Consider the following 144,179-nt stretch of genomic DNA (forward strand, 5'->3'; position numbering starts at 1 on the left):
AATATAAGAAGCCCTGAAGTCACATTTCTTGATTCATGTAGATCTATGGCTGCTAGATTATTTGCAAATTCAAATTCTGTATATGGAACCCCCTTCAAATCTCACAATGATACAAAGCTGGGAGTGTGAAGGCTAGGAAAGACATCCTTCATTACTAGCCACTCTATCTTTCAGAACTGCTTCTAGTGCAAGCTCATTGGACAGCTCAGTATGCTTGACAGAGTATGCTAAATGCCTTGGTATGTCATGGTGGCTGGTTTGAGTGTGTTGTGTTAGCAGAAATGGGGAAAAACTATACAATGAGAGAAAGGCCAATTGTGGTGTTTAGACTGAGGCATTAATGGGGATCAAAAGCACTACTCTGACGTTCCACTTTGCACACTCTATACATTATTTATACTTTTATTTTTGATTGCAGGTTCACATCAAAAAGATTTACCAATAGATTTATTGTCAGGGTGCACTCTGTCATTGTGAATGGGTGTGTTTTTGTTGCATATTCAATAGTGGCACATCCACCTTGCTGGTGAGTGTAAGAGCTATAGCTTCAGATTTCAGCAGCCCATTTGGAACACCTCAGGCAGAGCAATTCATCACACAAGGTTGTGATGGTGAGATAGCAACACCCAACACTGAGGCTAATCCACCTACGTGGGATTGCCGCAGGCAGACGAGCATAAAGCTTTAATTTGTGAGGGATCCAGTGGTGCTTTCTGGGGTGTCTGGTCCTGGAGCCCAGAGAGCATAAGTCTTGGGCAGAACAGGTCTCTGGTGAGGACACAAAACAGCTGCAGAAATAGATGGTGAGAAATATAACCACGACCAGCCTTTCTAAAGCCACAAGAATACATTAGCTCTCCTGCAATTCAGTACCCACTGACAAAACCTAAGCATTCTGTCCACAGACAACACCCACTTGTTTTGATTGCAAAAAAAAAAAAAAAAAGTGGCGTGATAAGCCAAGCATATAAGAAGCAGCCAGCATTCACATTTAATATGAATTAACATATTATGGTCTATTTGGAAAACCACAGATGCATCTCAGCATAAAATTAATGATGTCTGGGAAAATACAGTACATTTGCTACAAATTTGTTTGCTGGAACATATTGCTGGAAAAAAATGATGGCATGAGTTCCAACAGGGAGCAATTAAAGCCTCAGGAGCAATTCACTGTGTAGAAATTGAAAAAGAAATCCAGGATTCACACAACAATCAAGAACTGTAGTCCATGTCCTGCTCTGCATACTTTGTGTGTTCAGGACCCCAACAGAGCAGGTCTGATTTGGGAGGTGGATCATTCTCAGTGCTGGAGTTGACACTGGCGTGGTGATGGTGTGTTACTCTGGTACAAGTGGATGAGACACAGTAGGGCTGCTCAAGTTTTTAAACACTGTGTCCACTCACTGTCCACTTTGTTAGACACACCTACCTCATTGGTCCACCTTGTAGATGTAAAGTCAGAGACAGTGGTTCATCTGTTGCTGCAGAGTTTGTGTTGGTCGTCCTCTAGTCCTTCATCAGTGGACACAGGAGGCTGTTGGCTGGATACCTTTAGTTGGTGGACTATTCTCAATCCAGCAGTGACACTGATGGCTTTAAAAACTTGAGCAGCACTGCTGTGTCTGATCCACTTGTAGCGACTCAACACACACTAACACATCACCACCGCAACAGTGTCACTGCCACCCAAAGAACACCTGCCCTGTGGTGGTCCTATGGGTGCCCAGACCATTGAAGAACAGGGGGAAGGGGGGATAACAAAGTATGTTAGAGAATCAGATGGACTACAGTGCTCCTGTACGCCAACTGGAGCTGATGACATATACCTCATGAGTGCAGACACAATGTAGGTGTACCTAATATAGTGAGCAGTGAGTGTATGAGCTCAAATGGTGAATTATGATTACCAGCATGTCTCGATGGAGTCTCTCTGAGCAGAGGACTTCAAAGCACTCAGTCATTCTCCATTGATTAAGAAGACCTTCTACGAGATGTAAGCTCAGACAACAAGGCAGCTGGGGACGGCCTTTTACTCAGCTCTTATTTGTTAATTAGCCCGGGGCCTAGTTTGATCATGATTATGTCCATTATACCAATAGGATGATTAATAGATATGAGGTGCGTTTACCAAAGGACATGCACTTGGGAGACGTCGAAGAGCTCATAACAATTGCTTCTGGGATCAATCTTCTGCAAATGACACCTACTTTGGAAGTAGATTAAAGGCTTCAAGAAGAGACTAGTTCTGACGGGCAACAATTTTACATGAAACACTTTTTCTCCCCCAAGAGGTCCTAAAGATGTTTTCAAAGTGCATATCTTTTTCCCTTCTACCTCTACTTTTTTCATAGGACTGCTTTTGAGGAGTTTTATGCCTGTTTTTAGGGCCTCTGAGCTCCCAGCGTTAGATCTGTCTGTAGAATTAATTTCTCTCATTCAGGTAATTGACAGTTTGTTCCTCGGTTTAATCAAGTGTTTTAAGGACATCAAATACCTGAACTTTCCTTCTAGCCCCAGGGAACTAGAACAGAGGGGCACTGGTTGATGTAGTCTTTAGCTTGAACTCTGATTAGATTTAGAAAGGGAGTTTACTCCATTCTTTCGAAGACATTTAAACTAACCAGGCAGATTTCTCAAAGGATGACACTGCAACCGCAGACATGGCAATGCTCCCCCCTACTGGCTAAGTACGAGAATGATAGGCCTTCAACATAGTATGGGTAAACACTGCCACAGAAAGCAGTGTGAGGGACTTTTGAAAGCACATTTTGAGAATTGTGAGTGACTAACCACTGAGATGCATCAGTCCTGCACCTAGCTTTTAAAAATCACCTGCCAATTTTAATCATGCAGCTACGGGACTAATCCGGTCCACCGAAGCATATAATCTCCTGATGGGTTGTAAACACATGGAGGTAAATGGAAATGGGCAGTGATTGAGCAGGCTTCTTTTAGTGACTCACTCTTTTGTGCGTGCCAGAAGCCAGAGAGTGCAGGTAGGGCCAGCAGTGATTCACACATCCGACAGTGGGGACATGTGACTAATGATGCTACAGCCCAACAGGAAGATAACAGCCAATTATACAACAGAGAGCTCCAGCTGAACCAATCACGTCAGCAGGAGATGCAGCCCCAGCCATGTGTATGAAAAAGCCATTCATACTTCTGTCGCCTGTGACGTGGCCTTCATCCCTGCTGCATGTACATTAAGATTAGTTCAAGACTCCAGACTGACCACCGCTCGCAGGGCTGAGTCTCTGCTGGCTGACAAACAGAGCTCCAAACACACTGGCATTGTCCTTTTTGTTTGCCATGTTATAAAGCTTATGACTCCTTTTCCAACAGTCGAGATTTGAAATAAAATACGCCATCCTATTTTTAAATTCAGTGCAGCATGTATGAATTTGCTGATGTATATTCAGTATATAGTAATATCACAACACATAATATACATTTATAGTGTCTACCCATAGTGACTTAAGTATCAACCATTCAGTATTACCCACTCCTTATAAGCTCCTTTTATAACCACTTTTTCAGATGTTTAACTGTGCATGTAGATGTTATACAACCCCCTTTAACCAACAGAACCTGACACTGGAGAAGCTGCACATGCAAAGTTCAGAATGCCCTAGAGAAACCTAATGGTATAAGACTACCCAGTAAACAAGGAACGTCCCTGGACGTTCAAAATAGGTCTAAAAGTAGTCTGTTCGTCAAGGACATATTTTAAAGGTCAATGGACGTCCAAAATCCATCTTAATAAGTTAGTTAAGTGGTGACCAATCGATAACGTCAGTGGACGTCCAAAACGCGTTTTATACAAGTAATTTATTTCGGGACCAATTAATAACGTCAATGGACGTCCAAAATACGTCTAATAGTCGTCTTTTCAACGTCTGTGTTTGGACGTCTTTTCAACTTTCATTTTCAACCTTAAGAGAACGTTGATTAGACGGCAGTCATTACGTTATTTCAACGTTGAATCAACGGCTAATTGTTTACTGGGTAAGTACTACTTAATCTTTTCACGGTGGAGTGATACCTACGGTGAGTATGAGTGGTGTTTGTGAACCAGAACAAAGCATACAATATATAACCAAAATTTATTTCTGTGTTGGAAAAAAAGAGCTTTTATTAAAAACACTTAGAATTCAAAGGATTCACACTGAGTCATTGTTAATACTAATATTTCATTTTGAAAGTCATTCTAAATCACTACTCTTTCTCTCCCATATCTTGGGGTTGCTTTGCAGTGTGATGACATGTTTGAATGAAAGGTTCTACTTCTCACAATAGCTCTCTTTTCTGTCTAGCATTTTAATACAGGCTCTGTAGAGCTGGCACATGTCAATATTCAAAAAGCTATGTAGCCGATAGCATTTCACAGATTCACAGAACAGTGAGTCAGAGGTGTTATCGAAGGAAGCGACCTGTCCTTTGTCAAAAATGGAACATATCGCATTATTTTGCATACGCCAAACCATGAACACTGAAAATATTCGTGATTGCCCTGACTTGATCTTAATCTGTGTGGCAAACAGGGAGTATCACATTCTCTAAATGAATGTAGCCACAGGATAAAATACGAACTACACAAGGGCTCTCCATTTCTCTTCATCAGAGTAGGTATCCAGTGTACTTTGATCAGTTTACTGCTCAGACACATGTGAATCACATCATTAATAATGAGCAGGCTTAATGTCTTAATGGCTGTCCAGAACCAGAGCTGAGAAATCCCATTTTACTATTCATTCATTCATTCATTATCTGTAAGCACTTATCCAATTCAGGGTCGCGGTGGGTCCAGAGCCTACCTGGAATCATTGGGCGCAAGGCGGGAATACACCCTGGAGGGGGCGCCAGTCCTTCACAGGGCAACACACACACTCACACATTCACTCACACCTACGGACACTTTTGAGTCGCCAATCCACCTACCAACATGTTTTTTTGGACTGTGGGAGGAAACCGGAGCACCCGGAGGAAACCCACGCGGACACGGGGAGAACACACCAACTCCTCACAGACAGTCACCCGGAGGAAACCCACACAGACACAGGGAGAACACACCAACTCCTCACAGACAGTCACCTGGAGCGGGAATGGAACCCACAACCTCCAGGCCCCTGGAGCTGTGTGACTGCGACACTACCTGCTGCACCACCATGCCGCCCCCATTTTACTATTTTATTATAAATTGCTTATGCTTAAACTGGTTTTATATTCAAATGGCACTGCATTATTGTCATGTCCTACATTATTTAATGGTGTCTTAAAAATATTAAGGTGGAAGGTGTAATCTAACAAACCAGAGCTCAAACAGCGGCAGTCTGGTGTTACCTAAAATGTCTCAAGCCTGAAGAAACACGGATGTGCCAGTAAAAAATTTATTACTTCCCAACATTGTCCAACCCCATTAACAGCTTTTACAACAAACAGACCAACAGTTTCTGAAATACTGCATATGGGTGCATTGGTGTTGTGCCTCCAGGCATAGTGTGGTGGCTCTCTAATGTGTTTGGAGGTGGGAGGATTGAGAACGCTTCAGTGTGTGCCCTTTCATGTCTGAAAAGCTGAGGGGTTAATGGGCCTCCTCCAGAGACCACAGCCATTGAAAAGCACTGCAGAGATTAAGGCTGTTTGATTTCCTCATTACGCACAGCTGCATTAACAGAGCTGGTCCCTATCCCCAAACACCTTTGTTGTCAGGCATGTTCGTACAATGGATGATGCACATATAATCTGACAATGACCGTGTAATGTAACGTACACAGAAAAAAAAAGTGTGGACAGCTGTCCATCCCAACTTTTCTGAAATCAAGTGCATTAATATATAGTTTGCCAGCATTTTCTGTTCTCCGAAGGACTTTCACTATGCCCTGTAATATTTCAGAGGTTTGGGTGGCATTCATCCACTGAGACCTTAGTGGAGTAGGGACTACTCCATTGATGATTAGTAGGGATCACAAAAGCCCTGCAACTAACCCCAAAGAAATTGGATGGTGTTCCTTAACCCTGTACACCACTCTATTATTCCACAGCCCAATGCTGGGGGATTTGTAGTAAAATGTATAGTAAAATAATTAGTAAAAGACTATATAATTCCAGATGTTAATGGAAATATTAGCTGTAATATTGTTGTATTTAATATATACATATATATATTTTAAGTTGCATTAAATTTTTCACTGTTAAATACAAAAACCATTATGGTGATACAAGTAGGCAAGGACTGGGAGCTCCATTTTCTGGTACTGACAGGGGAATTTATGCTCAGCCTGTATTCAAGTGCTGCTGAGTGGCACCTGCAAGTCTGGATACACACTACATCCTTTCTGCACCATATCATTTTAAGGGCTGTATGAAGGTTGCTTATGCGCGGTACAGCTTTGTCACAGTCTACATTGTTGCATTCATCACATCATTTACATGTTAACTGTATGGCAAAAACAAAAATTTACAGGTTTTTAAAGTAATATCTTTTTGCAACGTAAGCTTTTTTCTATATCAATTTTTCAATCAATAATTTTACACACATAAATACAAAATGTATGTGTGTACAAGTAAATATATGTGGCCACAAAAGGAGTGCAGTAAATACAAATTTTGGCCATGTGTGTGCTTGTCATGATAGCCATATTTGTGATCAATATATTATCCGAAAAATAATTGCAATTAACCATATCATTGTCATTTTAAGACCATTTTATACAACTGACGTAATGATTATATAATAATCATAATAAAGCAATTACACCCTTTTAAACATTTAATACACTTTAAAGAGCAATGCGCTTTTAGCAAAAAGTTGCTATGAATATTTAGACAATCATATCACTGTTTCCAAAGAAATTGACAGAAAAGGCACCAGAAAAGAAAAGTTTGGTTCAGAGAAAACAAGAGAACAGAACAGAGCAAGTGGTTATAATATTGGTACCGTTGATTCCTACATAAACAAACATGCAAGTTAACACAGTGGGCAATACTGAGGTCAGCAGGAATTACTGAAGTAATGCCCAAATATTGTAAGAAATGTCCATAATGTAATTACAGTGATAGGACTAGCCATATGATGTATGTGTAAATAAATTAAGCTTTATCCGTACCCGTAATAACAAAATACTGCAAAACAAAACTTGATACAGGTTCTGGGACAATCTATGAAATCTGAATGTTGTCTTTCTGACAACATGCTTCACTGTACATTTGCGTTCACTGTATTTGGGGATGACGAATCTGTTCCTGTGGCACTGTGGATGTTATTCCTCTGAATGAGGTCTAAGTGGGTCATTTTCTTCATGCCCCAGTTGCTTAATTTTAATTTTTTTTTTTGTTCTGTGGGTTTTGAGCTGGAAGCCTTTGGAAGTATGACCTGTGTCTACTGGTCCTGCTTCCACTCAACCACCTCATGAGCTCTAGTTTGATAAAAGCTTAATTTTATTTAAAAATCATTTGAGTTTCCTGAGGAATTTCCCTCTTCATAAGTCAAAAGTATTTTTTTTATAAGTTGAAAGTTCATTTTACTGATCCATTTTAATGGCTTAAATGTCAAATTTAACTGGCTCATCTCATCTTTATGTCGGGGGTGGGGGGTTGTAACAAACAGAACTAATAGTATTCTCTATTAGCCAATGTACATGTAAGAACGCTAACACACTCACCAATAATATTTCAAGACCATTATTTTTACAGTTTTGTTCTCAGAATCCCACAGTAGAAATTGTTTGTCTTATTAGTCTGACTGTCTTACATCTCCAGGGACTAGACTGGGAAACAGCTTTGTAGGAGTGTTGCTTTTGAATGTTTGGCTAATTTCTATAATATGTGGTACAAAGTGTCATTTGACTGTAACAATTCAAGCAGAAAAGGGTTGTCATTTACTATTTCACATGTAATTACGCTACAATTCAGCTGGACATTTCAATGGTTTAGAACAATGCATTGAAAAGAACTGGAACAATATAATGTTTGGTTTACAAACAGACGTTCAAACACTTGTTTAAGATCAGCTTCTCTGCATTAAATAGCTAGTTATAGCTTGACAGATAAGATTAGCAAGACCTAACCATTTGATGGTAAGTATTTTACAGCAAAACTCTAGTTGCTATACATAACTTGCCAAAATAAGGAAGACACAAGCCACATTATGTTAACATTGTTTGTTTCTTGTTGTCTTATTATTCACATTCTTGTGTGATGTTACTGTGACAAACACTGCTCACTCCATGACCCTGTTTTATTTATAAATTTATTAATTTTATTAATTAACATTTTATTAAAATGTTTTATTAAATTAATTGCACTTCTGAAAATTATGTAGTGTTTGTTAGCGTAGCTAGCTAATGTTACCATATATTTACCAGGATTGTTTTGGGTAAATATTAACTTATAGCCTACCTGTTAAGGCTCATTTGCTTAAAGAAAATGTGCACCAAAAACTACCAGAGTGAATTATGGGCTGGAGAGCAACCTACAGCTAGAATCACAAGAAATATGGAGGTGGACAAGTCCATTACCAGTGCGAAACCCTGTTGAATTCTGAGTTGCTCTGGAAATAAATGAATCCATATTTAAGGGATCACTTTGGCTTTAAGTGTAAGAAAGGTGACATATTTATAATGCAGTGTTTGCTAAGAGAGAATTAGCAGCTTATAAAAAACCAACATCAAACCTGCGCATGTTGAGCGTGTACAGTTAGCTACTTTAAATAACAATAAGTTGTAACTTTACATTGGTAGTGAAAAATAAGTTTACCTATTTTAGTAAGAGGCTTGAATTAGCAAAAAGCACATCAGTGTATGTTGATTGTTTTTACTGAACTGTTACCTCCTTTGTGTTACGACTCGATCTGCACAAATTAATTTGATTCATCTCCCATACTTTCGTATTCTATGTGTGTATTAGCTAACATTTTCGCTATGACGACATAATTTCATAAAATAATAAAACCTGCTGGTGGGCCATTTTTATGGATACACCTTAATAAAATGGAAATGGTTGGTGATAATAACTTCCAGTTTGTGGCACATTAGTATATGGGAGGGGGGAACCATGGCGGCCATTTTGGATCCAACTTTTGTTTTTTTTAATTGGAAGAGGGTCATGTGACACATCACACTTATTAGGAATTTCACAACAAATGCAATGGTGTGCTTGGTTTTAACGTAACTTTATTCTTTCATGAGTTATTTACAAGTTTCTGACCACTAATAAAATGTGTTTAAAGTGCTGCCCATTGTGTTGGATTGTCAATGCAACCCTCTTCTCCCACTCTTCACACACGGATAGCAACACCACAGGAGAAATGCTAGCACAGGCTTCCAGTATCCGTAGTTTCAGGTGCTGCACATCTTGATGGTATGGTGTGGTATATGGGGTACTAAAATAGTGGTGCCATTCTTCATCAATGGAAACCTCAATGCCACTGGATATGTGAAATTGCTACATGATGATGTGTTTTCCTCTTTATGCACTGAAGCTGGCACATTCCCTGAGTTTTTCCAGCAAGATGGTGCACCACCACATTATGGGTGTCAGCATTTCCTAGATGAAGAGTTTCCTGGAAAGTGGAAAGTCTCCCGATCTGACCCCCTTAGACTTTTATCTTTGGGGTCATATGAAGGCAATTGTCTATGCTGTGAAGATACGAGATGTGCAGCACCTGAAACTACGGATACTGGAAGCCTGTGCTAGCATTTCTCCTGCGGTGTTGCTATCAGTGTGTGAAGAGTGGGAGAAGAGGGTTGCATTGACAATCCAACACAATGGGCAGCACTGTGAACACTTTTTATAAGTGGTCAGAAACTTGTAAATAACTCATGGAAGAATAAAGTTACTTTAAAACCAAGCACACCATTTTCTTGTGAAATTCCCAATTAGTTTGATGTGTCACATGACCCTCTTACAACTAATGTGCCACAAACAGGAAGTTAATATCACCAACCATTCCCATTTTATTAAGGTGTATCCATATAAATGGCCCACCCTGTGTGTGTGTTTATATATATATATATATATTACACAGTATAAAATATATATTTCTGTTTTGAAGTGGGTATGTATGAAGTACATATGATAAGTTAACGTATTACCCATAGTAGACAGCGATCAGCAGTCTTAAAGTTCACAGGAGCACACTGGAATAAGACTGAACTGGAAGAAAGCGGAACGCTGTTTACTATGGGTAATACACTGACTAGGCATAATTACCTCATACATACCCATTTCAAAACAACATAAATATCCCTTTAATAGGAATATGATGTTGAATAGACATAACTTCAACTATTTTAATAGTCATATTCATATCAGCTTATTTGTTTTTAAATAATTCATCATCATCATCTTTTCCATTTGTCCATTTTAGGGTCGCGTTTTTTAAATTCCATTAATTAAAACTCACTGGTTTGAAATGTATATCCACTTGTCCCCCCACTTAATCCCAAAACAATGTTCCAACATCTGTAAAAATTAAAGCATTCTTAACAGAGTAGATCTATCTTTGACATTTAACATAATACAGATTTTGTGAGAAACGTTGAGCAGGTGTTTTCAAGCCTTTGAACACACACAATTCTACTTTAGCTCAGAACTAGCTTGCTAGCTGCATAAGCATAGCCAGAATGCTAATTTAGAAGTGTACATTGCTGTATTACTTTGAAGAAACTTAAAAGAATGGGGACACTGACATATTACTAATTTTGATCCACTTGCTATAGATGTTGACAGACTATTCAGTGCCAGTACCACCATTTTGGTGATGTAACATAAAATATTTAATTTTATAGCAGATTTTACTCAATATTCAAACATTGCAGTCCAAATATGCCACAATATCGAGCAATTTTAGCTTGTCAACTATGAGTGATTGTCCATCAAGTTGTTTTAGGTAAATTTTAAATCTTGGAACAGCTGAATACGTATTAAATCAATCAAAAGACATACTGAACTTCAGACCAGCTAAGATAAGTTGGTAACTCTTCAGCTTGAAAATATGTTAATCATCAATAAGGCACTCACCAGGCACTATGTTTATATCCTTCTATCCATCAGTTGAGCAGGCAATCTAATTTCTGCAAAGATAATTGAAACAAATTAAGCTGATTAAAGGTTATCGACCATCAATCAAGCAATTTTCAACCCAGAATAGTCATGAAAATTGTGTATGCTAGCATTTTGTGTACAATATCAATAGCTTTCATTCCAAAGCATCAATTTTATGTGGAACAATGTCAAATAAATTAGACAAGTTTTGGTACAGAGCTCCCAAAGATTCAGACTTGATCTCCTCGACAGACTGAAACACAACAGAAGCAGATGTCAGTAGTTGTGACACAGCCGAGCTTTTTCGCTCAGGGGCCAGTTGCCTGACGTTTTCTTTCTGGCGTTGCTGGCTGTTTTTTGCTGGTCAGAAGAAGAGTCAGAGCAAGGATGAGGTCATGCATTTACGCACATAAAGTCACGCATTTGCGCTGCCCAGTGACAGGCAGCCAGGCTCAGGCTGACCGATATGAGGAGCAGAATGGACCCTATCAAAGACCACATTATACTAAAACAATGGCCTAAGACATAGCCATACCCAGGAAGTTCTGTTAGTCAGGAAGGTGCACATATTCTGGGCATTCTCAATCTTTCAGTGTGTACTTAACATTTCTGTCAGAAATCTTTTCATAAATATGAAAAAAGCCTTTCACATTTACGCAGACTCCACCTCATATCCCAGACACAACAGAATAGCTCTCAGATGAGAAGTTTGGTAAATCTGTACGCATTTAAAAGTATGTTGAAGCCTGCCTGAAATCAAACTACAAGACCAAAAGTTTGTAGACATCACTTATAATTTGTGTAAGTAATTTGCTCTTTTAAGATGCACCTATTATGTACCAAGTAGTTCTGTTCTTGTTCACACAACTTGGGCATATCCCTTAGAAAATAATTAAATCAAATGTGTCTCTGTGGAGCAGCTGCACACGATCCTAAAATCACTACACTGAATGCCAAGCATCAGCTATCTACATAATGCCCCAAGCACTGAGCTGCTTAGAAGTAGAATTACATTCTTAGCACCATCCAATACATTTGGGTGGAATTAGCACTTTGACATTCTGAATTAATCACCCAACATTAACACCTGACCTCACTGATGAAGTTCAAGTTCACACCATCATTAAAGTAAAAGTCAGGTTGGGCAAATACCTGCTAAAACAGCTTAGAGAGAAAAAAAACTCCTTTTAATTACATCTTAATATTCATTTGGGGGCAAATTTGTTGACACACTTTTGACAAAGTGGGAGCCTCAAACATTCAAATCATACAAGAAGATTAGAATCGCCTATTTGAGCATTTCACACGTCCAGTCTGAATTTGCCACTGCCACGGCTTTTTTTGGAATGTGTTGCAAGCAAAAATTTCAGAGGGGGAAAAAAATTGACTCTGTATTACAATTTAAAAACAATAAAAAGTGATCAGTGTAGATTTACAGATTGCCTTGAATTTAAAAAAATAAATAAATAAAGATAGAATATAGAATTATATAAAAATAAATAAAGTTATAAGCACCAAGAAGCAAGGGTGAGGAAAATTCTACGATTTTCTTTATTAAGAGACATCCAGAACATTAGATAGGGTACATGGACACCTGCACACTTCAATAAAGGTTAGAATTTCATCCTAAAAAAATGTCATTGTTTAGAAAATCTTGTATAACAGCATAGCTTTGAATGAGCTGCTCTTGATTTTTTTAAATTTAAACAAAATGCTCTTTTTTTTTTCCTGTTTTAACTGCAGGGTAGGTTGAAATAAAGATCAGCCCATGTAACACTGCCCCGGAATGTTTTCAGATGTTTTTTTTCTTTGTATTCCTCTGTCTTACGAACAATAAATTGATAATGGACAAAAAAAAAAAAAAAAAAAGAAAGAAAAAAAATCTAGTACATGAAACAAAAGGAAGGAGACTCACTGCACATACGCAAGGTAAAAAAAGAGAAAAATCACTCTTTATATGGTTATATAGTTCAGATAGAGGGAGGGAAAGGAAGGTGAAAAACAGGACAACACTCAAACTGCTCTTACTAGACCAAACAACCTATGGGCACTCATGAAATGCCATTTAAAAAAAGATTTTTTTTTTTTAGTGTGTTCGTCTCGCAGACATTTGATATGACCACTGCAAATCTGCAAGGTGCTCTGCGTTTAGCTTTAAGTTTGTGCTAAAAATCTGTACTGATACTTATAAAATCATTGATAAAAATATTCCTCTGTTAACAATATGCCTGGAAGAGAGGGGCAATAACATGAGACCGGGAGCGTTCTGAGGGGAAAGAGAAGAGGGTAGTAGGTAGTGGACAGGAAAAGGAGAGGGCTGATGGGAGGCAGTGGTGCTACTCGGATTTTGCTTCCTCCTTGGTTTCTTCTGGAGTGTCCTCAACCTGAGGAAAAAGAAGGAACACATCACAAGTCAACATTCGTACATTACAACGGCATCAGTTTTCAAAATCCGCTGTGGTTTATCTCAAAGACACGTTCATATGAATGCCATTTATAGAAAAATATGTCGAATGGCTGCTAAATAATCTCAATAGGTTATTAAATATTGTCTTTTTTTTCCAAAGTTATTTACATAATTGGAACATATACCTTTGGAGGAACTCTAAGCCTAGACCAAAGTTCCAGTCCGACTCTTGGCTGTTTACGGACAACCAGCTATATGCAGTAACTAAGCAAGGAGACTGGCAGTGTGCTACAGCATGCTAGCAGTAAAACTTAAGTAAATCATCCCTAGTTAAGGCATGACCTATTGATTACCTATGTATACATTTTTAAGTGTTTATTAGCGTTCCTCAAACCCAGTTTAAAGAAGACATCTGCTGATTCAACACTCATGCCTTAGTATTAAGTTGATGTGTTGAATCAAGTATGTTACAACCTGATTTAGTAAGCAAGCATGATGTCCCTTAGGCCTGGAACTAACCACTGCTGTTGATATTAAAACAGATTTCTCCCTACGTACTGCGTTGGTCTTGGCTTCTCCATTTTCTGAGTGGTTCTCCTCATTGGCCTCTGCCTCCGTGGACTCCTTGGCCTTTGCCTTGCTCTTTTTGTCCTCTTTCTTGTCTTTAACCACTTTGTCTTTCTGTTAAGTGCAATCAAAACATAGAACAGCATTTTCAGAGTTAGATATAGAGTATTAAACTAAAACAATACTATTTACTTGGAGACTATGGGGTCACCGATCATATCCACAAAGGGCTGGTGTGGCTGCAGATTTTTGTTCCGACTTAATAGAAGCACATGCTGCTCAACAGTTTAATCATCTAGTATACGCTGTAAACAAGTAGAATCAGGTGTGCTCTGTTTAACTGGAATGAAAACCTGCAGCCACTCCGGCCCTTTGTGGATAAGATTGGTGACCCAGGCTCGAAGATCTCAGTCTTGTTAATACGGAACTTACATGTTGGGTTCATAATAGCAATTGAACCTCAAGTTTACAAGTCAATGGTTAAGAGGTCAGCATTCCTTACCAGCAACAAACTTGATATTTATTTTTGACAAAATACAATAAATGCCACAAACCATGGATCTACATTATGATCAATTTGGCTATTACACTGAATTCAATCAAACTCTGGTGCATTTGTCTACGTTTGACTTTACACTCAGATAATGTGTATCTAACAATTGTTCTATTTTACACTAACACAACAGGCTTTTATATATAATAAGACATTTACACATGTTTTACTGCCACTTTTTCTATAAAGCTTTTGAAGTAAGTATTCTGAACATGTGTTTTAATTATATGAAATCACAATGTTTACTTGTAATTTATCTTATAGGTGTAATACTGATTTATTCATTTATTTAAGTCTTTGTATTTACCTTAGCTGTTTTTTTTGGTTTCGGTTCAGGCTTGGGAGGAGCCGGTCGCTGTAAAAGACACGCAATTATATATACACAGAAAATGTATTCAGTTTTGTAGATACATTTAAAAACAAAGACCATGAACTAACAATAACTATAATAAAAAATACCACTTAAAATGATGCAATATGAAAATAAAATGAAGCCACATGCACAAATAATATAAAACAAATATTAGACACTTACTGCAGATAACCGTGCAGATCTCCTCTGAGGCTGCAGAAAGAACAAATCAACTTTTACAACAGGGATGACTTAAGTATACATAAATATCTGTAAAAGGTGAGATGCACAAACAGGCCAAAATATAAAAACAAATGAACAAATACCTCCTCCTTTGCTTCACCTTCAGCTCCCTGTAGGAAAATGCAAAAGTAAGTGAAACAAATACATAATAAATAACCAAGATTAGACAGTAGGGGGCATATCAACCAGTGTTTGTTGTTACATTTAAAATGACTAAATATTAATATTTAATAACTATTAAATTAAGCTGATATCAGACAAGATTTAATCAAGGTGTCTTCCCAAACAGTGAGCAGGATTTTATTTTATTTCCGGTGAACAATGGAAACGCGATGTCTCTAACAGCCTTTTTTAGTTTGCCCCATGTGGACAACCAAGCCTTGGAGAAATTCAAAAAATCAGGGCGGGAGATGGAAGCGGGGGGAGGGGCCGAGGCGAATAGCCACATCGCCACCTACTGTAAGCTGAACGCCACTGCAGCCATCTGGCAGCACGAACAAAGAGAAAAAATAACAAATATATAATTTTGACGCCATAAAAATAGACCGTGATGAGGGCTACCGAAAATAGGTTTCCCATGTCGTTTTTTCGAGTGTCGTTGGTGCCTATTTGATGACCCAATGCGATAAAAACGGCATTTGTTCTCGGTCCTTTTTTTCACAGTGACTAGTTAGACCTGCAAAGCAAAGCATGGCTGCTTGAGGTTCACCAGCATGGAGCCGAAGCTCTCAGACTCCACCGAACAAGACTGAGTCTACAGAGAGGTCGAGTGCACTACGGGAAAACATGCAGAAATAAACAGTTTGAACCGCAATAAAATGCAGATTTAACAAAATAAATATTTCGGAGAGCGCAGCCATTTTGCAAACAAAATTAATTAGTGCAAAGTCTTGTGGAGATGGCTTTACAACAAACAGCAAGCTCTCAATGGCTAACTACTTCTCAGATTTTACAGTGAAAGTATTCACACAAACTGGAGGTTACATACCTTTCTTTTGGGCATGGTGGATTCCTGAAGGGTGTCTTTAAAAATACTACTAAAAGCGAGAGTTTGGAGTTGACGACTCACAGCATATACGTGACCGTCTCCTTATCCTAAATACAGTAGTAAACACACAGGAGCATTAAAGCTAGTGGCTGAATGGGGGGAGGGGCGCGGCTTAGACGTGATTGACGTGCTTTCGACCAATCAGAGCTGAGCTCCTGGAGCTGCGAATGAAGAAGAATAACCGAGCCGGCGTTTCTCTCCGCGCCAAACGCTCTCAGACCCAACTGAGCAAGGGTTACCAGTTACAAAACCATTCAGACTCGGGTTTTTTTGCTCATAATACATGGACTCTGCGCTTTAGGTTTATTCTCAAAGTGTCCTCTGTTTGGTGGCGTGTGCTATGAGACGTTGCGTCGTTATAAAGGCCATTTAACGTCAAGTATTCGTAAAGGTTCATGTCGTGTATTATATTCAGACGAGGTCCAAAATGGCGCCCTCCTTGCCCGGTGCATTCTCACCGGTCTTTCTCCTTCTCGCCAAATTCACAGCAACAACAGAAAAGAAGAGCTTCCCTATTGTACTCCATAGGGCCGCGAAGGCGCCTGTAGGTGGCATCATTCACTCTCATTAACTTGTAAATTCTTTGGAAGCCATTTGAGCAGATTCTCACTAATTCCTCCCAAAAAGTGAGAAAAGAATAAAGATGTCTTTTCAGTTGTTTCTTGCATACCATTTGGAAGAAAAGACACCCTTACAGTAAATGAGCCAGTTTTTACCTTAAAAACCCAATTTGCTGAGCTACATAAAGACTAAATTCGGTCAGAAATCAATATCGATTCTATTATGAGAACTGTAGCATCACCTTGGAGTTAAATGAGCGCAAACTCTTGACAAGGCGTGGATATTATGACGATATCATTATTACGCCTATTTTGCCGCATTACATCACAAAGCTTTTCTGAGCATATAATGCATTCTTGGGTTCGGTATTGTGACTTATAACAATAGCAGAACCATTTTTGGTACAATACAGAACTGTTGCGGAGCAAACGTTGGAAATAATGATATGAATCTGCTTAGGAGTGATTACATACACCAACAGAAATTATATATGCAACGATTGCATATTTTATTACAATGAAAGCAATACTTCAGAGTTAGATCCAGTGGAGTTTGTTAATTGTTGATTTAGTCATAGTTTTTAATATTAATAAAAAAAAAATATTCCGCTTCAACCAAACCATTAAAGTCGTGAAAATGTAATGTCGTATATCCCGTACACCCACCCCGCATAATCCACTGTAGTGTACATGTGCACAGACACACTTTATGCAAATTTAATAACGTGGACATAACTGAAAAATACTGGTATTTTCCGTTGTTCGTTTTGTCCAACGGGCTGCTTGTATTGTGAAGAATGTAGATAAGTTGCTTGAATGGTTAAAGTTAAAACAATGGTCAATGGGTTTGTAGCATGTTTATAACAATTATTCATATTGAGTTGGATACAGTGCAGTTTGTGAAGGGTTGATGTAGATATTTTTTGATAACATGTTTAAATATGTTTGCTCCAACTTCCCAAACCATTAATAATAATAATAATAATAATAATAATAATAATAAAAATAATGATAATAATAATAAATATCAAGCCCCCCTGGAAATAACTGAAACACTGGTATTGTCTGTTATTTGTTCATTTTGTCCAACGGTATAGGCTGCATTAATTATTTTGAAGAATGTATACTAAGCTGCTTGAATAGTTACAAAGCTGTCAGTGTGGGTTTGTGGCTGTGTATATTGTTGTTTTTGTTATATATAAATATATATATATAAATGAAAACCCACTGGTATCGAGTAAAAAAAAAAGGGGTGGGGATTAAGGAGGCGGGGAAGTTGCGAGAGAGAGAGAGAGAGAGAGAGAGCGCCCCTGCTCTGTACAAAATTGCAGACTTCTCTCCCTGCGAGGCCACTAGTCTGTGATTTTAAACAAGGGAAAGTATACAGTCTCAGTGTCAGTTTAACAGCCTCGGAACCTCGCTAGGGATTTTGCTCTCTGTTGTGTCGCCCGGATTTGTAGAACATGGTGATCAAAGTTTACATCGCGTCGTCGTCCGGATCAACCTCGGTAAGCGCACTCATAACGGCTTACACACAAAAACAAGATGATAATGATTGACGGAGGAACTTTTGATCCTTTAAGGATTTCCAAACACGGTGACCACATGATGTAGCGTGAACCCTCCTCTGATTATGAACTAGCTGCCTTCGTTTTATGAACTAGTTACAGGATGTTCTTCTCACATTCCTCTCCAGACAGACATAAAGGCTGCGATGATAGAGAGAGAGAAAGAGAGGGAGGGATGCTGTTCTGGAAGGGGTTCCTTCTCCACTACGCTAATCACGTACACCCCTACATAATGGTACATTGCCAGCATAGGAAGTGGAGAGATAGCTCTCAAAAAATAACTCTATATATAGCAATTCAATGGCAAGTATTTTCTTTCTCTGCACACAGTGATGCAGCCATTTCCTGAGTCTGTGGCTGTCACTGTCATCTAGACTGAGGCCAAGTTGAGCTACATGGAAGGAAATAAACTGCATTTATAAGACATATTCATATATGCAGATTTATATATGATACATGTTTTGCATTAGAATACAGTTAAAGCCATGTAAGTGTCCAAAATAAGCAAAAAAGTTAAAAAAAAAGTATTTTTCATAGCTCATTCTTTTTGTTTCCAATTTACTTTGTTTTTTCTTATGTTTTCTATGTGTGCAAATCTTACTGATATTGCTATTAAACACACTGAACTCTTTGGTGGTCTTTCTCCCAAAGCAACAGCTTGCAGATATGTCTTGAGTCTTAACTAGCTCCTCCTAATTTGGTAAGTTCACTGATGCTATGCTTAGAAGACCCAAGTTACATAACATCAAGGCCCAACGTCTTGAGCACGCACTGAATACACCTTTGGGAGTTTTGAGCGTTTGAAAGTTTTAACATGGAGAATAGCCCATGGTCTCAGGCTATGAACTCTTAGAAATCTTAGAGAAGTTAAGTACGCTTAATGTGATTCTTGTTACACAAATTAACTTAGGAACGTTTTTTGTCATTCCTCTAATTTTCAACAGACGGCATTTGTCTGGTATTAAATGTAACTACTCTCTGAGGGGGCTTGTTTTGCACTGAGGCTGGACGGAGGGGCGTGCACCCATCTCAGGCTGAAGGCCTTAATGTTTTCACTCATTCAAGTCTCTTAAACCGATGGCGATGCCCGAAACGATACAGTTGCATCAGGAGATGACTTGTAAAAAAAAAAGTTAGGCTTGGCAGTTTGTGCTTTACACATAACGCCCAACATATAACTTCTTGCTTTCTGGTTAGCACAAGTTTCAAAGTGTGATTACACATACATACTCAGCAACATTAAGTACAGAGTAGAATGATATTAACTGTCTTAACTGGCTTCCATAGTTTTGTAACTATATTTGAGAGATCACTCAAAACCTATTACTCTTTTCACATTGAAAGTCATTACTCTTGTGTACAGGATATAGTGATTTAGGGTTGGATAATTCTATGGACTATACCGGTATATCATAACATTTCTTTGCGGTTTCAGCAATAAGTTTGATGAAGAGGGCCTTAAATCCATGATATAACACCAATATCATAGCAGTGATTCTTGTTTTTTTTTTTCCCCCTCACTTCTTCATTTGATGCACTGTACTCATAGCCATCCAGGACATGGCTACATCTACAATGCATTCCATTCAGTTTGCCTTATTTAAATATGCTAATAAGCTTAGTAAGACATTTTTTTTGGCATCGCCCTAACATTTGAGGAAAACTATGTCATATTTATATCTTAAAACGACAGTTTCAAAATCATTGTCCTGCTTCATTGAAATGTAATAAGGAAAGCAGAACACCCACGGTTGCTACTCTGGAGTCAGCACTGTAGAAACTGTACTATTTATCCTTTGGAGGTAGGTAGGAAGCCATAACCTTCCCTCACCTTCCCTATTGATTTCAGTACAGTGCTATGAAAATGAACTACATTAGAGGGAGCACCATGAGCTAAGAAAATACGTCAGTGTAAATATGACAACCTCAAAACTAATCCACGAGTATTGAGGAAAGGCTTCCAATATTGCTATGTACTGCTAATAATTCTGGGCTTTATGTGAATCATTTAATGTTGAATGGGTCATGGCACCAATTTTTAACCAAATCAAGTCTTGAACCTGTTGTATTATAACACAAATGTCCATAGGAATACATTGTTACTTCTGTAACACAGCAACAACTGAGAGCAACATTTTGTCACATTTTTCCACATTCATTTTGAAGGGAACTGCAGTGCAAGACGTGATTAACTAACAGTAAGCAATGGATTTAGACAGCAAGTCAGGTCATTTATAATCGTGTGCTCTTTCTGTAAAATACTCAACAATGTATCCATTCATATTTCTATAAGTGTGTACCTTTTTAAAGGTAGAGGAATAAAGACAGTTCCCTTTTCTTGTAAACAAACCCACAGCACAACATGAAGCGGTATATGTGTGGCGAAGCCTTATTATCAAGTGGGATCATTGTAAGCACATAGCTGTGGAACAGGTCATTTAGGCAGTACTCAGAGGTTTGTTTTATACCTGTGTTGGTGTTAAAGCCTCCAGAAGTCTTTACATTAGATTTTGCAACATTGTTGTTTGATTTCATTCAGCCACAAGAACATTAGTGAGGTCAAGTATTGATGATATTCTTGTGTCACAAATGTTTGCTCCAGTCCAGTCCAGTCCACAGGCCAAAACTGAGGGCCCCAGTGTCTTTCTAAATAATGCCTGCCTTTTAGCACGATTACCTTAATTATGTGCTTGCTCCTGCATGTGTCAGTAATATTTTAGTCTAATTCAAAAGTATACGTATGTGTGTGTGTGTGTGTGTGTAGGCCATATATAAACATAGCACAAAAAGTAAGGAACTTTGTGTTTGGTAGATTATTTCTTTGTTGTAACAATGCTTCTTGCCAATAAATCTTATGCCATTGGAAACATGGTAATTTTCCTTTTAATTGGTGCCACATTTGTAAGGAACATGCATTTGTGGGATGAGCGGTAGAGCTGAGTATGTGGGTTGCACCAATGAAAAATTTGCCAAATCCTCTCTGCCAATGCCAAACAGCTTATTTGGGTGGCATCTCCCTCACTGGAAAAACGAGGCTTGAGGCAATCTCAATGCAGAAAAATATCGAGGTGAAATTCTGCAACCAGTGGCAATCCCATATCTCCACAGTCTGGGACCGAACTCTATCCTCCAATATGACAATGCTCACCCCCACAGAGCTGGTTTTATCAGATACTACCTCCAGAATTTGGGAGTGGAGAGGATGGAATGGCCTGCCAGCTCCTGACCTCAACCCCACTGAACACTTGTGGGTTGAGCGTGCTGTTCGTGCCAGAGTGACCAACACAACCATGTTGGCTGACTTGAGACAAATCCTGGTTGAAGAATGGGATGCCATCCCACAGCAGTGTGTGACCAGGCTGGTGACCAGCATGATTGCAGCTAGTTTGTAATTTCACCATGTAGACAAGTCTGTCTGCAAAGTTCTCATATCCTACCGTGTTTGCTTTGAAAAATACCCAGTTCTATGTACCAGGTAAAAGCGAAAGAGCAGAGTAGAGCCGAGCCGGGTCAAGTAGGGGTTATGCAGTGGAAAAGCACCATAATAACATTGCTATAGTTGTTCCTATATTACAGTACATGTGGCAACAGTCTACAGCATTTGAATTGTGAAAAATCCCTGTAGGATTTAGATTCACGCTAATGCACAGACAAGCAAGGCCTCTAGAAACCAACAAAACAAACAAGTAACTTCCTTGCTATATAATTTGTATGGTACAAACTACGTCTACACTGAAACTGTCAGATCACTTTTGAAAGCTTCTTAAAGTGTTGAAGGCTTAGATACTTTCTGACATAGTCTGCATGGGTTGTCAAATCCCCATAGTGTTTCCTTGAAGCTTATTCTAAGCAAGGAATAAGCAAAGAACAGTAAAACAAATAAGTGTTCAAAGACCTAGCAAAACAACTGTAGCCTTGGAAGAGACATTGGAGCATGGATAGAAAACAGTGACTTCACACTGATCATCCAAAAAGGTGTGTCTTTTGGGCAATGGCCCAAGTCTTTGGACCTTTATAAACCAGCCCACAGCTGTCTCCTTGCTTTAAAAAAAACATAATGAGAGTTAAACCTTGGTGCAATGTATTTTATGAAGATTATTAAGGTTTAATAATCTTTAAGCCTTAATCGATAATGTTGGTACTTAAAATTCGTTTAGTTGAGAAATTAAGCCATGTTAGACCTCCATTTTAACTGGTCAGTTGTAATCAATGCTAGCATAAACAAACCGGTTTGTAAGTGCTGCTTATCATTTATTTACTGTCTGCTTTGCAGCCTCCACCCACAATTGGAGGTCTCTCATGAGATTTAAATGGAGTCAGAGCTGCAGGGAAAGTGAATAATTTGGGATTCTCATTATTTCAATAACTAGGAAAGTTATTTATGTTTTGCATATATCCCAGTGAAAATAAAGCTTTATTTTCAAGAACAGCATGAGCCTTTAATGATAATTGACACAGCCTACTCTTAACTTTAAAAAAAAAAAGACGTATTCAAAGAACGGTCAGTAGTCACAATGACTTCATTGTCCATTTACATGTCTTTTGACCTCAACAAATTTTATTTGAACGGACACTTTTTGCAATAAACCTTAGACATCAGAAAGGCTTAGTCCAACAAACATTAGTGGTCATAAAGTCTGTTTGTTTCCATGTTGATGTCATTTCACTTCAGCCAGTGTTATGACAACGGACACATTTTGGAATAAATGAGTACACAGGTTATATTAGTTGCCAGGAAAGTCTTATTTAGGGGTGTTATAGCCTTATAAATGCTGGGCTTCAGTAAAGTGTTACCAAATGGACACTGAAATTGATTTCAGTCCTTCGGTCTGTTCATTGATAGCAGAGACTTAATAGTACACAGGATCAATACTGCAGGGCATTACAGGGAACTAACAGATATCGATTCAGTCTTACTGCCGTGCCTGTAACAGTACACACTAATGAGATAAATCGGAATACATCAGCCGAGTTCCAGTCATCATATGTGAAGTTACATCATCCTGAAATCTTGTAAGCAGTGAGGCATGGCTATAGTTATAGCCAACAGTGACAATGTTCTGTAATCAGCAGTAGTCACTATTCTTTGAGCACTGCTCAATCATTAACATCCGACAACACAAAGTATTTAGGGCATTTCACAATGACTCTCTTTGTGTATAATAACAATATGACCCGAGTTATGACAGTGTCTTGTGTGGTGCTATTGAAATGGAAGTCCTGAATGTGAAAGAGCTAAGGTTTGCATTGCTAATATTGTTCTGGGAGCATTGTTTTGTCCTTCTGCTCATATTTCAGCACCCACATCACGTTTGGCTTCCTGCATTCCACACTTACTCATACAGAAAATTCTCGAGTTTATTTGTGCCCACCCATATGCAGGAGAAATAGTGGGGGAAAAAGAGAGGTTTGTTGCTGCGTCCAGTAAAAACAGCCAGAGCCAGTACCTTTGCATGGCACCAATTTCCAGAAGGGGAAGGTGGTGTTTGGCTCATCTGCCTTGAAAATTTAAATTATGTGTTTGTACAATAGGGGTTTTGTGAGTGCTACTCCTAAAGTGGGGCTGAGTCAGAGGGGAAACTCACTATCCTCTTACATTCTTTCTGAAGAGTTTGCGCAAGGGCTACAACGGCTGAGTTAGTGCTGCAACACATTTCCAGGCATTCCATAGCCGTCCAGGCCTCAGCACAGCTGTCTGCTGGTTATTTGCATGCATGGGCTGTGTCCTCGGACAGTGATACATTTAAACTAGCTAAGTTTGCATAGGCAAATTGGTTTTTGCATACAGCAGTTTGATCTTGCAGACAGTAGTTGGTGATTCATGCTGCAAATGAACTTGGCTTTTGTGTTTAACAGCACATTTAGCAAAAGTGGTTTATAGTCTCAAAAACGTTCTAAATATTGTAAAAACGATTAAAAAAACTATATGCTTAGTCATGGTGAAAATACAGTTAACCACTTAAATTGTTCTATGAGTAGTCATGCGTCTATGAGTAGTCAGGCTTAATGTAAAAAGCCTTTGAAGAACCACATGGTTTAAAGGTATATTTAAAATCTAGAGCAATCTTTACATTTCAGTACATGAAAACAAAAACTAGTAGCTCACTTGGTGTGCAAACTGTCTGTCTGTACTCCTACCTAGTGCATGTTGCTTCATTTGGAAGTTGGCCATGGCTGACTTCCCCACAGCAGGCCTTATTTGGTCTGTGCTTGACCAGCTCCCTCCTCCCTTGACTGAGTCCCACCAGATCTTCTGGCTTCCGTCTTCCCTTCTAGGGACATTCTTCTTTTAGAGCCGCCCACTTCAGTCAGGAAAGTCCTAGCACCTTAAAATCCTGCCATAACTGAGTGATAGGCCTAGCTCTAGTTGCTTCCTCATAGACAAAGTCACATGCAAATACACAGTCTCACTGACTGACCTACAAACCCTTATTTTCAAAACGATCCTCTTCTGCAGAGCTTACAACAACATTCCATGACTTATTAATTAATCCCAGATTATTTGTGTGATTTGTAGCATGACAAATCTCTGCATTCTTACACTCTTGAACTTGTGCCCTATTTATTTCAACCTATTAGAAGGTCATACATGTGTCTTTGAACAACTTTCCTTTACTCTCTGCTAAGCCTTGAAGGCAGCTGCCTGTTTTAGGCAGTTTTTGACTGGTGCTTTGAATTTCAGAGGAGCTTCAGCTTAACTGTAAAGGCATTCTAGGTCACAGTTTTGTGTAGATATAATTAATATAAATGGTTTTGTCTGTTTTCCAGAGAAAGGCTAAATAATGCTTTGAGGTCATCCCTTAGACAACATATGTCCAACAGCCTATAGTGGAGAGAGATGTTCAGTTCTGCACATACAGCTTGCATAATACCTAGTGGTAATAGAATAAGACACTCTGGAGCAGCTGCACATGAGCCTAAATTCACCATGCTCAACGCTAAGCCTAGTCTAGAGAGAATTGGGGTCTCTGGCAATAGCTTGGGGAACACTCATTCTGTGGAGTGGAATAGCATCCAGTACCACTGAGATGAGATAAAGTGGTATTTTTTTTGCTCTGGAACTAAACATCCAACATCAGTATCTTGCCTCAACAATGTTATCACATCTCAGAGCGATTAAATATATACAGCAGTGTTCCAGTATCTACTGTAATCCTTTCCAGAAAAGTAGAAGTTACTATAGCGATGCATGGAGTCATTACATACAAGTATGTTATATTTCAGGTGTCCACAAACATTTGGCCATATTGTGCCTGATATATATCTGCTTACAGTTGCTGTTGTACTGTTGGTGAATTAATTGTATTGTTTAAAAGTAACCAAAGTTTTTTTAAGGATGTGAGAAAATAAACAAAACCAAAAACCAAAAACCATTTCCTCTGTTTGACAGTACACTATATTCATTTTTGATAATCACAAAGGAAGGTCTTGTTCTGAAAATAGGGGCACTGAGGTCAGTTACTTGTCATGATAAGAGCATCCTCTTAATGTGACTTGCCTGATCTTCCATCCTCTGTCCTCCTCCTCAGATCAAGAAGCAGCAGCAGGATGTCATGGGGTTCCTGGCAGCAAATAAGATTGAGTTTGAGGAGTGTGACATTGCAGCCAATGAAGAGAACAGGAAGTGGATGCGGGAGAACATACCTGAAGACTCCAGGCCTGCAACAGGGAACCCCCTCCCACCACAGATCTTCAACGAGGAGAGATACTGTGGGGTCAGTCCTAAACGCACTTTAAATATCTGATTAAAACATGTAAACCCCTAAGACACTGAAATAATGGACAATTCTGTGTTAAATATTTAAAATCCTGAATCCAAGAGCTGTACAATTAATCTATATCTTTTTCATGATCATAGCAGTTAATTTCTTACATAACTGCATTTAATTTTGAAGTGATGATTATTTTCAGTTCACTATCAGTAGGTACTGTCATACTATTTTGTGATAATTATCAGCTTTATGGAACAACTGTGTATCTATAACTTGCTGCCCATTCATACTGGTACAGCAATAATCTAGTGTTGCATCCTCCCTCCCATTCACCCACTACAAATTCTTCCTGTGTGTTTTGATGCAATTGCATTCACTCCTGCCTGGGCTTGAATGCAACCAAGCCAGCTCCAGCAAATGAAAAACAAGCAGCATTGAATTCCATGGACAAAGACAGCACTAGTTTTAGGACAAATACAGCTGCAGCAGGGGGCTTGGAAAATACCTGCCCTTTATTGTTGGTGTTTTTGTGTGTGTGTGAGGTTACAGCACACTGTACCCCTCACCCCTTTAAGAGCACAAGTCATGTACACAAACATGCGCCTACCCACCCACGCACCCGTCCAAGTGTATTAGGTTTCTGTGGTTTTCTGTACCTCGGCCAGTGACAATGCTTGCACATTACATTCAATACGTTTTTGCTCCATTTGTTTGGTTTAGGACTTGAATGTGTCCCCTATGGATGAGTCATGCTCTCAAACTGAAATTCAATTATTTTCTCCTCCCATTCAGAACTATGAGGCCTTCTTTGATGCTCGAGAGGACAACGCTGTGTACGCATTTCTAGGCTTGACTGCTCCCCCAGGTTCAAAGGTATGGATTTCATAACTAATATGAGAATAGGGTAACGTTTTACTCTTCATATGCCTTTGAGGACAAGGTACACAATGAGTCTTGTGACAAGGCATCGTGACACACTGCGTCTTGAAGCAGAAATGTCACGATGCGCATTGTGGAAACAGACGATATTACATTCTGTTTATGTCATTGAATGCAGTTGCATCCTTTGCACGTTAGAGGGCGCAATTGTTTTAACTCACACTAGCACGTCCCACGCTGCGTTCCTGCCCTCATTAGCACTGCAGCTGCTTCCGTTCTACAGAGGAAACTGGTGAAGGGGAAATCGAGTAAGCCCCATCGTGCTTTAAATCAGAGGGGTAGCAGCGTTTTGTTTTCTCCGTTTCCTGAAAAGCAGAGTGAAACGTGCCATTTTATTTAGGTTTCTGTCACAACGGCCTTAATATAATGGCCTATATTTTGTTTCAACCTTTGAAAAGTAGACTGTTCTAGGTTTCTGGGCAGTGTTGTCAACATTAACATAACACATGTTAACGCACATGGGAATTTAACATGTACATTTTTTAATCTATTAAACATTAATAACACATTTTTGAATATATATATATATATATATATATATATATATATATGTAGCTGGGTTAGCTGAGTGTTGCTACAAGCTTCGCTAACTCTAACCGTGGCGTTAATTTTCTCTATTAAATCTTCTGTGTCCAATGCTAAAGCTCTCCCCAAAACATTTACGCAGCAAATTAAAAGACTCTAATCCAAAAGTCAGCGAAACTACACTGAGATTTTATACTAAATTTTACACTTGCCAGTTTGCCACATGAATGGCACTACACATTTATCTCCCATCCAAATGTACAAAGTAGTACAACCATTTTAGCTTTATATTTGTGATTATATTTTAATTAAAATGTACTAATTCAAATATAAATCCATTGCGTTGGCCCTGCATTCTTATCTAATTTTACATTTCAATATCCATTATTAAAAGCTTAAGTCTTCAAAAGGCATAATGTGATTAATCACGATTCGATTCAGAAAATTGTGTGATTAATTACTTAAATGGAATGTGACTGTGAGCGAGTAACAATAATGCCACTGAGTCCAGCTACACTATTGGATCTGGCAGGACGGATGTCTGGCCCCACTGTACTAGTACAACCTCGGAGTAATGGCCCTGTCCAGCTTCTACCAGCCCCAGTGTTAATTAAGCTGCTGCCCCCTTCTAAAGACCAGCAGCATGCCTCAGTGGGTCCCGAATCCTGTCTGATGAGCTGCAGCTATATTCCAGACACCCTGCTTTTTAAAGCCAAGAGAGAAATTGATTTTAGTCAGCAATTGTGCAATCACAACAATTTTCAATATTCAGATTTTAAGAGCAAATATTTAACTGAAAAACGCAGAGCTTGTCAATTGCCGGTAAATGATGAAGTAGAAACAATCAAACCCTCATAAAATGTAACTTTCCTGACTAATTGGTAGCCTGCAACATATGCTTAGTGCATCAGACTCAAGCCATAAAGAGGGCATAGTGGGGTTTATTTTTGCCAAAATAACAGTCCAAGGTCTTAAAGCAACACTAGATTACATTTGGTATTTTTGCTCTTGGGCTCCCCCTACAGTTGCAGAGTGTAATTAATTACATATTTTAGTATTGTCCTGACATCAAAGAGGTGGAGGTTGTTGCCTTCCCTCCTCCAAAAATTTACATAGTGCAGTTTCTGCAGTGCTGAGCCTGGAGTAGCAATGACAGAGGCTGTGTTCTCCCCATCTAATGTCAGTGGAGCATCACAATGACTTTGAAGCTATAATTGTAAGGTAAAAATACCACCTAGTGTTCCATTTATTTATATAATGTGATCATTTATGTGATTTATATCACAGGCATTTTTAAAGATAAAGTGAAGTTAATTATTTCCCCCAAGTTGTTTAGTCCTACTACTTAATATGTGTTAATACTTTGTTCCTTGTGAATTGGGCATTGCTGGTGAAATGCTAAGATCACAAATGTTTAATACACCTCTACACTTATAGCAGTCATCAAATGTTGTACGGTGTGCTGTGAACATACTGAACAATAACAGATGTTATTGGATAGAATAAATCAAGGCATTACAAATAACGTCAGGCCCTTTGGGCCCACCCTAAACTAATTACAAAGATTGTTGTTTATTATAATGCATGTTACAGTTGTGTTATCTAACATTATAGTTTTTCACTGTCAAGACCTAACTCTGGAATGGCACCTGAGCAGAGTTGTTTTGGATACTTGTTAGTGTTGGCTTCAAACTGCCGTATACACTTCCGTCCATGTTCTGATCTATTGCTCGCTGCCTTCTAACTACTGAAGGGACCCTGAGGTTGATAATTATTGTTTACACCAAGTGCTAACTGCTGATCTCAGAACATGAGCTAAAGGGGTGAAGTTAGAATCTATTTTCATCTGATACACAGACAGAAGCCCCTGTTTCTGCTCTCTGGCCCCCCCTAGCTCCCTGGTGGGGAACTGAATGGGCAGGGCACGTTATTCATAACACCCATGTAATACCCAAGCTTCTTAAACATAACACATGATTTACAAAACATATTTCAACATCAATATACGGTTTCTGCTTCACAGTTTATCAGCCACACACTTCCTCCGTCTCCTTTAGTCATGGAAAGGTCTAAACCACCATAGACATCCCTTACCAAGTAGCACTTGTTGTGGTGGAGCATTCTTGGCAAAAACAGTTTCTTGTATTAAATGGAAACTCCACTAATTGTTTTCATAATTTTACAGAAATCAATGATAGCAGTGTCATTCAGGGAATTTGTTGGGAAAGTACGCTTGTTTTAGAGGAACAGACTGGATTTAAATTTTTGCCTTTGTTGCTATAGTTCACCGACAAGACTCGTACTGTAAAAATGCTCAGATATTTAAGCTGGGAAATATATATATATAAGTTCAAGTAATAGAAGGTGGTATCTCACATCAAACCACTCTGTGATCTATTTTAAAAAAATGAATTATGTGGAAACTGAAATTCAGTGGAATTCTTCCTTAAGAAAATTTCCATCTGAGGAATTCCTATTGGCAGAAAGTACTGTAGCAGTGGCATAAACAGTACTAAATATTTAACTTCTCATTTGTCCCATTGTTTGAGTTTATTTTTTCCTTTCTTTCCCTTCAGGAGGCAGAGGCTCTAGCCAAAAAAGAGCAGCAGTAGTCCACAACAGCTTCCAGTACCCTCTCCAAGACTGCAGCTAGACTCCAGTGCTTTTCTCTCCTTTCATACGGCAATCACACATTCAGCTACTTCTTGTGCCCCATTCACTCCTATGAACATTCCATCACCATTCAACATTTGGTCCCCTTCAAATGGATATTTGTATCCACCCTGCCCCTGCACATATTAAAGGCCCAGTTTACACTTGGTATCAAAAAAACGATGGTATTGGAACACGTAATGAGATCTGCGCATGTGTATAAATGCATTGTAATTGGATCTCCATCCATCTGTGTCAGCACATTGTGTTTGTACCTGGGTGTGTGTATAAACACATTGTGATCGAATCTGCATGTGTGTAAAAGCACATTGATCAGATTGGCGTATGTGGGTATAAACCTAAAGCAGCTTGTCCACATTCCTGGTCTGATATCATGTTTTCTCTTTTAGTATTGTCTTAATTGGATGATGATGATGATGATGATGATTCAATCACCATGATCAAATCATTGATTGGATGTTAATGCCAAATGTAAACAGGGCCAAAAACAATATTAATGTCTTACGACTGTGTATTTCTTGCCAGTTATCAGAACTACTTATGTGGAGTCCAAATCTAAGCACATATTTGTATCGTGGTATTTGTTTATAAAGTGCCATTTGCAAGCAACTGATCAGTGCCTGCTTCACAACATAATGAATGCACTTAGGATTAATCGCAATTTTCCTTATAACTACACACCTCTACAACAAAACCCTGCTTAAATCTGTTAAAGGGCTATAATAATCATAGTTATGTCTTACACATACTTAAATATTTGGTCTTATAGAGTCTAGTGCTGTAGTCTTAAGTCTGCTATTTTGTACTGAAGGATTTGTTTTTGTCTTTTGGTCTGAGACCTTTGGTGACGTTTAAAGGTACACTAAGTAGAGCAGTCAGTGTTCGCCGTTCAACTTACTAAAATGATTTGTTATGGTATGGACTATTGCAAAATAATTTTGAGCTGCAGAAGTACTCCAGGCAGCACGGTGGCGCAGCAGGTAGTGTCACAGTCACACAGCTCCAGGGACCTGGAGGTTGTGGGTTCAATTCCCGCTCCGGGTGACTGTCTGTGAGGAGTTTGGTGTGTTCTCCCTGTGTCCGCGTGGGTTTCCTGGTTTGGCGACTTAAAAAAGTGTCTGTAGGTGAGAGTGAAAGTGTAAGTATGTGTCGCCCTCTGAAGGACTGGGTGTGTTCTTGCCTTGTGCCCAGTGATTCTGGGTAGGCTCTGGACCAACCACAACCCTGAGTTGGAAAAGTGGTATGAATGCATGAAGTACTCCACAGCTGTAAGGGATTACCTTGTTGGACCAATCATGCAGCTAGCAGGGAAACCGCTAAAATAAATCAGCATCAAATCAGCCTTCTTTACACAGTACTTTAATATCAACTATCTACATGCAATTATATGTAGCTTTAAAGTAGTCATGCTAAAAGTTCATTATGTTCTGCTCAGTTTTGTTGCACCAAGGTTCTTTTTCGTACCAATCCAATAAATTATAAAATTTCCACATAGCAGATCTGTTCTTACACACCGTTCATAAAGTAAAGTTCTGAATGTCTACCTATAATCTTAAATATTAATGTGTCATTCAACAGCAAAAGTGCTACTTAATGTACCTTTAACACTTCCTTCTGATTGTCTTGATAGTGTACATTGTTTTTTTCTATTTTACAAACAAATAGGAAAAGTCATGCCAAAAAAGTGTATTATTGAAGGGAGCAGGAAAATAAAACTTGGTTTCATTAAAAAAAGGTTTCTTCCTGTTTCTTGTTAGGTGACACTTTATACAGTGAACTGTTTTAGGGAAGCACTGATCAGAACTTCCCATCTACAGGCAACACATTACAGACAAACAATGGGTAGCATAAGTATATACTAGTTTAATGTATTCAAAGGCCCTATCTTACTTTTCCCCCCACTGAGATTAACTAATAAACTAGCATGGCTTTATGTTCCCAAAACTGTCATTATTACCTTTTACAAGATCATTTTCAGACCTCTCTTTATTTCTCCAAAGAAAAAAACAAATCCATTTTTGTTACTGGGCTTTAAGACCAATTGAAAATGAGCTCTGTTCTGATTGGTTATCCGTTATTGCAGTTTATACATAGCAGTTCAAGCTGAAATACTTCTATACTGGCAGCACTAAGTGTATGTGGGTTGAACATATGGAGATTGGTTGGATGTTGGTTTTTGTGACATCACAAAATACATACAAAATGTGTTAAGGTGCATCAAACAATATGCTATTAAAAAAAACACTTTCTGTTATTCTGAAATGTTGTCTTCTGAAAAATGTTTGGCCAACATCTGATTCCAATTTACTTTATATAAACTGGCCATAGGTTTGTGGACACTCATCTGACATCTAATAAATTAAAGGACTTTATATATATATGACCGGGCGGCACAGTGGCGCAGCAGGTAGTGTCGCAGTCACACAGCTCCAGGGGCCTGGAGGTTGTGGGTTCGATTCCCGCTCTGGGTGACTGTCTGTGAGGAGTTGGTGTGTTTTCCCCGTGTCCGCGTGGGTTTCCTCCGGGTGCTCCGGTTTCCTCCCACAGTCCAAAAACACACGTTGATAGGTGGATTGGCGACTCAAAAGTGTCCGTATGTGTGAATGTGTGTGTGTCTGTGTTGCCCTGTGAAGGACTGGCGCCCCCTCCAGGGTGTATTCCTGCCTTGCGCCCAATAATTCCAGGTAGGCTCTGGACCCACCGCGACCCTGAACTGGATAAGCGGTTACAGATAATGAATGAATGAATATATATGACCACCACATTGTTTCTACACTCACTGTTCATTCTCTCAACTGCACTGAACATACCAGAGCACTTCGTACTTTTTCAGCCCACTTTCTATAATAGATGGTCAGGACCACCATAGAGCGGGTATTATTGGATCAGAGAGCAGTGTTGTTGGAGTTTTAAACCCTTCAGTGTGACTGCTGGCCTGAGAATAGTCCAAAACTATCTATCCAACAGTGTCCTGTGTTGTCGTTGTGTCTGGGCTAGAAGATGTTCACATGTTCAGCCAACAAGGTAGCTGTGTCTAATAGAGTGGACACTTTAAAAACACCAGAGTTATTGCTTTGTCTGTTCCACTCATGCAAACGAAACACACATATTACTTGTTCTGTGGGGGTCCTGATCATTGAAGGACAGGATAAAAGTGAGCAAACAAAACACGCAGAGCAACAGATGTACTAAAGTCTGTACGTGGAATTACAAAGTGCTCTTGTGTGGTCAGTGGAGCTGAGAGAATGGAGTAGAAACAAAGTTTTAGTGCAGTCTCCCTATAAACCTAGTGTACTGTTTTTTTTGTAGTGAAACTTGAATCTTCGCTGTAAAATCCTTTAGGATTTTTGTTAACAATGTTGCAAAAGGTTATGCAGTCACACTTTCTCTAAAGCAAACTCAGTTAAGATCTCGGTGTCCGGAAAATTAGGGATCTACTCATTTCGTAAGCTGGACCACAGCAGTTTCTATTTCGCCTTAAACAGTGACCTCTGGCACTCGTGCTTCTGAGCCTCGGTTCCTGTTCCATTTCAGACAGCAGAGGATTATAAATATGTGGAAGAATCTATTATTGTCCTCTGTTATCGTGGTTTTGAGAAAGAGGTAACTGAAGACCTTATCAATATCACTGGATAAATCTACACATCTGGAGACTATACCCTTTTACAAATCCATGAACCTGGTAAGTGGCTTTCTGATGCAATCTTGTGCAATCGATGTCCAGACTGGGTTGTTGTATAAAAGCCTCGTTTCAAATCACATTACTTTTTAGGAATTTATATGACAAGGTATTAATAAATAGTACAGTTTATAAATACCATTCTGTGGCTTAATTTGCTTTTTATTATAATTTTAAATAATTATACTCTACTTCCTCTGTTACTCTATTTCCACTGCCATGATCAGAGCAGTACAACAAAAATATAATTGGCTGCTTCCAAAATGATTCCACAGAAAATATGCTTATTATTCTGAATCCAACTCAATCAGTAATGGATTTTGTCTTTTAAATACATTCTGAGACATTACATAGTACTGTACGTCATTAATACTAGTACATTTTCAAAGCAAACATAGCAGACTTTAATTCCTGGGTCAGTCTGACAGCTTTGAAGAAAATGATGTTGCTGCAGTTAAACTATGGTGCTGTTGTATCTCAAGTTTTGAACAGACATGCTGGGAGAAAGCTTCATTCATTTACTGAAGTATAAACAAGAGGACCCTCACTCACCACACATCAACCCAGCACCCCTAAACAAAGTGTTCACCCCTCCTGCCGACCATTGTCCTGAAGCCTTCACTGTCTCCAACATGAAAGGTAGGCTCTAGATGAAAAAAAGATTCTAGTCAAATTAGGCATTCCTAAATTTAATTAGAAAATTACACCTTCTCCAAAGGCCTCCAAAACTGTTTAATACTGAATAGCATTTTTGAGCAACTTACAGCCAAATACCGAAATTGGTAAAACTGGAGTTTGAGTATATTTTTAAATAATAAACAGAAAAATCATGACTTTGAACTTTGGAAATCTTTTTGGAAAAATACTTTGGCAGATGTTTTTTTTTTTTAAAAAAACTGAGAAGTGTGTAAGAAGTTAAAAATAAAAAGACAGAACAGTAATTCTGATATGATAAAAATCACAAATTTTATACAATACTTAGTTGTTGAGGCTCCTCTCTCTCTCTCTCTCTCTCTCTCTCTCTCTCTCTATATATATATATATATATATATATATATACACACACACACACACACACACACACACAGGGGTTGGACAATGAAACTGAAACACCTGTCATTTTAGTGTGGGAGGTTTCATGGTTAAATTGGAGCAGCCTGGTGACCAATCTTCATTAACTGCACATTACACCAGTAAGAGCAGAGTGTGAAGGTTCAATTAGCAGAGGGTAAGAGCACAGTTTTGCTCAAAATATTGCAATGCACACAACATTATGGGTGACATACAAGAGTTCAAAAGAGGACAAATTATTGGTGCACGTCTTGCTAGCGCATCTGTGACCAAGACAGTCTTTGTGATCTATCAAGAGCCACGGTATCCAGGGTAACGTCAGCATAACAGCAAGAAGGACGAAACACATCCAACAGGATTAACTGTGGACGCAAGAGGAAGCTGTCTGAAAGGGATGTTCGGGTGCTGACCCGGATTGTATCCAAAAACCATAAAACCACGGCTGCCCAAATCACGGCAGAATTAAATGTGCACCTCAACTCTCCTGTTTCCACCAGAACTGTCCGTCGGGAGCTCCACAGGGTCAATACACACGCCTGGGCTGCTATAGCCACACCTTTGGTCACTCACGCCAACGCCAAACGTTGGTTTCAATGGTGCAAGGAGCGGAAATCTTGGGCTGTGGACAATGTGAAACATGTATTGTTCTCTGATGAGTCCACATTTACTGTTTTCCCCACATCTGGGAGAGTTACAGTGTGGAGAAGCCCCAAAGAAGCGTACCACCCAGACTGTTGCATGCCCAGAGTGAAAAATGGGGGTGGATCAGTGATGGTTTGGGCTGCCATATCATGGCATTCCCTTGGCCCAATACTTGTGTTAGACCGGCGCGTCACTGCCAAGGACTACCAAACCATTCTGGAGGACCATGTGCATCCAATGGTTTAAATATTGTGTCCTGAAGGCGGTGCCGTGTATCAGGACGACAATGCACCAATACACACAGCAAGACTGGTGAAAGATTGGTTTAATGAACATGAAAGTGAAGTTGAACATCTCCCATGGCCTGCACAGTCACCAGATCTAAATATTATTGAGCCACTTTGGGGTGTTTTGGAGGAGAGAGTCAGGAAACGTTTTCCTCCACCAGCATCACGTAGAGACCTGGCCACTATCCTGCAAGAAGAATGGTTTCAAATCCCTCTGACCACTGTGCAGGACTTGTGTATGTCATTCCCAAGATGAACTGACGCTGTATTGGCCGCAAAAGGAGGCCCTACACCGTACTAATAAATTAATGTTTCAGTTTCATTGTCCAACCCCTGTATATATATATATGCTGAAAAATTAGGAAATTGTACTTAAAGGAACAACAGGTAATGTTTTCTCTCTCTCTCCAGGGCTCACTCTAAAATTGCAGAGTATAATTCACTTTTACAGCACTGTGCTAAAACCAATGGAAAGGTGTGAGGGATGGGTTTTTTCTTACCCTCCTCAAATACATAATGCAGTTTTTGCAGTATTGAGCCCGGAATGAAGCTGTAATTTTAAGGTAAAATATTACCTAGTGTTCCTTTAAATGCTGCTTTCATTGCAATTCAGTGAGTATAATGTTGACTCATTTTTGCCCAGTACTGTACATTTTCATAACATTCTGTAATTTACAGACATCCCAGCACCTGTGGAGCAAGCACCTTTACAAGTAAAGCATGTGGATGTGCATCAGAAATCAGAAAAGTCAGGATCCATGGCTCCTTACTCCACCCCTGACACCTATTTTTCCAGATATTATGTAAGTCCGAAACGTTTGGAGACCAGCAATGCTCAGAATATCCCTGAAATGCAAATGAGGAGCCTCTATGAAAGCCAAGAGTTTCACACTGACCCTGTGAATCTTCAGGATTGGCAGACATCGCACATGGACGAGTCAATCCCCCAGCAGCTTCAGTTAATTCCCCAGCAACAGGCCACTCTCCCTGATGACGGTTACCTTGTGATGGACAGCAGCATTGTGATGAACGGAGAGCCGCCCACTAACTCCATGATCAATGGCTATCTGGACAGAAAGCTGCAGGAAGTGTACAGTCAGTACATGCAAGAGAGGCTGGCCTGCCCTGGGTCATCTCCAGGCTGCAGCCTTCTACCTCTCCTTCCTCAGCCCAGCCTCTTACAGCTCGATCAGCAAGTCCTCCTGGGTTCAAGCCCTGAGGTCAGACCAAGCCCCACCCTCACTACTAGTGGCCAGGGCCACCACAGCCAGAAAGTCAGCTCCACATTCAGCTCTCCAGTCCTCCGCATCTCCAACATAGAGCAGTCCAGAAGACCTGGACACTCGGACAATCTTTGAAAAGGGCTTAAAGACAGAACTATCATTAGTGACACCCATTGCCAGAAATGTACATGTAAATAAACTGAAAGTACATAATCTGTTTGTAGCTGTTGCAGTGGTACAGTCCAAGCATTATTTTATATACATTACCTTATATTGAAGCACTTTACTGAATTATTTTGAAGAATGTTATCATTATATTAGCACCTGTTATTATCCATTTTTATGTGTGTGTGTTTGTCCACACAGAACACATACATTACAGTTGAGCAGAGGCAGTGTACACAACAGAGTGTATGTAAATGCTCATTTCTGCACACCTATTGGGATGTTCACCTATGCTAGGTATAGGTATATATATATATAGGTGGAAAAAATGACAGTACACCTATGTATTGCATTCATTCATTCATTATCTGTAACCCTTATCCAATTCAGGGTCGCGGTGGGTCCAGAGCCTACCTGGAATCATTGGGAGCAAGGCAGGAATACACCCTGGAGGGGGCGCCAGTCCTTCACAGGGCAACACAGACACACACACACATTCACTCACACATTCACACCTATGGACACTTTTGAGTTGCCAATCCACCTACCAACGTGTGTTTTTGGACTGTGGGAGGAAACCGGAGCACCCGGAGGAAACCCACACAGACACAGGGAGAACACACCAACTCCTTACAGACAGTCACCCGGAGGAAACCCATGCAGACACAGGGAGAACCAATCCCTATATATTGCATGTAGAATAAAATTTCATGTCAAATTAATGCAGAACAACTTAACAGCGATGATTTTTTTTTTAAATATTATATTAACACACACCAGGTAGTTTTTCTTTTACTTTGAAATTATAGCTTCCAAATTAATGTGATGCTTTATTGTCTTGGCTACTCCAGGATTCACACAGCAAGAACTGCATTATATTATGCTGCTTTTCCACTGCATGGTACTGAAATGACTTGGCTCAACTCTACTGCTTTTTTGCTTTTCCATTAGGCACATTTGGGTACTTTCTTAGTCCCTGCTCATTTGTGGTTCCAAGCGAGCTGAGTAGGGACTAAAACCTGACATGGCAATCTTTCAGAGTGCTGATTGCCCTGAGAGACTAGTCAGTCATGACAAAATGCAGACCTCCAGCACAAACTAGCTGTTTGTAAAATCTCCAAGCTTCAGTAGCGATCACATTTGTTTTATTTGACTCACAATGGCAGCTGTATTTTTGGGCAGCTCTCAATGTGGTGGTTTTCAAAGCCCCGGGTTCCCATTACAGATGATGTTTTAAAATATCACCGGCTACATTTTGTGGGGAGCTATGCTAGTGGAAAAGCCACCTGGAACCAGGGAACAAAAAGCATGTAGAACGTGCCGAGCCAAGTAGGTACCGTGCAATGGAAACACACAACACTTTTGGAGGAGGGTAGGAAACTAACCCCCCATCTCCCCTTCCCTCTTGATTTTAACGCTGTATGAATTAAATTGCAATTGTAGGGGTAGCCCAGAAGCAAAAACACCCCATCTTACCTAGTGTTCCTTTAAATCACAACACAGGTTACCCACACCGAGAACACTTTAGACCACCAAACTCCCTCTGTGTCAACTCAGAACTAAATTATGCCTCATTTCCAACGTATAAATGGGTCACCATTTCATGTTATGAAGCGTTCTTTGTGTGTGGTTGCTTGTTTATAATAACAATAACATTTAATCTAATCTATTATCTATTGTCTATTATCTATTTTACTTAAAAAGTTTAAATAAATGAGAAATTTTTCATGTAACATTTAAAAACTAGTCTTCTTTTTGTAGAATATGCAGCAAAAATGTTAATCTTTCGTCTGCCACCTGCTGCTATATTTTGGTACTGTACTTTCAACAGTGCAATTACACCAAATAATAAAATTTCCACAATCAGCTTGTCTTTTATTGTTGCTATTTTCTCTGAGGATGGCAAAACTTTCTTGCAGTTTAATGGATCAGATCGAAGTCTTATTGTATATTTTTTAACAGTCTTTTCTATCTAGGTCTTTTTGACGTGCCTGCCCCTTAAAAGTCCCTTACAGCTGATTGTGTTCCACTGCTAGCTCAGGGATTCCTGTGCACATTAGTGGCTGAGTGCATCCATTAGCAGTGAAGCGAGGCAGGGTGGGGTGTGGTAGAGCGGAAGGATAGACAGACACACACGCACACAAATACACATGCCCCATCCCACTATTCATCACTCCCCTGGCCAGGCACCAGCATGCCCAAATTTTGGATCCCCTTCACAGTGACTTACATCCACTTTCTCTTATTACTGCTGGACACTTCTTCTGCTCTTACTCCAAGCCCTATCCCTCCACCTCCATCTACGACCCATGGCAACTACAGTCTCAGACTCTTCAGTGTGGACTACCACCATGTGCAAGCCCCCTTTGAGATCGTGCTGTGGATCATGCTGGCATCACTGGCTAAACTAGGTGAGAATTGCCAATCAAAAATATTTCGTAACAGATATGGCCTGTTAGAAAAAGCATACATTCTGAGCTTTATTTAATATTACTGTATCAATAATGCCATAACTCACTTGATCCACTTGAGTTTTGTCAATGGATGCCTTCTTTGATAAGGTGTGTACAATATTGTTGGTCACAAAACACTATTTTACAATGCTTTACCGAATCTGAAGGGATACATACATGTCATCTCAAAGTAGTTCCTAATATCTGAACAGTGAAGTTAGTTCATTTCTCATGCATGTGTTGCTATCTTAAAGTCTTGCGATGATTTGGTCTTAAGCACATCTTCCATCTACTTAAAGGAACACTAAATATTATCTTTACTTTAAAATGACAGCTTCAAAATCAGTGTGATGTTTAACTAACATTTAATAGTGAAAACAGAGCCTCTGTGAGCTCAGCACTGCAGAAGCTACACTATGCCACTATTGGAGAAGGGTAGAAAACACTCACTTTCTACTTCTTATATTTGCATACCACATATCAGGATGCACTTTTGAACGGAGACATGTACATTTTCAAGTAATTCATTTTATTTTGTACTAAATGGAGGCGGCACGGTGGCGCAGCAGGTAGTGTCGCAGTCACACAGCTCCAGGGACCTGGAGGTTGTGGGTTCGATTCCTGCTCCGGGTGACTGTCTGTGAGGAGCTGGTGTGTTCTCCCTGTGTCTGCGTGGGTTTCCTCCGGGTGCTCTGGTTTCCTCCCACAGTCCAAAAACACACGTTGGTAGGTGGATTGGCGACTCAAAAGTGTCCGTGAGTGTGTGTGTGTGTGTGTCTGTGTTGCCCTGTGAAGGACTGGCGCCCCCTCCAGGGTGTATTCCTGCCTTACGCCCAATGATTCCAGGTATGCTCTGGACCCACCGCAACCCTGAACTGGATAAGGGTTACAGATAATGAATGAATGAATGTACTAAATGTTGTATAATTCGCCCTGGAAAATGCTAAAATAAAATCCACACATGAATGCATTTGGTTTGCAAAGGAATGTGAAAAAAGTGACTTTCCATTGATATTTTAAGCCTTATTCAAAAATTAGTCAAGATTTTCAGATGCCATTATAGATATCATTCTTATATCAGCCATTTAACCAATTGAAATGGACATGATGTTTTGGCAGAAACATGTTTTTCTTTTCATTTGCGTCTTTATAAAACAGAAAGAGAAGGTAAAGCAAAAGAGTTGCATGCAATGTTAGAAAGACTGTAATAAAAGTGTATGATCAATGTTAATGCTACAAGACGATTTCCAAATAGTTTGTCACACATCACAATCATTCAGACATTTAAGGCCCATGTGACTGACTATAACCAGTATCAACAGATGTGGCCTCAAAAACTGAACTGAGATTGAAGAAAAAGCTTATCTGAAGACAGACCTTTAAATAGTGTCATTCATTACTGTAGCCATGAAACTGTTTTCCATTTAAGAAGGCCTCACGTCTAAGAGAGAACACACAAGGTTCTGGTCACTGGTCACAGGTCAAGCAGGATAATGACTTCAACATATCTCAGAATGCACCTACGAATGCATGAGAACACAACCCTGAACCATTCTGAAGTGGCCAGCTGTTATTATCATTCAACCCCTCCAACCTCTGGCATCTCTGAGGATCTCACCCGTTCCCTCAACACTCCTTTCCAGCTGTCCACAGTCACTGAGCTCCAGCAAAGAGAGATGTCTGAAGAGAACAACAGCATCACTCTGAACATTTCTCACCTCTGCAGTTGTCTGTTACATATTATTATAGTTTCTAGTTGTTAACTTCAGAATATGGAGGTGGATGGTTTGGGATTCCCTAATGTGGTTCTTTATTTCCTGAAAGTTTGGTGTGGTGTGATTTGTTCTTAATTCATGTTTCAACATAATATGACACAATGGTATCCTCCAAAGGGTTTCACTGGTCTGGCCGGATCCCTGCTGTGGTTCCTGAGAGCTGTCTGCTCATCATGGTTGGCCTACTGGTCGGAGGGGTCATCTATGGAGTTCGCCACACTGCCCCACCAGTCCTGAGTGCTGAAGCTTTCTTCCTCTACCTGCTCCCACCGATTGTTCTTGACGCTGGCTATTTCCTACCAGGTCGACTCTTCTTTGAGAACCTGGGCACCATCCTGTGGTACGCTGTGCTGGGCACTCTCTGGAATGTTTTGGGCATTGGACTCTCGCTCTATGGGCTCTGTCAGCTTGGTGACTGGGGCCTGAAGGAGGTCAGTCTGCTCCACTTTCTGCTATTCGGGAGTCTGATCGCTGCTGTGGACCCTGTGGCAGTGCTGTCTGTCTTTGAGGAGATCCATGTCAATGAACAACTTCACATCCTTGTGTTTGGAGAATCACTGCTCAATGATGCAGTCACTGTGGTAAGAGTGGACACTTGATTTTCCAGGACTGGAGGGTTATATTTCAGATGAGGGTGAAGAATCTAAACAGTTAGATTTTAGCAGCTGTTCAACTGTTTTAAAATAACTGTTCAGCTGTTTCACTGTTCAAATCTCAACTAAACCATTCGGAATGGTCTGATGCTTCTTTCAGAAACTTGACAATAATTGCAAATAAAATAAAAGTATTTGTTTGTAAAAGTTACCTCAAAGAATTTTGTTACATGAAATCAAACAGAGCCTGAGACTGTTTTATCTTTATGTTTTGAAACATGGCTTTGTCTATGATTATGTATATTTGCATTCACAATTATTCAGCACAATTTACAGACTTTTAGCTGTTTAAACCAGACCAAACAAAACAATTTAAATAGCTCAACACAACTAATATAACAAGTGTTTTCTTCAAATACAACACAAAATGCACTTTTAATGACTACTGCAGTCTCAGAATTATTCATCCCCTGAACAGAATTCCTAAAAAGAGCACAAATTTGCCAATCACATGTTGCTCATTTCAATAGCTTCATTAGTTGCATCAGTTGTGCTAGAAATAAAAAACAAAACAAAACAACAACAAAAACAAAAACACCTGGACTGGCTAGGAGTTTATTGACTGTGATGTTTGATTGCATGTTACAAACAGGGTCAAGAGAGTAGTCCAAAAAGGGAACAGATCAATCATTTACAAAAGCAAAAATAAAGCCACTAATTGTTTTGCTAGTTAAAAATTAAAGTAACACTGGCTACAATAAATTTGACAGAAATTATCATTAGCTGTCATCAGATTCCAGACAAGGCGGGTGTTCAAACCCATGAATGACTGCAAAAGAAAATATGGCTCCAGTATGCTCATAAGTATAAGCAACAGAAATTTTTGGGATTTTTTTTTGGGACAGAAATTTGGCATAGGACTTCTAGGCCTACAGATCATCAAGGTGTCTGGAAGAGGAAGAAAGAAGCATATGCTGAAAAGAACACCCTGCATACAATGAAGCACCTACTATGCTTACAGTGAAATGCTTTGGTGGGATTTGAAGAAGGTGGCTGCAGCAGGCAAACATATGAATATTAGTGAACTAAAGGCTGTTGCCCCTGAGGAATGGGCTAAGATTCCTGACAGAAGCTGGTGTCCGGCTATGCATCACATTTGCCGCAAGTCATGACAGCAAAAAATGGTGCACTACCAAGTACTAAAAACACTTGTCAGGAAGGGGTTGAATAATTCTGAGACTGCAGTAGTCATTAAAAGTGGCATTTATGTGTCCAAATAAAATCAATCTGAGTGAGTTTAACATCTCCACGGCTGAAGTCTGAATTTCTCTCATTGCTGTGCAGGTGCTGTATAAGCTGTTCGAGTCCTTCCTCCGTATGTCCTCGGTGTCTGGTGTGGACGTGCTAACAGGGGTCTGTCAGTTTGTGCTGGTGGGCTTGGGAGGCCTGTTTGTGGGCCTGTTCTTTGGGCTTCTTGCTGCCCTTACCACTCGTTTCACGGCTCGAGCCCAGGTCATCGCCCCTCTCTTCATTTTCCTCTACAGCTACCTGTCCTACCTCACCTCAGAAATGCTTCAGTTCTCCGGCATCATGGCGTGAGTAGTTTTTTTACACACGTTTATAATCAGTGAATTCAGCTACTTTAACCTCTACTCTTTATTGACAAAGACATTCTAATATGCCAAGCTTGATCATCTCCATGAGAAAGCTTTAAATAAAAACAAGTTTTTGTCTACAAGTTTTTACAATCAGTTATAATTTATAAAAAGTACATTTCATGTTAAATGCATGAACAATTTCACTTAGTATAAACATTTCTATGCACTTGTGCAGCTATCATCAGAAAGAATGATCAGAAAGAATGATTAAAATGGCACAGGATAGCCTCTGTATATCTCAGGATATGGTTAACCAACCTCTGACTTCCTCTTATTGCATCAACAAATGTATTGCTTGAGCAAATACTATTGTTGTAGTGAGCACTATAGTTAGAGATCTCTCATTTCACTTTAAGAAGCTGGATCATACTTTACAGGAAGTGAAATACAAAGTATAAAAAAATATAAAAATAAAAGTGTTGTCATCTCACACACACACACAAATAAATGGCATGATGACCTAATGTCACAAACAACCCTAAAGAATCTCTAAGCAAGTTTATATCAGTTGTCATGATGAGTTTATGTAGGATTCTTGAAAATTTTGTTCTTGTAAAGTGTTAATTTCTGCCATTTGTTGAGAAACTTTTCAGTTCTGATCAAACGTCCCCTTATTCTTATGTTGAATGAACATAGGCCATCTGTTTTCTCATTCAATCAAGATAATGCTCTACAAATAAAAGAGCTTTAAGTTTCAGGAAATCTGGCCTTGGAAATGTCAACATCACCAATGTTTTCTTGAGAACCAACAAACCTTCACTTACATAAAAAAATACAGAAATCTAGTTTTGATCAACTGTTTCTAAACTAAGAAAACTTACTGTTATGTCCAAAGTATTAAAGCAACTAAAAGCAGTTCATTATTTCTGAATGGAAAATTGTATATTGCGGTAGAAGACAGAAGATGGCAGTGTTGTAAAATAATGTTCAAATTACTCTAAATCATTGCGTGTCAGCCTGGTGATTCAGGCCCATAGGCATTTCATTCTTGTCTTGTGAAATCACAGTTTAATAAAAAAATGTATTTCAGCAGTTTTAGGAAAGGTAAAAACACTGACTAATTCACACTGACTGCTACTTTGCAGTGCTGCCACCTTTTGGTCTACTTCTGCAGTACACATTATTAGAAATAGTGAGCAGGTGAATCTCTAAAGTGGGGCAGGAGGTCTGTTGTCGCATTTGGATATCGTTTATTCGACCCCTGTTTATTTGATTATGAGAGCACAGCTCTCTGTGTGGGTAAGACGGGCCCTTTTCTCCCTTTATCACAGTGTGTGCAGTGTTAAACAGTGAATATGTTGGCTCCTCCAGCACATTTAATTGTCCAGTGACAGTATATTATTGGCAGTTTAGAAAAGAACTGATGACTGGTCTGTCTCACTGGAAGTCCATGCTAGCCTTACAATCCCAGAGGGGTAGCATTGGGGTAGCTAGCTCAAAACTACGGAGCCCCTAAGGTGACACGGTGGGCTTATTTAGCAAGTCATGTCCACTATAAAGTATTTCGTGGCCTCAAAATACTATCTTGTAGCCTCAATATATTATTTCGTGGCCTCAAAATACTATATAGTGGCCACGACTTGCTAAATAAACCCACCATTTCACCTTAGGGGGTCCATACAAAACAAATAATAGGAGAGAAAATTTTGCATGGGTAGTAGGGTATTAAAAAAGAAATATCGAGCAGGTGATATATGTAAGTTGATATTAAGGTTTCTAAATTTCATGAGGTGAGCAGATATATTTAGTTAACAGGCACTGGAGTGGAGTACTCTTTCATGATTTTACTTCCTTATTTATTTGGGAGTTTCTTCAAGCTATATATAGAGTATGTTGTTCCCATATTCCCATATCTTAACTGAGCAAGATTTTGACACAGTAAAAATACCTCCATTTAAAGATTTGAAGTCGTAAATTTACATAAACCTTAGCCACATTTACTGAAACTCAGATTTTGATATTTTACCCTTAATACTTATTAGTATTCCTTTAAGCCATTTTGCCTTTAAACCTTTATTAATATGCTTGGAGTCAATGCTTATTTGTGCAGTCTTAGCTGCTGTCTTGAGATATTGCTTTAATATCTCTATATAATTTTCCTTTCTCGCCACCTATTTTATGAAGTGCACCAGTCCCTCCTGAACAAAGCCCCCTCACACAATAATACTGCCCTCTTCATGAATTATATAATGTTTTTCCTCCACCTTTTATCCAACAGTTCCATTATTGTTTCATAAGACTAGTTAACAGTTTCCCAAAAAGTATAATCTTTGCCCCCCAACCTTTTCATAGCAGTTTTGTAGTAGTGGATTCTTCCTTGCTGTCAATTTAGAAGATCCGAATTTTTGTGTGTGTGTGCAAAAGTGTATTCATCTGTAGAAGCCAGAACATGTCTCCTTCCTGAAAAGTATGATGGTTGCCAGATTAATGAGGTACCTTCAAGCATTCGTTAATTGCACTAGAGTATGTAACAGACTGTCAAGGACGAAAATTCTGGGCTGGGATGTCTGGGCTGAATTTGTGTTGTTTTTCCCATGATGTCAGGAAAAGAGCCATGTAGGTCTTGAATGTAATCTTAAAATACCGTCACGATTAACTCATATGACGTCAGTTAACCTATAACAAGCAGTTAAAACAATGACATTTTCATGACATCATCAGGTAGTGTCGCTATGACACAGCTCCAGGGTTCTAAGGTTGTGGCTTCAAGACCCGGTCTGGGTGACTTTCTTTGAGGAGTTTGGTGTGTTCTCCGCGTGTCCGAGTGGGTTCCTCCGGGTGCTCCACATATAGTCAATTCTATAGTATCTATACACTGAATGATCACAGGATTAGGGACACCTATCTTGTATCTACAACTCATTGTTCATTTTATCAGCTCCACTGACCGTACAGGAACACTTTGTAGTTCTACTATTACCGACTGTAGTCCACCTGTTTCTCTTGAGACTTTATTCTCATTTCAACCTGTTTTTCAATGGTCAGGATCCTCACAGGACCAACACAGATCAGGTATGATTATGATGTGGGTGGTGGATAATTCTCAGCACTGCAGTGACACTGATGCAGTTGTGGTGTTTTAGTGTGTGTTGCGCTGGTACAAGTGGATCAGACACAGCAGTGCTGCTCTGGATTTTAAACACTGTCGCTGCAGAGTTTGTGTTTGTCATCTTCTAGTCCACCAGGGGAGATGGGACGCTTCCCACAGGACACTCTTGGCTGGATTTGTCTTTTTTTTTTGGCTGATGGATTATTCTCAGTCCCACAGTGACAATGAGGGCTTTGAAAACTCTAGCAGCCCTGCTGTGTCTGATCCACTCAAACCAACACCATACACCTTAAGATCACAATCACATCAGTCTCTCAGCAGCTTTGAAAATGAACCACCACTAAAATCATACCTGCTCTGTGAATGGTCAGTGTATTAACATCTTCAAATCCATTTCATTCTAACAAGGAAGTAACTATTTTTGAAGCCTTTACATAAATATTCAGATATGTAAAAGACAAGCTACAATCCAACAGAACCATGTCTCTAAATGATCCGTGCTCCCCACAGTATTGTGACTTGTGCTGTGACTATGAAGCAGTATGTGGAGGCCAATGTCTCAGAGAAGTCCAACACCACCATCAAGTACTTCCTAAAAATGTGGAGCAGTGTGAGCGAGACCCTGATCTTCATCTTCCTCGGCGTATCCACCATCCAGGATGTCCATATGTGGAGCTGGCCTTTCATCTGCTCCACACTCTTCCTCTGTCTGCTCTGGAGGACCCTCGGTGAGCACAGATCGTAGAAATGCTTTATACTTCATGCTTCTTACTGTGCAGACAAAAACCATGACATCTGTTTAAACAGGTTTTCAAAAGTGTTACAAATTCCTCTCCTCTGTTCAACACTCCTCAGGTGTCCTTCTCCTCACCGCGGTGGTCAATAAACTTCGCCGCAATGCTGTGACCTTCCGTGACCAGTTCATCATCGCCTACGGTGGCCTACGAGGGGCTATCTGCTTCTCTTTGGTCTTCCTTACTAATGAACTCCCCAAGAAAAATCTATTTATCACCACCACCATCGTGGTCATTCTGTTTACTGTGTTTGTGCAGGTTAATAATCGCACACAAGATCTCACAAGACACAGGAAATAGATCAGCAGCTAATACGTACAAGATAAGTATCTGAGATGTCATAAGAATGAGTCTGTCAATAGGTGTCCATTATGTGCTTCAGGGTATGACCATCAAGCCCCTGGTCGAGCTTCTTGATGTAAAGAAGAAGAAGAGAGTTCTGCCCACAGTGAGTGAAGAGATACATTGCAGGGTAAGTAGGTCATTAGATCAGTGGTCAGTAGCTTTGATCCTGGAGATCTATTTTCCAGCTGAATGTAGTTCTAACCACAATCTAACCACATAGGTTTAATGTCTTGAAACAGACAAAAATCAACCAGTCAGATTAATCTAATGAGGTTATTTTCGTATCTGCCCAGTGTCTTAGAGATATAGCCATATGAGCTATCCTCATTGATTAGGTCCCCAGGAGTAGTACATAAAGGAACACAATGTAAGAATTGGTATTTTCACTCATGGACTCCCCCTACAGCCTCAGATTATAATTATAAATTTTACAGCACTGTTCTGAAACCTAAAGTTACATAACGCAGTTTCTGCAGTGCCTATAGTAGCAATGGCAGAGGCTCCGTTCTCCATATTACATGTCAATGAAACATCACAATGATTTGGAAGTCATTTTTAAGTAAAAAATATGTATATAATGTTCCTTTAAGATCTAACATTACAAGTAAGCACCAAAAAATGTAGTAACTGAAAACTGCAAACAGTAATTAGAGAATAAGATTTTACATTAAGCTTTTAAGCATTTAAGAGTAAAATTATTTATTACAGTAAAAAAAGATTGTGTTGTTGGCCAATGTACCATAGACGTAGTTCTTTCAAATGTTAGTCATTACATACAAATATGAAAATTATAATATGTCATCTTGTAGATTTTAGTTTATAAAGACGTTCGCCCTTCAGTAAAGCCACAAAGAATACCATAGGTTAATGTCACACTTGGCAGTTCCTCATTGCTTATACTAAAGTTCAAACTCCCATTTACAAAATGACCAGTCTCCTTGGTTGCCAGTATTATTGTCTGAGGAAAAATTTGTAAAGTAAAAGATCATTTCACACAAACAAAGGATGTTTATCATGCAATTGATATTTAGAAAAATATAAATTAAGCTACTTGCATATATTAATTACATTGAAAAAAATCATTTTAAGGTTTTTTCCTTCTCCTGTAAATACACATGCACAAACACACGCACACGCACACGCACATGCACACAGTATACATAGTGGGAACTGGCATTTAAACCATAGCATGTTTCGACCTGATTCACACTGACATCATTCTTTTCACAGCTCTTGGACCACTTGTTGTCAGGGATTGAAGATGTTGTTGGCTATTGGGGTCAGCACTACTGGAAAGACAAGTATTATCTCTTATGTACTCCTTAATTTGCTTGACAGAGCTGGACCTGTAATTAGGTATAATGCTGTTTGGTTCTGTATGAAACTATTTATGTGATTGGCATGTTTATATCATGGTGCATCTGTATATTTTTGCTGCATATGTACAAAGCCATCAGTAGGGGGCAGTGTAGGTCTTTACACTGGGACATATTGTTCTAACAGGTTTATTGTTTTGTGAATCTCAAAATCAAATGGACGTTAATACACCCAGATCAGCAATAACATAAAAGCCATCTCATTGTATTCATATTAATTGTCCATTTTATCAGCTTCACTGACCGTATGCACCGATCAACTATAACTTTATCACCACTTCCTTTCTACATTCAACACTCTACACTCACTGTCTGTTCACCCTGCCCCATACAGGAACACTTTTAGCTCTACAATTACACTGTAGTCAACCTGTTGCTCTGCATTCTTTGTTTACCCCTTTTCATGTTCAGGGCACCCATAAACCGCCCCAGAGCAGGTATGGTTTTGGGTGATGGATCATTCTCAGCACTGCAGTGACATTGATGTGGAGGTGGTGTTTGAGTGGATTGGACACAGCAGTGCTGCTGGAGTTTTAAACTGAGAATAGTCCTCCATAAAATATTCTTGCGAAAAGCATGACATAGTCGCATAATGTGCAAGAAAGAGAAATCAAAATTTGAGATCAATATCTTCATATAATAATAGTGTGCTGCTAGTATATAATATATTTGTAGCCCTCACAGTCGGAGTTCAGTTACTTTAATGCAGAATGCAATCAAATCCTCACAGAAATGTTCCAACATCTAATACTTAGTGCAGCAGAAGGGACATTCTCCCTATTGATACCCTTGATTTCAGAAGGAAAGTGGGATGAGTTGTCCACAAACTTTTGGCCACATTGTGTAACTTGAGTCTACGATTACTAGTGATTTTCCAAATACACCCAAAAAGTAGCCAAATATTATTGAACATGGGCCATTCTCAGCCCATCTACAGTAAAACAGCTATGGTACAGGTGGGTTTAGTGAAAAGAAAAAAAAAAGAATAAATTTGCATCAGTTTTTTTACACCATCTACAGGTTCGAACAGTTCAACACAAAGTACCTGAAGAGATTTCTGATCCGAGAAGACAAGCAACCCAAGTCCAGCATCGTGCGGCTCTACCAGGAGTTGGAACGCCGGGAACAGATGGGAGAGGATGACGAGGGCAGAAAAGAGAGATCGCCTGCAATGTGAGAAAACACACATGCAAGATGAATAATTACACTGATACAGAGACCGGTAACTGAAATAGAAGTTTATAAACGACTTCAGTCGAACAAAACCATAGGCTCCTAACTTCTGCTGCATTTTTATGACAGTGAGGAAAATCAAACACAGAGTAGACCATTACTGCCAGAGGAGATGGACAGCATAAGGAGGATTTTATCCACGAACCTGCGCAACTTCAACAATAAGGTATGGCACTGGCCTGGAGAATTTGTGTTAGAAAATAGTATCAAAATATATGTATCCATTGCAATGAAAATCCACATTTGTGAATTTGGTTTTTGGTAAACAGCCTGAAGCCTGAAATGATATCTACTGTTTAATGCCCTGTTTTTAAAATGATACAGTCACTAGATCATTCATTTTGTATTATTCAGTGTAAACATAGGATCACACTGAAAAAATGATTATCTTCACTGCTAAGTTGAAAAAGGAGGTATACTAAAAAAACAAGAAAAAAATGTTAATATAAAGGTTAAATGCAAAGTAAAAATGCACTTTACTTTTACTTTAAAAAAAAATATATATATATATAACCAAAAAGCTATTACCATGTCTTTGTCTTAACCCCATGACCCTAATGGTTTGTCTGTTGTCTAAAATTAAATTCTTCACTTTGATACGTATGTAACTGGTATTAGTTACATAACATCTACTAAATAATTACATAATAATGAGATTCAATTAAATAATAAGCCTAGGTTCACAGAGTTAAAAATCTAAGTACAAGTCTTGCATTAAATATTAAACACACATTTAGTTTTCTCAGACAGTATGCTATGTTTGTGATTATATGATTGTGTTTCTGTAGCACATTACAGCCTACAGCCGACACACACTTCACCAGGACTTCACACTCGACGCCAGCAGGAAATCACGTCTGCGGCGGCACCAGAGTCTGGGAGAGAGACACAGCTCCACGCAGACACACGTCAGCCAGGTTCAAGTTCTGACCACTCCTAGTCTACATTCTTAAAAATAAAAGAGCACTCCTTATTAAAGGTTAGTAAAACTTGGTGGTGAACTGGTAGGGTTAGGGTCTGTAGGAAATTAGGGTTAGGGTGAGTTCTCTGTGTGTCTGTATGGGATTCCTCCCACAGTTTGGTAGGTGGATTGACTATTCAAAACGGTCCATATGTGAAAGTGAGTGGATGAGTGTGACGCCCTGTCCAGGGTATGATCCTGCCTTGCGCCCAGTGATTCTGGGTAGGCATTAGACCCAACGTGATCACAAACAGAATGAATGAATACTTTGGTTTTAAGAGTTTTGCTCCTAACTTGCAGTGCATTATAGGATATGTCCATTCCCATTAACAGCACTTGATGTAACCTAACGAAGTATTGATAAAACTAAAATAAATAGACTTTGTCAAGGAGTGGTTAAGAAATGGTTTTGCCAACACACATTCATTCATTCATTATCTGTAACGTCCATTATCCAGTTCAGGGTCGCGATCCTACCTGGAATCATTGGGCGCAAGGTGAGAACACACCCTGGAGGGGGCGCCAGTCCTTCACAGGGCGACACACACTCACACTTACGGACACTTTTGAGTCGCCAAACCACCTACCAATGTGTGTTTTTGGACCGTCGGCGGAAACCCACGCGAAACACACCAAACTCCGCACAGACAGTCACCCAGAGCAGGGCTTGAACCCACAACCTCCAGGTCCCTGGAGCTGTGCGAGTGCGACATCCACCTGCTGCACCACCGTGCTGACCTGCAAACATACAAAGGATATATTTTTTATTGTTTGTATTTAATATAATATTAGTTTCTATTTCAGAACTAATACTAATTTTACTGAACAACTTTCATATCTAGATACTTTTGTACAGCATTTTATAGTATGGTCTGCCAAGATTAACAAAAAAAAATCTATTTTCTAAACTCATTGTCCATTCTATCAGCTCCAATTACCATAAATGTTTACACTGTAATTCCGTAATTAAACCTGTGAAGCACTGTAATTACTATAGTATGGCCCATCTGTATCTTATTTTGTTACCCCTTATCAACTTGTTTCTCAATGGTCGAGACACCCACAGGACCAACACAGGGCAGGTAATACTCCTGTGTCTGATCCCCTCATAGGAGTGCACAACAACACATCACCACATCAGTGTCACAGCAGTGATGGTCCTGGCCATTGATGAACAGGGTGAAAGGGGGTTAACAAAATATGCAGAGCAACAGATTATATTCTGTAATAAACAAGGTCATTTTAATCTTTAAACTGCTTAAAAATAACAAAAAAAAGGAAACTACTTACACACTGTCTCCCATGTGATGAAACATTCAATGACCATCCTGTGACTGTACTTGAATCAGTGGGAAGAAGCAGACAGCGGGGTACAGGCTTCTCCAGGTCATTAACAGGTATGTGCCCCTAAAACGTCTTTCTAATTCCTTAAACAGAAAGAGACAAAAGAAGTCTATGCATTTGCATTGACATTTAATAACGGTTGCTTTTTCCACCTGTCAACAGTGGGTCAAAACCCCAAGTCGGCTCACAAAGACCTCCAAAGTCCAGCTAAGGTCAGTCTGAATGGACCAGCCAGAATCACCTTGGATGGACCATCCAATCCTCCAGCTGCATCTCTGCAAACCCAAGTCTCCAGCACTGCTAGAATTCCAAAGAAACTCAGCTTTGCTTTTGAGAATGAAAAAGGGAAATAACTGCCCTCAGAACAGACTCTGACATATCCTCACATTAATAATGCATATGCTCTGTGGCCAAAAGTTTGTAGACACCCAGGTTTGCAATGTATCTTCTGAACTCGAGGGTAATTGATGCAGTAGCTTCCTTACTCTTCTAGAAAGGCTTTAAACTAGATACTGGGACATTGCTGTGATGATCTGATTGCATTCAGCATGCATACACATTGGTGAGGTCAGATACTGATATTGGATGATTAGTTTTAGAAGAATGCCACTTCAGAGTATGCAGTTCTAATCTTCCACAGCTTTATCCTGTGGGGATTTATACCCTTCTAGCTGACTGTTGGCATTGAGCGTGTTAACTTATTGAGCATCCTATTGAATGGACAAAGCTTGCCCATGGAGATTATATAAGCTATGTATGCAGTTACACACCAGTGTGCTTGCATCCTGTGTCTACAAACTTTAAGAAATATAGACATATAATTTTAATATATCAGCATTTAATTTATTATTAATACAATTTGAAGTTTCTTTCTTTTGGAAAACTTTGCTGAACAAATGCCTTAATCTGCTAACGGCTAATGAATCATTTTTAATTCTGCATATATCAATGCCTTTCCATATTATCATGTGCAGTAAATATTTTCTTTGGAATATTTGTGTTGCACAACTTTTCTGGCAGCCTAAATGCATTCATTATCTTACACTTAAAAGTTGCCAAAATATATACTGCATAATCAGAAAATCATTCCAAATTCTGGTCACAGATATAATTCCATCTGCAAGTCAGTTTTGCCTGTGCCTTTGGACAACATACTGTAAAGGGGTGCGATTGGGGAATAAACACATTAATTCGTGATTTAAAAAAGCTGTGCCTGAGTAATAGTATATCTTATTTAAGAAAACAGTTTTCTTGAAGAACCCAAGAACATACTTATAATACCTATACACTGAACGATCCCTAGATTAGGAACACCTGCCTTGTATCTACATTCATTGTCCATTTTATCAGCTCCACTGACCACACAGAAGCACTTTATAGTTCTACAATTACAGACTGCAATCCGTGTTTCTCGGCATACTATCTTATCCCCATTTCACACTGCTGTTCAGTGATCAGGACCACCACAGAGCGGGTATGATTTAGACAGTCATTCTCAGTGCAGAAGTGACACTGACGATGGTGTGTTAGTGTGTGTTGTGCTGGTATGAGTGGATCAGACCCAGCAGTGCTGCCCGAGTTTTTAAACTCACTGCACCCGGTCATCTTCTAGTCCTTCGTCAGTGGACAGGAACACTGGCCACAGGATACTGTTGGTTAGTTATTTTTGGTTGGTGGACTATTCTTAGTTCAACAGTGACACTGAAAATCTCTAGAAACCCTGCTTGGTTACACCACAACTGTAGAAATGCAAAGTGCTCCTGTGTGGTCAGTGACTGTAGGTACAAGATAGGTGTTCCTAATCCAGACCAAATATTATTAATTAATCACACAGTTTACAAAATCTACATAGTGCAAGTTGACATTTACCCTAACTGCAATTTTAATTAGTCTTTTAGTGTGGGATTTTCCAAATGCAACATTCCACACAATGTCTTTGCTCTGTTACAGACAAGACACAGTGTTCCTAACACTCAAGTGACTTCTCCATGCCTGTAGTGTCCACAGACCATGGGCTAAGCCATATCAGGAACTTTGGTAATGCAATTGACATGCACGGCTAATTAATTTTGTGCTTTCTGTCCAAGAGTAACACTGAGGAACTACATAACTACGTGAATAAACAGCAACTGCTGTGTTAAGTCCAGTGAATTTTTGAGACAGAGCTTCCACAGACTAGGGGCCAAAGCTGAACCCAATCACGCAAGCGACTGTACTGTGGAGATCAGACACCATGAAGTATAATGCATATTGGAGGCTTTAACAATCTAAGTTTCATTCATTCATTCATTCATTCATTCATTCATTATCTGTACCCTTATCCAGTTCAGGGTCACGTGGGTCCAGAGCCTACCTGGAATCATTGGGTGCAAGGCGGGAATACACCTTGGAGGGGACACCAGTCCTTCACAGGGATAGGCGACACTTTGCCTATCCATCCAATCAGACCGGAGCACTAGGAAGAAACCCATACGGACACGGGGAGAACACACCAAACTCCTCACAGACAGTCACCCGGAGCGGGAATTAAACCACAACCTCCAGGTCCCTGGAGCTGTGTGACTGCGACACTACCGGCTGTGCCACAGTGCCGCCTATTTAAGTAACTGCCCTACAAGTCTAAAAATATGCAAACACCTCTTGATTGATTTCTTTAGGTGCATCAATTGCCAACACAGGTTCAGCTGTACACAACATATATGGTAAATGCTGTAGAACTGGCTCTAAGCAACCTAGTGTCACCATGCTCAATGGATAGCATGGTTTGAAGGGTATAAGCCCCACCAGCTTTGGCGCATTGAAAGTATATTCTCTGGAGTACATTAGTAGATCATCCAACATCAACAACTGACCTCTCTAATGTTTGTGTGGCTGAATGCTATATAATTCTTACCGCAATATTCCAGTATTTAGTGTAAAGATTCCCAAACCAAAGCAGAGGTATTGCAGTAAAGAACATACTCCATATTTGGTGCATTGAGTAAAAGGAAAAGTTGCTTTGGTCTGATAAATCTGATAAAGTGCGAAATTCTTTTTGGAAATGGATGCTGCATTCTCTGGGCTAAAGAGGAGAGTGACCAACCGCACAGTCAAAAGACAGAATCTGAGACCGTATGGGTGTGCATTAGGGCACATGTCATGGCATTGTTAATGCTGAATGATATATACAGGTTTGGTGCAACATGCTGCAATCCTTTTTCTCAGAAGGCCTTACCAATTTCCGTAACACATACAATCCACATCATGCATGGATGGCAACAGCATGACTCCTCAGTAAAATATTCTAGATGCTAAAATAATTTAGACCTATTGAAACCAATCTGTGCTTTATGAATTAACAAACAGTGTAATGTTAACCCTGATCCTATAATATATATCTATATATAAAAATATTTAAATATATAGAAAAATATTTGGTAAAAAAAGATAAATATCAATTTACAACTTAGACATATCAAACAAATAATGTTTTTTAATCGCTAGTGATATATGCAGCATCTAAAACTGGAACTGATCTAAGTCAGTACTGAATCTATATTGATAATATTTCATTTAAGAAGTTCATTGGGGGATGCCACACCCTTCTTTGAGTGAGTAATGCTTTCAGGGCACCTAGGGTAACCCACACCATAGTGTAGACTGGCCTGCTTCTGCTAGCTCCTAAAATAGTCAGCCAGCCCCCACCTTTCAACCCCTTTTGGACCCCTCCTTCACTGCCCCCACCCTGTGCCCACAACCCCCTTGAGCAGGGCTGGGCCACTGTCCTTGGCCTCCTTCACTGTAGCTGCTCACTTTGGCTGAGCTGCAGTATGAAGACCGGGGTGGCTGCCCTGGTCGGGGGCTTGTTGGGGGCCTTGGGGGTGCTCTGCTTCTTGGTGGCGTTCGGCACGGATTACTGGCTCCTGGCTAGCGATGACTGTGGGGGGCACAGACAGCTGGAGATGACACACCACATGGTCAGCTCTATAGAGCTGGACAACAGCACCAAGGTAACACACATATACACACACACACACACACACACACATACATACTGTCAAGCCTGTGCATGCTTAAGGAAGGACTGGGTTGGGCAAGCAAGCTTTGTATGTTAATTTGTATGTATAATATGTTATTATATGTACATAACGGTTTAAAAGATATTGCTTTAAAAGAGCTATCAAACAGTTAAATATCTATAAATGTGTGGTCACAATTTGCACTCTAATATATACACACACACACACACACACACACACACATTATACCACATAACATATTAGGTCCATGATAAAACTACAAGCATTTGGTATTAGAAGTGAAACTGTAAATAAGGGTTGGTGAATATTAGTCTGGTCTAGGTTTATTTTTGTTTGTTTTTTTCTTACATCCTCTACAGACACCAAAGATCTGCACATTTTATTGCAGACTGTTTACTGAATTTAAAATATATGTTAACAGCACATGAATTGTGGCATTTTGAAAAGTTATAGCACATTTATAATAAGCCTTATTTAGTGTGTTAAACCACTGGAAAATTATTGCTTTGTCCAGTGCAAATCTGACATCATGTATTGAATGTTGATTTAAGCTTTCCAATCTCTTGTCTAAAAGTAGCCCAAGGCAGTTAAAGATATACACATATCTCACAATCTGTTCTCTAGAGTTCTGTTCTCCAGGCATTAAGCATATTTATAATTGCAGTCCTTTCTCTCTCTCTCTCTCTCTCTCTCTCTCTCTCTCTCTCTCTCTCTCTCTCTCTCTCTCTCTCTCTCTCTCTCTCTCTCTCTCTCTCTCTCTCTCTCTCTCTCTCTCTCTCTCACACACACACACACACACAAACACACACGCATCAACTAATATTTGTAAAAATGTTCAGAATCTTACTGATGCTGTCACTGTCCGAATACAATTTTCATCTCCGTTTTCTGTTTTATTTAATATCACAGAAGCAAAAATGCCTTATAATCTGTGCATACTAATTTACCCTCTCTATTAAGTATATTTGGTAACACTTTACTAAAGGTAGTGTTCATCATCCGGGAACTTCCGCAAGACCAAGCATGTTGGAATATGATTTTATTCATCTCTATGTGGAATTATGCAGGTGTAGTGTAACATAACAAATGTTGTCCTACAGAAAATAGTGACATGTGTAAAGCACAGAGCCATTTTCAAAGTCTGCCAAAAGCATAAAACAGTAATAAGTACGATTGGTGATACAAAGGTTTTGCTTTTTGACAGCTGCAGTACATTCCAAATTGAGGGACTGGAATCATGGACTTTTTTTTATTATTGACATAACTCAGGGCATTCATGGAAATTCAGTAATAGAAACCCATAAAATCACATTAATCCTACATTAGATGCTAATCAGTTTAAATCAGACTGATGATGGATTTAATGTGATTCATTTCCATTTGCACTTTTCAGTAAAGAGAATTTGATGAAAACAGCTGAAGGGTTTACAGGGTGTGTCAGGGTGACCAGCTGTCAGACTGTGGCATCTACACAGCTACTTAACACAGGCACTTTAGTGTTGATGTAAGCTTTCATCTAAAACAAAGGAGTATACTAATGTGTTAAACGTGGCCAAAACAGTGCTGTCTAAAAAGATGAATACAACCGCTGTTGTATCTTCTGCATCAATTAAGACTTTATGGAGGATATTGGCATTTTGTGTAGAACGTCTTTGAAGAGAATGGCATCCAATCAACAGTTGTTATCTACAAAATGGATGTATCTCAGTAAATAGTGAATTGTTTTAGTGAATTTGTTCCTAAAATCAAACCATAGGCAGATATCACAGTTAAACTGTCAGCTCTGTTTAATATTTTAAGATAACTGCCATTTGTATTTTGTGATCAATTACAATTTGAACTGTTAGAATGTTCATCTCAATTTGCATAAATTCTGCTGTTAAAGCTTACTTTAACTAAAAATCTAATTAAACTTAAATGCTGGATGTAGTTTCCACTTATTCACTTACTTTCCCACTGTCACAATTTTGGTCACTGCTATCATCCACCCACAGACTTGTACTTTCAACCATGGAAGGCTTCGGAGTCCCTGGGATCTGAATTGCACCGTCATAACCTCCTGATAATGGGAGCAGTTAAACAGTTGTGCCACTGTGGAGCTACAAAGCAGTTTTTTTGCATTTTTGTTTTCAAGAAAGATTGCTCATGCTCAGACAGAGTTTACAAAAAAGAACATGTGCCTAAATATATCCAGGCCAAGAGCAAAGATATAAACTAAAATTATATATATATATATATATATATATATATATATATATATATATATATATATATATATATATATAAAAAATTATACAGTTATACCTACACTTTAAGTTATAAAGTTTTTACCTGTTTGTGGTGTGTATAACAGTCAGAAAAATAATAAATAATGTGACACTTAGTCTCTGGAATATACTTCCAACTTTGTCCCTTCAGGGCTTCCCTAGGGCGAGTCTTTGAGAATAGTGTGTTTAATGCACTGTAAAAAAATATGTTTAAAATAAAAAAGTAAAAAAGGTTTAGTTAAAATGTAAAGTTTATGCTGAAGATATGGTTACATAACAAAACAGAAAGACAGTTTACTGTTCTAGTAATTTTATTTCAATTAAATATTATTCTGTTGTTATAAGATACTGAATAAATTGAAAAGCTACAAATGCCTTTGAACTTATATTCTACAATGTTTCATAAAAGACTTTGCTGGAGCAATGTCATAGTAGATGTATTATTAGAAATAAGATTTGAAAGTGTGAAAAACCTTTTAATGTTTTAAAGTTTTATGTAATTTAAAGATTCTCATTCCAATTATTTTTTTTTCCTGGAACATCTATATTACGTCACAAAGAAGCATCAGTTGGACGATGTTTTAGGGAGACAAACATGATTCTTTTGTGCTACTGGGCAAATATTTTTACATTTTTAAGAATGTAAGACATGTCTTTTTGTGTGGGTCTAGAACTGAGATTGATTGTGTTGGAATAAACAAAACTCATTTTATAGCAAGCACTCTTCACATTCTTTGTTCAGTTACAAACATTTTGCAAAGGAGAACATAGTAAGGTTGCCATTCCACCATAATAAACCCTTGTAAATCCCTCTGAGCCAGACTTGTGTTACAGGTCTCAGTCAGTTCCACACGTTGTAGACAATCTATATAATTCAATACAAGGATCTGTGAGCCATGGTAATCATTTCTTTAGCTAACTTGCCAACAACCCAATGTCCCGGGTGAGATTGCTTGGCCACATGAAACACAAAATCTTTTACATGTATCAAAAAAACATATCACAAAAAGACTTTTGACAGAATTAAAATCAGCTGTACCACTTAGAATAAGATTACACTTATAAAGGTTTATAAACTGTGTAACATATGTTTATTAATGTTATTGAATATGTTGTTAATGCATTCAAAACCATTTATAACCAGTTTAAACTCACAGAAAGGGCAACAATGACCTGTTGTTGCCAAATATTGAACCCACATCCATCTACACTGTTAAACCTCAGACTCTGCCAGACATTGATCTTACTTTGTCTTCCCCATCAGTCAACATTACGCCTGTCAGCTTTTATCACATACACAAATAGAGTGTTTTTTAGACAGTAATTATAATGTGGTTCACCTTAATATATGAAATGGCTAAATTCACATTCTCAGGTCTGAACTTATTCTTTACCTTTATATTTTCTTTACGTTATATGATCAAAAAAAAAGAAAAAAGAAAAAAGTAAAAAGAAAAAAAAACAGGTCACTGTTGCCCTTTATATCTCTTTGTTACAAATGATTATGAATCATTTTTAAGGTATGTACAATCTAATAATAACCATTTTTCTGAAGTATTTTATAAATGTAGTCTTATTTTAAAGTGGTACCAAGTAATTTGTTAAAATATAGTAGAATTTGAGTTTAATCTGATACATGGTTAAATATGCTCATATTTAAAAGTTGGTTTCTGTGACATCACAAAGACACTGAATCAGGTTGTTTATTTCAGATTTGTTTGCTTTCTTGCACTGTGGAGCAAACAGTATATTCTAAAACTTCAGGCATCAAAGATTTTCGTTTAAAAAAACTAAGTTAAAGTGTGTGTTTCATGACAAGGGGCCCTTTTAGGAAATATGGTCTCAATATCTGTTGTTATGAGGCAATGTAAGAAACAAAAAAATACTGCTTTTAGTTCTTTTTATTTTATAGATTAATCATATGTATAGGGTTGGCTTTTAAGGTGAATTAGTGACCTGAATGTGTCAAAAGTGAGAGCATTTAAACGGAGGACTGAAGGGATTTCTCTGTTGTCTTCGAGTCACTTTCAGGTGAGAAGTCACCTCGGTTCGTGAGTTTATTTTTGGGGGGTGCTGCTGAAATGAGACATCATTTTTTTTTTTTTGGTGAACACTACCTCAATACCAGCCATTCTTCAAAACAAAGTACATCAGTCACTATTCAGAAGAACCTACCTGCAGTTGTCAGCTTGACAATTTCTCAACCAACAAGTCATCATCCAGACATGACAGCACTGCAAATCTCTGCTCCTTTCAAGCTCTGAAAAACTATGACAAAAACATACTCACACACATATGGTTCCTTGTGCCATCAATCATTTTTATGACAGCAGCGAGTGTGTGGAATCATTTCGTCTGTATGCTTAAAGGGCCACAGACCACAAATTATTTCCACTTTTGTTCTCGGGAGGCCGCTTTTGGCAGCGACCACATTCGGCATCACTCCACAGTACCTATTCCTCACTCCCACTTACCCTAACTATTTATTCAGAAGCATGGCTCACTTCAAAGAGTTTTAAGGCTGCCACAGTGGGCGATGATTCGTATTATTCCAAATGGTCATAGCTTCCTCAACTGGGTTCATGCAATGTCAACACAAGGAGGAGAACATGAATGGTAAATGGAATCATTACATTATTAAATTTCCCTCCCTTTTATGCACTTTATCTAACTGGCTTAATAATATGTTTTTCGAAATGCATTACTTGTTAAAAGCCTTCCCATTTCTGATGACCTTCTCTAACTTGCTGTAACTCTTTTGCTCCCTCTCCACCTGTCCCCAGGGAGCAGAGGTGACGGACCCCAGCCCACCCTCGCACACACTCCATCATGAAGGCTTTTTCTGGCGCTGCATGTTCCCTAGTGACCCCTCACTTCATATAGTGTGGGCTGTTTTGTTCAGTGAGTACAAAAGCAAAAGTCTGCACCACTGAGACAGCCAATGCTAAAGTGGATGAACTTTGGTCTCTACAATATATATATATATGAACATTTAGCATTCACATAACCCATTTAAACCCCACCATTTAATGTGTCCAATCACAGCAAACCAACCGAGAACAAAAGACTGTATTCATGGATACCTCTTCCCTCTGCCTGTTGCTATTGGACCTGTCCCTCATCCAATTTATGACGCCACTGCAGGTACCAGCATTACGCTGCCAAAAACATTAAAACTCATAAAACCACTGACAATTGCAAAGACCAGAAGAAAATAAAATAATCACCAGAACAGTTATCAGGACAGTAAACTTAAAACAATGGAAACATAGCACACTCAGTTTGGTTGTAGCCAGAGGTGGGTAGACACCTGTTACATTTAAACATATACTTGGAGGCAAGCAAAATTTTTGACTAATTTGTTCTTGAGTATGTACAAATTTGTAATAATTGTATTACTATTATGACATACTGTCATGAACGTTTAATTACTAATACCTTTATTGGTATAATTTAATTAAGTTACATGAACAGTTTTGGCAGGCACTGTCACAGAGTTAGGGGAATATGCATCCAAGAACTTTCACTCGTGTAACATGATTTCCTTATGTGATGGGGAATCAGAACTCCAGTCTATCACTTGGATGGCACCATGGTTACCCACCATGCCAAACTGACATCTGTACTGTACTCGTAGATAAATAAAAGAGTTAATAACATAAAGGTTCTTCACATCATGCATAATCCCTAAGGGTAATGCTTAGAAAAAAAAAATAAAAAATAAAAAAATAAATAAATAAAAAGAAAAAGAAAAAAAGCATCACTCAAGATTCAATTTGGGCAACAAACTTGCATGGGGCTATATACTATTAATAATAATAACAATAATAAAAAAATACTTTTTGTAATCCTACTGAAGTAACTACTTTACTTGAGTATTTGTTTTGTGTTTGAACTGTTGGTTGTTGTAAGGCTCATAAATACTGACATAGATATAATATGAAATATATTTATTTACATGCCTACAACTATTAAGATTTGTGCAATTTATATACGTTTGCCTTTGTCTGCCCTGTTAATGTGTACTGTTTCAGTGAAGAAGCATTCCAAAAGAATAGGGACGTATAAAATAATACAGAGGTCTACAAGTCTACAAACTTGCTATTCTGTAGTGTGTTACAGATGGTCATAGAATATTTTCCCTGCGGCATTTTGGAACCTTTCTATCGATCCATTTGTTGTTGAATTTCAGCACAAAAGCAAAAAGTAAAAGTTTTGTCATGACAGAAGTACATTGTCCACAATAAACCCTTCCTCTAATATATGACCTCTGTGTCTGTGTAGTGTTCCGTGGCTTTTGGACCATGCTCATAATCCTGGCCATTGCTGCTAGTGTGGCTGGTGGCTTCCTGCTTGTGTGCGCTGTTCCCTTTGTCAGTCACAGACTCTACAGAGCAGGAGGGGCCTTTTTCATCACAGCAGGTATGAACTAATATGAATGTCACTGAATCATAGACCCAGTAATAATATGACAGAACCACAGAATCAGGCCGAGGCCCTGTTTATGCCAGTTTAAGGGAGCGTAAATATAGAAGCATGTTTGTATTTGTTTGTGTAGCAACACCATGCAACTACATGTACATTCTCCTCGTGCACTTTCGTGAGTAAAAGCCCCACAGCCAGCAGAAATAACCCTGCCCATCAGCAGTGTGTCAGGAATGCAATGCCCACACAGAGCTGAAACTGGACTCTGCCAGCTGCCTGCAGCATGACGTCGGATCATCTCATCACACACAAGAAGATAAGGCTTTGACCACTGAATACAGGTGGTCAGCAAGGAAACAATATTTTTAAGCGGCTCGAACCACAGACTTTGAAAAGTGAACATACGTATCATTCTAAGGGTTCATCGCTCTATTAATGCCCTGATTACAGTAAACCTGACTTCATTAATGCCAGGACTATATATGTGGCCATTTTAGCTGTGAAGTTCAAGCTTCTGCAAAAAGAAACATAAAAATTAGTTTTGTTGCATTGTTTAATGGTTAGTGCCCAATAAAATGGGCTTAAAAAAAGTTTTAAACAAAGTAAATGTATAAATAAGAAAACTAGATGAAAATAGGATACATTAAAAATAATATTGTCCTATAACAGAGAATACTGTGATTAGCCACAGGATTTTTATTTATTTTTTTGGACTGTAAAGAGTAGTATAGCCAACCAAATCAGGAATATGTTCATATTGTAACTGTTAATGTACAGCAAAGTAGCTCAAAGAAATGACTCAATAAGTGTTTAAATAAAAAAAAGACAAATGATAAAAAACAAATGAGAAAACTTTACTTTTACTCTTACCAGTGAAAACATATTCTTACTAAAATTTTTTTTTTTTATTACTACTTCTACTCAAGTAAATAACTACATTAGCAGTATTCTTAATGGCTATTGTCAGTATACTTACTACCACTGCACCCAGATCCAATCAAAAAGCAGTAACACACACACAAACACACAAAGCTTTCACACATAATGTGGTTATACCCACAAGCTGGTCTGATTACAATGTGTTTATACACTGAGGCAGATCCAATTATAATTCTATTACACAAACACAGATCCAATACACCTATACAGATCTGATAACAACGCATTTACACCAAGGCACAGATCCGATCACAAAGTGTTTATACACATGCCCAGATCCATTCTCAGTTTACTTATACACACACAGATCCAAACACAGTGCAGTTAAACACATACATTCAGATCTAATCACTGTTAATTAATACACAGACACAGACTTAATCCTGTGAGTATAAACACATGCATATCCAATCACGACTTGTTTATACACACAGAGATCTGATCCCAGTGAGGTTCTAGAGCTACACCTAAAGACATTCTGATTACAACATGGTAACATTCCTCTTATAAATGTGTATTCAGACATCAGACACATACATGCACATTTAAATGCCAATTGTAAAACTAACTTGCTTTTAAATGTCCCCATTATCACACTTCCTTGGGCCTGAGTTCGAGAACTGCAATTTGAGCCTGTTTATTCCTGACACTCTGCTCCCCTCTGTTTGTAGCGTGTCTTTTCCTGGCACTGGTGGGACTGTTTGTGCTGTGGAAAGAGCTAGTGGACGTAAGGAGATATATCCTGCAGGAGCGAGAGAAGGACTGCGCTCATGCTCAGCTGGAGGCACATTATGGCTGGTCATTCATTGTGGCAGTGGCCGGTATCCCCTTGGTCCTTCTCGCTGGTCTTCTTTTCTTTTGCATAGGAAAACACCTCCAGAAACACACATAAAAGCAGCCGAATGGGAAAGAGATTTACCGAACTGGACTAACACCAGGCACGGCTGGGTTGGACACTGATCAGATGTATATGCATGCAACACAGGTGTAAATCTCTAACCTCAAACGTTTACAAACCAGTAGAATACTACTGAAGTGATGCATTCTGTAGTCAGTGTCATGATCATATTATGAAAACTGGGTCTAAATATAATTTCTGTTTGGGAGAAATGTCTCGTCCTATGGGTTTTAATGTTACTGGAATTCTCTGAATGACGCTACACACAAGCTGGGAATAACATGATTGTTGGTTTGGGGGTAATTTGGTGAGATCTTGGGATCTTCATGTTGTGCACAGCAGTGTAAGCTCTTTGCAGCTATTCATATTTTGACTATATCCATAAGATAAATTTACCAGGCCTTGATGCACTGGTACTCTGTTTGCAATGCAGGGACACAGCCTGAACAACGGTTCCAGGTAGGTTCCGAACCCAACATCTTACCAGGAAGAAGCAGTTACAGAAGGTGAATGAATGAATAAACGCATCAACGTCAACTGAATGTACAGCAGCAAAGGGGAAAGGTGTGGGGTGGGGGTGGTCTTTTGTTTTTCCTCATTCAAAAATCAAGCTTTAGCCTAAACTTCCTAATATGAGCATGACTCGACTGTGGAATGGTGACATTTCAAAGGGTTTTCTAATAAATCAATCACACAAATGGAGGAACTATTTAGAGATGGTCTCTGAACACATACTTACAGCTTTCAAAAATGTATTTTGGTCCAAAAACAATGTGTATGCTTTAGTAAATATGGTTATAATCAATTATAACTGTCCAAAATGATTGCAGGTAAACTATCACCTTCATGATCCTGAATTTTACACTTTTAGAATTCTATTAGGTGGGAGATATGAGAACTGGAAGCACAGAGATTCCAGGTGCTGATGTGATCAGAAATCACCAGATATGTGTGCACGCTTGGTATTAAAAGATTACAGCCTCCAGTAGGGTTTCTGAGATTGTAAACACTAATATTAACATATAGCACCACCACAAGGAAAGTTTAAGTGCCGTAAAACGTGAGGACACTGCTCAACATTAAGGGAGGTTTTGCATGGTTGCTGGCAACATTTATGAATGTTTTTGTATACGTTATGCAGAACTTTAATGTTTAAAGTGTGGTTGGTTATGATGCTAAAAATAATTTTTATTCATTACTGTTTTCAAACAATAGCGCTGGAATATATCACAGCATTGTGCAATACATCTAGCTTCCACTGATTTGAGAAATTTAGAAAATAAAGAACAGTAGTACTAGCTTAAAATCAAATTATATAAATGTATAATCAGCACAGCCTCTAACTTTGTATGGAATATTGAGTAGCAGTAGCCAAAAAAGGGACACAAAATTCAAAGCTTTCAAAATTTGGCAGCCGTGGTCTGGTGGTTAGGGAACTGGACCGGTTCAATCCCCAGAGCCGGCAGGTCATGACTGACCTGAGCAAGGCACCTTCCCAGGCGCTGTGGCTAGGGCTGCCCACCACTCCAGACACTAGTTCCCTAGTGTGTGTGTAAATGTAGGTTTCACTACATGGATTGGGTTAAATTTTTAGAAAAATTTGCAAGCACAGTGGTAAATAAAGAGATTCTAATTCTTAAAGAGAAAAAAATAATAAAATATCAAATTTCAACCTGTGCAAGCATGTTATGAAAGTTTGTGTTATAGTTGATCTTGTGAATCGTCAATGCTTATAGATAACAACTGCATAAATCATAGAGAGATGATTTACAAAAGTTATGGGGATATGGTAACTGCATAAACTTCATAAAACTGCCACAAGTAATTGATGTCATCCTATATAGGCAATGACTTTTCTTTTTCTTTTTTTTTTCTTTAGAAGTGATTACATTGAAAAGGGGACATTCTGACCACAAACTAGCCGTTTAAAATTGTTATGAAAGTTTGACTAGAAATCTAGATATCCATTCTTATAAAAAGGCATGTTAAGAACAAACAAGTAGTAAGCAATACTTACGAGTGATTATTTATTATTTTTACTTTTCTTTTTCTATGAAATACCACTTATATGGGATGCAGAATCATATTGTTTGGTAGTCCCAATTAACCAGTTTATGCTCCACAGTGCAGGTCCCTCACATATGGGCCCCCGTACTGAGAAAAAGTTTATTACATGATCTCTGATACATCCAGGTCAGTATGTGTCAGTACTGTGTCTGTTCTGGACTAGAATCACTAGGAGGAGGACTGCTCCTTTCAGCATGTACATACAATTTTGAAGAACAACAAGGCTCTAAGAAAACCACAGTAACCTATGGTAAATATTATAGAAATATTCTCCTATGAAAATATTTCGGTTTAAATAAGGACAGAGGCTGTTTTGGGACACATGCTGACTTGTTTACATGATGTGGAAGTGTAATTACGGAATAGATTATCTACACACTTGCACTGTTCACTGGAATGTCAGCCATAATTTGATGAATACTGTGTAATATATTTGTCTGACACTAAATAATTTGTATGTTTCTCCTCGCTTTTCTTCCATTTCCTAGATATAAATCACGACTACTTAATCTTTCTGGCAGCAAAGCTTACTCATAACGAAACACTGTGATACAGTGGTAAAGATAGTGTGCAATTACTTATGGCGTTCTTGACAGACCATACACACAGCACTAGCCCATGGGGCATTGTTTCCACTGCAATGCAACCTACTAAAGGAAGAGTATATATTCTATACATTTGTTACACAACATATGGTACATACAAACTCAGGTCTCCAAGAATTAGTGTGGGGTTGGGGGGTGGTGTGGTTTGTGAAGGGAAGAGGAATAGTAGAGAGAGGAGGAGAGAGAGTTAGACAGACAGATAGAGAGAAATAGACCTGGGTAGAGAGAGGGAAAGAGAGAAACAATGAAAGGAGGAGGAAAATGAGAGAGAGAGAGAGAGAGAACCCAAGATGGGCAAGCAGCCCCCCCTCCCAAACATCATGGCTGATTGAAACGAGATCAAAAGCGGGCAGCACTTTGATAAATGCACAGCTGTCTGCTCCATGGAACTGTTTGTGTACAGTAGAGGGGCCACCTGCCTCTGCCCTCCCCCTCTGGGGCGACTGCTGGTCACCTGACCCAAGCCAGGCTCAAGGGGTGAGAGCTGAGAGCGCTCCTGACATTCATCACAATTATTTGCATATCAGAGTCAGCCCCGGATCCTTAAAACAGCACACATTGGCAAAACCCAGAAAAAATGGTTAGTTAGTATCAAAACACCATGATTAGATTTTAAATATGAAGTAGCAGAGACAAAATAAAGTTAAACATGGTAAGAGGAACACACAGGACATTTGGGATGGACTATTTGACAAATATGTAAACAAAAGAAAAGAAGCCGCACAATACTCTATATTTTCTAAGCTTGGACTGAGGTGTGCAACATGGGAACATTATCTTGATGAATTACATCCTGATATGCTTTTATTATGTTGAAGTGGCTGAAGGTCTTTAAATCAAGGCTGTTAAAATATAGTTTGTCCTCATTTGTTGCAGTAATGGGAAGACTTTTAGAGTAGATATTGATGTAGAGTAGAACACGCAGTAAGGTCTTCGTTTAACCATCAACACTGGGGAGATCAGGTGCTGATTTGGGATGATTAGTTCTGGGCCACAAACTGTACTACAAACTCATCCCAGAAAACACAGTTCCACTGCTCCACAGCTCAGTGTTGGGAGGCTTCAAACCCTTTCATCCTATACTTGGCATTGGATAGGTTGATTTATTGAAATTTAACAAGCTAAGCGTGTACTATTAGAGCGCCTGTGTCCACAAAGGTGCACCATAAAATCTCTAGTTACTGTATTGAATTGTCTACAAACATTGTGTTATAGTTGATCGTGTGAATCGTCGAAGCTTATAGATAACAACTGCATAAATCATAGAGAGATGATTTACAAAAGTTATAGGGAGACGGTAACTGCATAAACTTCGTAAAACTGCAACAAGTAATTGATGTCATCCTATATAGGCAATGACTTTTATTTTCTTTTTTTTTTTTAGATGTGATTACATTGAAAAAGGGACATTCTGACCACAAACTAGCTGTTTAAAATTATTCATTCATTCATTCATTATCTGTAACCCTTATCCAATTCAGGGTCGCGGTGGGTCCAGAGCCTACCTGGAATCATTGGGCGCAAGGCGGGAATACACCCTGAAGGGGGCGCCAGTCCTTCACAGGGCAACACAGACACACACACATTCACTCACACACTCACACCTACGGACACTTTGGAGTCACCAATCAACCTACCAACGTGTGTTTTTGGACTGTGGGAGGAAACCGGAGCACCCGGAGGAAACCCACGCAGACACAGAGAGAACACACTAACTCCTCACAGACAGTCACCCGGAGCGGGAATCGAACCCACAACCTCCAGGTCCCTGGAGCTGTGTGACTGCGACACTACCTGCTGCTCCACCGTGCCGCCCTTTGTTTAAAATGAATGAATTTAAAAAAAATATTTGATCACAAAGTTTTCAATGTCAGTGGGTTTTTTATGACAACATAAAAAAAGGCAAAATTGGAGATACAACACTGTATTTGTTTGACGATATGACGGCTGACACTGGTAACTTGCAGAAATACTGTGGACCAAATATCGATCAAAATCAGCTGTGTTTTGTCAATACCATCTATGAGCCCATTAACACCCCAGGTATGTGTGTGAGCTAATCACTCCCCCTTTTTTTCTCACTCTGTCAAACACACACACACACACACACACACACACACACACACACACACACACACACACACGAACAGTGACAGCTCTCATGGACAGATGACCTTGAAAAAGAAAGTGAATCCCCTGTGGTGCAGAGACAGCTGCATGGGACTGAAGCCCACACAAACAATGTGTGGCATGAGCCATAGCGCCTCACTCGCAGCATTTAAACACATAAATACACACAGACAAACACACACACAGCAGCGAACATACGATCATGGATATATTTACACCACATTGCAGTTATTTAATATGATGTATGTTCAGGACAGGTATTCATTTGTAAATACGACTTCACAGATGGCTCAAAGCTCACTGCATGCTTCATATACCATTAGGAGTCAAACGTATAATGCTTACCTTATTATTTATTATTTATATTTTACATTATTACATTATGGCGACAGGTAGGTGTCGCAGTCACACAGCTCCAGGGACCTGGAGGTTGTGGGCTCAAGTCCCGCTCCGGGTGACTGTCTGTGAGGAGTTGGTGTGTTCTCCCTGTGTCTGCGTGGGTTTCCTCCGGGTGCTCCGGTTTCTTCCCACGGTCCAAAAACACACATTGGTAGGTGGATTTACGACTCAAAAGTGTCCGTAGGTGTGAGTGAATGTGTGAGTGAATGTGTGTCCCAGAGGAAACCCATGCAGACACAGGGAGAACACACCTCACAGACAGTCACCCAGAGCTTACAAAACAATTTATTATTTTTATTTCTTTCTTTTAGGTGTTATGAAACCCCCCTGAAAATATTATATTGGTATATAGAAATGTATTGCATATTATTACAATTAATTATAAATTCCAATAATATTCCAAGATTGATACTGATAACATATCACAATGCATTTTTGGATTATTATACCACTTGATACATAAGCTGGTTGGTATAGCACAGTGAGTAATGCTGGGCATTAAGTATCATTGGCCTCAGTTTCCTGCCCAGGGTCACACTTTACCAATAAGGGTCCTTGGACAAGACACCGTCATATGACATTCACATGTCTCTGTAACATGCTTAAACTGAAGAATGCTCTAGGTAACAGTGTGTGCTACATATCATTTTGAACAAAAAGTATCTGAGATCATTTCTCCATACAAAATCCCCCCACATCCTTCAGATTCAATGGGATTTAAGTCCAGGCACTAGGATGGCCACAGAAAAAGCTGGATTTTGAGGTCAGCCAACCTTTTTTTTGTGTGTGATTTGGAGGTATACTTTAAATCTCTGTCCTGCTGGAGGATCTAACCGTGACCCAGTTTAGTCCCCTAAAGGCACCCAGATTTTGGTCTAAAATCTCTTTGTCTTTTATGGAGTTCATGAAAAATCTTCAAAGCCATCAGTACTCCAGAATCAGGACTGAGAACCACTTCTAAAAACATTCCCAGGGTCTCTAGAAGAAGAAAAAAACACATCAGAGATCCAGTACCATACTTGACCTTGACTTTCTTAGACCACATTCAATGAAAAAAAAACTCTGATGCTGATGACGATCATACATGGAGAATGTTTTCTCATCTTCACTTAAATGTCCTCTCATCTAGATAAGTGTTTTACTTTTACCATAAATACTTTTCCAATAAAATTTTGTAATAACACCATAACAACACAGATTCTTTGAGGAAACTGTAAGTGAAGATGGTAAAGGTGAGTTTCTCAGGTGTGATGATATTTTAAACATCACTGCTTGGTTTATGCAAGTTGTTGAATATAAATAAATGAACAGTTACAACGTTGACTATATACAGTTTTAAAACAACCATGCAATATATACGTTAACTGGCATTAGTTTGATGTTACAAATTTTCCCTGAACCTTAAACTTAATCATAGTTTAAATTAACATGGCATCTGTTTAAAAGTGTTTTGAAAAATGTGAACGTATGGAATCACCACTTTCAGTAAGCTCTATATGAATCTAATACACTTTTTATAAAATTCAGAGAATGCTTCCTGACCATTTGCTAGCTCCCTGGTCTGTTTACACACTGGAAAAGGTCCAGTGTTTGTATGCAGCAGTAGCTCTGTAAATAGGAAAGAAATGGAGGATGTTACTCTATTCTTGCTCCATAGGTGGGACTGACTCATTTTTTGCTGCTTAAAGTGGAACTGACTCCTATGGTAACTTTAGATGAAAATGAATGCATACACTTTAAAAGATGCAGCACGTCTGAATTAAAACCAAGCAAAGGGTAATCTGTTCCACTATGAGAATGGTAGTTCTCCAGAATCATCGACATTGCCTTTAAGCATCAAGTAAATTTTGTGGCAAAGTATAGTTCAAATTAACTCAACAGACTCATTTAACTCAGACTGATGTCAGCCACCCCATTTCCTCATAAAAACTTTCTAGGTTAAAATACATGGAGCTTCTGAATGTAAACAAACCAGAGAAAACAGTATCTCCTTACAATCACAGATGTCCCCTTTGAAGGCCAGAGCCAACACTAATTCCTGAAAAGGCTAAGGAGGTCATTTGGTATGAGTGATGAGCTTCTGAGAACTTGTTATGAGATTGTGGTGTCAAGTGCCATGTGCTGTTGTGTGTTGGGGCCACAATATTACAGAAAAGACAACTCAAAGACTGAACAAGACCCTTAGAAAGGCCAACTCAGTCCTGAGTTAACTGAACCCAGTGCAGATGGTGGGGACGAGGAGGACATTGGCAAATATGTCCCCAACACTCTGCAATATGCTGCATGGACAGAAGCGTACAACAAGCAACAGACTACTTTTGCACAACTGCAGTAAGGTAATTCCCAAAAACATCTTATGACAAATACAATTCTTAAGTGGAAGAGTGAGCATCACACTGAACACTCCCTCTCTCCCTGTTAAGATGATCTTAACACCAAGTTGTTTTGGGGGAGCTGTGCCCTGTACTGTAATTCATCTCTTCCTTATGCATCATTGTAAATTTACGCATCACCTGAACTGCAATTCATTACTGTTTATTCTGCCCCAGTTGTGCTCTTTTGCAACATTCTGTATTTTATTTACAGCAATATTACACTAACATTTTATTTATTGTTGTGGAACAATACTGAATCTATCTCATCTATGGATTAATTTATTAAGTCTTCCATCAATTCATCTTCTGTATCAACTTCAACCTAAGGGTTGAGGTGGGTCTGATAGGGTGCCATTCTATTGCAGGGCTTCACACACTCACCCATTCATACCTGTGTCCTATTTTGAAAAGCCAATCCACATACCAGCATGTGCTGTTAAACTGAAGAAGGAAACAAGAGTTGTTGGTGGAAACCCATGTAGATACAGGAGGAATACATCAAATTCCTCACAGATAGTGATAAACTGGAGTTGTGTGGCAGGAACACTAACTTCAGGAGCCACTGTACTGCCCTTCATCTTCGGGTTATCTTTTTTAATATGACCTAATAGGACTGTAACATAATTACAGTGTCGTATAAATACTATACAGCAGAAAACATACACATAAGATTAACTAATATTGTATATATGACTATAATATCCATATCATTACCTAGACTTATAATATAGAATTATAAATAATATATATATATATATATACATTTTTTTCCCCACATCTATTTTATGTCTCATGTCTTGTATGTGTGCTACTGGATCAGTACGTTCACTTTGGAATTAATAAAGTGATATCTTATCTTAAAATTAAGAATTCCCCCTACAAGAGAATCTTGACATCTGAAACACGGCACTTTAAGGCAAAAAGATTATGTCACTCACATTAATAATTATATCAAATAGATAATAGTCTGTACAAGCTTACTGCTTTATGAGTGCTGTAATTTTAGAATACTTAAGCATTCATTGAGCCCAAATTGACTGGCAACTAAATAATCACTCTATTAATCTAGAAATCTAGTGCAAATAATTGTATAGTGCTTCAAAATTTGGTCCATTTTTTGGGATCTTTCATATTTTCCCTTGTCATCAAAGGGATACCTTTGGTTTTGCTCACATTTGCATTCCATAAACAAACTTGTTAGTTTTTCGGCAGCTCTTTCTGTTTCTGGCCGTTTGTATGGTACTTCACAATCTACCAAGGCCCAAAACTTCAATACAAACCATAAGCAAACATGAAACAAGCTGGATTTGATTAGCATCCCTGGCACTTAATTTGTTTTTCCATAATGAAAATTTCATTACAATACAGTGGCTACATTAAAACACCCCATTCCCACCAAATTCCAGCAGGCTGTCTTTGATCTGCGGCTCACCATCGGCCCTCCTGTGTTGTGCTTTTGCCAGATGGGGGTTTGGGGTTTGTTTTAAAGCGGGCAGCAATGGGGAACAAGCAGCAGGACACAGAGGTGAGCAAACGCAACCCTGCTGCTCTGTTTGAAGCACGGACACCAATTTCTGAGTCCTCACCACCCAACCTACACCCATTCCTCCTCTTTAACACTCCAGGCCTTTAGAGGAAAACGCCAGTGACACAGAGAGCATAAGCAGGACTTTTGATACTATCATTACTTTAACAACATTAAATCATTGAATCCACCAATCCAGCCCCCCCTCTTACACGAATAGAAGAGACACATTGAAAACCAAGATGGATTTAGTTTTCTGAATCACAACCCATCATCTTTTATCTACTGTTAAAAAAAAAGAGAGGAGAAAAAAAAGACAGTCCTGTCTTCTTCAAAGTGCCAAGTGATCAAACCAGTGAGAGGATGAAAGGCATGCTAATAGCTAGCTGAAGAGCTGGTTTTAATAGGCTCTCAGCATCATCCATGGGCCATCCATATGCACACTCACGCCACCGCACTACCGTAAACACACTCATCGGCTTGATCTGACAGTTTTTTTTCCCCCTGACCAATATACATACGAATGGAGCATGAGGCCCTCTCCACCTACTGGACTCACTGGAGTGTCTCAGCAGGCCGCAGACTTGTTCTCAGCACCTGATTATAATTCCACTGCATTTCCGGTCAAAAACACGTCAAAACAGAACTCCAAGTCGGGAGGTGGAATCATTAAATGTGGCAAATTTAATCTTTTAACACAAAATCCAAACCAAAAAAACATTAAAATAATTTTTTTTGTAAATCCACATCCACAGTGAACAGCATCAACACGATTTTTGACTTTCAGCTTGATCAAAACTTTATAAAAACAAAAATACAATGGAATTCATTGAAGGTAGTTGCCTGGATTTCAGACATTTCCCAGGGATTCTGGAGCAATGTATGAATGTAAAGGTCAAAGATCAAACCGCAACTCAATTTTTAACAATTTTGTCCAGTTTTCAAGTTGTTAATTATTGTTTATAATGAAAGTCGAAGTAACACAGGTAAATACACTCTGTTACCAATACATCTACAATGTGTTAAAAAGCATCAAATTAGGAATGTGTTTATTTCTAAAAAAAATACAGTTCAAAAGAAAGAAAAAACTTTAAACACTGTTTTTGAAATTAAAGAGAATTTATTAATCACCCCTTTCTGTTTTTTCACATAACCAATTAACATCTTTAGAGTTAGAGAGCATCAACGATAGAGTAGGGCTGCATTTATCATATTCAAATTAATATTTTAAATACATATAAATCATAATAAAATGTAAGTTTCCTTCATTAACTGAAGTGTGACTGTGATTGGCAGTAATTAAGAACTTTTAAAACTACAGCTAAATAAATTCATATCATGTAAAATGATTCGGGAAGAACACAGGAATAATGAGAGGCTACAATGTGTTCAACACAAATATGACCATATTATTCACAATGAAAAATAATCAGAGAAAGTACGCAAGCTGGAAACGGTAAGTGGCAAATCCAAAGGGGGAGGAAAATAAAACATTTTAGGGAAATGTTTTGCTTCGTCTACGGCAAAATAAAACGTACATCAAAATGTATTGGGTGTCAAACATTATTTTTTGCAGTAACTTGTTTTAGAAACAGTAAACACTTTGAACATCTGGTTTCAGTCACAACTGCTGGGAACAATTCAGACTCCAACTTTATTTAGAACAGATTTCCCATCAAACCACGCTGCATAACTCTAATTTCATATTAGCAACTTCTATTTGAATCTGTAGAATTACTGTTGATGTTAAATATCTGGCTGGTTTTTAGTTCAAAATCCCAGGTATACAGCCTCTGAAGATAATTAAATAGTATTTATATGTAAGAATTAATGCTTCTTACTAGTGTAATTACATTTTTCAGAATAATTTTTCCCACATTTACATTTACACATAACCACAGGCCAAGGTTGAAATAATGTTTGAAAATCTAAAGGTGGACTACGCCATCGCTTATTTTCCCAAGTACCACGGATGCCATGTGGTGGTCACAGTATTACGGTTTCTCATGCAATGCCTTCTGGGGTTATGCACTTTCTGACCTGGCCGTACATGGAGTAAGATTACTCTGGATTTCTTAAATCTTTTACACAATATTATGTACATTAAATGTTGAAAGATGCAAATTATTTTTAATCTATTGCTGAGAAATGTTCTTTTTGAACTGTTTGACGAAAAGTGATGAGCCATCTTTCTTAGTAAAATCTGAGCCTTTGGTGGTTGCTGCTACAATGCCTTTATATTCAGCTGCTCATATTGAAATGTTTTAAAATGGTGTAACTTTTACATTTCTACAAACTTTTCACTCTTAGTTTACATTGTCCCAACGTTTTTGGAGTGTTTGTTTTATCTGGACGTTTGTCAGTTAAATAAAGGTTCAAGAGAATGAACACACCCGTGTTTCTTGACTTTTACTGAAAACAATCCCACATTTTCTGGAACATGTATATTATTCTAAGTATTATCAAAAGTAGCAGTAATAGTAGTAATGTAAGTGTACAGAACAGTATTTTGTGAATAATAATAATGCTTATTTTAAGCAAACAAATAATCAGAAAAAGTCAGAATTTCTGAAATAAAATGAAGCAAAAATTTATGTACAGAAATACAAATTATATTAATGAGTTGTAGCGACAGTTATAGTACCAGCCGCAGTTTACAATTAAATGGGAAGTTCAAGGTTTCCGCTGATTAAAAAAAAATATGGTGCCATACAATTCATCATATGAAGATTAATTCTCTCAATAATTGCCTAAAATAATTTTCAGCTTGTATTGATAATAAGGCAGAGATTTCCAGAAGGTTACATCAGGTCACTGGTGATTATTATACCACTGCGGTTAGGGATGCATGTTGCAAGGAATTCCCAAACCATGGGGGTGCTGTGTGCACGTGTGTTTGGAAAGTAGGGGGGTGGAGCGTATAGGGGGCCATTAAAACAGACAACAGCTTCACTCTTTAAAGCCAGCAGAACAAAACATGATCCCAGTATGTACTCTAGAGGTGCTCTACAGAAAGTGTACATGTTTACGGGGGTTCCCGTCTACACTCTGAGCTAGTTGGTGAAATTGATTTTGAAGGGTGGCAGATTCAGTGGAGCTGGAGGGTGAGGGACTAGGCCGGTGGTCATTAGATCTGGAGCTGGACAAGGAGAAACTGAAGGCTACTTAACTCACAGCCTCTAGACAAATAGCATCTAGTCTCCTGGCCTTCCAATCTGTGTTAAAGCCCAGTGGATGACCACAATTTTTTTTCCCACTGCTGCCCACAGCATAAGTGCTGTGATTTGTTTTTATTACAGGTGACAGGGACTGTATTTACTGCACTATGGAGGTGTCTCCGGCTGGATATAGCTTCATTCCAACCCTCTAGTGGCTCCCCAATAGCTTCAGCATACATTAATTTCCGATGGACTGTATGGCCAAAGGTTTTTGGACACCTGCTCATTCAAATATTCTTCTGAAATCAAGAGCCACAGGGTGTTTGTGATAATTTTTTATTTGATTTATTTATTTTATTTATTATAATTATTATTTTTTCTCCTGCAGTGACAGTTTCTACTCTTCTGGGAAGGCTGTACACTGAAGTCCAGTGTGAGGATTTGATTTCTCATTCAGCCATGAGAACATTAGTGAGATCAGGTACACATGTCAGATGATAAGCCAGCTATTAAGTATTAGCTGGAGCTCCATCACTTCAGAGAACATCACTCCACTGCTCCACAGCTCAATGCTCGGGTGCTTTATAGCCCTCTCGCCAATGCTTGGCACTGCACACGATGGCCTTAGGTTCGTGTGAAGTTCCTGTTTCCTTTAATGCTTTTCTAGGAAGATGATTTTACAAGCTGTGTGAGCCAAACTGAACATCTGTATCCACAATGCTGGCACCATTCGCTAATTATGAGGGGTGTCTAGAAATGTTTGGATATTTAATTTAACACCAGGAGTTGTTTATTTGGATATAACTGTATACACTCTATAAAATGGAAATCTACAAATTCATACTCTCTAAAAAAAATGCAAGATTAGCTGAACAGATACTTCTGAATGTAAATTTCTCACACCTAGACACACTATCTCAGAAGCTCCAGCAGGGGGCCCTATTGTTCCTCATGCCTGACAAAACAAAACTCACTAGTGCCAACTATCTGCTACTGTAGCATTTACAGCTGAGCAACATGCTCTCAGTCTCAGGTCACTGTAAGACTTACTTTTAATACAACGTATGTCCAAATATTTGTAGACGTAGTTATACTAAAGAGATGTGGCTTCACATTTCAGAGCAGCTGCACGTGAGCATAAGTCTACCATCCCCTCAGCATTGGGCAGGGAAGCAGTGGAACTGCATTCTCTGGATTGATGTATCTCCATTCAACACTTTTGAGAAGAGCTGATGGTGCCATCCAAATCTAATCACACAACATCAGTTAGGATCTCACTAATGACAGAACGCAATCAAATCCTCAAAGCAATATTCCAAAATCAAGACGATCTAACCTCTCTTTATTATTTCAGAATAATTACAGGTGAGAGTGTCAACAGACATTGTGATGGCAATAGTGTGCATGGACATTGTTAAAAATGTAGACACCAAAAGGTATATTTTGAACAATGCCATTTAAAGTCATGAACAGGTCATAACTTTCTAATTTGACAATGACTATAAGTAAATAAATAAATAACCAAAACAAAGCATTGGTGATAAATGCTAGAATATGTTCCTATTTTAATGAGTAGACTGCTGTGGTGGTAACTGATGAAGTTGTAACACATACAACAGAGACTTGAAAACAATAATTATAACAATTAAATAATAACTTAATACCTAATTGAAGATTTTATTACAGAATCCTCTAAATACATTATCATATCTCTAAGCTCATTTACAATTACGTTTCTATTTAGTAGGGTATTATTAATGGCTCGATAATAGATAAGCAATTACAAATAAATTCAGAATTTACCTCAGAATAGAGTGTTTCTTTAAATCGTTTGTTTTTACTATTAACCCATTCATCACGAAACGTCCAAATACAGTAAAGAACACCAGTGTTAAACAAACAACTTATCTGGATCAAATACAGTTTTAATTAGCTTTGCTAATATTTTAATAATATATGTGGCAAAGCTAATTAAAAGAGATACACAGGGGTACATTAACCAAGCCCCTGAGAACTCTGGTTCCATTTTATACTAAGTGTCTATAATAATAATAATAATAATATTGACTAATTATACTTGTAACAGCAAGCAAACTATTGGCGACCTATGATGGATTACAAAAATACATCTCATACAAATACACATGCATACACATGTAATTAAGAATTGTGTGCTTGTAACTAGTAAGATACACTCGTATGATAACGTGTACATACTGAAGATACCAGTGTAATTCATAAGTTGGACTACAGAAATCCATTTGTAACATTAAGGAGGTTAATACTGCCATTGCTGTTCCATGTATTGTTAAAGTGTAATTACATAGTTAGGGACCAAATATGAAAAAGGATCCCAATCCTTGAAATCGCGTAGCTCCAAAACTGCATTCCAACATACTTAAAAAGACATCTGCTCCCAGCAGACCTTTAACATCACAAAAATATGAACTATTTAAAAACATCCTGGCATATTCCATATGTTTCACCATTAAAAGTCTTCTGACATCCAGTCATGCGCCACCATTTTGTGGAGCCACCAGCCAAGCTTGTCAGGGATCGTTAATTAACCTCTAATGTACCCCCCTTGTCAGCGCCAACAAAAGGAATATCACTTCATTTGTTACAGCATCACAAAAGGCTCTCGACTTGCTGGCGAGCGCGATAAAAATGGCCAAAAATTATACGCGAGTGAAGGAATAATATAACTTAATGATTCGCAAATTAACCCTGTCTGACTCTAAACGACTCTTCGGGGGCATTAGTGAAAACTGTTGTGGCCGGCCGATAATAAGTCCGGCTCGGGAACCTGTAAACAAATGGGGGGCATTATTTGGCCTGACAGTGATTATGCCAGGGGGCCTTCTTTCTAATGTCTCAGGGTCTGCACTTGTGCCGTGCTGTATGCGGCTGCACAGAGGACAAATGAGCAGACGGGGGAAATTGCATTATGAAACCAAAATAGCTCCATTACAGGCCCAAGTGTCCAGGAATGGCGAGGGTGAATGAATCGAAAAGTGTGGCCACTGTGAGACTCCGAATGGATGGTGGAGAAAGGTAAACAGCCCCCCACGCTTATTACTGCATCCAGGGACTCCATTTTCCCCCATTTTATGACCTAAGGTAGGTGGCCTTTTATCCCACATGAGCTTTTCTGCAATTCTGAAAAGAAGCATTCTATTAGTGTGTTTATAGCCTCCTACAATTAACATGTCATTGTTTAAACACTGATAGTAACCAATGTTCTATTGCACCAATCAGGCATTTGCTCTTATTGCACTGATAATATAGAAGTAATTCATGCAAATGTACCTCTGACGACTTTTTAAAAACAGCTGTAAAAGCTAAAAGAATGAACAATCCTTAAGCTACATCAGAATGCATTTATAAATTTCAGTAATGAAAAATCCTGATATATTTGTGAATGCAAGGTTCATGTCGACTGAATATGAAAATCAACAAACATGAGTTATCATCATCATCATCATCATCATCATCATGAAAGTAACAGAGGCCGCATGCTCCAACCAATAGGTCTATGCACTACTGGTCCAAAATAGTCCTGCCCAACCTCAGAAGTTTAAATTATCATTAGGAAGCTACTTTACTTAACACTAAACCTTTGCGTCTGCCACATCATCATTCTGTTGGTACTGTACCTACTGAAGTGTAGTTAGGAACCCTGAAGAAGTGTGAATACTAACGCTCAGAGTTTATCAGATGGCTCCCCAATTATATTTTAGGGCACTTTGGCTATATGAGTTGAATATGACCCAAAATGCATTGCGAGTCCCCTTGTTCCTAGACAATGGATAGTGTATATGTTCAAAATCTATGTTTCTAGCACTACTTGGTAAACTAAACACTTCCTCACTATATAGGACAATAGTTTTGAGGGATTAGGGAGCTGTTTTCTTCAATGTCACTGCATACTAAGCAACACTGAGCTAGCACTGATATATATATTTCTATCACTACATCTTCTACACCTTTTGATAATAAAACTAAACATTTAGCCCTTTCACAAAACCATGGCTTGACTGACCACTGATGGTTAGCCAAGGAACCCTGCAGCGTTTCCTATCTAGTGACCCTGGCCTGCTGACCTGTACCATCAACCAGAACGTTATTACCACAGCCCAGATTGGCCAACGCTAACATTATCAGATAGGATTGGGAACCTGCACACGGAGGTTTGTCATTATGGTCGGCGGGTCATTGGTTGCGACCCCGTGCACCGGTGGAGTGCACTCTCCGTCTTTAACATGCAAGGCAGCGTGCCTCCATCAAGCCTGAACTGATTAGAGGAGATAGTCCACGTCCCTATCACTCACTTGCTCTGTCTTTCCCACTCGTGCCTTCGCTCACATGCTCTCTCGCTCGTTTGCTTGCTCCTTCAATCCCTGACTCCCCCGTGCTGATTTCTACTATGCTACTCCCGTAATTGCTGTCATCACTGGCAGCTTTTCATTACAGGTAGATTGGGCCGGAGTGATTAGGCTGGGGATATTTTTTCCCTTTTCTCTGGTTTTGGAAAAACCAATGTAATAAATGACAAACGAGGACATTTTCCGAGATAAACTTTGGGATTCAAATGTTCACTTTGGTTACCTCTAAAAATGTTTGGAACACTTTACCGTGTTAAAATCATGGGCATCTGGGACGGTCGTTTTTGTCACTGTCGACAGAAACACAAATTTGAACATAGCAGCTGTCCTTCAGTTTCATGATGTATGAGCAATAATAATCAAATAGAAATGCGCCAATGACTTGGAACGTATATTTTTTTGTTATACTGACTTCCATTAACTGTTAAGATATGTCCAAACATTTATAGACACCTGTTCCAATGCCTGACTTCCAGTATTTTAAGGTTGACTCACCGCTGACACAGGCACTTAACTCAGTACACAGTACAGAAACAGTGGGAAACTCTGGAGCAGCCACACAAGTCTAAGGTCTTCAAGCCCAAGTGTCAATAAGAGGGGTACAAAGCCTTACATCACTGGGCTGTGAAGAAGTGGACCTGTATTGCCTCGTGTGATAGTGTCTAATGTCTCTGTCATGAGCTGGAATTGAGTTTGTGATCTAGAACTAATAATCCAGCATGAGTACCTGTCCTCACTAATGTTTATGTGAATAAATGTAATCAAATCCTCAAAGCAATGTTCCAATATCTACTGTACAGCCTTCCTAGCTTAAAAAAGCAGTCACTACAAAAATGGAAGACAATCTATGAATACACCTGATTTCAGAAGAAGAAATATCTTCTAGAAATGACTATTAAGACTTTAGAATATATAGTGTTGGCCAGAGCAGTGATATCTGATGGTGGGAATGGTGATTGACAGAAATCCAGGATATGTCTAAGAAAAACTAAGAAAAAAAATGGTGCTAATATAAATGTAAACATTAACCGTATTGTCACTACTTAAAACCCCTCAATTTCCTCTTCCTTTCCACTCAAGCTGTCATAAATACTTGGCCACCCCTGACTGCCCCTCTTTATTCCAGTCAACATTTGAAGGATTGAATATTTAACCACTGCATGTACAAGTGTAAGAAGGCTTCGGCTGAAAGTCTGTTTCATGCAAAGATAGCTTATGTTCACTATAACCTTCGTTTAAGACCCAGGCTTGAAACCTGAGTTTACTCTTTTGTTTCACTGTATATTCAAACTCTGTTTACTATGTAATAGAAACCTTTCTTGTGATGTGATTTCAGAAATAGTAGGGTCTTGGCCACTGTTTTTTAACAGTGAAATCGTTCCACCAGAATAAAAAGGGTTCCAGCAGAGTGCAAAACTGAATGATTTGACTGCACTCGCGAAGCATATGTATGATCCACAGAAAGTGGCTCGCAGTGGAACTGAAAACGAGCCCAGTGATCATTATGGGTGCTCCAGGGGTTCTAGTGAGACAGAGGGAGTTACTCACCAGTCTCACTTACACTTGGGAGCAATTACCGAGCCCAGGGTTCTGTTTTTTTTTTTTTTTTTTTTTAAAGAAAGGGTAAAAAAAGAAAAAAAATGAAAAAGTGGAATACCTTAAGTACATACATTCACAGTGGTGTGCTTACTAAAAGCCTAATATAATTTGCACTTAAATAGTATCAACATCCCTGGTTAGAGGAGGGGAAATAAATGCAAAGAGGTAATGTAACCCTGAAAATATAATGAATCAAGTCATTTTCCTGTTAGCTAGATGCCTGCCCCGCTAATAATACCATAATTCTCAAATCGACACAGATCTACTTTTGTATGGAAATTGCCTTCCCTGCCACCCAGGCCACTCGTCTCCTCCCACATCCAGCAATTGATAAAGTTACCCTATTCTGACACTTATGGTATACAGGCAGCATTTATTTGCCCCGAACCTGGCACAACGGCACACACTCATTTGAATTGCTTGAGAAAAAAAACAACTCAGTAATGGAGATTTTTTTTTTCCCATGCAGAGTCAGAGCTAGGAGTAAACCTCATTTACAATGCAGCCCCACAGTCTTTCCAGTTCATTAATCCACGCAAAGCCATTTGCACGTTTCGGCAGAGTGACTGCCTTCCCCTAACTCCAGAGAAGCACCTCAGTGTTGTAAGTTGGGTCAGGAAGACGATTTAAAAAAAAAAGCAGCTTGGCTGCGGAGTGCTCTAATTGTAGCATCCACTACCACTGTGTCAACCATACAGTCAGTTGGTGCCATTTGGAAAGTGTAAGGAATGATTCTTACAGTTTTAAACCAGTAATAAGTTTTCACCAATAAAACTGGGCAAATAGTATTTATGAAGGTGATTATTTATGTTTTTTTTTAATTTATTTATTTAATTATTTATTTATTTATTGTTAAGCACAACTGACAAGAGATGAAGAATCAAATTGCCTTGTAGACCCAGATTGAATCAGTTCATGCTCCACAGAACAAGCTGGGGGTAACCATGTTTAAAGCAGGTTAAGTAGAGAATCTCTCAAACCTCCAGGCCACTGTGTGTCAGCATAATGACTGGCTCATAACGTGAAGGAGAATCATTAGGAGAAAATGACTTGACTGCTGCTTTAAGGAAACCACAGTTTAAGCCGTTCTCATTCTCACATACGAACACGCGTAAACAAAAACTATAATAATGATGATAAAAAACATTTTAATAATGTATTATCTAAAATGTAATTATTTATTCAAAGTTTAATTCTCATATACAAGGTCGATTTGTGGTAGCGTGATGCGCTAAAAACAGCAGCAGCAGAAAAACAACAGATAATTGCCCCAAAACAAAAGGAATTCAACAAAAACAAACAAGGAAACTTTCAACTGCATTGAGAGGTAATATTTTCAGATGGAATTTTAAAGGAGAAGAGAGAAGTGACTTTGGAAAGTGGTTATATTTTTAGTAAGCCATAACACCAAGGGACACGTTCCTGGACCCAGATTATGTTTAACAAAGGCATTTTAGTGCTTAACAAATACTTATATTGTAATTTATTTCTACATAAAGCTTAATGATTGTCCTGGGCGTGTCTATTCTCTGGGCTACAGCATCACCAGTTCATAACATTCAGATGTATGGACGGCTATCTGAGATGCTAATTTTAGTAATGTATCATCGCTACGCAATGAAAACTCCTCAATTTTAGTAAATGTTTATACTACATCCTCTGAACACAGCAGCTGTCCTTCACACGGTGAGAAATGTCACAATGAATGGACCAATAGCAACGCTCCAATATTACATTCAATCAAATATTTTAACATTGATTTCTATTGAAAGTTAAGAAGCATTTTTTCTCCTCTAAAGTTGCTATTTTACAGATACATGTGTTACATTGGACAACAACTGATTCTCTGTTTTCTAACTTTTAAGTATTTTATATTCTCAATCAGGGGCGGCACTGTGGTGCAGCAGGTAGTATCGCAGTCACACAGCTCCAGGGACCTGGAGGTTGTGGGTTCGATTCCCGCTCCGGGTGACTGTCTGTGAGGAGTGTGGTATGTTCTCCCTGTGTCCACGTGGGTTTCCTCCGGGTGCTCCGGTTTCCTCCCACGGTCCAAAAACACACGTTGGTAGGTGGATTGGTGACTCCAAAGTGTCCGTAGGTGTGAGTGAATGTGTGTGTGTGTCTGTGTTGCCCTGTGAAGGACTGGCGCCCCCTCCAGGGTGTATTCCCGCCTTGCGCCCAATGATTCCAGGTAGACTCTGGACCCACCGCGACCCTGAACTGGATAAGGGTTAAAGATAATGAATGAATGAATATTCTCAATCATCATGTAATTTTAATACAGAGTAAATTGTTAAAAATGATGCCATATCATGAAAAAAATGTAAACCAAAATGGAGATACAAAGCTTTGTATCCACAGTGACCACGTGCACAGTGAGGGATTGCTGAGCTCCAACACAACATTTATGAACAAATAGGTTTTTGCATTTTATTTCTGTTTCTAGAAAAAACAAACAAACAAAAAAAACCCACATTTTTTTCCAGTTTCCTAAAATCCAGTTTGAAGCTCTGCGGGTAACCAATATAACTGATACAGCACGGGGGTGAAGTGACTAACATTAAAAAAAAAACAACATTAAGAACCCTGGCTTCCCTTCATTTCCATGTTAACGTCCATTTGCTTGGCCTGAATAGGCCCTGGGAGTAGTTAGATGTCTATTGCTCTAATGCTAATCTTGAAAGGAGTCCCCTCTTCCAAAAATTCCCCCAGGCATCTACCAACAAAAACAGGGGGGGCTCTGAGCCCTGTGAGCCCATCTTCAGACCCTTTGTGCCATATGCGTTTCGGTGGGCTCAGTAGAGCATGCAGCCACTCTGTATTGCACTGGATAAAGTGTAGGAACATGCGGTGTTCTCTTTGCTGGAGACGTAGTGTAGGCCACTTAAAGAGAGATGGACGCAAAAGGCCAGTTTTTATCCAGAAGTGGGGGGTGGGGGTGGGGGGTGTCGTTCGTGGCACGGAGGAAAGGAAGACAGGCTAAAGTCAAGCAGAATTCAGCCCAAAGCCTCTCCCCCTAAGAGGGTCTTTTAGCTCTCTTCAGTGAGCAGATTACCTGCACCCAGCTTAAGGAAGGGTGAAATCGTGCCAAAGGAAAGGAGGCATGTGCTAGGGCACCACCATCCCATGACTCTGATTAAGACTGACTGGCTGTCTATACATTACCCCAGATAAGCGCACATAAAACGGGCCTGGGAGAATTACTGCACCCCCTCGACAACTCCTCCTCCTTTTCTCACCCTTACCCCTTTTAAATCCCATTTCTGCGCCAAGCACCTTTAAGAGCAGAGTACCTATACCCTCCGGTCTAATCAGGTCTCAAGCAAAGGGAGCTGAGGAGGATCCAGTGGAGAGGAGGTCCGCCTTGTGCGCCTTTCTACAACCAGAAATGACTTACAAGCCATAATTAAGAGCCATACAGCGGCGAGGGTGTGGCTAGATTATGTCTTCAGCAGCCGCAACTCCTGCCTTTAATTAACCTTACAAAGACAGGATCGGTTATGTACACTTGTGCAAAAAGAATGTTGGCATACATTAGATATAGAGGGAGAGTTTAGAGGGAAAAAAGGAGACAGACAGAAATAGCAGAGGGGTTTAAGAAGTGCGCTTGAGAAGAGCAGAGGAAGAAATCCAAGAGGTGAGAGAAGCTTATGAAGTAGGTGATTTGTACCTGCCTGTTAAGTCACAAGGAAAGGCCCCATCCCCTGTCGTGTGCAGTGTAAATGTATGTGTGTGTGTGTGTGTGTGAGAACATGTTGTCTTTTTAGCAAAGTGATGTGCTGGGTCCTAATCCCCTCTAGCTTGCTTCCCCAAAAGCCCCTTCTCTGTCTCTCTATGCCCTATGCCTCAGCTTCTGGTAAACACAGATCAGTCTTTATCTGCCCCCCTGGAAAAACAGGGTCTGGCTTAGGACTCCAACTAAGGCTGAGATAAAACTTTAAAAGTTACAGAGTGTGTAGAAACTCATAGGAACAATATTGGATGAACCTAGCAAGGTCTTCTAGGTGATACTAGGCTCCTGAGGAGCCACAACACACACCGATGTTACACATGGACCAAGACTCGGGCCAAAGGGAGAAAATTATATTTTCAACTATTTCTATGTTCAGTAAGTGTCTATTTTGTAAGCCACTAAATTAAATACAATAAAGTATCAATAACGACTAACACCAACCCCCCTTGCTGCCACTCCAGCTTATTCCAAAGGTACTGAATAGCTCTCTGTCAATCTAAAGAGCAGAGACTAATTGCTCCAGAGCCTAATGTATTAATACATGGCATATCACATAATATTAGTCAATGTATTTCTATGAAAATTATATATACGTGCACAGCAGAACGCCTGTGCGTGCACCTTAATGAGACAGTGAAAATCACTCGTTGGAATATGTGCCATCTACATGCCTTTTTGGAGCATTGTATGCAGGCAATCCCTGACCCCCTCCCTCCAAAAAGCACAGAAATTGATACAACATCAAATACTGTATCAAGATATGAAATGAACTTCAGCCTAGGGGTGCGCGATATGGCCCTAAAAAATATTATGATATTTCAGGGTTTTTGGCGATAATTATAGTCTTTTTATTATATTATAGTATATATATATACATTCATTCATTCATTCATTATCTGTAACCACTTATCCAATTCAGGGTCACGGTGGGTCCAGAGCCTACCTGGAATTATTGGGCGCAAGGCGGGAATACACCCTGGAGGGGGCGCCAGTCCTTCACAGGGCAACACACACACACACACATTCACTCACACCTACGGACACTTTTGAGTCGCCAATCCACCTACCAACGTGTGTTTTTGGACTGTGGGAGAAAACCGGAGCACCCGGAGGAAACCCACACAGACACGGGGAGAACACACCAACTACTCACAGACAGTCACCCGGAGCAGGAATCGAATCCACAACCTCCAGCCCCCTGGAGCTGTGTGACTGCGACACCTACCTGCTGCACCACCGTGCCGCCCCATATATATATATATAAGCAGAAAATGTAGTGTGTGCGTAGTGTGTGTACAACTGTACAAAAATTAACCTTCACAATAAATAACAAAACTAACAAAGAATAGTTGCTGTGCTGAGTCATTATAAAAACAAGTCAGAATATCACCAAAACACAATATTGATTTTCTTTTACCCTTTTAAAAAATATGACGACATTATTGCGAACGATACGATACAGCCCTAGTTCAGCCAAAAAATTAGATATGAAAATGACACTTAGTATGACTGGTATATATTAAAAATGTGTATACACTGAACAGTCATAATACTAGATGAGCTATTGTCTTTAATTTCACATCTACAAGGTGGACCAACAAGGCGTGGATAATAAAGTGGACAGTGAGTGGATACACAGTGTTTAAAACTGGACTGCAGTGCCCATGCAGGGTCACTGGTGGTGAGAGAGTGGACAGTGATGGTAGAAACACGAAGGCGTTCATAATGTTATGGCTGATGTACATATATTTAGATATTTACAGAACTAGTATGAATTCATATTGAGAGCTGTGTGAAACCACAATTCATAAATAAATAAATAAAATACACCCAACCCACTGGAGCTCCTCAGCTGGATCCACAAAGAGCAGCCTAATTGTTGAGTAATTTAGCATAATCATATATTGGCAGCACTTTGTCCGTGCAAATGAGACCCACTTTGTAATGATTTCTGATCTGAATGGATGGATGGATAAAACCTGAAGCTAAAAAAAGAGCAAAGGATGGGGGGAAAAATCTCTTACTCACTAAGAATGATGTAGAATGATGAATTTTTATTATAGTTATATATTATATATATGTATATTTATATATATATTTTTATAGTTTTTAAAATGATTTTACAGTTCAGGGTCGCGGTGGGTCTGGAGCCCGGAGGAAACCCACGCAGACACAGGGAGAACACACCACACTCCTCACAGACAGTCACCCAGAGGAAACCCACGCAGACACAGGGAGAACACACCACACTCCTCACAGACAGTCACCCGGAGGAAACCCATGCAGACACAGGGAGAACACACCACACTCCTCACAGACAGTCACCCAGAGGAAACCCACGCAGACACAGGGAGAACACACCACACTCCTCACAGACAGTCACCCGGAGGAAACCCACATGGACACGGAGAACACACCAAACTCCTCACAGACAGTCACCTGGAGGAAACCCACGCAGACACAGGGAGAACACACCACACTCCTCACAGACAGTCACCCAGAGGAAACCCACGCAGACACAGGGAGAACACACCACACTCCTCACAGACAGTCACCCGGAGGAAACCCATGCAGACACAGGGAGAACACACCACACTCCTCACAGACAGTCACCCAGAGGAAACCCACGCAGACACAGGGAGAACACACCACACTCCTCACAGACAGTCACCCGGAGGAAACCCACATGGACACGGAGAACACACCAAACTCCTCACAGACAGTCACCTGGAGGAAACCCACGCAGACACAGGGAGAACACACCACACTCCTCACAGACAGTCACCCAGAGGAAACCCACGCAGACACAGGGAGAACACACCACACTCCTCACAGACAGTCACCCGGAGGAAACCCATGTGGACACGGAGAACACACCAAACTCCTCAAAGACAGTCACCCGGAGGAAACCCACATGGACACAGGGAGAACACACCACACTCCTCACAGACAGTCACCCGGAGGAAACCCACGCAGACACCGGGAGAACACACCAAACTCCTCACAGACAGTCACCCGGAGGAAACCCATGTGGACACGGAGAACACACCAAACTCCTCAAAGACAGTCACCCGGAGGAAACCCACATGGACACAGGGAGAACACACCACACTCCTCACAGACAGTCACCCGGAGGAAACCCACGCAGACACCGGGAGAACACACCAAACTCCTCACAGACAGTCACCCGGAGGAAACCCACGCAGACACCGGGAGAACACACCAAACTCCTCACAGACAGTCACCCGGAGGAAACCCACATGGACACAGGGAGAACACACCAAACTCACAACCTCCTGTTCCCTGGAGCTGTGTGACTGCGACATTACCACCGTTATGAGTGGATCAGACACATACAAATCAGTATCACTTCTGGACCACCAACCAAAAATATCCAGCCAACAGAGTCCTATAGGCAGCGTTTTTACAAGGTAGGTGTGTCTGATAGAGTTGGATAATATGAAAAACATGTATGAAGATATCAAAATTCTGTTTGCATCCGACAATGATGACATCGGAATGACAAACATGCAAATAAAAACATATGGCATGCATCACTGTCTCATGTAAAGACTTTGTAATTATAATTATAATTGACCAAAATTAGCATGAAATTAGCCCTTGGGGTCCACTGGGTTACCACAAATGTCGCCTTGTTTTGCTTATGTGTTGATAGCCTACAGGTGCTCACACAGTGCCTGCAATTGTAAGTTTATGCATTTTCAGACATCGGTTGGTGAAATCTTCTCAAGCATTAGCAATCAGAATGCAGGGTAGGTCAGAAATCCATTTGATCATACGAATCCTCATTTTTGCGCAGTTAATCAGGCATCACTTGCCCTCTCACACTGCAGACAAATCAGTGGTCAATGAAGCTGAAATTCTGCCGGAAACCTGGATTTTCCTGAGCTATGACCAAATATGGTTTAAAATGAATTCAAATTATAGCATGTATTCCATCCCATCCGTCACAACTGTGACTGTAAAAATGCTTTTATTTTTGTAGCTCTAAATATGTTCGTGAAAATATATCAGTGCATTTCCAGCAAATATATAAATTAGAAAGTGACTCATGAAATATGTGCAGTGTCACATGTTTAGCGTAAACTGTCACATGACCAGAACTGTTTATGTCCTGGTTGCATCACAAGAAGAGGCTGGCTGCATCAAAGCTCTCAAAGAAAAGGTTAATAAAGTATGTTAATGTAAAGAGAGGACAATTGTTTTTCAAACATAAAGTCTTTAAAGCGTCTAGTGTGGACATATGCATTTTCATTTACTCAACTTTGTTTAGTGTGGTCATGGGATGAGTAAACCTGTTGATGACAACAATAGTAACCAGTGGGATAACACAATGCATCTAAGTATACACTTATATAGTTCTTCTTATACCAAACTTCTACATTGTTTTTTCTTTTAGCTTCACATTGAGTCAAATTCTACTTATGTGGGATTCAAGTGACCATCTAGACAAGGCATGCAAAATTGCAGTTATCTCTCAAAATGAGTAAGATGCTGTCCTCAGTGATTGTGACAGCTATGGATCAGATCTGGAGTAAGAGGGGGAGACAGGTCCTTTGTCGGCCCTGCTGTTACATGCATATTCTAAACATAAGTACACGGTTTCCTCCCACAGCCCAAAAACACATGTTGGTAGGTGGATTGGCGACTCAGAAGTGTCCGTAGGTGTGAGTGTGTGAGTGAATTTATGAGTGTGTGTTGCCCTCCAGGGTGTGATCCCTTCTGGGTAGGCTCTGGACCCACTGCGACCCTGAACTGGATAAGGGTTACAGACAATGAATGAATGAATGACTGAATGATACATGTTCCACAAAGGAAACAATATTGATGGTCTATTTTCTTTTCACAGGGTTATGTTCAGTAATTAGTGAAGTACAAAATTATATCAAACTGTCATTAATCTGGGACTCGTAAAAGATGTAAAACAATTTCTAATTTACAAAGTCAGTGTAGAACAAGGCAGACAATCCTGAACAGTTCTGATTCTCTTTTGCTTTCCAGTAAAAACTGCATTCCATACTTACAGTTTAATCTTAAAATATTAATGGAATTAACCCCAATCACAATAGCAGGGAGCCTATAGATTAATAAATCTAGAAAGATACTGAAGGAACATGGTTCCTTTCTTCAGTAGACTTTTACTCATGTGAAGGACACCACGTGAACAGAAGAGGAATGCTTATTTATTTAATTCACTTATTTCATTTTCTAATTTTTTTTTTAACATTCCAAAAAACCCTTCCTTGATTGACAGGGGGTAGCATATGGAGCCAAGAGGAAGACTTGGCCACATTTAGATCTGAGGAAACAAATATTTGCCTGAAGGGAGGTGGAGAAAGAGGAAAAAAAAATATTAATTAGTTTGCCTTCACACACAAAGATAAAAGTCTGCAAGACATATCCATCAAAAGCCGGCGGAATAACCAGCAAAATGGAAATTCGTCATAAATTGACAGTATCCAAACTTGGCAACACTAAGGGGGTAAGCAACTTGCTTGGCATGCAGAGCACTGGAGAAGAAACAGGCATCTGTGCATACATTAACATATTCTGACAGAAATTAACATTTACACATGCATCTTCCTCGCTTGATAAACATTTCTTTAGCCCCCTTAATTATTTCTTAATTACCATCTCGACGTTGTTCTCCACAAACATTAGACAGACAAATTAAAAACATATCAATAAGGTACAGTTAATAAATAATGCGTCCCCCTCCCCTTCTTTTGTGAGTGCTACACATTACACAGTGCCATTCTTAAATATCTATCTATGTCTCGAATGCCTAGCAATGCCTCGAATGTATCACAGAGTCTGGACATTGAAACTAAATACAAATGTGATCAGTAGGAATGGCTTTTCATTGCTATGTCATAGCGTTCAGCATCCATTGGAATACTAATCATTGAAGGAAAAGGTACCACTTTGGAATTAGACTCCACTTACAAAGGTTTAATATCAATGTTTTAATTAGGTTGTAAACACCTCAATGTCATTATTAATCACGTTTAACACATAAATAGAAATAGCAACCTGTTGTTTGGCTAAAAGTGAAATTGTCTGATAACTTACTGGAAATGTCAACATGAATAAAATGTTTTATTATTATACGAAATTATGATTAACGTTTAAAATTAATTTCTGTTTGCGGCTAGTTGATTAAACTTTCTGGTCAAATGGTTAAATGTATTAATCAATATGTGATGAAGCCAACAGGCTTTAGATCTGAGGTTTACCAGTATAGATGGGTGTGGGTTCACTATTTAGCAAACAAGAGGTAATTGTTGCCTATTTCTTATGATTTCTATGGTGTTTGCAACATAATTAATAACATTAAATAAACCATTTTAAACACTTCCTAAGTGTAGACTTATTCTGAAGTGGTATAAAAGAAAACTGCAGCACTAATATTGATTTTGGTCCATGGCCCTTCTATAATTGTAGATAAACTTAAACGTTATACAAGGAAAACCAAGGACCAAACTTAAGAGGGTAATTACGAACACAAATTCATACGAGAGTTCATTATTCTCATCAACAGATAATAGCACAGCTGGTATGACAAGTTTTTGGCAGCAGTGCAGTGGTCAATGGACACTACAACAAAATACAGCACAAACACACAATTTGCATGGACGCATTTTCTCTGTGGAGTAGCAGGATGGAGAAGGATCATCCCAGAGCCTAAGCACTGAGGCCATATTCTCTCCCTGATCTAATTGTTAAGCTAAATCTCGCAGACTGTTATTACATCACACTTAAGCCAGCATTTAAAGTGAGAGGAAAACGGGGGGGAATGGATAAGCTTAGGCCAGAGGAGCTCTTTGCCTTACTTCTCATGCATGGGATACAGAGGATTTGATGTATATCCAAGTAAATCCAGCTGGCAAAAAAAGTAATAAATAACAAATAAGCAAAGAAGAAAATCAGAATCCTTTGCTTAATCAGTAAATAAGCGATGAGGATTTAAAGTGGTAATGAATGTTTGATTCCAACTATTAATATAAGCAAAGAAGCAATGAAAAGAGGGAAAAGCAGTCACTCACAATAGGTATTATAGGGTGTTTATACATAAGCAAATCTCACTGAGTTTTGTGTCATTTTATAGCAAGAAATAAGAATGAGTGATTCGAGGATGCAGAAGAATGGACTGACATCATCAGCGTAATTAGGAGACTACACATTGTGATTAAACAAAACCCTCACAGAATCGCGTATCAAATGCAGATCCCGCATCAAAGGCCCCTGGCATCCATTCTGGCTTCTTAAAGGAGGTAAAGGAAATAGCCACTGAGCTTGGCCACATTCAGATCCACAGAGTCTATTGTCTCTGATTGTGCTTGTCAACTCAAGAAGGAGCATTAGAGCCTGAAATTATCAGTCATTTGGTACGAGAGCCAGCGAGGCGGCTCAGGGGCCCGGGTCCTATAGAAAAGCCATATTTCCATATTCCCTGATTAAGCAAGGTGACCGCTCGACTTTGTTTTTGCTTATTTTGGGTCCCGCGATTATCACCTTCTTCCTTCTGAATTAGCTCTGCGATAGAGAAGACCTTCTCCTATTCTTATGCTAATACTGCCAGCTGTTTAGCTGTGGCGCTTTCTGGACGCTCCAGGCGAAAGAGGAGGATCTGCATGAAAATAGAGCCGGGCCACTGATATGACGGCACAATCCCAGCTCAGAGAGAGGGAGGGAGACAGGAAAAGAGAGGAAGAGAGAGACAGAGAGAGAAGGAGAAGAAAGAGAAAAAGAGAAGGCTAATTTTCATCAAAAAGAATTAGCTGACAAAACAAAATAACCTCATTGTGAAGAAAAACAGCAATCACATCCCTGTTGGAGAGAAGGGTTGCGGGGGGAGTGGAGAGGAGTCGCGTTTCTTTTGAGAGACGCACAAAGCTGGATGGTGATGACTTGTCATAAGAAAGAAAACGATAGTGCCATTGTTTAGGGGGTGTGGTGGGGGTTTGCAGATATCTCTATCACTGGCATAGTGTGTGTGTGTGTGTGTGTGTGTGTGTGTGTGTGTGTGTGCATTCGTCATTTGTTGTGTGCTTCATACACTCATTCCCATTGGCACCACCATCACACAATTCACTCCAGCTTACATAAGGGAGCTAATTCCCCTCCAATGGAGTCTCGGGTATTATGTTGCTCTGTCACTGCACACTTCTTGATGTTTACCTAACGTGCCCTGTCTACACCACTGACAACTGCTGACAGCACGGCAAATTAATAATATCCACTGACAAGAGTTCATAATTCAATTTCATAATCCCTCTAACAAATCAGTGGAATTAGATTTTCCCACAAAAGTCACCTGCACCATTAAAGAAGTGCAACAATATGAAATGGGCTATGGCAGAGTACTGACTGCACTCTTCTACAGTTGGGTGAATGGTAGTTGGAAGAACGATAGCATCCTCCCATCAGCAAACGGGTTTCTGAATTCAGGGTACCGATTTAAATAAAGCGCTGGTAAACGTCAACACAAATCATTTTCATGTACATTTATAAAGTTGTCTACAGCTGTAACAGTGGGTACATAATGTGTAGTTATACTGCTGTTGCATGCACTATTAAAGGAGCACTAGGTAAAATTTGGGTTCTCCCAGCCCTGTCCAGAGGGTGGTTTCCTACCCTCCTCCCTAAGTTATATTGTGAAGTTTCTGCAGTGCAGTACCTGGATTAGCAACAACATAGGCTGAGTTCTCTCTTTTACAGGTCAGTGAAGCATCGCAGTGATTGTGAAACTGTCGTTTTTAAGTAAAAAAAACTCTACCTAGTGTTGCTTTAATGTACAACTATACAGCTATCAGAGAGACGATATAAAGTGAGAATGAAAGAAAGAACTCCAAACATTCAAAGCATGAACTGAGATGAGGTTTGCTCTATTCCTGCTCCATAGGTGGGTAATATTGACTTATTATTGCTGTTTCAAATCACTCAAGGTGGAAAGCTCTCCAGATTTGGGAGATGATTCTCTGCATTACCGAAAAATCTACAAAACGAAACAATGCAAGTTTCAGATTAATTTTTAATGGTAATTCAAACAGTGAATTAAAACTTACAGACAAGTTCAACTTCAGCCATGTACAAACAACAGGTATTCCACCTTAAAAGATGCTGAAATCCTCAACGTAAACAACCTGGAGAGAACTGGGTTTTCACACAATTGTAGACGACCCCTTTAAGTAAGACAAGAACAATACTATTTCATCTTGTGAATTCCTCTTATGGAAATCTAGAAATACTTATGAATAAACTAGACAAAGTAAAGTAAGTTATCTGCTATGGTATAGTAGCATTAGACACAAATTTGGGGTTTGTATAGGTTTTCACTATGTATTAGTAAAGAGCATTAGGAATTGTAAGCAACCGGATTCAAGTTCAGGAACACATTCAAGAGTATCCAGCAATAATGTATAAAACATGTCAGTATTCATTCCTTATTTTAAATCTAGTCCTCTAGACTTACAATTAAACGATCCCGCAGTCTCAGGAACCTAGCACTTCTTTGGTGTAATAAAAGTTGATCCATGTGAATACACGTTGAGTTTCAAGTGTCTGCTGTGTGAATGTGAGATAAATGGCTCTGTCCTTCACCAACTACATTCGTGGGATAGCATTCAAATTAAGGTATTACAGTATGTAGCTATGCATTTCAAAATGTCATAGAAACCAAGAATGTGAGTGTAAATCTAACCTAGGTTTATTCAGTAATGTGAGTTACCAGGGAGTGTAAAACTGCTCAAATGTGCTTTTTCTTTAGCAACATGTTAGGCCAAGTTATGCTATTTGGTCAACATTCATTTAATCACATAGTTTAGAACAACCAAATCATACAGCATTAAGGAGTGGCTAATACAGTTCTAAAAGGCTAGCCAAGTACACATAGTTTAGTTAATTCACAAGAAATATTAACAGACATTTTCCTAAAATAACAGAATGATGTTAAAGGTCAAAAACAAAATATTTTCAAAATAAAAGTCCTGTTTTTTTTTAACCATTGCTCCTAATACGGTTACACAACCTAAACATACCACTAAGCAGATTTTAAAATAATCTCCAACAAAATACAACCTGTGCACTTCTGTGTTTGTTTCTGTGTTTATTGTACAGTCTGCATTTTGCTCCTAATGTTCGGACTCAGAGATTGTTAGCTTCCTCTAGATCTTGAAGAAATAAGATTGACATGATGAATACATACATAACATGACAATTTGATTTATTAAAAATATATATATATTTATTACTGGAAACCAAGCTAAGTAAAATATGCAAGTACATGGCTGTTTAAGGCCATATTGTGAAAAATGAGAGAGTGTATTGAATGAATTGGTGGACCTTTCCTTTAAAGAGTGCGTGAGCCCAGGCAAACGCCCGTGTCCCTCCCACCCTTCTCCCCCTCCTGCTCCCTGGTGAACAGTGGGCAGTCTTTACCCTTGACTGGAGGGCACGTCACCCACTCTGGGTTCACACTGACAGCCGTGACAGATGTGCACTTTGGCATTCATTTTCACTCTCTCTCTTTCCCTTTCTCTCTCTCTCTCTCTCTCTCTCCATCTCTTTCAATAGTCAAAATGTCTGATTTTGTGTGTTAGAGAGGAGGAGGGGCAGTGCTACTGACTCATTTTTTATTAGACCGGTGCATGTTTCTCTGATTTCTTGGCTATTATAGTTTTTCAGGTTTGAGCTTAAGTAGTGCTTATATGTCAGGTCTGTACCATTTTCACCCACACTAGTTGTACTTATATATTTCATAATTCAGATGCAATCTCTTTCTTACACTCCAAATGTGCATGTGTGTGTGTGTAGAAGGTATGTGCTACTCCTGTTTGCTTGATCATCTGAGTAGTCGAATAGTATTATATCAAATTATTTTATGATCTAAACTTAAGTTCTGGGCTTGTACACCATGTCCATATCATCTGCTATCCACTCCAGTCTTATTCCTATATTTCAGGACCCTGATATGAACCAAAAGTCCTCCCCCTCTAACCTTCATGTCCCATCTCTTTCTCTCTCTCTCTTTTTTTTTCCTGTGTGCACTGAACCAGCACAAATGCATGCGCCAGCATTATTTATTTATTTATTTATTTATTTTCCATCTCTGTGAGGCTTCATATCAGGCCTCCGCCAGCGTCACAAGCCTAGTGGCAAGGGATCAGAGGAATTATGGAACAAACTGACTGAGAAATTTTTGAATAACCATTTCTTTTCTTATCATGAGCCTTAATCATAATTTACGCTAAACAAAACTTCGCCCCAACTTGGAGTCCAAGGCACGGGGCAGCCCTATTTATCTTCCTGAATCTCTCTTTCTTTCAGCCCAGATTATGATGCCTCTTTCGCGTTTGGAGAAGCCCTCATTACGAGGCTGTTTGGTTTTGTGTGTGTTCAAGCACAGCGTTTGTGTGAATTTTAGCCCAGTGAAGAGCGTGGTGAGTGGGAATTCCTCTTATAGAACCAACAAGTGCATTATTCCCTTGGGGAATTTGTGTTTACCAATCATATTTCCACCGCCCAAAAAAACTTTTGTTGTTGTTGATTCACAGTTTCATAGGCTCGCATCTTCATTGCATTTCACACGGCGGCGTCAAAGGAATACTCATTTCCATGTTGAGACACACTCCAGGAGGATAATTGAAACCATGAGGCCACATTTCTCACATCACTTCTCATTTTCAGTCTTCCATCATTTAAGGGTTCTGAGCTGCCAGTCATGTGATCTTTAACAATGCATTGTGAATGCATACGTAAATAAATAAACACACAAACATGCACATGCATAATAAATACATAGACTTTAAAACTTTTCCAGTAAGGATGTGTTCACACTCATGTCTTTTTTCTCTACTTCCCAACACACTCGACTGTATGAACATACGTTGTATAGTATTTTTGTAGAATTTGCATACAGATTAACACACACGGAGGGAGTGCAAAACAGTGGCACAACAGCTAGTGTCGCTGTAACTACGGGGTTCTAGGGTTGTAATTTTAAACACTACCATGGGTCACTTTCTCTGAGGAGTTTGCTGTGTTCTCCCTGTGACTGAATGGATTTCCTCCAGGTGCTCCAGTTTCCTACTACAGTCCAAAGCATACTCAGGTATGTGGATAGGTTATTCAAAACCGTCCATAGGTGTGAGTGTTGAACAGGATTAAAAATGAATGAATGGTAAATAACACGTTCTTGGTTAGAATTTCTAATGCTTATGCAATCTCTCATCACTTCTATGAAATTATATGAATTTTGACTGTATTTAAACACTGTGTTTCAGATCCAGGATTTGCAGTCTTTTCTTTCTATTTTTTCCCGTTTTATGTGTAATATATAGATATGTGTAATATCAGTGGCACCCAAACTTTATCTACAGTGCAACCCCCCTTCAGTAGAGGAGAATATTGTTGAGCAGCTCCTCAACCTTACATCAATTAAAAAAATAAAGAAATAAAAGTAAAGACAAGTAAAGACAAATATCTGACACTTAAAATGGAACCACACTTTGTGTTAATTTTCTAATGTGTGCATTACTAACGAACTCTCATTAATCAGTATGTAAAATTGTACAGATTTTTTGTAAATTGACAATTTGATTAAACCAAAATTTTAAGGAAAATAAAACTGTGAACGTTCAGTTTAACTAATTGAAGCTGGTCATGACACTATGATCACAGCTGATTCACACCCCATTATGTCCCCCCTGCCCCTACCTCTGAGGCTCTACCATGCTGTATATGCCAAATACAGACACCCTCCCTGCCTTGGGACAAAGGCTGGGTCACATGACCTGGGGTCCAAAACGCCGGGCAGGGGAGAAGGCAGACGGGGTCCCATCCATAAATTAGACCAAGCAGAGGCCAAAGGCAAAATAATTATTTATCCAGCCCTCAGCAGCCAAGCCCCAAAGAGCCATCAATCAATGCCCAATTATTTACCAGTTAAGCAGTGGCGGCCCTGCTTTTATTGAGAGGTTACAGTGTAATTAAGTTGGCCGAATCCTTTTCATTCATCAAAAGCTCAACACATGGCCTTTAGTCCTCGCCAGCCTGCAGCTCCGCTGTCGGGCCAGTGGGGAGAAAAGAACCGGGGCAGGTGTGGATGGCACTATTCTTTTTCTCTTATTATATGTACACAAGCTGCCAAACGTAGGCCAAGCCACAATAATGGCAGATGAAAATATATTTAATTAACCTTACTATAGCACTATATACATTATGCAAACCATAATCTTCTGGATTATATAACAATGCAGTTTTGAAAATAAATATAAAAATAGACCCTGCACCTAGTAATATATTCAAAATGATTTCAGTATCAAAACAGTATGAATGGAGAAACTTGTGGTTTTAAGGGTGTAATTAAAAGCCTGCATCTGTTCAGTGTTAATAATAACTGGAAGTGGGTCGCAAGTGGGCATAGGTTGCTATCAGGTGTACAATTAAGAAAAACTATTAAAATCAACAAGATGGGGGCCCCATACACACAGCAAATGTTCTGCATATGTAATAACATATGTATACATATATATATATTATATATAATATATATATATAATATATATATATATAATAATATATAATATACATATATATAATAACATATGTAATGACAAGGGATATTTGAAGAAGGAAATTATTACAGTAAAGGCTATCATATTTTACTTGCTCCCTTAAGGTGTACCCACTACTGTCGCAAGTGTTCACTTGCACCCACAGCTTGATTAATCTCGGCAGAAAAGCATGAAATGAAACAGGCCATGCTGGAGCAGCTGTACATAAGGCTAGGGTTGGCTATTACCATATGCCATGGGACCTATAAAAAAACGCTAAAACTATGTCTTGGTGTTATAAGATCAGACAGCAACAAAGAGCGATGTTTGCTTATTTAAATTTGAGGTCATGAGTTAGGAGCTCCTACGTATCAGACAGGAGGCAGCAAGGCTAAGCAGAAGTCATTTATATGGAAAATAATCTTCTGAATATGTCAAGGTGGTAACATATGTAATGCAGTTTATACAGAACTAAGATTATTTAGGAAATGTATTTAAAAAAAAAAGCCTGCATTTTAGTTCTGGTTACCAGAGCTGAGATCAAACCACAACTCTGATGAGTGACTGTCATCACCTCAAGGAGTACTCTTACTCTTAGATGTTGCACTTTTTATGAAATTCAGATAATGTTTCATCACCATTTGCTAGCTCTCAGTTTTATCTGCATGGAGGAACAAGCTCTGGTGTTTGTACACAGCCCTGGTTTGTTAAATGGAGACAAATCATCTAAAGTTCTCTTTCCAAAATATCTCAGGCTTTTTCTCTGTGTGCCACTGGCTGAGCCATGGCAGAGAAACAACATCTGGGAACATTTGGATAATAGAGAGACCTCAGAACTCTGAAAAGCATCAAGAAAGTTGAGGATGTTGCTCTATTTCTTCTCCATACACGGGTAATATTGACCTATGTTACAGATTGCTGATGGCTAACTGCAAGAATGAAATCACATACAGAAAGTGCTAAAAAAAATAATAAATAAATAAAAACTCATAAGCTTCTGTGGTAATTCTAAAACTGAATAAAAACTTACAGACAAGATAAACTTCGGGCCATGTACAAGGTACCGTTTCTAATTCAAAAACACCTTTCCACCTTTCCAACAGAGGGGATGTTTGGTTTGCTGTGAGAACAGCATCCTCAGAATTGTCTACACTGCCTTTTTTAATTCCTCATGTCCTTCAATCATAACCTACATACTGTTCAGTTAGCTTGTAAGAAGTACATGTTTTTCCATTAGCATATCCCTAATGAATAGAGAGAACAAACTATTAAGAAATTCCACTTTTTGTTTGTCAAATGCTAGCTCAAACATCTGGCTAATGAACATTGCATATTCTTGAAACACAGATGACAGTCTCCTCTTTTCAAATAAAATATATACCAGAGATTAATTTACAGATTAATATTTATATTTTGTTTTCATATAAACATGATTGTTATTATGAAAAGCATATAGCTTACAAAGAAATACTTGCAGCTGTCTAAGCATTGGCTCAAACACTGAGTGAAAGAATAACTGTCCAAGGCCCGGAGTCCAAGAGAGCACAATCGGTCATGCTCTCCCTGGAATTGATAGCTGGCCCTGGCTCAACCCCTATGACTAATAGCAATGCTAGCCAACATGGGCATTTTTTAGCTAACAGAACAGAATTATACGGTTAGTGTTCTCCTCCAAGCGCATTGAGCTGTCTAATGACACGTGGTGCTTTTCCATTGGTAGCACTGTTCACTCACCGTGTATTCACGTGCTGTTATTATCTTTGCGACTGAACACAGCTATTCCAAGCACCAGTTCAGACAGATCAATATAGTTTTTCTTTCTTTGTTGAACCTTCCAGCTCTCAGTGGCCACCAATCCAAGAAGAGTTTGTACCTCTTCAAAAGACCATGGTGTATTTTTACAAGCTACTGTTGCGAGTCGAATATAAACAAACGTGATCTCTACTGTAGCTTAGAGATTGTTACAAATTGCTCATTTTTGGTGGATGTCTGTATTTTTGGTCATGATTGACAAGTCCCTTTGGCCTTTCAGCACTCTGGAAGGTTTACAAGTCACGTTTAGTCCCTACTCAGGTAGGTATTAAAAATGTATCCAGTTCCAGGTCCAGATACAAAATTTGCCTAATGGAAAAGCAAAAAAAAAGCAGAGTAAACTAAACACCATGCAGTGGAAAAGCACCAGTTGTGTTAATTTAAAAGTATACTGCAGCTTGCTTGACATATCCCGGAGAAAAGCCTTTACCCTCTCAGCTTGGTAGCAATTTGTGATTCAGGGAGAACAAGCAAATGCCTTGAACTGGCAGGGACTGTATTGTGCCGGTCTAAACATTTATTTAGAATGTTTTAGAGTCTAACTGATCATTTCAGAGAACATTTTAAAGAAAATGTAACACATACTAGCACAGATTTACTAGCAGTGATGGATAAACTAGAGCTACATATCAGCAACAAAGTTTTTTTTAAACGATAGAAATTTCAACATGTTAAAAACTTTAATTATTAGAACAGTAGCAAAATATTCAAATTAATATGTAACCTTGATATACTGTATGTCTGTGTCCAACACCTTATATTTCCAATATATTCACCATCATAGTTCAAAACAAACAATTTGTAATTAAATTAGTTTTCTCCTGTAAACCCACTGAAAGAGGGAAATATTCTGAAATATATATATTTTTCTTTCTTTATTTATTTTGCTGTGTGGTCACTCACTTTGATATGATTATGATTCCTGCAGTATGACTGTAAGCATATGGTGGCAATATGCCTGTTAGCCAAATCCACACCCACGACAGAGCTGTGAGGGAGTTTGTGCGTGTGTGTGTGTGGGAGAACGAGACTGAGGGGGGAGGGGGGGTGCTAGATATGGGTTTGTGTCATAGAAGGTAAGCCAATGGCAGGTCTGGCAAACAGACCCCAGACAGCCAACAGTGTAATACCAAAGAAAAAGCCTAGGCATCCCATCCTACAATGCCCTGGGAGACTGCAGGCAGCCTATCTAAGAGCATGAGTCGTGCATTTGCGTGCGTGAGAGAGACACAGACTGATAGAGAGATGATGATGACAATCATCATCATCATGGAGGTGATGGTGATCAGAGGAAAATACACAACTTTGTTCAGCCAGGTAATTTTGGCGGGGGAAATTGCATGGGGAGGGGAGGGGAAGGGAGGGTATTGATTGGATGGCGGGGGCGGGAAGTCCACCAGCAGAGCATTAATGGCGAGGGGAGGTGAGGCAGAATCGGAGCGAGGCTGAGTGGATGGGGGATCAGAGCTGTCAGATTTTCATATCTCAGCGGGGAATGCAAGGTTCCATTTAAAAACCACACACACACACACACACGCAACCTCCCACGCAGCGAAGCCCATCTCATCACCACCAAGCCGAGTGAAATTATCAGGCAAATATGCAGACGGCCGATGGCCATTTCAGTGGGCAGAATGGCTTGGGCCCCCATATCAGCCCTCATCAGCGAGGGCCAAATATAGTTTACTAGCAGGAGGAAAAAAAAACTTACAAAAGACAACCAAGGTGTCAGCAGGAAGGTTCAGATATTTGACCATGTCAAATCTTTTTTTTTTTTTTAATTTATTTATTTGGAACTCAGTTCATTCTGATTATATATATATATATATATATATATATATATATATATATATATATATATATATATAAACATGGGCCTCAGGCTTTGCCATGTTACATTGTGTCAAATCGGCAGACAGAGTCGAAGCGAGGACATGAGCACTCTATATAAAGACAATGAACTGTGGCAGCCTTCATGTCAGAACACCTTAATCCCATCACCTGCTGTATTGAACAAAGCATAGATGTGGTTCCATTTCAGACAGACGGAAAAAAATCCCCGTCTCCACTGACAGGGCTGTGGGAGAGATGATTGGTGGGGAGGCTGGTTACTCTGATCTGTGTGTGACAGGCAAAAAAGAGAGTTTGAGCGTGAGTAGAGAGCTTGTATTTCCTGCCATGAGAACACTCTATGAACAGGGGGAAAAATAGAAGCGGCGGGCATGTGCCAGCTCAATAGGACAAAGACATGACTCGAAGGATGCTGCACTTTTACCTCTTTTTATGTAAGACGTTAGTCAGCATCCCAATGTCGAGTGATCTATAGGGTCCAGTGTAACTTTGAATGCTTTTTATATTTAAAGAAACACTACATAGTATTTTACCTTAGAATTACAGCTTTTAAATCTGTGTGATGCTTCACTGATCTGTAAGAGGAAAAATAGAACCTGTGTCATTGCTAATCTGGGTTCAACACAGCAGAAGCAGCACTCTGTAACTTTTGGAGGAGACTAAGACACACCTCTCCCATTTTAATTTGCCACAATATCATCATCTGCTGGCCTACAGAAGCCTAAACACTAGATTGTGTTGGTAACATTTAGTCTTTAGAACATTGGTGTATTCAGGGATTAGTTTTAGATAAAATACAAAATAAATCATAATAGTAATGGAGTAATGGTTAAAGTAAACACAATTCAAATCTCCACAGCCCAATGCTGGTAGGATTTAAACCCCTTTAGGTTGATGCTCCATTTTGAGCATTTTAACTTTATTTCAACGTGTACCTGCTCCAGAGCATCATATCTTTTGTCATTCATTTGTGTAGTGATTATAGAAGCTGTGTATGCACCGTTCTCCATTCTCACCCCATCTAAACAGCCCTGTTCAAAACATCATATAAAAGTGAGCTACTGTTTAACCCCAACCTGAGTGCACAGAAGTGAGGACGAGTAAGAGTGAATGAACACAAGCTCTCATTCTATGCGAAGTAGTGTGTTGTATATATAATATGAAGCAATATATGCTTGTCCATAAGCTGCATGGTCACTGTCTGACATTTACACCATGGTTTATGTGCAGAAGACCTGTTTCATGACCTGTGCAGCACACTGCAAAAGGAGTATGTAGTGGTAATATCTACAATAACTGGCATTTGATTTGTAAATGGAGATCATCAGAATATTGAGTGGAGTGTGTATATTATTCATCAAGAATTTTCTGTGCAAATATAATGTAGTTCGGAAAGGAACGTTTTTACCATATAATTACAGCTTCAAAAACACTGTGATGCTTCACTGACCTGTAATAGGGAGAATAGGGCATCTTTCTTTGCCACTTTAGGCTCAGCACTATGTAACTTCTGGAGCAGAGTAGGAAACTAACCCTGCCCCCACCCCTTGATTTCAGGACAGGTTTGTAAAAGTGAATTACACTCTGCAACTCTAGAGGGAGCCCAGGAGAAAAAATTTAACATAGATGACTTGCAATTTTTGGACTGAGGGTATTACAATAACAACTGAGAGATATCTTTCTTACGGTAAGAGATCAACACACAGCAAAGAAATTTAGAACACAGCGGGTAATCTCTCCAAACACCTTCAAACAAAGCCAACAAGGCACTTTGTTGTCTTCTGTAGCCGTCAGGTGCAAGGTGCTTATCTGAGAGGATAATTACCTCATTTTGACAAACTTAAAAGGGAGAAAATGTGAACAGTTCTAAGAAAAGCTTCAATCAATGATTTGTTCATAATAAAAGGTGGGGGGGGGGGGGGGGGGTGGAGAATGATACACTCAATGATCTGTATTTGCTATGATGTTTGTTTGCATTGAATTTCAGCTGTAATTAGTGCAACAGTTAGCTGCTCTACCTTTGTGATACATTACTATTTTTATTTTACAGTAAGAGTTATAAGGCTATATGACAATTATATAATCCTTTCATGTTGAATGGCAAAAACCTACATAAAATCTATAAAGGCTTGTACCAAGCAATCGAGGTTGTCACAAAAGCTACCCTCAGGGCCAGTCCACATGTATCTGAATATTTTTAATAACAAAGGGTTTTTCTTTTGGTCAGAGTTTTGGCTTCCTGTACATATGAAAACAGTGTTTTAGGTCACTGAAAATGGAGGTTTTTGAAAATGCCATTGTCCGCGACCCTCAACTGGATAAACAGTTACAGATAATGAATGAATGAAAATGCTATTGTCAGTGGTATCACGTGTATGGAGAAAATGCAGCATTGCTGAAACACAGATTTCAGGCAGCATGCCTGTCTCTGGCTGAAATTCAAGTAGTTCCTCACTCTCTATATAGTGAATAACATATGTCATAAAATGACAATTTATACATGCTAATTCCCACATATAAATGAATACTAGTTTTGCCGGACCACCATTAGCTACATAGCCATTCAGGCATTTCAAAAACCGGAAAGCCCAAATACATACCCTTGTCTATGGAAGGCCTGGTATATCAATGTCTTTGTTTACAAGTGGTTTTCATTCTGTGATTGTGTTGTACAGAAAATATGGAGGGCAGGACTAATAAATGCAGAAAATAAAATTGGAGCACAAAGTTGTTCATAATATATAACACCGGCATCAATGTTTTTCTTGTTTGTTTGATTTAAAAATAAATACTAGATGATCTACCACCAAAGATCAAAGAAGACCACGAACATTTTGTTGATCTCAAGAATTACTATCACTTATTTATTCAGTGTAACTGGTTAAAGCATGTGAAATTTAATGTGGCTGTGCGCAGCTATATGGAGTTTTATAAACACACTAACACCGCAAAATGTCTCCCCACCACATCCCTACAATTTTTCAGGCAAATACATACACTCACGCAAAATGAGACAAATTCAGCAGTCCTCTCTCTGTGAGATATAATACGTGTATAAATGTTGCAGAGTTCCAAGCTATCCAGCAGAGCTTGTGAACAGCAGAGAAACGTAATTAACACAGAGCCAAACACAGCCCCAGAAACACACAAACACAAGCGTATTCCTGTTTTATTTCCTATTATTTATTTATATGAAACTTTGTAAATGAGCCCCACAAGCTCCATTGGAGCAATAATGCCGTGTTTGAGACTGTGAGCTCTTTCTTGAGTTACTGAACATCCACACGCCCACGGATGAAGCCACAGTTTGTGTTGGAGAACCTACTTGGTCTTGTTTCCAGCTGGGAACTAATTTTTCTGGTTCGCGAACCAGTTTGTCTCGGTGGAAACGTGTCAAATGGTTCCAAACATAGTTCACAAACTGGAACTGTTCCCTCATTGGAGGAAAAGGGCTGTGTGAAATTCACATGTGCACGTTTCAACATTAGGCATTAGTCAGTCAGTAAGGGAAAAAGCCTCTTCTAGGCTGGCCTGGTAGGTGGTCCGGCAATAAAGGATGCTGTACTATAAATATAATGCATTATTAAGATCTAGATTCAGTAATTTCATGACTTGCTTAGTGCAACACATAGGGAGTATGGAGCGATTTGGGAGTAAACACCTGTGTTCATGGTGTTCTCATGTGTCTGTTTAAGAGGTACTATGGGCCCCTACTGGACTGGCATGATAGTGCAACCGTTATTGTGTTTGTCTAAGATAAAACAAGATAAGATATCACTGTATTGATCCCAAAGGAAACTGCAGAATGTCTATGGAGATATTTTCAAAAATGGAAGTAGGAAAATCTCCTTTTTTAAAAATACTAGGTTCTGTGTAGACAGGGCTGCAATTGCACTCTAGAAACTGTTATGAAATCTACGTATCAGTGGTTACCAATGTTTAATGACTATTTATATCTTATGAAGGAACACCTACAGTAAAGCTTTACTGCTCATTTTTGCAGAACAAAGTGAAATAATATTAAATGCCTATGAAATGTATATGTGGGGTGCATCAGGGTCTTATTCTTGGGCCACTGTGGAGTGATTAGTCCCAAAAGGGGAATTGTGAAATAAAAACTAAGCCAATTGAGGGAAACTGAGAGGTCAATTCTTAAAAAGAATCCCCAACGACAACATGTCTTTGTGCCAGTTTTTGGGTATAAGCACAGGAGGTGAGTAAAGGAAAGTGCTTGCCAGCTTCTCTGGTTACCCTTTCATCTGGCAAAGCAAAACAGCTTGAGAGGAGAGGTGGCGGCACCCCAGCAGAGCAGATTGAATATCCCTGAGTTTGGAGAGTCCACATCAAATCACTCATCCTCCCTCAGAAGTCCTTCCTCTCTAGTTTTTTCCATAGTTGTTTTAAATTATTATTATTATTATTGCTTGAGCCCAGTCTGAGGCTCTAAGGAACTCAATGAAAAAAGGAGAACTCTCATGTAAAAAGCAGAGACATCCCAGGTTTAAGGACAAGCTGCCATGCCCAAGCAGAAACCCAAGTCATACAGGAACATTAATACAGAAGTAACATCCAGGTCAAAGAGCAATAAGGAAGATTTTTTTCAAGGGCAAGAGGTTAAGAAAACACTGAGCAACTAAGCTCCACATATGTTCACACAGAGTTTGGGAAATATGTAAAAGAAGAAGGGAAAGGGGAGTAAGGTCTAGCACAGATACAAATACAGTGCATAATACTTTCATGTGATATATAAAATAAAACCACAGAACAGAAGGTCATTAATCTGTCCTGGATATGAATAAATAAACAGTAATTACTGTACTAACGGGAACATTTAGATTTAACTAAAATATCTATCTACGGGCAGCACGGTGGTGCAGCAGGGAGTGTCGCAGTCACACAGCTCCAGGGACCTGGAGGTTGTGGGTTCAAGTCCCACTCCGGGTGACTGTCTGTGAGGAGTTTAGTGTGTTCTTCCAGTGTCTGTGTGGGTTTCGTCTAGGTGCTCCAGTTTCCTCCCACAGTCCAATGTAGGTGGATTGGCGACTCAAAAAAGTGTCCATAGGTGTGAGTGTGTGAGTGAATGTGTGAGTGTGTGTCACCCTGTGAAGGACTAGAGCCCCCTCCAGGGTCTGTTCCTGCCTTGCGTCAAGCGATTCAGACCCACTGCCACCCTGAATTTGATATGCGGTTACAGACGATGAATAAATGAATTGATAAAATATCTACTCCAATAAAGCACCAGTCAGAGTACTCACTACAAAAGAACAAAACACAGTGGCATTTATATATTAATTACATATTTATTTATATGTAATTCCATATCTGTTTCTCCAAACTCCTGTCCTAATGGAAATGAAATGCATTTTAGACAAACCTACTTAAGCTAGATTAAACTGATTTAAATGTGGAAACTGAACATGGAACTGGAATTTTTCTGCACCCCATACATGGTACAGTAAGCCTTGGGTAAGCATTGCCCTATAACAGCCGTAGCAGTAATGCTTTCATAATGTGGTTTAGATTTTTTATTTTTTTCAGTTTTGTACTGTTTATGATTTTAGAGTTAGCTGGCTATAATTATTTGTTGTTTAAATTTTAGACTGCTGCTTGTAACTGCTATGCTCACAATAAACTCTTCTTATCCTATCATTGTACATATTTCTATGCACAACCTAACTTTACATATTCTCAGTACTATGCACTGGTTAGTAGTTAGAATGTAGGAACTACATTGTCTTTCCTATATGTATTGGTCCTGTATTATGGTTAGTATTGCACTTTGTTTGCACTCATTGTATCGTCTGTACTATACATTGTATTGTCTGTATGCATGTCCTATGTTGCCCCATGGTCTTAAAGGAACATTGTTTTGTTTCACTATGTACTTTTATATAGCCTACTTATGTGAATTTATCATTTAACAAGCTATGCTATCAGCATTGCTATTAAAACATTGGGGGCCTGCTGGCAACCCAGCACTTTTCATGTTATTAAGGGGATGTCCCGCTATTTTTTGTATGAGCTTAAGATGCTTATTTTGAATCCACTCTAACTACTAAATCTACTAGCCCATAGGCATGACTGTCAGAATCAGTGGTGGGACCTATTACAATGTCCATCTCAGCTTAGGGGACATGGACATTTCCCCTAAATGAAACAATGCGAAACCATCTGTTAAATGTTTTGACTGTGCTACATGAAGTAATATTTATACACTTGTTCACAGTTTATGTCACCAGACTGTGTGAAATGTACCAAGTGTCAGTTGCAATATTTCCTCCTACTGGCATGAGAAGCCAAGAATTTTTCAGATAATTCAGCAATGTTAGCAGAGCCAGATAAACTGAGCGGGATCAAAGCAAAATACACTCACACTAACAGCTTTGTTTGGACTTGTTACTTTATTACAGCTAAATCCAAACTGGTTGTTCTCAAACTGAGATACAAGTTTCAGAAGTTGCGTCTCTACGTAGTAATTTGTAACGTTATCAGTTTATTAAATATACATAGGCCAATTAGAAAATGATGCACTTTTTTATAATAATGGTGATATTCTTAAACATTACTAGACCTTTAATTCATAAGCCAATCAATCGCTATTTATGGCCACCCTGTGCCTACTCAACATATTTTTTTAATGTATGAACTAGCCCAGTGCCAGTTCAGGTTCTGGTAAAACATGGTCCTTGGTTAAAATGGGTGTCCTAGAATATAAAAGAGTTGACAGTGTTGAAATTGTGTAATATATTCAGTGGGCAATATAAATAGTGGCAAGTGTCTGTATGGGTTTCCTCCAGTGGCTCTGGTTTCCTCCAAAAGTGTAAACACAGGATTGTACAGGATTTTGAATAAAAACAGTGAATAAACGTGCACCATTCATAACCACACTGCGGGTAAACCAGTCACTCATTCTGAGCCTAAAACAGAATAAACCCAGTGCTCATTTCGTGCCTCACACTCAGTAAACCCAGCGCTCATTCCATGCCTCACTCTGAGTAAACCCAGCGCTTATTCTGAGCCTCATTGAGTAAACCCAGCACTCTTTCCGAGGCTCACACCAAGTAAACCCAGCGCTCACTCCGAGTAAACCCAGCACTCATTCCGAGCCTCACTCTGAGTAAACCCAGCGCTCATTCCAAGTAAACTCTAAATATCTGTGAAATAGCAACTTCAAGGAAATTGATGCAACAGGATAAAGTGAAGAGCTTGTGAATATCGCCAACTCAGTATAAATTATATCAGTCACTTGTCATTTGAAGAGATAGTCTCTATATTCTGTTGTCCACCAGAGGAGAAATCCTCCTTAAAATTCTTCCATTGACATCGTTCCCTTCCCAAGAACATAAAAAAAAAAACTGCTTCTAAAAATTACCACAACATTGCATTGCCTGTCCTGATCTGTCAGTCTGAGATATGTCCAAAACAGACTTAAGAATCAAACGTGTGCACACTGGTGATTGATAAATGAGGCCCGGAGAACATTATCTGTAGCCAGGCAGAGAATACAGGTCAGAATGCTTTAACAGAGGTTAATGCAATCAAGATTACCATTTCCTGCTGCTGGCCAGAGGGGCGCAGAGCCAGAGGGAAGGGAGTGTGATGTGTGTGTGTGTGTGTGTGTGTGTGTGTGTGTGTTGTGGGGGAGGTGAGGGGGTGGGTAGTTACTCTAACGTGACATTGACAAATTGCCCTGTATTTATTTAAATAATGTAATCCAATCTCCCGGTAGTCTTGTAATATGTGTTTTTAAAGCAGTTGACCCTACTGACTAACCAAAACAAATTAGCCCCCTGGGCTGCACAACAGCACACTGAGCAATTAATAGAGGAGTCTCTGGTTGTCCCACCTGTGGAGTGTTGCCGGCCAAAAGAGAATACCTCACATCATGCCTCCTTAGTCAGCTCTACAGTGCTGTTAATATGCTTATTAGGCTTCATTGTGTTTCTCATAGCAGCAGCACTTAAGATAGGAATGGATACTTGCTTATCTACCTCCTACCCATCCACCTACACTGGGCAGTGAGGCCCCAACTCATACACAGGCTGCACACACACACTGCCACTGTGTAGTTCCCCTCCTTCACCTCTCTGACCCCTCCTCAGCTTTGTTTGAGATGCAGCCCACATGAGAGTCCAGCTCCAGAGTCTCCTCCAAGGAGCACCAGAAAAAAAGAAAAAAAAAATCTGAAACCTATGCTGCCCCTGCTCAAATAACCTACTGTTCAAACAGAATATCAGAAAATAAAAAATCTGGTAAATTCTAATATACAATGAAGTCTCAAAGTCTGAGACCAACTTTTAAAAAACAGGGCTTTTTCATTGAAACCTGGAAAAAAGAACAAAGTCATAGATACTTGAATAATTTAAAGCAGAGAAACCAAAAGCACAACAGAGAAGAAACTGTTCAAAATTATGCCATTCAAACTTAAGTAAATCTGGGACACTGACCATATTAAGACCTTTGTACAATAAAGTCAATCTTATCCCTTCAACTGAAACGGATGCTATGACAGTACTGTCATAGTGAATCAGAGGCAAAAATTTGTAGAGACAATTCCAGCTCAAATGAACAGAAAGTAAACAGAAAAGGAAAATTCTAAATACTAGAAAATAACAACCATCTATTAGATGTGCAAAGTTTTGAAGGGTTACATATACAATACTTGTAATTCAAATTTAAAACGATCAGCGATCGTGAACACAGCATATTAAATAAAAACGTTTTTGTGAATGTTTGAGTAATAATAATAATAATAATAATAATATGTTACATAAAAACACAATAAAACTTATTTGTACACCTAATTAATATATTAATTATAATATTAATAACAATATAAAAACCAATGTAGCTAATGCACTGAGGCATTTTTACACCAGGGAAACGTCAGCCATTTTGTGTCTATGCAATTGAGTGTGGATGGCAAGATCTAGAAATCTACTCTTTTCCCTTTTTCTCATTGGTAGTTGAAAATGCTGTGTGTCTAAAACTGAACGGCTTTTTCCAGTGTTTGCCCACTTGGATTAAGGTGAGTTGAACAGGCCTATTGGACACAACACTGTCCCTGTTTAAATGTCACCTTGCCTCTCGCTTTAGTAGCTCATCATGGCCAGACAGGGAATGCATTACTTCACTGCCTTTACAAGTCCCCAGATGAAAGATTGCGAGGCCATTACGGACAAAGGCCCACGTGGTTTGTACGAGGACGCAGCAGCCAGCACACGCTCCAGAAGTGATGTCATTGAGCTTTATTACCTTAATGACACACTAAGCTTGCTTTAGCCATGATTCACTGTAAGAGAAAGGCTGCAGCTTTCTCTCCTCATCCCGTGGCTGCCAGAGTGAAGCTAACACTGCTCGACTTAAGAAGGTAACAATGTGTTATCCGATAGCCTTATGGTTGGTTGAGGAGGAATTTCACCGCTATTGTTTATATTTCAGCGATGTTAATACCATGTTCTTTTCACCACAGTCAGAAACGTACTCTCAGAAACAGCCTTTCACAAATTCTTGGCCTCTCACGTATCAAATGATTATCCAAGGACTACCAACCAAAAAGAACTTCATAACACATGGATATCCACTGAAAATCTATCTATACTATAATATCAGTGTTTATGAGCAATATCTGTCAGCATTCATAGGATGACATAAAAGTAAGGAATAATTAACATTGTTTTAATCATTTAATAATTAACATTTGGTGGAGGGTGGTTTCATACCCTCCACCAAATGTTACTTAGCTCAGTTTCTGCAGTGCTGAACCTGGAGTAGCAATATTGAGTAATAATAGTGAGTGAATAACAGTGAGTCCATATTCTCCTTATTAAAGGTCAGTTAAGCATCAGTATGATTTTGAACCTGTAATTTTAAGGTAAAAGTACTACATACAGAACAACGTTAAATGAACACTAGGTAAGATTTGGTATTTTTGCTCCTGGGCTCCCCCTACAGTTCAGAGTGTAATTCACTTTTACAGAGTTGTCCTCGAAAGGGTTGGTGTGGGGTTTGTGGTTTCCTAACCTTTTTCAAAAGTTACATAGTGTGTTTTCAGCAGTGCTTAACTGGAAGTAGCAAGGACTTTAATCTCCCTATTACAGGTCAGTAAGGCATCACAATGATTTTGAAGCTGTAGTTTTATGGGAAAAATACGGCATTATGGGAATTCTTCCTATTGAAATTATTTCTAAATATGTACCTTCATTGAATAGAGAAGGGGCTGTAAACAAATGGACTTTAAACTATTTGATAGACATTTTGCTGTTATAAACCTACAACAAGAGGCCTAAAAAACTAATTGCCATATATTTCTTGGCTACTAAATGGGGAAGTTTGTCTTCCATTGGTATTTACTAATATAAATGTTTAAGTTTCAAAGTGTACAAATTCATTTATTCATTCATTCATTCATCATCTATAACCCTTATCCTATTCAGGGTCGCGGTGGGTCCAGAGCCTACCTGGAATCATTGGGTGCAAGGCGGGAATACACCCTGGAGGGGGCGCCAGTCCTTCACAGGGCAACACACACAGACACACACACATTCACTCACACCTACGGACACTTTTGAGTCGCCAATCCACCTACCAACGTGTGTTTTTGGACTGTGGAAGGAAACCGGAGCACCAGGAGGAAACCCACGTGGACACAGGGAGAACACACCAACTCCTCATAGACAGTCAACCGGAGCAGGAATCGAACCCACAACCTCCAGGCCCCTGGAGCTGTGTGACTGCGACACTACCTGCTGCGCCACCATGCCGCCCAGTGTACAAAATTATATATATATATTTATTTATTTATTTTATAATATTATAATAATATTATAAAACATGTTAATGTTATATAATAATAATAATGACAAAAGCTGCTATGTTGATTCATTTAACAGTCATCTATTCACATGTATCCCACGCTGGGTTAAATATTCCAGCTCAGGATCAAAGTAAAACTTCGGATTTCACATTGTGTCCGCATCACAATTTGTCATGGGCCAGAGGAAGAGAAGTACAAGTATTTCTCCCTGGCATGTGTACATTTAAAATGAGCATGGTATTATAGGCTGTCACCTGTAAGGTAAGTGCAGCTGTGTGTGGCAGATGTTCTCTCAGGTAACAGCCTGGACGTGTGAATAGAGAAATGAGCAGCACCTGCTTTCTGGTTCTGCTGATGAGGAACAGGTTCTGGAGCTGATGGCTTCCACATGGGCTGCTACACACATCAAACAGCCTCTCTGACCTTGTCCACCACGCACAGCCGGACCCCCTCACAACACACACCAGGAATACACACACAGTGAGGCCACAGGAAGTGGGATGAAATGCTAAAACCCAAACTCCTCTAGTAAAATAACATGTTTAGTTGATTTGCTAAGTCCACCGTCCTCCACAAATACAGACCCCCTGGTAGATATGAACAAAATGGGCTGTAAAAACATTATCATTTTCACTTAAAATATTACCTAAATTCTACTCTTTATTAAACTATGGTTGAATAAAAAAAATGTACAGCCTCCCATTGCAAAGATAACAGCTCTGAGTTTCTCCTATGATGCTTAATGAGACTGGAAATGATATGGCAAGTATTCATGACCATTTTTTCACACAGAATCTTTACACATCCTTCAGATCCCGAGGCCCACTCTCCTGCTCAGCTTAACCCACTCGTTTTCTATGGATTTGGGAAAGGTAAACAAGATGGACAAAGGCCGAATCTCGATTCTGTGCTTCATGAATATGTTCTTTGTTGATTCTATGTGTGCTTCTGTTCACTATCTGACTGGAAGATCAAACCATGGATTGGTTTAACCTTCTGTGACAGGTTTTGACGTCATATCTGCTTGTACTTGATTAAGACAATGATAACGTATCCAATCAAGTTGTTGAAGGCCACCGAGACTCACATCATCACATCCGCCACCATACTTCACAGAGGCATTTTCTGAATGCATCTTAGTGTCCACAGCAAACACAACTCAGATATTTGTTTCCAAAAAGTCAAATAAGGACTATGTGTGCATTAAAATTAGGTCATGGACAACAATAATTAATAAATAAATAAATAAATAAATAAGTAAATAAATAAATAATTTTGGATATAGGATATAGCTAAATTGTAAATCATTATTTACTTAACCTTTAAGTGTTTTGCTTACAGAGATTTTTTAAAGTGGTAAAACCTATATGCATCTTAAAACGTAGTAAATATACAATTTTTGCTATTAAAAATTGGTCATTTCATTTTCAATAATAACCCATTCCTAAAGAAGAAACCAATTAATTGCAGAAGTGCATATTACAATATGCACAAGTATGATTTCTGTAAGTAATTTCCACGTTTAAAAAGTAGAACATTAAAGAAACATGCTATTTAAATGCCAGTTACATTATAAATATGACCGTCCATCACCATGTCAAATAGTTACAGGACGGAAAACAGGTTTGTAACTTTTATTGTTGTTTTTTTTTGTATTTTTTGTTTTTTTTAAAAGGCAAGGTAATATTGATCTAGTCCATTGGAAATAATTGGGAAGGTCTGTTATCTCACAAATGCACACACAAAATGCACCTTTAGAGTCAAGTAATGGAGCCCTAATTCAATAAGCTCTATGAAATAAATTGCAGTCACCCGGTATAAAAGGTCCCAGCTTCACAATTTTTCTTTTTTCTTTTTTTTTTTTTTTTGCACAGGGGGCAAAGGGAAGAACAAGATTTCAGTCTTTTTCTTCCTGGGCAATTAGAAACAGAAAGGGATCCCAGAAGGCTCGCAATGGTAATCAAAAATCTTTTTCTTCTTCATTTAACACGGGTATTAATTTCCTTGCAAGGTTAATTAAATATGCCCATTAGACAGTGGTGATTATTTCAAAAGGTTACAGTATCTGCCAAGCTTGCTATTGGGAATCTCTTTCTCTATTCCGTTCTGTTGGTGGTTGCATTCAGTCAGGTTGGCACTGATAGCAGGGGTGACACATTATCTCTCCTTGGAGAATCCTCACTTCCCCTGCAGTCTGCTCAAGACACCAGCTACTCACTTACTCACACTCTCTCTCTCACTCACTCACACTGAGAGAAAGAGGCAGATAGACATCACCACAGGAACTCATCTGCACCTGAATGAATGGAATGAGAGACTCACATAAAAACAGAGGCTAACCAAGAGGCATAGGGCAAAGAATGAGGACAGACAGACAGTATCATTACACAAACCCTTCCTTATTTAATGATCCACAAAATTAGAGCGAACATCTGTATGTCCACAGGGTTGGCATTTATCACCAAAAGACTCCTGTTAAGCAGTTCATATTTCAGTTTTATATAATGTGTGTGGAAATATATATTTGGGAGAAGATAAATATGGGGAGGAATATTTTTTAAATATAGACCTCATCTCTCAATTGCTGTATTTAATGTATCCTTACTCCTAATTTATACCACAATATTTTGTTTGTTGAAATAAATTGCCTTAAAGTTCTACAAAAATCACTTATTTATTCGACTAAACAATTGTAAACTGAAATTCAGGACTAATAATATTAACATAATATTTTAAAAGTGGTGAAGCAGATTTTCATTCATTCATTGACTGTAACCCCTTATACAATTCATGGTTGCTGTGGTTCTGGAGCCTACATGGTATCTGGGCACAAGATGGGAACACACCCTGGAGGGGGCACCAGTCTTTCACACGGAGACACACACACTCACACCCAGGGACACTTTTGATCCACCTACCAAAGTGTGTTTTTGGACCATGGGAAGAACCCGGAGCTGCTGGAGGAAACCCATGCAGACACAGGGAGAACACGCCAAACACCTCACAGACAGTCACCCGGAGGAAATTCACACGGACACAGGGAGAACACACCACATTCCTCACAGACAGTCACCCAGAGGAAACCCACGCAGACACAGGGAGAACACACCACACTCCTCACAGACAGTCACCCGGAGGAAACCCACGCAGACACAGGGAGAACACGCCAAACACCTCACAGACAGTCACCCGGAGTAGGGCTTGAAACCACAACCTCATGGCCCTGGAGCTGTGTGACAGTGACACTACATGTTGCACCACCGTGCCGCCCTAAAAGAGACCTTTCCATAGTAGTTTAATTTTGTGTAACCACAGATTTGAAGTGAAAATATACTGCAGTTTACAATCATAGATTGTTAAAATGATGCCTCGCATTGGCACGTTATGGACCACTGATTCTCCTTTTTGTTGTGATGGCATCAACAGAAAAAATTATTAATTTATATAATAATAAACTGGCATAGGATTCATTTAGCTAACAGTGTTTGTATCTAAACCATTACATTTTTATGTCAAAACCCATTGTCATCCAGTAAATGTAGACTATTTCACTAAAACATTTCTTTTTTTGAAGTGAAATGTATTAATGTGCATTATGTCCCACTTTGCTTCATTAATTACTTTTACTTTTTTGTGTTAGGATTTAGACAAGATATTGCAACTCTTTCATAAGATTTGGATAGCACTCAGTCAGAAGAGTAATCAAGTGTAAGCAAACATGAAAAGGGTAATAATCCATAAGTCCACTCTAATGAGCAAAACAATCATTCAAAGTTCAATCAACATACTAGGTTCAATAACAAGCATTCAAAAGAGTATTTTTTAACACTGGACAGGAGGTGTGAATGCAAATGCAGCACGGTGGCGCAGCAGGTAGTGTCGCAGTCACACAGCTCCAGGGACCTGGAGGTTGTGGGTTCGACTCCCGCTCCGGGTGACTGTCTGTGAGGAGTGTGGTGTGTTCTTCCTGTGTCTGCGTGGGTTTCCTCCGGGCGCTCCGGTTTCCTCCCACAGTCCAAAAACACACGTTGCAGGTGGATTGGTGACTCAAAGTGTCCATAGGTGTGAGTGAATGTGTGTGTGTGTGTGTGTGCCTGTGTTGCCCTGTGAAGGATTGGCGCCCCCTCGAGGGTGTATTCCCGCCTTGGGCCCAATGATTCCAGGTAGGCTCTGGACCCACCGCGACCCTGAACTGGATACGCGCTTACAGATAATGAATGAATGAATGAATAATCAGAAAGTCAGCAAACCTGAGATATCCACACTGAAAAAATGTTACCGCTCAAAAATGAGCCAACAACAGATAAAAACATGATTTGGGACGGGGGTGGAAACAAGGACCATGGACAACTGGAAACATGGGCAAATGAAGCATATGGGTACACAAAAAGACAGAAAAAAGTATTAAAAAAAACCCACAAGGCAGAAACATGACAGGTTAATCCAACCTATTTTCTGTTCAATGGACACTATCAAATTGGGTTCTTTTCAATTCAAAACCTATTAAAGTGTCTGGTCTGTAAACAGCCTACATTTCCTATAGACCACCAGCACAGTTCAATAAAAATTTCCAGCAGCTTTGGTGCATTTACCACTGATGAATTAGATCTCAGATAAATTATATAATTTGTCAGCTTATAACAGTGCTTTTTCTGGGGAAGCATATGTCTCCCTTGTTTCTTGAGCATTACTGTAAATGCCAAAAGAAGATAATGTGCATTTTACAGTGTTATGTCTTAGGTGTAATGGATCATTGACCATGGAGAAGTGTGTTAATAAATCTCTTAGGCTTTGTTAATTGCACCCAATGAAGTGGCGCTGTTAAAACAGAAAGGATGTAATGCGGGGAGCCGAACATAATGTCTTCCAGTTTTACAATTAACAGTTCACTAAGCAAATCGACCAAACAGCTTATCATTTGCTGAAGGCTTATTAACTTGTTTCTTTCCATGTCAAGGTCATATTTTGAAATGCAAATGGGACTACAGTGCACACATACACTGCCTACAATGCGCCTACTGCTGTTGTGTGTGTGTGTTTTTGTTTTTGGTTTTATATATATATATATAAATCCTCAAAGAATGGCTTGGGGTTGTTCTTTATTTCTTTAAAATGGTCACGGTGGATCGTAACTTAGAAAAATAGCATGTTAGAGACCATAAATCAGAAAACAGCTCTGGTAGAAACCAGTCATTGTTCACCCAATACTCAAGTTATCCTAAAGCCTATAGATGTGATGTAGGATATGTGTATTTCGTAATTTAAATACATTCCGAATCACAATATAAACACTTGAATGTAAAATTTAATAAAAGATCTTTGACAGAATGATATGAGCAATGATTATTTGTTTTTGAGTACAGCTTTAAAACTTTAGTAGGGAGTGCAGAGACCCTTGCTTTTAATAGCTGCATTTCAATGCCGATTTTCACTTGCCCTTGCACACTTCCACTAACCACTTGTTAATGCATAATACCTAGGTCACTCAAGTAGCCACTCGCAGTACAAGGGGAGAAGGAGGCAACTAGCAGCAGGATTTCAATCAAAACACACTCTCCCTTTGCAACAAACACAAACATGCATCTTGCTGAAGTGAATTCTTTGCTGATTTGAACATTACGTTTGCTACAGACTTTCTATAGTGTCATATCAAATAAAAGGTGAAGATTTCAAACAGCGATCACAAGAGCTAAGCACAATGTTTATAACCTAATAATAACACATTACATGTTTTTTGACATTTTAAGAATTGTGTAAATTTGTCAGCTTACACTTATAAACTGCTTTGTCCAACACTTGTCAATGTTAGCTATGGAGATTGTGTCATGTCTCAATGCATTGTGGGCAAGTTCTGCTTCTGAAGTGGACATCAGTGTTGACTTCAGTTTGTACAGAATTGGAACGACGCTTATGATGGCGTCAGTGATTCCCTCGAGGGGAAGCGGTGAGGCGAAGTGGGCGAGGGCAAGTTAAAACCTGAATTGAAACACAGGGACTGACTTCAGCACAGCTGTGCCAGCTGGACATGAGCAATTCCTCCCACTGCTCTGGTTTGAATTTGTTTCAGTCTCTTCCACAGTTCAGGAATGGTAGTGGGTTCTTTAGCCACAATGTTGTCACAAATCACCTTCCAGAGATTCTCGGTCGAGTTCAGATCAGGTCTCTGGGCTCGCTATTTTATTATTTTAATATTAATAGATACAAGTTTGCAGGGTGAAAAGGGGCCATCATCTTCTCTCCAAACGCTGGCCGATGTTGAAGGTTTTTGCAGGGAAAGAGCTCCATGCTGCTGAAGGAGGTTCTGAAAAACACTGGCATTACCTTGCCACATAGCTGTGAAAAAAGAACCAACTTCTGCTGCAGAAAACATCCCCAAACGTACGCAAACTGACATCTTCACATGCTTTGGTTTCTGTCTTTCCCCACTTTGACACCGACCATAATGCTTCCCATCTGTAAACTTTGGACCAGTTCTTCTCTGTCTACATAATATGCTCCTCAGCAAAGTCTGGTCTAGACTTCTTTCTGGTGATGAGAGGTTTGATTACTGCAGAGTAGGCTTTCGGCCCAAAATTCTGTATTCTTATACAGAACCTTGCCCATTCAGCGCTGAATAGCCAAGCAATTCCAGCTCTAGTGTTGAACTGATTTCCCACTGAGATTCTCTGTATCATTCCATTCTCTTATGCCTTTGTCTGAATTTTGTAGAGACTTGAATACATTAGTGACAATTGAGGGTTCAAAATAAAAAAAAATCCTGTTGTTTAAACTACCAATGTCTCTAGCAATAGCTAGAAGGGTCGTTCCTTTGGTTTTCAGCTGAATAAGCCGCTGTCACAGAGTTTCAATCACGGTGAAGCAGCTTGCCATCTTGCAAAATAATTACAAGTGTTGCCAGATAAACAGTGTTCGTCAGATAAATAAGGGATTATCACCAGGGCCAGACTGGCAGCAAAAATGAAAATGAAAGAATCCCAAAGTGTCCTCTAATTTTGATCAAATATCTTATTTAACTTATACATTTCCCTTTTATTCAAGTTAGAATAACTTTACATTGGGATGAGTATGAGTACTGCGAGAAGAGTGGGGTGGTCCTTAATGCAATGAGTGGAATGCAGAAGTGAAATTAAAGTATCTAATCTAATTTCGGGATGTTTCCTATCTATTTAGTATCAGCATTCATCGATGAAACTCTGTGACAGATACACTTTATGGTTCTACAATTACAGACTTTAGGCCATCTGTTGCTCAGCCTGCTTTTTAGCCCCCTTTCAGCCTGTCCTTCAGGACCTCCACTGGGCAGGTATGATGTGTGAAGGATCATTCTTGGTGACACTGATGTTGCATTGACGCTGGTACGGTTGGATTAGACACAGCAGTGTTTCTGGAGTTTTTAAACACTGTTCATTCACTGTCCACTCTATCAGACAAATACATTGTTTGTCCACCTTGTAGACACTAGCTCATCTGTTTTGGCAGATGTCATAGTTACAGCATCACTGAGAATCATCCAACACCTAAATCATACCCATGCTGGTGGTCCTGTTGGGTTCCTGATCATTGAAGGACAGGGTTAAAATGGGTAAGGTAAGTACGCATAGCAGCAGTTGTACAACTGTCTGGTATTATAGAACTACAAAGTGATCCTGATCAGTGGACCTGAAAATGCCAGTAAAAATCTCTTAATCTCTTGTATATACATTATATACAATATATATATATGGTCTGTTCCAAAACCTAGTGAGCTGTCAAACTAGAGAGTATTTTACAGCTGTCCCAATTCTTAGATAACTCATTATGCTGTCTACTAAGATGTCTCAATTTGGACGAATTTTAAGAGAGTGTTGAACCCATCCTTAGGCAATCCCAGGATGCAACGCGAGAACAACTCCCATGCATTTCGCTTTTCTCCCCAAGCAAAAAATAATAAAAAATGCAATTAAAACAGAAAGATTAGAACCCACCACGCTGAAACTGAGGCGACACTACCCGTTGAGGCAAGTAAACACCGCAAACAACGCAAATGCTCTCTAATAGCGCTTTTCCGCTACAAAGAACCTGCACGACTCTACTCAACTCGGCATGGCTCTTTTGCTTTTCCACTGGCCAAATCTGGTACCTGGTCCCTGGAACCAGGTAGGTTTTCAGTCCCAACTCCCCAGGAGTTCCAACCATGGTGGGTGGACAAATAACAGGTACAGTGCCTTGTGAATGTATTAGGGCCCCTTGAACTTTTCAACCTTTTGCCACATTTCAGGCTTCAACATAAAGATATAAAATTTTTATTTTTTATGAAGAATCAATAACAAGTGGGACACAATCGTGAAGTGGAATGAAATTTATTGGATGTTTAAAACTTTAACAAATAAAACAACTGAAAAGTGGGGCGTGCAATATTATTCTGCCCCTTGCGTTAATACTTTGTAGCGCCACTCTTTTGCTGCAATTACAGCTGCAAGTCGCTTGGGGTATGTCTCTATTAGTTTTGCACATTGAGAGACTGAAATTCTTGCCCATTATTCCTCGCAAAACAGCTCAAGCTCAGTGAGGTTGGATGGAGAGCATTTGTGAACAGCAGTCTTCAGCTCTTTCCACAGATTCTCGATTGGATTCAGGTCTGGACTTTGACTTGGCCATTCCAGCACCTGAATACGTTTATTTGTGAACCATTCCATTGTAGATTTGGCTTTATGTTTTGGATCATTGTCTTGTTGGAAGATAAATCTTCGTCCCAGTCTCAGGTCTCTTGCAGACTTCAACAGGTTTTCTTCCAGAATGGTCCTGTATTTGGCCCCATCCATCTTCCCTGTCCCTGCTGACAAAAAGCAGGCCCAAACCATGATACTGGCACCATTGTGTCTGACAGTGGGGACGGTGTGTTCAAGTTGATGAGGTGTGTTGCTTTTACGCCAAACATATCGTTTTGCATTGTGGCCAAACAGTTCGATTTCGGTGTCATCTGGTGTAATGTTTGGTGTGTCTCCCAGGTGGCTTGTGGCAAACTTTAAATGAGACATTTTATGGATATCTTTGAGAAATGGCTTTCTTCTTGCCACTCTTCCATAAAGGCCAGATTTGTGCGGTGTACGACTGATTGTTGTCCTATGGACAGACTCTCCCACCTCAGCTGTAGATCTCTTCAGTTCATCCAGAGTGATCATGGGCCTCTTGGCTGCATCTCTGATCAGTCTTCTCCTTGTTCGAGATGAAAGTTTAAAGGGACGGCTGGGTCTTGGTAGATTTACAGTGGTCTGATACTCGTTCCATTTCAATATGATTGTTTTCACAGTGCTCCTTGGGATGTTTAAAGCTTGGGAAATCTTTTTGTATCCAAATCCAGCTTTAAACTTCTCCACAATAGTATCTCGGACCTGCCTGGTGTGTTCCTTGGTCTTCATGATGCTCTCTGTGCTTTGAACAGAACCCTGAGACTATCACAGAGCAGGTGCATTTATACAGAGACTTGATTACACACAGGTGGATTCTATTTAACATTATTTGGGACAACATTGGATCATTCAGAGATCCTCACTGAACTTCTGGAGTGAGTTTGCTGCACTGAAAGTAAAGGGGCAGAATAATATTGCACGCCCCACTTTTCAGTTTTTTATTTGTTAAAAGTTTGACACATCCAGGGCGGCACAGTGGCACAGCAGGTAGGTGTCGCAGTCACACAGCTCCAGGGGCCTGGAGGTTGTGGGTTCAATTCCCGCTCCGGGTGACTGTCTGTGAGGAGTTGGTGCTCCGGTTTCCTCCCACAGTCCAAAAACACACGTTGGTAGGTGGATTGGCGACTCGAAAGTGTCCGTAGGTGTGAATGTGTGTCTGTGTTGCCCTGTGAAGGACTGGCGCCCCCTCCAGGGTGTATTCCCACCATGCGCCCAATGATTCCAGGTAGGCTCTGGACCCACCGCAACCCTGAACTGGATAAGCAGTTACAGATAATGAATGAATGAATGAATTGACACATCCAATATATTTCATTCCACTTCACGATTGTGTCTCACTTGTTGTTGATTCTTCACAAAAAATAAAAACGTTTCTATTCATATATACATATAACATTTTTAAAAATCTTTATGTTTGAAGCCTGAAATGTGGCAAAAGGTTGAAAAGTTCAAGGGGGCCGAATACTTTCACAAGGCACTGTAATAAATGATGTGATTAAAACTTTATTTATAGAGACTTATCTTATCACATAAAATTTGCCAATGAGAGAGACTTGTAAGAGCTCCTATACAGGTTTAAAAAATATATGATAAATGTCAAAAAATGGAAACCGAAAGTGAAAATGGTCCAGTATAAGGCACTAAATGAACAATGTATTGTGTTTTTTACATTTCATCCTGAAAACATGAATATGATTAAAAAACCTTTTAGAAAATAAAATGAAGATGGTAAACACTTAGTAAAATCAGCCATTAAAGAGGTTACACGGTTTAAAACACTAAACACCCTAATCACTCATAATCACTCATATCTATAATCACTCATACCTATGGACATTGTTTTACAGCTAATTCACCTATAAGCATGGGTTTTTGGACTGTGAGAAGAAAAAAGAGCACCTGGTGGAAACCCATGCAGACACAGGGAGAACACAGTAATCTCTTCAGTTCAATCTAGCCCACAAGAATTTATACATGTATATATCAAATGCCAGTAAAAACCTAATTTATGCGGGAACTTTTCTCTGTATTGGGTCACTCTGGCAAGCTAGCAGCCTTCAGTTATACACCAGAGCCTACAACAAAGCTTAGCTTTGAGAACTGGAATGAGTGACATTCACAAAGGAACAGAGGCTTTACTATCAGGAATAAATCATTTACATTTTTTTATTCGCTTACCAATTATGACATGGTATTTGAATGCTTAATCACACCGAGAGAAAACCCTGCATTTGAAATATAGGACATATGTGATTTGATCCATCATAATCACTCAGACCTCTGGGTGCATTCTGGGATTCATAAATACTTTAAGAGGATGATACATAGCTTCTTGGCTATGTATAATAAATATTCATTAAGTTGTGCACCATGATAGCAAAGCTGTCTTCAAATCAAGGTTTTTAAAGTTGGTCACATCTCTCGAGTTGTTTAAACGTTGTGTACAATTAAAACTGTACCATCCCCAGGCAGGAGATGTATTTCTTCTCTTTTAAATAGTGGCCAACATTGCCTGACTACAACTAATATGTTAACGACTGAATAATAATCTTGTCATTTCCAGGGTCTGCTAAAAGAGCATCAAATTTACCAACTGTTAACAAGGAAAAGAATAATTTATATTTCCATAAATGGAATGTGTATTTTTTTTCTTTTTTTCTGCATACATCAGTAATTGAGATATAAGTGGATTGTTGTAAAGGGACCCATTGTAAACATATCTCAAGAACACACCTCAAAATTCTGTGACCATATAATGAGACGTACAGGTCAAATACCTTAATCACACATTAGGATTCAAAAGATCAGTTAATACACAAATAAAATGAGATGAAAGAATACTGACTTTCATATATGAAATAAGGAGTATGACTTTAATATTAGAGCAATTATAATAGTTTCAAACAACCCCAGTTTGATAAACCTGCCCCCGAGGGGACGCAAGTGTATTTTTCCCTCTGGCACATTGAGAAGAAGGCTTCGAGAGGCAAACCTTTCTACACAGCTGGATCACAGCTGGACAACTGCAGAAGCCGATAGCATACTGGGATCACCAAGTCTCCAAAATTCCAATTAGGCACCACATCAGTGCCAACAAACTATTTGGAAGGAATGCCAGAAGACACCCTCTGTGGTCATTGAAACATGAAGGAGTTCATAAACACCACTGAGACTTTGACTGGAAATGAATTTTATGTTTAGATTAGGCCTGTCGCAATCATGAAAATGTATCTAATAATTAAGCGCTAAATAATAGTGATGAACTTGTTTTATTTGCTGTATGCAACCATTAGAGAACACTTCATAAACCAAAGTTTGTTATTGAACATTTCCATTGGCAAATAACTGTCATTTTTCTCTTGGATTTATGTTCAAATATTTTCTTTTAAAAGCTGATTCTTAATCCTGCAACTTCTTAATTATGAATTCTGGTAAGGTATAAAGCATTAACAAATGACAACATTTCTGAATCCTAGTTATGTACTTATACATTGCTGAATTGTACAAAATCTTCAGGCCAACCCTAGCTGAATGAGGTTCTGTTTTAATTAGTGTATTACATGAGTAATCAAGAATCATGCACATTTACTGTTAGCGCCGGGTGTTAATTGATCATTTTACCTTGGTTAGAATTAATGAATAATACTTTTGTTTTTGGCCCTTGTTTTTCACTGGCAAGGCTTGTACTGTAAATATGTCCAAGTGTTATAGCTGAGATTTCTTTTTCCCTAATGTTGCTATTTTTGAGTCTTGCAAGCTTTTTACATTTGTAATGTGATTGTACTTCAAAAGTTGAAACATTTCATTCATTCATTCATTATCTGTAATCGCTTATCCAGTTCAGGGTCGCGGTGGGTCCAGAGCCTACCTGGAATCATTGGGCACAAGGCGGGAATACACCCTGAAGGGGGCGCCAGTCCTACACAGGGCAACACAGACACACACATTCGCTGAACCCCTCACACACTCATTTGCTACGGACACTTTTGAGTCGCCAATCCACGAATCCACCTACCAACGTGTGTTTTTGGACTGTGGGAGGAAACCAGAGCACCCGGAGGAAACCCACACAGACACAGGGAGAACAAGACCACACTCCTCACAGACACCCGGAGCTGGGAATCGAACCCAGGTTCCTGGAGGTGTGTGACTGCGACACTACCTGCTGCACCACCATGCCGCCAAAGTTGAAACAGACTGTTGCTACTAAGTTTGGTCACTGAAACTTTATTGTCAGTGTCTGATCTCTTTATGTTCAGTCTTTACTAATGTCTAAACATGTCCAAATGACAGATACTGCATTTTATTTTTGTATAAGCTGTTCAAGTTGCTCGGTCGGCCTTAGTGTTTAGGTTCTCTTCCAAGAAAGTACAGGAACATGAACAAATGAACAGCAGTGAAAATAAATGTAATTTAAAAGAAAAAAAAGAGGAAGGAACAGAATTAAAAGAAAAATCAATATTATAAATATAGGCAAGATTATATCAGTTCGAATTTCTGAATGTGGATATTAATTGCCCAGCCTTATTCATTAAAATAAAATATCTGAATATACACATAACCTTAATCCTAATTATTAAATATTGTAGTGGGTTTACAATGTGTCATTTTGCCTTTCAGTTTCAGTTGTTCAATATTTAAAACATTTTTGGGGAAAGGGTTATAAAATGAAGGGTTTAAATTAAATGTTTCTCCAACATTAGCATTTTTACTTAATGATGGAAAATTCTTGTGAAGATCTGATGACATTTAGACATGTGGTCAAGTAGTGATGTGGGATGTTAAGTTTTAAACAATGCCAACAACTACCAATACCACTCAGCCCAAAAAAGCATTGAATTGTGCTGCACATCTGAAATACTGAGGGGCTTTACACCACACTAGCCAATGCTAGAGTATTGTGTAGCTGCTCAAAGCCATCTCAAATGATTGAGCATGCACAAATGATTTCTGTTATATGTTATAAAGCTCACCTTAGCTAAATTCTTTAATGAAAATGGGTGTCTAAAACTGTATATATGCCAGATTTAAGTAAGCACTCATGATGCTGCTATAATATTACAATTTATTTTAGTCAATTAACATTATTTGTGTATAATAAAAAAAAATATCAAGCTTTCAAGTGTGCTTTTTAGAGATACAATTTATCAAGAAGGAGTAGTGATGGTGGAGAAGTATAAGTGATAGTGGTTTCATGGTAATACAGCAGCAATGGTTTTACGTAAGAAACGGAGCTTGTAAGCAATTTATAATAAACCATCTTTACACCCAGCATAGGCATAGTGCAAAAACAAATCATATTCTGGTTTAAAGAACATAGCTAAAGAGATTGGGGCTTATTTGGAAGAAGTCAATTAGAAACACACAAATGCCACCTATGAAGATGCCCAGAAATATGTTACTTCTCAAATGAACCTGGAAGCGGATTAATGGGACATATTTTGAAGCTCTAGACTGAAAACCACTTCGTCTGCCTTGAGCCTCGCGCATGAGTCTGCATACATTAAGCAGGTTTTCTCTTTCCATTCTCCCTCTCTCCACTGTAAATCTGTGCTAATAGAGGCCCACAGTGTTCCCTGGAGTTCCTGACCCTGAATCAGTTCTTCTGACTACCACCTCCTGCCCATCGCTCCAGTATGTAATACAGCAGGACACATGGCTGCTGCCACGCTGCACACGTGACCCTCCGCCCAGAGCAGTGTGTGGGCCGAGCATTAATTTCTGCACCTGTTACCCATCCACTCTTCCATTTTCCTTCACTGGACCCACTCTGAGTCTCTGTCCAACTGACCTGCAGCAGCACCGCAATGTGCAGTGAGACAAATCAATAGACAGCACCAAAATCAGATTTGATTCTTGACCAATTGACACCAAGAAGCAAAGGTGAAAAAGAAAACAGGGCAATGCTTTTCCCCCTCGTTTTTTCTTTTCAAGACATACATGCATTGTTACCATGACTACTGTACAAGTTAATATGTTTACCCAGCTCCGGTGACAGTGTTACACTAGCACAGTGGTTATTACTGAGTCCAGATATATGTGCAACCTGTCACATGAGAGCCTGAAACCAAGGGAGATTAAGATCATCCATGACAATGGCACCACTCCACATGGAAATGATGTTCTGGATGTATTACTATAGTGAGATGTACAGCTGGGCAATACTGTAAACATGTTTACAATGTGTTCCATATCAGTCAACAGTGATAACTTCTAATAATTTCATTCATTCATGACTGGCACGTTAAAGAATGAAGCAGAATGTCGCAGTCACACAGTTCCAGGGACCTGGAGGTTGTGGGTTCGAGTCCCGCTCCGGGTGACTGTCTGTGAGGAGTTGGTGTGTTCTCCCTGTGTCCTCGTGGGTTTCCTCCGGGTGACTGTCTGTGAGGAGTATAGTGTGTTCTCCCTGTGTCCTCGTGGGTTTCCTCCGGGTGCTCTGGTTTCCCCTCACAGTCCAAAAACACACGTCGGTAGGTGGATTGGCGACTCAAAAGTGTCCGTAAGTGTAAGTGAATGTGTGTGCGTGTGTGTTGCCCTGTGAAGGACCCTGAAACACAAACATCCCTTCTCAACCTGTTTTAGTCCCTACTGTGTACGAAAGACAGGCTCTCCCACGGGCACACACAAACCTACACTTGATTCACCTGGATCCCACTGGTGTGTAATAAGTGTACCAGGCCTTTGAAGCTCCTTCCTGCGATCCATTTGCCACATTACTTCACCACACCTCACTGCACTGCACAGGCAGAAACCCTGGATAAACAACTAAAGGAGCAATTATACAACTAACAACATTTTATTCTCCTTAGAGTGGGTCCCACTGCAGGGGCAGTCATGTTTAACATAGGTTTACTACAGAACTTGTGATACATCCAGTCCAGTAGGTGTCAGTATACTGGTTATTTAGTAACGTGACAAGGATTCATAGGAGAAAATTGCTTGTTGGGTAAAACCATTATCACACTTATAAACCTATTTCTACTAGCTAGAAAACAGCAGATAAACACAACATTCTCAGTCACTTAAAAGTAAAGGGCGGCATGGTGGTGCAGAATGTAGGGTCTGTGAGGAGTTTGGTGTGTTCTCCCAGTGTCAAGGTGGGTTTCCTCCAAAGTCACACGGTGGTAGGTGGGCGGCTCAAAAAGTGTCCATTTACATTAAACAAGCAAAACAGGGGCCTAAGAAACGCCTAGGTGGATTACATCTGAGACATGTCTTTTAAGGTAGTTATTTATACTTTTTAAAACAACAACGCAATTTGTATTTCATGTAAAAGAAATAGCACTTTTTAGAAAAAAATGTTAAAATAATATAAATAAGAGAACTTTTTGGTGGTAAAATTTCTCATCAGCTTTTTAGAGTGAGTAAATTAGATGTGTTGCAAAATACTGTAATGAATATTTTAAAAGTACTTAGCTGAGACACATCACATTACAGATTGATGTACATTTGCACCATATTATCCTCCAGTGAGGACACAGACTACGGTACTATGGCCTGATTAAGGGAAGGATTACTGTGACTTGATCACTTCTGTGGATTTCTGCTTTTTATTAGTAATCCGGGTTGACAGATAAAATGTCAAAAAGTGAATTCTACAGTTTCACATCTGCACTCAATTAAAAGAAAGCAAAAATAATAAAATAAAGGCATGTTGCCTTCTCTGGACTGTCCTACCTGCCAATATTTCTCTTGATTTAAAAGCTTGTATTTTATTCTAGCGTTTGAATCCAATTGGGAGAGAGCAAAGGAGAGCTCAGATGCAGGCTTGACAGAAAACAGACAATGAGGCAAGCTAGGGAAGGGGTGGGGTGAAATCCCCCTTTGTTTTGCCCCCGTCTCAATGTTGACACTGTCTTAAGTTAGCTCCATTGAGACCAGTGGGTCTAGCTCTGTCCTGGGCTTTCATATGCAAATCGCATGGTGTGGAGAAAGAAAATGTGTTTTCATAAAAGAGAGGTTTGTGGACACTCTCCAGACGAGACAAAGCTGGCCCTATCAGTTTCCTATCGGCAACCCCATGCCCATTGGATCATGCCCCTCCAAACCCCATGAGAATTCCCTTTATGCATTTCAAATAGCAGAGGCTGAGGTCTGGCCAAGACAATCTGGAGCTGTCCCTTTTTACATCTACAAGCGTTAAAAGTGGGGACTCTGCACAGTTCTCATCTTTAATCCTACATGAAACATTAGATAAAACATTCATGGCGTGTAGTTTGTTGCAACAATATCTCTATTTAGTTTCAAATCTCAATGTGCAGTGTGTGTGTCTTTTATTTTCCCACACACCAAAACACTACAAGAACATCAGCACATCTGACCTAGGCTTCAGACTCTGATACCTTAGGACCAGGTAAAGTGGGCATAGGAATTACTCCCAATTAGACGCCCAACACAACAATGATCTGCCTATGACCTGGCTTTTGATTAATGTGAAAATGTTGCAGTTGGCTACCTTGTAACTTGGCCTATTTTGACGTCCAATTAGTATGCTAATAACAGTAATTATACTGCATGTCTCATCACCTAGAGGCTTTTTAAAATGATAAAATAATGAGAATAAACAAGCTGTGGCTGACATTCAGGAGGCCAGCCTAATTACTCAGTGTGGAGCCGCCGGGGATTCTCCACTCCTGCAGGAGTGTGCCGCTCCTCTGCCTCAACACACACACACACACACACACAGCATCACATCGCCCCATTACTAGGGTATTAACACCATGCTACAGCCATGTCTGCAAGTGGGATCAGTGGCACAAAGGCTGCACACATTTGCGAGGAAGATGCTGGGTGTTTCTGCGGAAGTCAAGGGCCACCGGCCCCTCCTGAAGCCACCTTCTGGCCAAAACAACATGGAATCAGCCAGCAATGTAGGGAGTGGGTCTGAGAGCTAGACATTCAGACCTACAAAGACCTTGGTATGCAGAGATGGCAAAGGAAATACATAAGAAAAATGGGTCTCCATTAAAGCGGAATGGTGAGAAATGGCTTAAACAAATGTATAGGCTTCAAAATAACTGGTTAAATGTCTGATGCAAGAAAACATTGATGCTAAAAAGCAGCATCTTTTATGGCTTTTCATTGGCAAAATCTACAAAACCCCATTTCCAGAAATCATAAACGAACGAAAAACAAGAATCCGTGACATGGAAAAACATATTTAGAATTTGATGCATGCACAATCAAAAAAAAAAGGGGGGGGGCATGGATAAAATAAGCGTGGGAGTCTTAGAGAATGTTCATGACACACCAATTTAGCAGGTGATCTAGTAACAGGTGAGGGTCTTGTAAATGTGCGTAAAAGCAGACATCAAAGGATGAAAACAAAAAAATTGTGCCAAACTTTGTGAAAGAATTGTCAAACAGTTCTTCTCTCAACACGTCTCAATGCATGATTGGGATTTTAGAGAGAAATGCTGATACAAAGGTGATATTTTTCCTGTGAAGTCCATGGTTATTTCAGCAAGACGATGCTAGCCTTGATTCTACCAGGCTACAACAATGTGGCTTTCTATATAGAGTGTGTGCGCTTGAGTTGATTTGAGTCCTACTGGAAACGTGAGGCATTCAAACAAACTGAGTGGCAGAAGTCTTGTATCAAACAAAACTGCAACGATTTGTATCCTCAGTTCCCATGTAATTAAAAGGAATGGTGATATAACACAGTGGTGTGATTCTGTTCTATATTTTCATTCTAGTGTGTCGGCATCAAATAGAACATTTCTTTAAATTTACACAACTCAAACGATTGGTCTTTCTACAAATTCTTTGTATTTCATCACATACCAGATTCCTGGTTTTATTACATTTTACACATTTTTCCACTTTCTCCCCAAACATGGTTTGCACATATAAAGAAATAAATAAAATCAATAAATTATATTATAATTTTTTTATTAAAAAATAAGTCAATTAAACTCCATTTCTGCATTATATTTTACATTACTTTTAGAGAACCAAACATAGATTTTCTGTGGCATGCTTTCAAACAACCCTCTTGAAATGTATATTTTGGATGTAATTTCTGAAACAACACTAAATATTCCAACAAGGAAGTGAACTTTTACATTGCATTACCTGTCAACAAACTCCCCTATTTTCAGCTAAACCATATCACTCTTGATTTAAAAGGGATGCTTCCATGTCTGATGGAATTACAATGGCCAGCAAACACTCAGATCAATATCCAGTCCTTTCAACAGGATCTATCGCTATGTCAACCTCCATGCAACCTCTCCACTAATAGTCCCCTGATGACATAGTGCTTGGCTGCCTTTGTGGTCATATGACTCATCACTGTGGGACGCAGGGTGGAGGGAATTCTCGTGTTGTCAGCCACTATCAGATATCCAATTATGCCACACTGTTTATCACGGCGCTCGCTGTGTCCCTTTGAGAGCCCATGGAGAAAACCAACATCATTAAAACAACCAGGGGAAACAAAGCACACTGCCACAAAACTGTTTGCCAAATGACTTTCCTATCCATTAGGAGCGAGCAAGTTCATTAACAAAACCCCCCTCCCAGAGAAACACAATATGGCTGCCCCATGCTGAGTCATTCCTCTGCTTTCAGGGCCCTCTGCCAATGAGCGAATGGCCAGCACGTCATGTGATGCCCCCTCTAGCTGTTCGGCAAGGGGCTGAATGAGTCATTTGGAGTCTTCATCATCCAAACAGTGGGTCACTGTTGGCTTCCTGTGACCCCAGATAGCAAAGTCACCTCTCCCGCGAGCCTTGAGCCTCAAGCCGTGTTTTCCTTCAGAGCATCCAGAAGATTAGCCTCGCCTGCTCAGCACTGCTGGAGACCAGCTGGTTGCCAGTGGCCACTGCTAAATGGACAATTAGCATGGTATCAAACACTACATTCTGACTTCACCTCATTAGCGATAAGGCTATTAGACGAGTCGGCGAAACCCAGGCCTCTAAATTGCCAATCTTAATATAAGCGTTATAATTGAATGGAAAATCTTAATTAATTACTAATTCTAAGACACAAATTTGCCAGCGATAAAGCTGTGTTAAAGGCTAATCAATGGCTACGAATGAGTTTAGTGATGGCAGCATGATTGATCTGGTGCAGCCCAGGACAACCTAAGAACAAGCCATTAAAGTGTCCACCCAAGGGACATTGAAAGAGGATGGGACAATGACCATCAAGATGCAGATACAAACAGATAGCTAACGAATCAGTGACTCCTTTGGAATGCTAAAAGCTCTGATTTGGTTCTCCCAAAAAAGAAAAAAAACTGTGTCAGTTTTCCAAAGACACTAACAATAGACGCCACCCCAACACAAGCCGCCATTTTCCCACACTTTATCATGCAGTTCCCATCATTATCACTGCAGTGCAGCAAAGATCAAGCCATTAAAAGTGGGCTTCAACCACATCCAGCACTTCTCAGCCCATTCTTGTGTGCCATCAGCCACCTGCAGTAGGCATGCTTCACCAGTCTGCCATGCACATGCACCACTCTCTTGATTAATGCACAGTAAAATTGCCCTAATAATTACATTGATAGATGGAGCACGGGGCCTTTCATGTCAGTGCGTTTCAAAGTCGAGCACTTTCATGTAAATGTTTTACATCGTGTAGAGTGCGTGCTTGCCTGTTCAGCACAAGGGCACATAATTCATCTGCCTCTTGGTGAGATTATAGGACGGCTAATTTGCCTAAAAAGAAACAACCTTTTATAAAAGTGCATTGCTACATTTTTGTGCCTTTATTGGCCAGAGTTAACCAGCAAAGGGGCTGTTAGGCACGGTCTCATTTTTCCAATCCTAATATTGCCAACAAATAGCGCAATTTAGATTTTTTTTCTTTTTACTTTAAAAAGAAACATTTACAATTCACATCATGAAAATTTCATGATGAACAGACCAATAGAAAAGCTTTGGAATGACTTTCCTGACAACTAACATCTATGAAGACTCATTCCAACAAGCATCAGTTGTCACAACACCTTCTCAGGTGAAATTGACTGAAACAGCTTTTATGGCAAGTAAAGCTTGTAAAAATATGTCTTTATAGATGTTACGATATGTTTTATGTCAGTTGTTTTAAAAGACATGTTGTCATTTAGCTTTATTATAAACACTGACCTCCTCTAAAGTGTAATCAATTATTATCAACTATATATTTGTCATGCGTTTCTAATTAAACAATTTAATAAGGTGTGAGACAAATGCAAGGTAGTTCTATTCGGTGTAATATCCAATAAACACTTTAGCAGTTACTGTAGACCACTGCTATATCACTTAAATCCCTTAATTGATTCATGCAAAATAAGATGTATCACTTGGAGTCCAAATGTCTTAATAATATGGCTGTACTGTACTTCATACAGCAGGGAGGGTAGAGGGAAAACAACGGAAAAGTGCCAAATGTAACCTGCTGTTCTGGAGGCGTGGGACGCAGATAATGAAGTAATCGTATTTGGGTTCAAAACGCCAACATGCTAATTAAATTAATGTAATATGCAGTTTTAGATAAAGACTTTGTTGCAGCCGTACGCGATTTGCTCCATTGTTTTTGGCGAGGGCGTCTTCGGGGGCCATAAGCTTTCAAACCAAGTGGCCACTAGAGGGGGAATTATCAATGCGGAGATGAATGCGTCTTTGTGAAGGGACACAGCTGAGCTCTGCCACAGAGAGAGAGAGAGAGAGAGAGAGAGAGAGAGAGAGAGAGAGAGTGGGAGTGAGGCAGTAAAAAAGTAGAACTAGCAGGGTGATGGAAGGAAAACTGGGGGCAGGATAGAGTGTGTGTGTGTGTGTTGGTTGGGGGGGGGGGGGGTAATTAAGTCAGTATTACTGTGGCAGGAAACTGTACAGTGAGCATCAGGCAGGTGGCAAATAATCACCATTAACTTACACCATCAGTACAAGCACATAGCACACAGAGAAAACAACTGTCAGTTCAAACTCTACCCTTTACTTCCCCTACCATGTATTCCATTAAAATAGGGCAGAATAGAGAACTAAATAGCTGAATGCACAGAAATCAATTTTAGCAAATGAGAGACACTTCTATATGTCATGAGTAAAAATGAGTTAAATGAAGAGAACACTAATCCATTCGTTAATTCTTTTATTGTCTGTCACCGTATTCAGGGTCTTGCTGGGTCTGAAGCCTACACAGAATCACTGGGAGCAAGGCGAGAACACACGGTGGGGGGCTACACACACTCACACATTCGCTCACACTCTTGATCTAGGGACACTTGAGTAGCCAACCCACCTACCAACATGTGTTTTTGGATGTCCCACCCAGAGGAAACCCGTGCAGACATGGGGAAAACACACCAAACTCCTCACAGACGGTCGCCCAGAATGGGGCTCGAACCCACAACTCCAGAGGCACGACAGGTAGTGGCTTTGTAAAATATGGCAGGGAAGGTTTTCAAATGTATCAGTGTGTCACTGTATTTGATGGATTTAAAACACTGTTAAAGAACCCACTTCTCCTCAAAACAGGTACTTCATACAACAAAATGATGTTCTAACGATCGATAAATTATAAGTTTTGCTTCTGGTCTCAATTTGGACAAATACTGTTGTGATGTGATTACAATCTTTGCCATAACTGAAGAGCTCTATTGGCCAGCAATATTAAAAATAAATGCCCATGTTCTCCTTAGCAAACTGAAAGATAGTCTCAGTGTGGGAGGGATCTGGAAAGGTTATTCTGGAGCATGAATCTGAGCCCTTCAGGGTCAATTGAAAACTTGGCGCTCTTACAGTAGGAGTTCTGAAACACTACCATAAACAGAAAGTTCACCAGCTACCACTGAAAAGAAAATATATTTGTACCCCATTTTTATTCCTACCTCCTTCTGCAGGTAGTAATAATTGATTCTGGCCATGTTTCTTTTGACTTTTCCAAAGCACCTTTGTATTCAAAATCCATTTCATTGGGTACTGTGCAGGAATGTATGTCAGTTACACTCAAACTGGATCACAGCACATGAAGTGTACAGCTATAAGCCTGCTACCTCAAAATATTAATTTATATATTCTGAGATCTTCGTATTTGAATTAACATGTTATGTTATATTCAGTAAATACATATACATTCAACTAGACATGCAATGGTTACTGGTTTCATGGTAAACCAGGTTATTCATTCATTCATTCATTATCTGTAACCCTTATCCAATTCAGGGTCGCGGTGGGTCCAGAGCCTACCTGGAATCATTGGGCGCAAGGCGGGAATACACCCTGGAGGGGGCGCCAGTCCTTCACAGGGCAACACAGACACACACACATTCACTCACACACTCACACCTACGGACACTTTTGAGTCATCAATCCACCTACCAACGGAAACCGGAGCACCCAGAGGAAACCCAAGTGGACACAGGGAGAACACACCAACTCCTCTAAACCAGGTTAGTGATATCGTTTTAATGTTAATTACTGTGTTTTAAACACCTCATGTAAGTTACAAAATCAAACAAATTCACAAAAAGCTCTACAGACCCAACACATAACAAAGCAGCTTTACATAAGTCAAACAGAATAAAAAAGACGAAACATTCTCACTGTTCATTTAGGTCTATATTGGTTTAAATGTTATTTAATTTAATATAAAATTACCAGGATCATTTTATCCACTATAATGACATTACATTTTCATATTGTTTCACGCCTACTTTCAACTGACTTTGTCGAGTGTAATGTGCAGAAGTGTGTTCTTGAAAATTCCTATCCATTATGACTTAGAAAATCAACAAAGCAACAATAAAACAAACCATGCCATTTAACAAGGTGCCTGTTTTGCCTCCTGCTGTAAATATGACAACACAACCAAGGACTAGAATTTAACAACACTCAGAAGAGCAGCTAGAGCAAATGCATTACACTTAAGCATCTGGTACTGAGGGAAGGAGCTACTTTTGGAACTAAACTCATGTGAAAACACAGCCACATCCCAACCTCTCTACTTCTCTCACCCCTCCCCTCTGATTCTGATAGGGTCCTGTTCTCCTTAAAAGACCCCTGGCCTGGTCAGCCCTTTCCCCCTGTCTTTCACACCCTCAGCCGCCTGCTGGCCCCACTGCCCAATGCTACTGTTTCACTGGCTTTGTGTCCAGCTAATGGTGCAGAAAGGCCGTCTCAATAGAGAGCCACTGCAGAGGTGAAAGCCCATGAGTGAACTCATGAGAGAAGAGTGAGAGAGGGGGAAAAAATAGAAAAAAAGTAGTAGTAGTGCTGGGTTTCTTGAGAAAAGTTTTTCACCTGCTCCAAGCAGCTATGTCTGTGAGGAGCAAGAGATTTTCAATCTAAAAGCTTCAAAAATCACAGTGAGTGTTAGCAATAATCATCTTTTTAATCATTTTTGAGAAACAGAGGTCAAATACTGAATCATCACTGGTCAAATACCATGTTGTGTTATGGCACGTTTCAATTTAGCATCATTAATTTTTACTTAATAAATAAAATGTGCCCCAAAATAACATTCTACAAGTCTGTTTCCTGTAGAGTGCATAGATAGTAAACAAAATATGTAATGTCCCCAAACATTTGACTATAAGTGAAAATTTCTGGATTATGTAAACAACACTTTGCTTTTTTGACGTTATTACTTTTTGTATTAAGAAAAGCAGATGTTAAAATGGCTTTTAGAACACACAGATCCAAGAGAGTGCCGTTCAGTACTTTCAGTTAGAAGGCCAGTAGCTATGAGCACATGGAAGAACAGGTCTGAAAGTTTTTTCCTTTTCACTTTTTCCCCCCTTTCCCTGATTGAAACTTTGAATTAAGTCCACTGAGAGTAGCGTTCAGTTGGGATGCACTCAAATACCTAATTCAGACTCCACACGGCTATATTATTTCAAAGCCTTCGTCATGCCCCTGAGGAAGACTATTCCAGTAGGACCACGTGCCTGAAACACGTGCAAACTTGTACATTCATACTCACCACTCCCTCATGTTTCCTCATATAAACAAGCATATATGAACTCCCACACAAACAAACACGGCTGGGTTGGCTGTAGGTACCGATTTTTCTGCTGTACACAATGCTACGTTAGTTGAACAACTCGGTATACATCACAATCCATCTACTGTTGCTGGAATGGCAGAATGAAGGAAAAATATTAGCTAACAAGCTTGAAAAACACTGCCCTTTAACTCCAGCAGCTCAGGTCAGGGAAAGTGAAACTGGAGAGGACAAAAAAAAGTGTGTGTGTGTGTGAGTGAGAGAGACAGAGAGAGAGAGAGAGAGAGAGAGAATAAATCAGGAGTCACCACCAAGACTGACCTAACTTTTGACGAGTGGTAAATAATAATAATAATAATAATAAAATATAGAAATAGGGCCTAGTGCAGCCTAATGGAAAAAAGCCTATTTTAACAATCAATATATGGATCATGTTGTTTTGTTTTAAATGTGTGTTAGCATGGGAATACAACATAAACCATAAATAAATTCAACATTCTGAATGTGTAGTTGCACAATTGCTTAGTGCTACAACCCAGTAATTATTTACCACCACAGAACCAAAGAGCAGAAACATAATTAGCACTGCTACAATAAATCTTATTAGCACAGGATAACATGACCAGCCCAATGAATACAAAGGTCTCCAATTTTGTACTGGAACTCCCATTAAACACAGTCTAAAAGTATTTACCCTGGGAGGACTATTCCAGATAGCATGAACGTCAGCAAGAACTTGACCAAAGATTAAAATAACCAGAGAAATTCATATCTGAGAATGCCACAAAAATAACCACAACAAAAGCTGTAATTTGTTAAAAAAAAAGGCTTCTTTGCACATCACAACCTTCTGAAATATGACCTAACCAAAACACAAAGGCCGATGTCATTATTGTTACGCACAAAGGATACATATTTTGCAGCCCTGCAGGGGACTGAGAGCTGCTTGATATTAGCTTTGGTCTTATGCCATAACCATGCCATCAGCAGTCACATACAACCCCCCCCCTCCCCCCCTCAAAACATGACTCTCTCCTTCTCACACATACACTCCCCCATTCTCGTGCTTGTTTTGAAGCCCCTCTGCACCGCTTCCTCTCTGCAGATGTCCTTTACATCTGGTGAGGGCTGCTTCTCAACGACTAAGCAATAATTCAGCCTAACAACTGTCTGCTCTGACAAGTTTAATGTCTCACTCTGCACTGACATGCTGATAGATCTGTTCCCCGTGTGTCCGCGTGCGTGCGTTTGGTGGAGAAGGAGGCATGAAAAGCGGCAATAAAAAGAGGAGAAACTGCTCGCCACATAAGCCTACCGCCACCATTTTTCATCACATGCTTTCAACCAGGGACACTGCAGTGTAGGAGGTACAGGAGAGTTTCCAAATTGAGACACAAAACGTACATCTCAGGTGTCTGGATATTGAGTTCTTCATTGACTATGTTTACTTGCACACATCCCACTGATGTCTTAGTTAAAAAAAAGCTGTCTTTTTAAACTGTAAAGTGCAGAGAGATGCAATTATATTAATATTTTGAAACACTAATATAAACAAGCTTTCTAAACCTGTTCTTCTTTTTTCCAATCAAATACCAGAACGATATCGACTTCTCCGAAAATGTGATGGACGTCTATTCCTGTGTGCACCCTCTTTGCTTTTCTGACATGTGTTTGTTTTGGTGTCAAACTGCTGTCATCACATGTGGGGTGCTTCATGAAATTTTAAATAATCACAAAACGTAACAAAAAGCTCAGTGTGTAAGTCCTTGGGAAAAAATGAATGTATTTTACCCGTCTATATCTATCTCTGCCACATATTTTATTTGGACTAAGACCTTTTATAGGCTGTTTACATGAGGATTATTTCAGCCAGCTGTTTTATGTAGACTAATGTCGAATTTTACCACTGCCATGTAGTCAATGTCCAAGTGTGTCTGTATTTAACATGAATATATTTAATGTTTTAGCTGATTTTACCTTATACTTTACATTGTATTCAGTTAAGAACCACCGTCCATACGTACCACTCAATAAACACAGTTACATAAGAGCAGCCCCTTCAACATTGCAGACCACATGACCAGAAGAATACTACAAAATGCTGATATATATTTTTGTTTATGGTTGTCTGACCAACAGGCCAGGGAGAAATGTATTAAAATGCATGAAACAAGAATCCATTAGGCTTTTTGCTGTATTTGTCTGAATGTTACTGATATCAACAAAGTGTAGAATTTGAGGAGGACCGCAGGGCTTAAGGCTCCATTTGAGACTTGGCTAAAGAGGAGAGAGGTCCACAGTGAAAACACAAGCCCCACGAGACACCACCCCAGAATGAATGCTGCCAGGCCAAGTTACTGGAAAAGAAGAAGAAAAAAAGATTTATGACGATGAAGAGATTTGTTACAAAATAATTGAAAGAATCGGTACAAAAACTGGGAAGTACATCTGTTATTTGGGACAACTTTGGTTTCAGACAAGATTTCTAGAACTTTATGCAAAGCCGAGACACCGTGGCTCCCGTCAGACCATGACAAACCTTTACCATTACTTAAACTACAACCACAAACAACTGTGTGCAAGGTTTTCAGCACATCACATCCATTACTTAAAGCTTTAAAAGATTTGACACCGTGTGATTAGCGCTCCTGGCATCATAAAGAATTAATTGATGCTACCACATATAACTTGGCTAAAGATAGGGTGCCATTTACAGGGGTTAGCCAAGTATGCTTTTTGCATTTATGAAATAAGATGAAGAAATGGTCCTGGACTCCACACTGAACACATTTCCTCATATTCCACATCAGTATCACAATAACCACAATAATATGGTCTATAATGTGCAGCTTTATTATAAATAAAGTGTGAAGTAATGAGAATGTTGAGATCATTCAGGATATATATGAGGATTAGTACTGCACCTACACTGAAAAATGTCACTGTGGTGGTACCTTTTGCTTTCAATGTGTTGGTACCATCGAGGGCACAGAGTAGAGTTTGGGTTTTGGTAGGTGGATTGGCAACTCAAAAAAAGTGAGCGTGTGAGTGTGTGTCGCCCTGTGAAGGACTGGCGCCCCCTCCAGTGTGTGTTCTTGCCTTGTGCCCTATGATTCTGGGTAGGCTCTGGACCCACCGCGACCCTGAACTGGATAAGCGGTTACAGACGATGAATGAATGAATGATTTAAATGGCTCCTTTCATCTCCAGGACTCAATTATATGTTTAAAAGTATATTTACACCGTTTGTAGGTGTAGTGAACAACAGAGTACTTGTACAGTATCATAGTTTTGAGAGTGTATAGGTTGCATCCAGGAATAGTTTTCACTACAAGGAAAGGAACACCAGCACTCACCAAATTCAGTAATGTTAGTTATAGGTATTAGCTTTCATTATCCATGACTTTGAAACTGACCCAAAAGGACTTTAACATTGTTATCTTTAAATAAATAGAATTACGGGGTGTTTGGATGAAGGGATCATTTGAAGGGATTGGTGAAGGGATCATTTGCTTAGAAAGTACTGTATAATACAGAACACAATGTAATAAGTAGTATCTGTACGTAATACTGTCTAAAAGAGAAACTTACTCTGAACCTGTTTTTAATAGATGTGATTACCTGATAAATGGAAACATGGCATCCCAATTATATCCCAATAAGTTTGTAGTCACCTCTTATAATTAGCGAATTCGGTTACTTTTAAACGCTCAGACTGTGGACACAGACATTCAGTTGTTCACACACAGCTTGAATAATAACCATAGAAATGCGAGAAATAAACTGGCACACTACAGCAGCTGCAAATAAGCCAATACCAAAGATCAGCGAGACCAGTATAAAGCCCCCAAGCACCGGAATGTGGAGTAGTTGATCTCCAGAGTGAGTTGGAGTGGTGTTTGTGATCAGAACTATAAAATAAAAGCCAGTGAAACACACACCAGTGACAAAATGAGGTTCATCTTCAAGGTTTGGCTGTTCTAATGTCCCCTGTTCACCAAGTTCATTTGGAAATGTTCCTATGCAAAAATATCGCAACTTTTGAGGAAGAAATTTTAAGTGTTGTTTTATTTTTATGTACATTTCTCTTGGCTAATTACTGTATGCAACTACCCACTAGAAGTCCCACAAGACATCTGCTGTT

The 144,179-nt window shown here is 39.3% G+C and overlaps 4 protein-coding genes and 1 long non-coding RNA gene across 6 annotated transcripts; 4 read left to right on the top strand and 1 right to left on the bottom strand.

Moving 5' to 3' along the window:
• Positions 1-12,565: 12,565 nt before the first annotated feature.
• On the bottom strand, positions 12,566-16,313 carry hmgn6 (high mobility group nucleosome binding domain 6). The gene is made up of 6 exons (XM_066649573.1): positions 16,160-16,313; positions 15,255-15,281; positions 15,112-15,141; positions 14,884-14,931; positions 14,015-14,137; positions 12,566-13,433 (listed from the first exon to the last, which is right to left on the bottom strand). The coding sequence occupies exons 1-6, from the start codon at positions 16,172-16,174 to the stop codon at positions 13,386-13,388; spliced, it is 291 nt and encodes a 96-aa protein (XP_066505670.1). The 5' UTR covers positions 16,175-16,313; the 3' UTR covers positions 12,566-13,385.
• A 1,750-nt stretch (positions 16,314-18,063) lies between these two features.
• sh3bgrl (SH3 domain binding glutamate-rich protein like) lies at positions 18,064-32,444 on the top strand. Its single transcript, XM_066649860.1, has 4 exons — positions 18,064-18,287; positions 25,877-26,062; positions 26,852-26,932; positions 30,100-32,444. The coding sequence occupies exons 1-4, from the start codon at positions 18,243-18,245 to the stop codon at positions 30,133-30,135; spliced, it is 348 nt and encodes a 115-aa protein (XP_066505957.1). The 5' UTR covers positions 18,064-18,242; the 3' UTR covers positions 30,136-32,444.
• A 590-nt stretch (positions 32,445-33,034) lies between these two features.
• LOC136673924 (uncharacterized) lies at positions 33,035-36,914 on the top strand. The gene is made up of 3 exons (XR_010795981.1): positions 33,035-33,878; positions 34,358-34,514; positions 36,554-36,914. It is a non-coding gene; the product is annotated as an uncharacterized lncRNA (long non-coding RNA).
• Positions 36,915-39,432: 2,518 nt separating this feature from the next.
• On the top strand, positions 39,433-54,014 carry LOC136673298 (sodium/hydrogen exchanger 2-like). 2 transcript variants are annotated; one of them, XM_066648699.1, is made up of 12 exons: positions 39,433-39,674; positions 41,609-42,072; positions 43,429-43,679; positions 47,302-47,519; positions 47,647-47,843; positions 47,968-48,057; positions 49,161-49,231; positions 50,327-50,479; positions 50,609-50,705; positions 51,328-51,456; positions 52,850-52,897; positions 53,007-54,014. In XM_066648699.1, exons 1-11 carry the CDS (start codon positions 39,458-39,460, stop codon positions 52,892-52,894), a joined length of 1,932 nt encoding a protein of 643 aa, XP_066504796.1. In that variant the 5' UTR covers positions 39,433-39,457; the 3' UTR covers positions 52,895-52,897; positions 53,007-54,014. The 2 variants fall into 2 exon arrangements, with proteins under 2 accessions (XP_066504796.1, XP_066504797.1); XM_066648700.1 differs by lacking the exon at positions 53,007-54,014 and having other exon boundaries at positions 51,328-51,518; positions 52,850-52,874.
• A 2,639-nt stretch (positions 54,015-56,653) lies between these two features.
• Positions 56,654-65,396, top strand: LOC136673235 (transmembrane protein 182-like). The gene is made up of 5 exons (XM_066648579.1): positions 56,654-56,833; positions 61,914-62,031; positions 62,176-62,274; positions 63,415-63,552; positions 65,166-65,396. Exons 1-5 carry the CDS (start codon positions 56,654-56,656, stop codon positions 65,384-65,386), a joined length of 756 nt encoding a protein of 251 aa, XP_066504676.1. The 3' UTR covers positions 65,387-65,396.
• Positions 65,397-144,179: the final 78,783 nt, after the last annotated feature.

The sequence above is a fragment of the Hoplias malabaricus genome, chromosome 17, assembly GCF_029633855.1.
Source record: "Hoplias malabaricus isolate fHopMal1 chromosome 17, fHopMal1.hap1, whole genome shotgun sequence".
In the NCBI taxonomy this organism is placed as follows: Eukaryota; Metazoa; Chordata; class Actinopteri; order Characiformes; family Erythrinidae; genus Hoplias; species Hoplias malabaricus.

Excerpts from the sequence above, each read along its gene's own strand:
- LOC136673235 (XM_066648579.1), top strand. The coding sequence starts at position 56,654 with ATGAAGACCGGGGTGGCTGCCCTGGTCGGGGGCTTGTTGGGGGCCTTG. Across the intron at positions 56,834-61,913 it reads AGCTGGACAACAGCACCAAG|GGAGCAGAGGTGACGGACCC; the intron begins GTAACACACATA and ends ACCTGTCCCCAG. Across the intron at positions 63,553-65,165 it reads GGCCTTTTTCATCACAGCAG|CGTGTCTTTTCCTGGCACTG; the intron begins GTATGAACTAAT and ends CTCTGTTTGTAG.
- hmgn6 (XM_066649573.1), bottom strand. Across the intron at positions 15,142-15,254 it reads AAGGTGAAGCAAAGGAGGAG|CCTCAGAGGAGATCTGCACG; the intron begins GTATTTGTTCAT and ends TTCTTTCTGCAG. Across the intron at positions 14,138-14,883 it reads AACCAAAAAAAACAGCTAAG|AAAGACAAAGTGGTTAAAGA; the intron begins GTAAATACAAAG and ends TGCACTTAACAG.
- LOC136673298 (XM_066648699.1), top strand. The coding sequence starts at position 39,458 with ATGCCCAAATTTTGGATCCCCTTCACAGTGACTTACATCCACTTTCTC. Across the intron at positions 39,675-41,608 it reads GGCATCACTGGCTAAACTAG|GGTTTCACTGGTCTGGCCGG; the intron begins GTGAGAATTGCC and ends TATCCTCCAAAG. Across the intron at positions 51,457-52,849 it reads CGCAGACACACGTCAGCCAG|TGGGAAGAAGCAGACAGCGG; the intron begins GTTCAAGTTCTG and ends TACTTGAATCAG.
- sh3bgrl (XM_066649860.1), top strand. The coding sequence starts at position 18,243 with ATGGTGATCAAAGTTTACATCGCGTCGTCGTCCGGATCAACCTCG. Across the intron at positions 18,288-25,876 it reads CGTCGTCCGGATCAACCTCG|ATCAAGAAGCAGCAGCAGGA; the intron begins GTAAGCGCACTC and ends CCTCCTCCTCAG. Across the intron at positions 26,933-30,099 it reads CTGCTCCCCCAGGTTCAAAG|GAGGCAGAGGCTCTAGCCAA; the intron begins GTATGGATTTCA and ends CTTTCCCTTCAG.